The 137,319-nt window shown below is 32.5% G+C and overlaps 8 protein-coding genes and 1 long non-coding RNA gene across 12 annotated transcripts; 4 read left to right on the top strand and 5 right to left on the bottom strand.

Annotated features, from left to right (window-relative positions):
• The first annotated feature begins 19,282 nt into the window (after positions 1 to 19,282).
• Positions 19,283 to 21,225, top strand: LOC146958671 (uncharacterized). Its single transcript, XR_015024701.1, has 4 exons — positions 19,283 to 19,368; positions 19,903 to 20,034; positions 20,132 to 20,212; positions 21,032 to 21,225. It is a non-coding gene; the product is annotated as an uncharacterized LOC146958671 (long non-coding RNA).
• Positions 21,226 to 23,749: 2,524 nt separating this feature from the next.
• Positions 23,750 to 30,276, top strand: LOC146958670 (cyclin-T1-3-like). Of its 4 annotated transcripts, XR_015024700.1 has the most exons (9): positions 23,750 to 23,818; positions 24,330 to 24,885; positions 25,018 to 25,099; positions 25,320 to 25,454; positions 25,717 to 25,892; positions 26,310 to 29,163; positions 29,247 to 29,306; positions 29,407 to 29,552; positions 30,013 to 30,276. XR_015024700.1 is itself a non-coding variant. In XM_085740205.1 (7 exons), the coding sequence occupies exons 2-7, from the start codon at positions 24,335 to 24,337 to the stop codon at positions 30,042 to 30,044; spliced, it is 1,122 nt and encodes a 373-aa protein (XP_085596331.1). In that variant the 5' UTR covers positions 23,750 to 23,818; positions 24,330 to 24,334; the 3' UTR covers positions 30,045 to 30,276. The 4 variants fall into 4 exon arrangements, 1 of the variants encoding a protein (XP_085596331.1); XR_015024698.1 differs by lacking the exon at positions 29,247 to 29,306; XR_015024699.1 differs by having other exon boundaries at positions 26,310 to 29,306.
• Positions 30,277 to 43,631: 13,355 nt separating this feature from the next.
• LACS6 (long-chain acyl-CoA synthetase 6) lies at positions 43,632 to 53,412 on the top strand. Its single transcript, XM_085740204.1, has 23 exons — positions 43,632 to 43,852; positions 45,146 to 45,206; positions 45,292 to 45,369; positions 45,514 to 45,585; positions 45,708 to 45,789; positions 45,893 to 45,998; positions 46,095 to 46,171; positions 47,774 to 47,818; positions 47,902 to 47,988; positions 48,262 to 48,351; positions 48,429 to 48,508; positions 48,604 to 48,697; positions 49,203 to 49,291; positions 49,388 to 49,476; positions 50,603 to 50,732; positions 50,844 to 50,962; positions 51,402 to 51,525; positions 51,615 to 51,701; positions 52,077 to 52,180; positions 52,288 to 52,373; positions 52,667 to 52,753; positions 52,847 to 52,933; positions 53,019 to 53,412. Exons 1-23 carry the CDS (start codon positions 43,729 to 43,731, stop codon positions 53,112 to 53,114), a joined length of 2,094 nt encoding a protein of 697 aa, XP_085596330.1. The 5' UTR covers positions 43,632 to 43,728; the 3' UTR covers positions 53,115 to 53,412.
• A 1,401-nt stretch (positions 53,413 to 54,813) lies between these two features.
• Positions 54,814 to 56,466, bottom strand: LOC146958668 (mavicyanin-like). The gene is made up of 2 exons (XM_085740203.1): positions 56,253 to 56,466; positions 54,814 to 55,351 (listed from the first exon to the last, which is right to left on the bottom strand). Exons 1-2 carry the CDS (start codon positions 56,419 to 56,421, stop codon positions 54,963 to 54,965), a joined length of 558 nt encoding a protein of 185 aa, XP_085596329.1. The 5' UTR covers positions 56,422 to 56,466; the 3' UTR covers positions 54,814 to 54,962.
• A 12,055-nt stretch (positions 56,467 to 68,521) lies between these two features.
• Positions 68,522 to 73,736, bottom strand: LOC146958667 (sugar transport protein 13-like). The gene is made up of 5 exons (XM_085740202.1): positions 73,415 to 73,736; positions 72,818 to 73,143; positions 70,774 to 70,898; positions 69,732 to 70,023; positions 68,522 to 69,420 (listed from the first exon to the last, which is right to left on the bottom strand). The coding sequence occupies exons 1-5, from the start codon at positions 73,542 to 73,544 to the stop codon at positions 68,722 to 68,724; spliced, it is 1,572 nt and encodes a 523-aa protein (XP_085596328.1). The 5' UTR covers positions 73,545 to 73,736; the 3' UTR covers positions 68,522 to 68,721.
• Positions 73,737 to 78,063: 4,327 nt separating this feature from the next.
• On the bottom strand, positions 78,064 to 81,138 carry LOC146958666 (sugar transport protein 13-like). Its single transcript, XM_085740191.1, has 5 exons — positions 80,817 to 81,138; positions 79,734 to 80,059; positions 79,492 to 79,616; positions 79,105 to 79,396; positions 78,064 to 78,969 (listed from the first exon to the last, which is right to left on the bottom strand). Exons 1-5 carry the CDS (start codon positions 80,947 to 80,949, stop codon positions 78,343 to 78,345), a joined length of 1,503 nt encoding a protein of 500 aa, XP_085596317.1. The 5' UTR covers positions 80,950 to 81,138; the 3' UTR covers positions 78,064 to 78,342.
• Positions 81,139 to 86,958: 5,820 nt separating this feature from the next.
• LOC146958665 (sugar transport protein 13-like) lies at positions 86,959 to 89,666 on the bottom strand. The gene is made up of 5 exons (XM_085740201.1): positions 89,331 to 89,666; positions 88,873 to 89,195; positions 88,582 to 88,706; positions 88,198 to 88,489; positions 86,959 to 87,691 (listed from the first exon to the last, which is right to left on the bottom strand). Exons 1-5 carry the CDS (start codon positions 89,461 to 89,463, stop codon positions 87,065 to 87,067), a joined length of 1,500 nt encoding a protein of 499 aa, XP_085596327.1. The 5' UTR covers positions 89,464 to 89,666; the 3' UTR covers positions 86,959 to 87,064.
• Positions 89,667 to 107,679: 18,013 nt separating this feature from the next.
• On the top strand, positions 107,680 to 114,280 carry LOC146958664 (protein TIME FOR COFFEE-like). Its single transcript, XM_085740200.1, has 11 exons — positions 107,680 to 108,043; positions 108,130 to 108,579; positions 108,673 to 108,827; positions 108,917 to 109,223; positions 109,320 to 109,704; positions 109,848 to 109,908; positions 110,001 to 110,358; positions 110,448 to 110,514; positions 110,617 to 110,683; positions 110,787 to 111,170; positions 111,256 to 114,280. Exons 1-11 carry the CDS (start codon positions 107,950 to 107,952, stop codon positions 113,620 to 113,622), a joined length of 4,695 nt encoding a protein of 1,564 aa, XP_085596326.1. The 5' UTR covers positions 107,680 to 107,949; the 3' UTR covers positions 113,623 to 114,280.
• A 14,367-nt stretch (positions 114,281 to 128,647) lies between these two features.
• Positions 128,648 to 135,648, bottom strand: LOC146958663 (vacuole membrane protein KMS1-like). Its single transcript, XM_085740199.1, has 8 exons — positions 135,308 to 135,648; positions 133,245 to 133,456; positions 132,868 to 132,946; positions 132,262 to 132,561; positions 130,756 to 130,904; positions 130,190 to 130,306; positions 129,327 to 129,506; positions 128,648 to 129,169 (listed from the first exon to the last, which is right to left on the bottom strand). The coding sequence occupies exons 1-8, from the start codon at positions 135,360 to 135,362 to the stop codon at positions 129,005 to 129,007; spliced, it is 1,257 nt and encodes a 418-aa protein (XP_085596325.1). The 5' UTR covers positions 135,363 to 135,648; the 3' UTR covers positions 128,648 to 129,004.
• Between the last annotated feature and the right edge of the window lie 1,671 nt (positions 135,649 to 137,319).

Here is a 137,319-nt window from a genome sequence, read left to right as displayed (position 1 = left end):
TATGATATTTATAGAGAAGTTGGGGGGTGCAGTGGCACCTGGGGGTCTCAAAGGAGATCCGCCCCTGTGTGAGGTTAATCATCTCTTGCTTTTTCTAAGAAATATGACATCTCAAGATTTTCCAGCTTAACTCAACTACATAAAACTTAGTACGTGTTTAGTTGTGTGTTTTCGTCGTGTTTCCGTCGCCAAATGCACGTTTAAGGGTCTTTTACCGCAATTTAACAAAGCTCCAAAGCCAAGCTTCTATGGCAACGTGGTTAAAAACCACGAAAATGTTAAACTCACCGTTAAAGCAAACACATGCTTAAACCAATTTGCATGTGTTTGCTTCAGCTCTTTTTATCTGTTGCCGCACGTTTGGAGTTGTTTTTACCGTGATTTTAAGAAGCTAATATTCCTAACTTCACTGCATGCAAACCTGGGTTGCCGAGTTTTGGATGAACGTGGAATTCCCACTGCCAAAACAAACACATACTTTGTAAAGATGAAAACCGTTTGAACTTAGAGTCTCTCATGCTGAGTCACTCATTGACAAAACATCACAATGTTTACTTATGTAAAACTTCATACTCGATATGCAAAATATAGGATGTAAGATTAACTAAGGGGACTCTCACCGTATTAGGAATCATGAAAGATTCCTTTTTGTAATAACTACAAATTAGCATTAACTAACTAACTATACTTCTTATTTAGGTCTAAAACTTAAATAAAAATTGAAATGTATTTGGTCTAAATATGTTAGACTTTTAAAATAGGAGAGAGTAGAGTAGTAACCAACTAACATAAAAATTACTTGTGGGGTTGAAAATAGTCCAAAACCTATATTCTAATACTAGTGGATGGACTAAGACTTAAGATTCAGAAGATTTTATCCAACATGTATGAGAATGGAAAGTCAAGCTTTTAAACTCCTCAAGCTATTATTGTCAACAACTGAACTACAGCTAGGTATTTACAGTTAAACTTTTTTCACCGTTGCAGCAAATTCTTCTCTGAGTCTGCAAAATAATTAACCAAGATTTTGACATGTATCACTCATGTAGGGCCCTTATATGTACTAGACAACTTAGTCTGTAACAGACAAGAGTAAAGAGCTATGAAACAATAACTTAAATAGTACCTTCTAATTCAGCTATTGGGATAGTGAAGCATGTGTTTGATTTAAGAGAAATAGGGACCACACATTTCTTGTCTTTTTCTTGCTTTGGAAGTAACATTTAGGAGTTGGAACTGAAACTAGTTGCACATTTTAAGAGGAAATAAACAGCTACTATAGTACCTATACAGAGAAGAAAGAAGCCAATGTGGATGAACTGTAGTACTAGGAAGAAGGGACCATAAACCAATAAGGTAAGGTAACAATAAAGAAAAGAGGATTCATGTCAATCATAGCTGTTTTATTAATAAATAAAAGACAGAGTAATTGTTTGATTTGACTATGATCCAAGTTAGTGTGCACGAAATAAACTGAGCTGGATGTTTTGTGAAGGACTGAAATTAGGTGGATTTTTAATAATAATGTTATTTACCTAGCTAAATCAAATGTCATTTTTCTAGCCTTGCATTTTTAGCCCCAAGCTTTATTTTGATTATTGTTATTTCTGTTACAAACTTTGTGTCACTCTCATGCATGGATTTGGTTCTTCATTAACTTATGATTGACAAATTGGAAACACTAGGGATGACAATAGGATGCAGTAGAGATATGTAGTAATCACTCATTGAGTGTGATTCTCATCTTGTCATTTTCATTTTGAAATATGATAGTAATGTTCTTTGGGGGATTCGAAACAGATGTTGTGATTGTGTTTTTTTTACTAGTTATGGGTGAATATTATGAGTTTGGAATTAATCTTTGTCAGTGAATTTTCAAGAGTATAGTATTAATTAATGTTGAAAATGATTCTTAGGCTGTTGTAACTTTAGTTTTCTTAGGGTTTCCGTCCATGCATCCTTGTTCTTTTGTTGATTTCGCTAATCAACGAAATTATTTCTAAGTTGTAGTAATTCTCTATTTGTGTGAAGCTAACTAGACTGTGAAATCCTTTGTATAGTTTGGTTAAATTCTTGCTAATAGCAATAGATTATTCTTGATTTGCTTCTTTTTTCTTTGTTAGCCCATAGGAATGTTGCTGCATTATCGAGAGGTTTAAGTCTTTTTTTTTTCTTTGTTTTTGGTTGTTAGGGAGCAAATTTCTTCTGCGTTTAACTATGTATAATCTATATAATATAAATTTAGGACCTATTTCATGTCCCATTATGGAAGTTATTTTCTCTTCTTTTGGCGTTGACATGTGGCATCATAAACCAAACCAAACATTTGTTTTTTAAAGTGACATGTGGCGTCTAAACCAAACCAAGCATTTTTGTGCATTTGACAATTAATGAAAAAAGGAATAATAAAGGAATATTGGATTAATGAAATGAACTAATTATTATCTTTATTATTTTTATTATTATTTTTATTATATTTATTGGATTATAGGTCTCAACAAACCTATCCTCCTCATGCATTTGGTTTTCAATACTCTTCCATATTAATATTTGTAACTTAATGAAATGCAATATTAATATTTTCTATACAAAATATTATTGTGACATTGACCAATTGCTACCCTATCAAATTGAATTTTTTTGGCCAATTCACATTGTAATGAATTTATAAATTAAACAAATTAACTAACTTTTATTTTTATTTTCATGATGATAATACATTAATAATATTGTGAGACAGTTTTATTATCGCATATTTTATAATGGATAGTAAAGAATGAAATTTTAATGAGATTGTTTTACATGATATCATATTTCAATTATAATATATTTAAATATGCAGAAAAATTGTATATATTCTTAACATGTTAAAAAGATTATCAAATTTATTATTTATCACAAAGTATAAAATCTAAAAAACTAATAGTAATAAAACAAATATTATTCACATTTTTATTTCGTTAAACTGTTCTTCTTTTTTTAAAGAAATTTCATTAAACTGTTCAATTTTTATTTTAGGACAGATAAAGAAAAACGGAAGTACATTGAATATGCATTAATAAAATTATTACTTTTAATCAAATTGAATCAAAGAAAATAACACTGAAATCTCACTTTTAAGTACATTGAATATGCATTAATATTACTTTTAATTTGATCAATTTTATATTTGTTCATACGTTAACGTTTTTTTTTTGTACAAGAAGCGTTACTTATTTTATAAGGGGAAGTGTTACTTTTTTTTTGAAATAAGAGGATGTGTTACTTAATCACAACAAATATTATATGGAGAATGCATTAAAAATTAAAAATGGAGTCCAAAAAATTCTTCGGTGCATTAAAATGTTTTCAAAAAATATGTTTCACCCAAATTAATAAACGCGTCTAAAATTAATAAAATGATTCACCAAAATAAATGTTTCATATTTCAATAAAATGACACATTACCAAATTACCCAGTGAAATACGTCTATATATTAGACATCCGAATTAGTCTAATTTCACAAGACACACTTCTATCACATTTTTTCGTTTCTATTTTTCATTTTTGTTTTGATAGAGTAGCAAATCAAGAATCATGATCAAACACATCGCATTTCCACAAATTCGCTGAATCGCAATCAAAAGCAGAGGGGTTTTCACAAAGGAGTGTTAATCATTTATAAAAATTATGTAATTGAATTTCTACTGTGTTTGATAGTCCATTTGTAATCTTATTTCAGTTTGTATTTTTCTAAACACTTAATGCATGGGACTTTTACATGTAATCGAAATTTTGTAGTTATGTCTTATGTTTGTACAAAAAAATTATTTATATATGTAATGGAAATTTTATAGTTATTCTTATGTTTGTACAAAGGAAAAATGATTTGTATTTGTGAACAATCATTCTTTCTAATTGACATTCAATCGTTTATGCTCTAATTTTTTTTCCTCATCGTTTATGCTCTAATTTTTTTTCCTTCATAATTCCTTGATCTATATATTCTTATAAAGATCAAATGTCGACGTTTGCAACAATATCTATGTTATTTTCTCTTTTTTTTTGTTTTGATGAGATTTTACAATTAGTTATATAACATCAAGGACCTAAGTATATTCATTTATTATATTCTGGATAAAAACATTTGATGATCGAATGAAATCTTATTTTTCAAAAAAAAACAATTGACTAAAGCATAAAAATGATTACCAAAGAGTATATTATTAGTTTCAACGAGAATGAATTATTTTCAAAAGTGTATGATCGCAAGATGTAACAACAAATTTTTAAGGGAATAACCAAATTGTCATCAAATTGAGAAAAGAAAGGTGATGGTTTTTTTCTTCTTCAGATCATGTTATTAATATTGGTGTCAAAATTAAAAATAGTATTGAATCATTAAACCAAGTTAAAAAAAAAATATCGTAATTCAAAATGGATATTTTCAGTCTCAAAGTTGACCACAAAAAAAATCTTTAGTCTCAACGTAAAAATACCATTAATTTTTTATTAATTAACATCTTAATGTTAATTACTAACATTAACTCACCAAAAAATATATTGAATTCGAAAACACCGTAATTCAAAATGGATATCTTTTACTTAAATATAACATTTTTTTAATTCGAATTTCAAATTTTGATGTTCTATTTTAATACCTATTTGATATTGTTTGTTGAAAAAGGTAACAAGAGTCATGTTATTAAAGAATTTTAATCATTCATATTCATGAAAAATTTGTAAAAAATCATAAAATGATATTTTAAAGATTCATCAAATATGTGCAGTAATGGATGCGTAACCAATAAATAAAAAAGGTTCAACAAAATATTTATTTTCTTACAGAAAAAAATGAAAAGTGAAAAGAATATATTAATTTAAATCATTTATGTCACTTTTAATTGTAACATTCTTACTGACCAAAAAAAAAATTGTAACATTCTTTGGGTTTTGGCCCTCTTTTGTACCGAAAAAAAAATGTAACATTCTTTTCTATCATATAAAAGTGAAAAGAATACACTATTATACACATGCTGGATAATGAAATGATTTTGCAACTTCATTGTATATCAATTGCATTTTCCTGATAAGGTTATTATAAAGGAAATAAGAATTGGTTATGAATGATTTTTTTTTTAAAAAAGAATTGTGTTATGAAAAAATATTATTTTTTTATGTTTTACAAAATGTTAATTCCATTTTTATTATTATTAATGGCAATTTTAATGTGGAGGTAACAACATTGATGAAATGCAATTATTAGTCATAATTTTATATTCTTTTTTTGTTACAATCATAATTTGATATTCTACCATTCTACTTTCTTTTGTGTGTTAATTCTACCACTATACTTGATCTTTTTTTTTGTTACAATCATAATTTTATATATTTTTTTGTTTTTTGGAAAAACAATTAAACAAACTTCTCTCTATTTTTCCTACGTTTAATTTATCTTGATCTTTATTCACCTGATCTTTAATTGTTGCAGAAGAGAATCTCAAACGACGAATTTGATGAAAGAATCAACATACGGTGTGAACTCAGAAGAAATTGGATAAAACAATTTGATTAGAATGAATTTTATTAGTTTTTAAGTGATGATTATTCTTTAGCACAACTATTCATGTAATTAGTTTTAGAGATACAATTTGTGTTGTAAATGATATTTCACATTTCAAAATAGTGGTGTTTCTATAGATTAAAGATTATGTTGTACTTTCAACTTTGATGTGCATCTACAAAAACAGGTTGTAAAAACTGTCATATGTTTATCATGATTTTTTTCTTAAGATTCTAATATTTATAGGATCTTATTGAATATTATAGAAATTTGGTTATGGGTGCGAATGAAAAATTCGAGTTGGACATCCATCATTATTGTTTTTTTCTTCATATTGTCTTCATTCTTTCTAACACAACGATGTTGCTTTTTTCTTTGCATAAATCGAATATACAAAACGAAAATTGGTCTATACAAATAGTAGTTTGATGATCCCTAAAAAAAATAGTAGTTTGATGAGATATTAACAAATTTAATTATTCAATATTCACACAGAACCATTATTAATTTTAAAAGGTAATGTGAATCACACTTGATTAAATTAATTTAAAACCATTAATAGATTATCTTATACATGTATTGGAGAAAGGAATGTCTTATACATTTATTGGAGAAAGGAAGGAGAATCACATGATTTTAATGCATTAAAAATAATGTGAACTTTTTTTTTATTTTTCCAGATAGTAAACTTATTTGAGAAGTTTGTATATATTAAATAAATTTTATACAAACATAATTTTAAGCATATATAAAAACGTTAAATAAATTAAAATATATTTTACAAACCTTATTGGTATAAATATAATTTTAAAAATATAAACATCACCAAAAAACAATTTAAAATCTCTATATAAAAGTTATATAAATCAAATTCATAAGTTTTTTGTTGTTCATCGTTATAGTTTTAAATTATCGTACATCAAATGTACTATATCTATAAGTTCAACAAAAAAGAATGGGTTCAAGGTCTGCTTCGAGGTGAATCAAGTATGCATGGTCCATGGATGGGTTCATGGACCAATTCTATTAATTTTTTTTTGAAGGTAAGGGTTTGCTTCGAGGTGAATGTTAAAAGAATGATTATTGTACTATATTTTTTTCACTCTGACAACGAAATTTTACATTTGTAGAATTGTATATGTATTAATGTGCAAGATATATATGTATTAATTCAAATATTTAAGATTTTTTACGGTCAATAATCCTTAAATAAGCATAAAAAAAATCCTATTTTCTTTTTTTCAAAAATAAACACATACTTTTTTTTTTTGAAGGAAAAATAAACACATACTTTGATAATCCTATTTAAAAATATTCATTGAGACAAATCAAACAACATCTTAAATGCTAACATTTGTATTTATATATTAGTTAAAAAACATGGTCAAAGTAAATAATGTTAATAATGCATATTGTAAAATTGTGAAACGTATTTTGAAAAGGATGAAGTATAAATGAATTGTTGAAACTTTGACATGCTGCAATCAAGGATATCTTAAAAATTCACGGTATTCTTTAAATCATTTAAGAATATATAGCAAGTTTTCCATTTTCCATAGTCAATCACCATTGAATAACTTTTAAACCATCATAAAAAAATCCTCTTTTATTTAAAAAAAATAAAACTCATGAATTAAGAATTAATTGCATTAAAGGTAAACAATTTGTAGAAAATTTGAAATGCTTCAATCAAGGCAATCACAAAAAACAAATTCAAGGAATATTTTAAATCACTCAATAAAGAATATTTATGTCTCATTTTCTTATTTCTATTTAATCTTGACCCCCATCCCGTTCTTCAATTCATGTTTCTACTATTCTTGGTAAACAATAGATCATTGAACCATCATTAAAAAAAAATCAAACCAAGCAAGTTCTCGGAATCAAGAAAATCAATCAAAGTATGAAATAAAAAATTTAGGACAAATAACTTATTTGATATTATGTGGTTGTAATATAAAATTTAACAGAAAAAATTATGGTCAACCTTAAATTTTAAATGAAAGTTAAAAATAATGTAACTAATTAGTTGTGGAAATTTCTGCTATACTTATAAATGATTATTATAGTTTTTTATTTACAGGAATTTCAATTTTTATTGTTTTTATTATAGATTTTTTTATTATAGAAATCATTAAAAAGGTATTGATTTCTATAATCTTAATGTGCATTAAATCAGAATTAAAAAAGATATTTTATGAAAAGATAAATAATGGCAATTGGATATTTAAATGTTTGAGTTTTAATAACAAAAATAATACATAACAAAAGAGAGTACAACGGGTAGTCTAACTCATATTATACCATGCAAACCATCTCCTTCTCCTGAAAAATAAAATAAAAATATACATGTTTTTTGTCCTAAAAAATAACATTTTTTTAAGTAAGATTGGGATGAGCACTTTCAATATGTCATTGTTTTTTAATGAACTGAAGAGAGTTTCATTGATGAGGAAAATAAAATCAATCAATAGTAAGTGACCACTAACATAGGAAATACAATCATTTAATTCCTTCGTCGTTTGTAAGAAAAATTATTCAATAAAAAAAATTAAATTTAAGCAAACATAAGTTTATGATCGTCATGTTTATAAAAAAAAACTTAATTATGGATGATGATACCTATTTAAAAAAAAAATAAGCAAACATGCCTCAACATCCATGCCTACAGGTGTTCACAAGATGGGTCGGTTTTCATTGTAATCTATTACCCGATACAATCAAGTTTCATTAGGTTGGATCAATAAATAATTACACGTAACTTTTCAATATTATACAAATTTCAAGACTTTGACTAGATTCTAATATTTTTTTTGGGGAAACCAAGAGAGAGGACATGCATCAAGGAGAAGCAAAGACATCCCAACTAGGTTGGCACCCCGATGAACTCCCATCCTATACCGCCAAACTCAAATTTTATTAAAAAAAGGGGGAAATTACAAGAGGGGGGGACTAGGCCAAAACCCTCGGAAAAAAACAGAAAACCAACAAAAAAAAAACATACAAAAGAGAAAAAGAGCCAAAATAACTGCCTCATACGGAAATCTAAACCAAGGTAAACCACACCGGTCCGCATAAATATCCTGCTGAAATTCTGATGGACTTCAATAGCAATGCATTGATCAGAGACATGACCTCTATCATGCAGACAACTCTTAGTAACTCCAATACCATGCCAATACCAAGAAGGAACAAGCGAGAAACTAATCATAGGTTCAACCAAGAAAATAAAGACAGTTTTATGAGATACATAAAGATATTTCAAGGCCACTTTGGTGTCCGAGTTACCAACACCACGAACATTCCAGTACATAATTAACTATCATTGATCAGAGGTGGAACTTAATTAAAATTTGAACACTTGAATTTAATTGAAACACTTTGAATCTCTATGAAATGGACCGAGTATATAATAGTGTGAACACTGGGTCAATGCGTAGAAGAAACACGTTGTATAGCTCAAATACAATGTTAAATGAGCAAGGATGGATACATCGCTGCCTGAATGCAGTAAAAAATAAGCAAGGGTCTCCACATCTTTGTGAACGAGTGTAGGTAAAGAAGTTAGTTAATGAGAGTATGATCCGTTTTAGAACATGGAATAAAGGCGCCCTTACTTGAACATATATGGAAATAGTTGACGCTATCACTAAAATGAAGATTAATTTTATGTGCCAACAAGAAACTATGTGATTAGGTGAAAAGACGAAAGAATTAGATAGTTCAAGATCTAAGCATTGATAAACTGGAAAAGTTAGATCGAGAAATGGTGTAGGCATTATTGTGGATAAGGAATTGAAAAGGGATATTGTGGATGTAAAGAGGATGTGAGATTTGATTGTATCCCACAAATTTTTAGTTTAATAAGACATCTTTATTTTTTATTTTTTTTAAAGGAAATAAGACATCTTTAATGTTATGAGTGTTTACTCACCTTAGGTAGGTTTGGAACAATATTCTAAAGTTAAATTTTGGAAGGATTTGAAAGGTTTAATTCAAGATATACCACAAGGAGAAAATGTTTTTCTAGGAGGGGATCTAAATGGGCATGTTAGGAGTGTTTGATAAGTTTTAAAGGCGTGAACGAGGGTATGGCCGTGGGGACATAAATGCATAGGGTAAATCCATCCTAGATTTCTTGTAGTCTTTTAATCTTACTTTAGGAAAATAAAAAGGAAATTTATTACATACAAGAGTGGGATTTCATGTTCTCAAATAGATTTATTTCTTATTAGGAATTATGACAGAAATATTTGTTTGAATTTAAAGTTTTACAAGGAGAGAGTTTGACTATCCAACATATAATATTGGTTATAGATGTAAGGGTTAAGATAAGAGCAGATGTGAGAGGCCATGATTAAGATACAAGGATCAAGTGGTGACATTTAAAGGATCAAAACCAAAGTGTCTTCCTACAAAAGATTTTGAAGGAAGGTTGTGTGAAGCTACATATAAGCGAAAATGATACGTGGAACAAGATGACATATGAGATTAGAAAAGTAGCATAAGAGACACTAGAAGAATTAATAGGTTTTGGACCTAGCTAGGAGTAAAGAATCTTGGTGGAACCAAAGAGTTCAAATTAAAGTGAGAATCAAAATAGTACTTCACTAATAAAAAATAGGGATAAGGGTGATACATTTGAAGACTATTACACATTAAGAAATTTAGCACATTCCAACCTTGATGACAAGGTTGTTTTCGAGGGGTGTGTTTTTTAAGATATAGTAAAGGCTGATTAGTGTAGTTTAAGGAGTTGAGAGGTACTTTTTTTAGGATATAGTAAAGAACAAACTAAGAGTTACTAACTCTACGACACCATTTAGCATTTTCCACATTTTTTAGGCTGATATGTTTAAATATAAAGGATTATCATATAAAGCTAATATTTTTTCTTTCTCTTCAACGTGCACACATATGCATGCAAAAGTGTTAATATTAATTTTGTGACTTTACATTTAATATACAGATCTACGTATCGGTGACGATGACTTGAAGAACCTGTGTTTGATTGAAATTGAAATGATGCTTCAGGAAAACGGACGGTCGCTTACTGACTTCAAATCTATGCCCAAGCCAAACGCGGCAAACATGCCAACTTTCACAAACAAGCTTATCATTGATGAGCTAAATTACAACAAAGATGAACCGGAAAAGACACACACTGATATGTTACTGATGTTGACTGATGAACAAAGATGTGTGCATGACAAGATCATGGAGTACGTTGGTTCTGACGACGGTGGTTTCTTTTTCTTATATGGTTACGGTGGTCCTCGAAAAACTTTTATATGGAAAACATTGTCGGCTGCTGTTAGATCGAAGGGGAAAACATTGTCTATTGGCTCTTCTCTTACCAGGTGGAAGAACTGCGCACTCGACGCTGACACTCCCTATTGTGATTAATGAGGCATCATCGCTTACGATGGAAAATGATAGTCCTAGGGAAGACCTGGTGCGTGCTGCAAAGTTGATAATTTGGGATGAGGATCCAATGATGCACCGATGGTGTTTTGAGGAAGTTGTTCGATCAATGCGTGATATCATGTCCAAGAATGATCCCCTAAACGAGTTTAGACCTTTTGGTGGAATGACAAGAGTTTTAAGTGGTGATTTCAGGCAGATATTGCCTATTGTCCGAAAAGGAACGAGGCAGGATATTGTTGATGCCTCAATCAATTCATCAAAGATATGTGTTTATTGTAATGTGTTGAGGCTTACTGTTAATATGAGATTGGGTGCATCTTCGGTACCTGCAGAGTAGGAAGAAATTGCTAATTTTGGCAAGTGGATACTCTCAATTGGAGACGGAAAAGACGCTTCGGATGAGAATGGTGAAATGAAGGTAGAAATTCCTGAAGATTTGCTCATCGGACACAACAAATTCGTTGATGTCACTTGTAGACTTTGTGTATCCCGATTTGAATGATAACCTTGGTGACCCGCTATTTTTCCAGGAAAGGGGAATACTCGCACCAACGCTTGATTCAGTTGAGCATGTTAACGAATATATGATGTCACTGATTCCAGGTGAAGAGAAAGAGTATTTAAGCTCTGATTCTGCTTATCGATCGGGTGAAATTCTGATGTCCAAAGCGAGTGGTTCACAATGGAATTTCTTAATGGTATTAAGAGCTCTAGAATTCCAAATCACCAGATGAAAGGATGTCCAGTTATGCTGATGACAAACATCGATCAGGCTAATGGACTGTGTAATGGTACGAGGCTGACAGTTACACATCTAGGGAAGAGCACGATAGTTGCTATTGTAATTACAGGAAAAAGGGAAGGTACCAGGGTATTCATTCCCAGGATGAATCTTATTCCGAGTGATCCAGGACTACCCTTCAAATTCAGGCGCAAGCAATTTCCATTAATGCTTTGTTTTGCAATGACAATAAATAAAAGTCAGGGTCAATCTTTATCTCGAGTGGGAGTTTATCTTCCTAAGCCCGTGTTCACGCATGGACAACTCTATGTCGTTGTCTCTCGAGTTACTTCTAGAAAAAGTTTGAAGCTGCTCATCTTGGATGAAGATAATAATGTGCATGACAAGATCATGGAGTCCGTTGGTTCTGACGACGGTGGTTTCTTTTTCTTATATGGTTACGGTGGTACTGGAAAAACCTTTATATGGAAAACATTGTCAGATGCTGTTAGATTGAAGGGGTTAATTGTATTGAATGTTGCATCCAGCGGTATAACGGCTTTTCTATTACCAGGTGGAAGAACCGCGCACTCGACGCTGACAGTCGCTATTGAGATTAATGAGGCATCATCGCTTACGATGGAAAAGGATAGTCCTAGGGCCGACCTGGTGTTCGCTGCAAAGTTGATAATTTGGGATGAGACTCCAATGATGCACCGATGGTGCTTTGAGGCAGTTGACCGATCAATGTGTGATGTCCAAGAATGATCCCCTAAACGAGTTTAGACCTTTTGGTGGAATGACAGTAGTTTTAGGTGGTGATTTCAGGCAGATATTGTCTGTTGTCCGAAAAGGAACGAGACAGGATATTGTTGATGCCTCAATCAATTCATCAAAGATATGAGCTTATTGTAATTTGTTGAGGCTTACTGTTAATATGAGATTGGGTGCATCTTTGGTACCTGCAGAGCATGCAGAGTAGGAAGAAATTCCTAATTTTGGCAAGTGGATACTCTCAACTGGAGACGACAATGACGTTTCGGATGAGAATGGTGAAATGAAGGTAGAAATTCCTGAATATTTGCTCATATCGGACACAACAAATCCGTTGATGTCAATTATAAACTTTGTGTATCCTGATTTGAATGATAACATTGGTGACCAGCTATTTTTCCAAGAAAGGGGAATACTCGCACCAACGCTTGATTCAGTTGAGCATGTTAACGAATATATGATGTCGCTGATTCCAAGTGAAGAGAAAGAGTATTTAAGCTCGGATTCTGTTTGTCGATCGTGTGAAAATTATGATGTCCAAAGCGAGTATTTCACAACAGAATTTCTTAATGGTATTAAGAGCACTGGAATTCCAAATCACCGGTTGAAACTAAGGGTGGGATGTCCGGCTATGCTGATGAAAAACATCGATCAGGCCAATGGACTGTGTAATGGTACGAGGCTGACAGTTACACATCTAGGGAAGAGCACGGTTGTTGCTATTGTAATTACAGGAGAAAAGGCAGGTACCAGGGTATTCATTTCCAGGATGAATCTTATTCCGAGTGATCCAGAACTACCCTTCAAATTCAGACGCATGCAATTTTCATTGATGCTTTGTTTTGCGATGACAATAAATAAAAGTCAGGGTCAATCTTTATCTCGAGTGGGAGTTTATCTTCCTAAGCCCGTGTTCATGCATGGACAACTCTATGTCGTTGTCTCTCGAGTTACTTCTAGAAAAGGTTTGAAGCTGCTCATCTTGGATGAAGATAATAATGTTTGCAAGGAAACCAAAAATGTTGTGTATCGTGAAGTTTTTCAAAAAGTATGATCATTGGCTATGTTTTAGAATTGTTGCTATAATTTAAAAAACTAAAGTTACGTATTGTTTGGAAGTCGTTTTTCTTTTTTAATTTCTTTGTAAGGCGTATTGGTAGACATGGCAACAAACCCCGCCCCCACAAGACCCGGCCGCCCCCGCCCCAAATTTAACGGGGAAAAGCCGATTTAACCGGGTGCAGGTACGGGTGTGGGGGAAATTTGGAGTTTTAGTACGGGGGCGGGTGCGGGGTATGCTTACTCCCGCCCCGCACCCACCCCCGCCCGCACCCGTTTTTTAAAACTTTCTTTCTTAAATTTTATAATCTTATTTCCATAAGTACCAACCTATTTTAATATAATATTACTCTTTAGAAACATATTTATTATAATTATTTTGCTCTTTTGAAAAAAGTTTATTAGATAAATAATTATTAATATAATTATTGTGTTTTTGTTGCTATGAAAAAATGAAAAAATATGAATTTTTTAAATATTTTATAAAAAATAAAGTTTTCGCGGGTGGGGGTGGGGGCGGAGCCGGGAGTTGAGGGCGGGGTTGGGTGTTCAATTTTTACCCCTGATATGGTTTGGAGACGGAGGCGGGGGCGGGTACGGGTGCATGGAAGCGGGGGCGGGGACGGAGATTCTCAAACCCGCCCCCGGTCCGCCCCGTTGCCATGTCTACGTATTGGTCATTACAGGACATGCAATTTCTATATAAGCAGATCCTCCTGCCATTGACTTTTAATTGATGCACTTTTCAGGTATAACACTACGCAGAACTTTTTTTTTACATCGTTGTTACCCCAAAATACAAATTTACATTAGACCATTGGTTTTGTAAAAAATAAAAACAAATAACAATCGACGTTTCTGTAGCCCAAACTATATTTAGACACACCCATAAAAAATTTAACATTTGCATTCACAGGCTATGGGTATACATCTGACACTGACTATTATATAAAAAAAATATAATCTTTTTAGTTTTTATGATTAATAAAATATATTATGTCAACAAATAATAATATACAGTACGTCGGCGTATTTTTGCATAAATATTACATATGCTAAGTTTAACAATGAGTACATCTTATACTACAAATAATTAGTATAAGTATAAATCCAAATACTTTAATCGTTATGTGCAATGTTTAGATATTTCAAAATATATACAAAATTAACAACATTATGATGATATTTTTTCCATATCAAATTTAAATTATAACCACATTTATAATTTTAAGATAACATAATATAAAATCTATACATTTGATCAAAAAAGTTTTTTATTTCCCGTGCTTGGCACGGGTCACTATACTAGTCTCTATAAAAAAGATGTAGGATACATAAGAGTCACAAATCGAACTCGTGGCCACCTGGGGTAAATACCTTTTACCACTTGAACCAAATCTAACATAGGTAATATTGAAAATATTTCTGAGATCTAATTTTATTAACAAGCGAAGAAAATACGGGCCAACAGGAAACAAGCCAACCTCAATTGCATATGATCACATAAATAAATGTTTAAATTCATAATTTTAGGCTTCTTTTATAAGTAAGAAAATACGAATCAGTAAATTAATCGAAATAGGTTTTTGAAAAATAAATAACTCTAAATAGCTCTGATAATTCCTCTACACAACTAAAACTTTTCCTTCAAAACAAAATGGTTACTAAAACCTTATGCAATTTTCAGCATAAGAATAAGGTGTACGAGTGTGTTTTTTGTTTCCCATATATGTTCACTCTATCGAAAGTAATCTTAATTAAGACCTACATTGTCAGACGTTAAATATATAGATATTTTTCTTAGTTATGATTCAAACATTGATTCACCACATTATATTGTGTGAATTTAATCAATTTTGCTAGACTCAATTTTGTTGGTGTACATGAGGGTTTTTTCTCCTTAAATAGTCTAGTGGCAAAACTCATACACATTAAATAAAGAGAAGAAGATCACCGGGGTTCTAACCCATGCCCAACACTCAAATATCTATGAAGTCTTTTAACATATGAGTTGCACTTACGAGATGATGTATATGATATTTGATAAATATGTGATTGTAATATACTCCCTCCGGTCTCAAATGTAAGAAACTTTTCACTTTTTAGATTCATTCAATAAATGATGTATGTGGTCTTTATTATAGACCACATACATCATTTATTGAATGAACCAAAAAAGTGAAAAATTTCTTACATTTGAGACCGGAGGGAGTACATGTTATACTGAGTGATGGAACTCATGACCACTTATTTAATGAGTTCAAGTTTTTTAAGACTTACATTGATTGATTCATATTGTTGGTTAACTATGAGTGATGTGATATACGGATAATTGATAAATAAATTACATACATGGACACAAGTTTAAATGATATATACCACTTTTTTATTTAGTTTTCAGTTTTTTATCTGATATTCTTATTGAATTTTATCAAATTTAATAAATTCCCATGTCATGTTTTTTGGTCAATTAACAATTTGTTTGTTTGTTTTCTTATTACTGGTGATTACCAATATGATAGAGACCTGAATAAATGGACATTGACTGGTCAGTGTTAGAAGACATGGATTAGGAACAACATCCACACAACATAATTTGGACAAATCTCAACCGTCTTCAACTAGACTACCAAGTTAGGCTTGTTAGGAGTGTGTCACATTACATTGTCTTCCAAGGTATCCAGATAAGATGAACCAACAAGAAACAAATCCCACTTTCAAAGGCAAGAGTCGTGAGAGGAATAAAAAGGGAGAGGCACTTTTTTCAGACTATGGGAGTGTATTTGTTGACTGACTCATACACTTTCAAAACTTCTAATAAATATAATCATGGTTTTTGTTCTTGTTACAGTATCATCCTATGATTGCCAAAAACACATGGGACTAAAACACTCCAATTAAGAAATTCTCATTCACTTGGAGAATATTTGGATGAGGCAATTTATATAGTTCATTTCAATTCCCTTCATTTAAAACTTTGTTGTTTGAATATAGAAATGAAATTATCCATTCATAAATTGTGTTGAGCAATTTTTACAAATTAATTTTTTTTTTTTAGGATACGGCTATAGTATCATGAAAAGTGATCCAAAATATAATTTCAAAAATTTGTGGATCAAATTTAAAATTTTAAAAGTTGAGGGATCAACTTATAAAATATAAAAAAGAGGGGGCAATATGTAATTTAAAAAAATAGGGCTATCAGTTTTCCAACTCCAAGTCTAGCAAATTGTGCATCGTATAATAAAGTGATAAAAAGTTTGTTTACAATGAGATTATGTTTCATCCCTAAAAAAAATGAGATTATGTTTCAATTCATGCGCACAAAAAATGTGACATGTTTAGGAAAGAAAAACAAATAGTATTAGCGCCGAAGCTTAACTCAGTTGGTAGAAAACATAATACATGCAAGGCCTGGGTTTCAAATCTCGACCACCACAGAAAAAAAAATTGTATTAGCCCCATTCCTTTAGAAGTAATAGGGATAACACAAAAAAAAATAACAGCTAGTACTCGAATCTCATCCTTTGCGCTATTATGCTATATGATTATCTATTAACACAATTAAATTTGTTGTCTTGTAAGTACAATTCAGTTGATATTTACGTGGACTTTGATATACAAGGACTTGAGTTCGAACACAAGTTTCTTTGTTTCTATATATTTAGGTGTGTGAATTTAATCACTAAACTACTTGAAAAAAAAACTTAATTAAATTTATTTCTCATTTAGTTCAACTCAACTCAACGGAAAAAAAAAAGGTTGAGGAAAATTATTTTACTCAAAACTTCTTTTACCCAATATAAACCCCAAATTCCTTAGGTGATTGATTATTAGATAAAACATTAAGAAAAATTGCTATTAAGAACACATAATCATATTTGCATATCCTTATCCTTATAGTCAAAATGCTTATAGATCACAAAGGACAGCAAGGTACGATACATACCTAGTAATTTTTACTTTTAATTGTCAAATTTTTTCCTGTAAGATCTATATACATTTTTCTTTTCTTTTCTTTTTTCTCTACCGTTGTGTCTATTCATTCTTGAATTAGGTATCAAATTCATCAATATTTGTGTTTTTGCAATATACTTTGGTTGAGTACAATTGTTTTTTATGCTACATGGTGGGGAAAAGGAATTGAATTTTTGGCGATTTTTCATAGGGAGGAGAATCTAGAAGAGTTTAAATTGAAGTAGAGAACTATAGACTAATGGAGGAGGATTTGAGTGGTGAGACGGAGATGATGTACTCAAAGGAGAATGAAAAAGATAAGAGTGATGAGGGGACATGTGTACAATATTATACTCTTTCGCTATTTTTCTCCAAATCTTTATATCTCCATCAATAAAGATTTTGACTTGTCTTTGTATATAAAAGAAAATAAGAAAATGGACTCTTCATTGCCACGTGTCAACCATTCATCAAATTATTTTGAGTTCTCCACTTCATTATGACTATCTTTAATTTAATTTTATTTTAGGTTTTTATTGTTATAATTTTCACTTCGCGCAAAAGGAACTTACTCGTCATCTTCCTCTATTATTGCGAAGTTGGCGTTCGAAAGTTGATAAAGATTTTGACATATTTGAACCAAGGACTTTCATAAGTTTTGGTATAACCACGTTTTATACAGTGATGCTATATGTCCCGAAGCACACTGTCCCGAAAGTGTCCCGAATTGCTTTCAGCCGTTGGATATCCTCTTTAGTTGAAAAACACATGCTGAAAAAAAGGAAAGAAGTGATAGCAAGGCTAATTTAACAAAGTCGTGAATATCTCGGGATAAAAAAATACGGGATACTCATCATTACCCTTATATTTATTACATTCTCAAAACACATATTTGTCCATCGCTATTTACCTATTTTCTTAATTTCACCTAGGGTTTGTTCATTTTGAAGGCATGGGTGGACATGTAGATACAAGGCTCGTCGATGAGACAAATGTTGTCGAATTGAGTGGAAAACTCACAGAGGATGACAAGGTATGATTTACATACCTAGTCTTTTAATTGTCAATATTTTTTCCTTTAAGATCTATATACATTTTTTTTTTCTCTACCGTCGTGTCTATTCATTCTTGAATTAGGTATCAAATTCATAAATATTTGTGTTTTTGCAATTTACTTGGTCGAGTACAATTGTTTTTTATGCTACATGGTGGGGAAGAAGGGATTGAATTTTTTGCGATTTTTCATAGGGAGGAGCATATAGAAGAGTTTATATTGAGGTAGAGAACTATAGACTATTGGAGGATGATTTGAGGGGTGAGACAGAGATGATGTACTCAAAGGAGAATGAAAAAGATAAGAGTGATGAGGGGACATGTGTACAATATTATACTCTCTTTTTTTTCTCGCTATTTTTCTCCAAATCTTTATATCTCCATCAATAAAGATTTTGACTTGTCTTTGTATATAAAAGAAAATAAGAAAATGGACTCTTCATTGCCACGTGTCAACTATTCATCAAATTATTTTAAGTTCTCCACTTCATTATGACTATCTTTAATTTTATTTTATTTTAGGTTTTTATTGTTATAATTTTCACTTCGAGCAAAAGGAACTTACTCGTCATCTTCCTCTATTATTGCGAAATTGGCGTTCGAAAGTCGATAAAGATTTTGACATATTTGAACCAAGGACTTTCATAAGTTTTGGTATAACCACATTTTTTATTACATTCTCAATACACATATTTCTCCATCGCTATTTACCTATTTTCTTAATTTCACCTAGGGTTTGTTCATTTTGAAGGCATGGGTGGACATGTAGATACGAGGCTCGTCGATGGGACAAATGTTGTTGAATTGAGTGGAAAACTCACAGAGGATGACAAGGTATGATTTACATACCTAGTCTTTTAATTGTCAATATTTTTTCCTTTAAGATCTATATACATTTTTTTCTCTACCGTTGTGTCTATTCATTCTTGAATTAGGTATCAAATTCATCAATATTTGTGTTTTTACAATTTACTTGGTCGAGTACAATTGTTTTTTATGCTACATGGTGGGGAAGAAGGGATTGGATTTTTGGCGATTTTTTATAGGGAGGAGCATATAGAAGAGTTTAAATTGAGGTAGAGAACTATAGACTATTGGAGGAGGATTTGAAGGGTGAGACGGAGATGATGTACTCAAAGGAGAATAAAAATGATAAAAGTGATGAGGGGACATGCGTACAATATTGTACTCTTTCACTATTTTTCTCCAAATCTTTTTATCTCCATCAATAAAGAGCCCATTTTCTTATTTTCTTTTTATATAAAAGAAAATAAGAAAATGAACTCTTCATTGTCACGTGTCAACTATTCATCAAATTATTTTGAGTTCTCCACTTCATTAATACTGTCTTTAATTTTATTTTTTTAGGTTTTTATTGTTATAATTTTCACTTCGCGCAAAAGGAACTTACTCGTCATCTTCCTCTATTACTGCAAAATCGACGTTCAAAAGTTGATAAAGGTTTTGACACATTTGAACCAAGGACTTTTATAAATTTTGGTATAACCACGTCTTCGATTACAACCTCAATACACGCATTTCTCCATCGCTATTTACCTATTTTCTCAATTTCACCTAGGGTTTGTTCATTTTGAAGGTATGGATGGACGTGTAGATATTTGGCTCGTCGATGGGACAAATGTTGTCGAAGTGAGTGGAAAACTCAGAGGATGACAAGGTATGATTTACATACCTAGTCATTTTTACTTTTAAGCGTCAATATTTTTTTTCTTTCTTCCCTATGAGACCTATGGTACATTTTTCTTCTACACTACCGTTGCATCTATTCATCCCTGAATTAGGTATCAAATTCGTCAGTATTTGTATTTTTGAAGTTTACTTGATTGAGTACAATTTTTTGTATGCTACACGGTGGGGAAGAAGGACTTTAATTCTTGGCGGTTTTTCATAGCATTGTATATGTGTATGTTTTTTCCATTGATCTTGATTCTCTGTTGATGAAATTTTATATCATAACCTCTTTTGTTTGATTTTATTAGTTTTATAAAATAATCATAAATTTTCAACTTTTGATTGCATACTACTAGTAGTATCAGTTGCCCCTCTATTTTCATAATTACCTGTACTTTTTGTTTAGATTTTGTTTAGATTTTTAAATTTAAAGTTTTGTGCTTAAAAATTAAATAGATGGTTCATTCATGTCTAATTTTGTTTAAAAATCATGATTTGACTTGGACAACTGTCAATACAATTGTTACTAGCTAGCTTATTTTCTTGTAAATTTATATATTTTTATTTTAGGTTTTAATGAGATCTTTTTGACATAATTACTTTATGATTTATGTTCAAGGATGAATAAACTAATATATTAACATATTGATATTATGGATTTTAACATAATTATGAGTTTACAACGAGTTTCTGCGAAACAAATCACAACCATAGTTTTACAACAAGTATTTCTAACACTTTAAACATGTCACTAATAATTAAAAGTTTATGTTAGTCGACATGCTTACTTTGTGTTGTGTTTTAGGCCTCCGTTCAAGCTAGGTATATGACTTTTTAGACTATGACCTTTGATATACAAGACAAGACTTGGAGGGTATGAAGTATAATCTACCTGAGATTGAGGATGAAGTTAGCGCCATTTGTGAAATTGAAGCCAATGTGAAGAATAGAATGATCATTTTTCTTTTGTTTGATTCTCTTACGATGTTTTTAGCCAAGGTAGAATTCATTAAATGTCAACCATTGATCTAAATCTATTTATTTATTTATTTGATACTAATACATTTGACTCTTACCCAACAAATATCACTAGGAACAAAGATTTGGTATCCAAATCTTAGATAGAAGGGTGAAGTAAAAACACTTTGGTAGGCCTAACAACGAAGAAAACAAAAATGACAAGATTGTCAACTCAATAAGTTATGGGACAAAGGTGATAAATTGCATGTGCCAAGTTTGGTTCCTAGCTTCAAATCGTTACTCCCCATCAAATACCAAGTAAGTGACTGGACTTTAATAATTTTAAAGTTTTGTTTATAGGAAGATCAAAATTATCTACACAAATTCGATAAATGTCTTCAGCCAAAATAAAATGATCTGAGGCTTAGGTTGTCTCCACAAAAGTAATGATCGGTTTATGTCAAAAAAATGAATCGACAAATTTTGTTGGGCAACCTGGACGAGACTCTAATACTGAAAATGTACGTGGTCTTTTAATCCTTATTTGGTGAAATTAACAATTGTTTGGTAGGAATAAAGAAAGAAGGGTCTTAAGTTCTTTCGCAATATTTTTTATCTACTATTGTGATTTGTGATCCATGTTTTAATCTTTTACGTTGTATTGCAACGAATTCATATTTGTCATTATTTTGTATTTTTTTTTTAAGAGAGTCATTATTTTGTATTGTTCTTGCAGATGCATCATTAATGTTAGCTTAGGTATATTACATGTTTAAATTATTTTGATATATTTAATGTGACAACAAGATTTTTGTTCTCTTCTAGTAGCGTCTACATTTTTTTCTCTCTTTAGTTGCAATTAAGAGTTGTCAATGTTAGAAGCTTTTACACAGTGGTTATTGGAAGTTTGCAACAAGCGTGTGTAGAAGAAAGAGAGGAAGAAACAAGGGAAAATAGAGGGAATGAATATGTAAAGGGTGGTGTCCATTTGAGTTATTAACTTCGTTTACCATTCTAGTAAAACTTAGATAACTCGTCTTAGTTGGCAGGGATATGCATTATTATATGCAGGGGCTGAGGTTCGAACTCAGAACACCTCACTTATTCACTTTAAAAAAGATGAATTCTAGCCACTAGACTACTTGACAAAAAAAAAAACTTAGGACAGCTTTAAAACAGTTTCTTACATTTCCTTCATTTAGGGCTTTAGGCATAAGTTTGTTAAGTGAGAGGAAATGTTAAGTGTGCAAGTGCAAGTGTATTTATGGTATGTTGCAAAGATAAAAATACCCCTTTTTTTTTGCCTAAATACATAAAAAGTAGAAAATTATATTATTTAGGGTGCGTTTGACAGCTAAACAGTAAGTATTGGACAAAACAGTACAAGATAGAACAACACAATATAAGGTAGAACAATACATGACAAACTTTTATGGTATTGAATAATTTTTTGCTCTTATACAATTTTTTATGTACAAAAGACTATTTTGGTATTTTAGACAACTAATACGTGAGACAAAAAGTTGTGTTGGGGTTTAATGAGAGACAAGAATTTTAGTTTTTGTCCTGTCCACTGCCTTCAGTTTATCCTGTTCCATAAACAATTTTACAAATCAAACACTGTACAACAGAAGCTGTCATGTCATGTCCTTCATTTTTTAGCAAATTAAACACACCCTTAAAGAATCCAAATTCAGACTTTTTGTAAATTAAATTGTCATCCTTCAAAATAAAAATCCTTTATTTAAATATAGATCCACATTTTCTATTTATTTTTACAGCCTTACATTATTCTGAATATCCAAGTTGTCCTAAAACTTTTAAATACTTAGATTAGATTGAGTCACCGCCGAATTTTTGAATATTACTCATTAGTCAATTAAGCGTCTAAAATAAGTAATATCAGTTAATGAAAAAACTAAATTCTTGATATATTTGTCACATCATACAAAACTATAAGTTTCTTGAAATAAACCTTTTATCTTCTCACTTCATTATCAATTCACTTCAGAGAAACCAAATCCTAAATAATCGGTTCCATTGAGATTTGTTTTTTGACAGACAAATGTCAATATATTAACTATAATGATTGTATTTTCTCTTTTATTAGAGTTGAAACTATAATCGTTTAACTCCCTTATGATATAACTCAAACTGATTGAGCTGTCATATCTCAGATATTGCAACATTACGAAGTTTTAACACTACCATATTACTAATATTGTCGTGTCTCTCACACTACCTCATGATTACTTATCTTTTGTGTAATTTTTTGACGAGTCTAACAAAAGAAGCTAGACTCACACTACTCGACGAATCACATTTAGAAACTCAAGTGAGAAAACTATCCACATGTAGTATCTGACACGCCTGAAATGAATAAAAAGAGTTGGTAAATGAAGAGATTGAGAAAGGGTGGGCTGGGCCATGAATTACCAACTAAACCTAACCCAACCCAAGTTTTAAAAAGAGTTGGTAAATGCGTTGCCGTTTTAGATTAATCCATGTTTACTTTCCTTTTTCTGACCTTGAAATACAAGCTACCCTTCTTTTTCAAAACCCTAATTCCCTTTTTCCCATTCCAATCACCGATCTCGATCTATTCATCAGATCCACTTCGCTGCTTCCTCAGGTATGCAATCTTACAAATCCCATCATCTCATCATCAATTTGTTTCAATTTTCTGATTGTTTGATTTCATAATTCACACACCAAAATTTTCTTAATTGAATTTCCACTTTCAAATTCATATAGAAAAACTGCATCTTTGATCTATCTGTTTTTTTTTCATGGATCGTTATGGAATCAGATGTTGCAATTCATGCTGAAATTCTATGCTTTTTGCTGGTTAATTTGGGGGAATCGTAAACATTGTATATTTAGGTGGATGTTTTATTAATTGATTTATCAAAACATAGTTCTTTTTAAATATTAATTGGATTTGTTATATACTGAATCTGTTAACAGTGTTTTTTCCCTTCTTGGATCATTGGTTGTTGGGGATATTATGGTGAATATATAATGTTATTTGAATGTGAAATAACAAGCAATTTGTTATGTGTGTTTTCATTAACATTATGTTGGTGAGATTATAGTTGTGTTTAATTGTATGTATAATTTTGTTGGGTTATATGATTTTGCAGGAGTTATGTCTTTTGTTCGGAATTTTCAAGCTGAAGACCGTAATTTAAACGGTGGTTATCGGTCCACCTATGATGGAAACAACACTGATAGGAAAAGAAGCCGAAACCATTATAATCAGAGGAATTATAACAACTACTATGACAATCAGGCCAACTTTGGCTACTATGGTGGCAACTTCAACCAATGCAATGTTGACTATGCTAATTATGCCAATTATGCCAATGTTGCCTCATCATCTCTGAAGAAGAGAAAATATTCAGCTCCTGTTCGTGGAGAAAGCCAGAAGTTCACTCTTCCAGCCACAGTCTATGACAGTATCCCTTCATCCCGCAATTTTCAAGCTTATCCTGCAAGATCCATCGCTTATAACTCTACCTCAGCTAGCCTGAAGCCCGATTTCTCTATATTTGATGATGATAAGCCTATCTTTATGTCAAGGGATGATATTGATAGAAACTCTCCATCAAGAAAAGATGGTATTGATGTGCTTCATGAAACACACTTGCGGTATTCTTATTGTGCATTCCTTCAGAATCTCGGAACAAGGCTTGAGATGTAAGATTCACATTGCTAGTCACATGGATAGTCTTTTTAGGAGAATTCAACTAGTTATATTCTTTTATGTTTGTGTTTTGTGGATTAGTTTCATTTATTGTTAAGCTAAAATCGTATCATGTTTGTTTACAGGCCTCAAACTACCATTGGGACATCCATGGTTCTGTGCCACCGTTTTTTTGTTCGGCGATCGCATGCTTGCCATGACAGATTTGTGAGTTTTTTAACTGTGCCCTAGTTCTAAATTCATGCTTTACTTTTTTTTACGAAATGTTTCAATTAGAACTACAACATGCATGCAATTTGTTCTACTACTAGAAAATTCAAAGAAAATTTGTTGCTCATATCTATGAAGGTGTTAGTGCTATGTATTTTATTTCAATTAACTTAAGAGCGGTCTACTGTGTTTTTATTAATTTTGATCTCTGCTGCAGTTGATAGCTACTGCTGCTCTTTTTCTTGCTGGGAAGTCTGAAGAATCTCCATGCCCTTTGAATAGCGTATTGAGAACATCCAGTGAAATCTTACACAAACAAGATTTTGCTTTCCTGTCCTACTGGTTTCCTGTTGTGAGTATATTTCAAACTACCCAAAATTCTTTCCTCTTTTGTACTATGCTTGTCATGTTTATGAAATTACCCATGACTATGTATGCTGAATCACGGTAAAGTTCAAGACGGGTACAATTATTGAATATAATAATGTCAGTTCAAATAAATCAGCATTTCTCTTGGATTGATCCATAATTCTTATACCTCTATTATCGGTTGACACTCGTCAAACTTTGGTTGTAATTTTCATTTATATTGACTTGATTTGTGTTTTCCACAGGATTGGTTTGAACAGTATCGTGAACGGGTGCTTGAGGCTGAACAGTTGATACTCACTACTCTAAATTTTGAACTCGGTGTAAAACATCCATATGCACCTCTTACATCTGTTCTGAACAAATTAGGTCTTTCAAAGACCGTTTTGGTGAATATGGCATTAAACTTGGTCAGTGAAGGGTAAGTTTTCTTATTTTAAATCTTACAACTTTATGATTGCAGCAGTGATGTTTGTTTATACCATTTATCTCGAGGGTAAAACTAGTTCCACTCAAATGAAACTTGTATGTGATGTTCTGAGCTGGTGATGCTCTTCAGGTATCCCTTTTATTGGTTCTGACTAGCCAGTTATCTAACGAGTGACTTGAATGAAAAAACCTAGTCTAGGAAACAGTACACGGGGCATTGAGTGATAAATCTCAAGAAATTATCATGTCTTGAGGTGTGGAGATCTTGTCGACGAGGAAGATCCCTTGGTGGCCCTCCAAAATTTTGGTCCAAAATAATGTTGATTCACAGTATTTTTCAATAGCCCAACTTTTCTGTGTAGTTATTTGTCATGGGATATTGATTGTTTTGGCATGCATATAATTGCAGGATCTTCACAAGATTATCATGCTGGCTTGTATGATATTCTTAGCTGGCGGATTGATATGCTGTTCTTGGAAAGTTTTGTTTTACATGTGAAGTTGAATTGCTGATGTTAATGGATTGCTTTACCATGAATATGACCCTATTTTTGTTTGGGCTAAACCAAGAGCCCTATGCCCCAACACATATTTTCTGTTAAACCCTCATTGTGTTGTTGTTTGTGCTGATTACGGTCGGCCAAACATGGCTGACGACAGTCTTTAGTGACCTGGATGACAAGATGATAAATAATTTGTTTCAAAAGCCAACCAAAAATGAGCTAACAGTATGAATTTCAAATATGGTTCCGGTCTATTGTTGTCCTAAACGAGTTTTGGTTATTCATAACTCATTAATCAAAACCACTCCTTTCCACCAGAGTCAATTTATGTTGTGAAGCAGAGTTGTCAATTGCGGATCGCAGGAAGTAGCAGTTTGTTCAAATTCCGCTATGCTACAGTGTTATCTTACCCCTATTTGACAATGCTTTGTGCTAAATAATGGTGTGTTGCGGAACAATTGAGATTTGTTCAAATTCTGCCACACAATAGCACTACTATTTGACAACAATAGTATGAAGGAAAATGGGTTTTTATTCTGCTTCTGGAATGCTTTTTATATAAAAATAAAAATAGACCCTCTGCTGCCTGAGGGCTGTGTTTGTGTTTTTTTAAAAAAAAAAAATTGAAGGAAACTTTCTACTTTGGTCTATAAATTGATTTGATGAACAAAATTGTTCCTGGACAAAAAACTGGTTTGATGTTGAACAACTTGACCTTTATTTTTTTCCCTTTCAAATGGTTTTGTTAATGCCATTTCTTACACTTTCCACCTGTTTAAATAGTAGTTTTTTTGTTCATTTACATACTTGATTTACTTTCATTGGAAAAAACAATTGAATTATTTTGAATTCTGTTTTAACTTTTAACATTACTAGGGATTCATTCTTGATAGTTGGATATTGTTGGCCATGTTTTTGATAATCCTCTGTTTGAATCAAAGTTTTAGCCAAAATTGTGAATGATGTATGAAAGTCTGAAATGCCACTAGGTTAAATATAGGTAACCGAAGTTTTAGCCAAAATATGAATGATGTTGAAAATCTGAAATGCCATTAGGTTAAATATAGGTATTTTGCATTTGAAGCAGATGTCTGAAAGATTAGATGCTTGGCACTATCAATCAATTATTTGTGTCTTGGTAGTTTCCTGTGATTGTGTGATGATCTTATCCTTAATGTTATGCTTTGTAGGCTTCCTCTTAGATTTGAAATTTGTTCAAATTGTTTTGTGAACACAATTGTGCTTCTGTTTTCAAAAGAAAATCTGGTTGTGTCAATATCGTTATTTCTTTGTTTTGGATCAATGAATGTATGCACTATTTTTTTTTACAGAAAAAATCATTTTATAGAAAGAAAAAAAAAAAACCCAGGAAATGCATCTGTTGTTGATTTGATGCCATTGTGTCCATAAATGTTGTAGCTGGTTTATATTATTCACATTATCTTCCACAATATATGTTGTCAGTCTTGTAAATTCAAGCCTCAACTTGGAAATGGCTCACATTTTCCTTTCATCTCCTCATCATTTGGCATTTAGTGGTTGACCTGTATTATACTTCAAATGAGTCTGCATCAACATGAAATATCAATAGCGGTGGTACCACACTGTTATGCATTTGTATTGAAGGTCTACTAAGTTGAATAGTTATGTATAAAAAATGAGTTTGCTTCCTTATGAGCTCAAATACTCAAAATGTACTTAAAGGTCTTCTTTGTTGGACGGATTGTGAACTGTGGCCTTCTTTACTCTCTTATTCTGGGTTTGGCAATGTAGATTGTAACATGACTATATTGCTCGAGAGTAGTTTTGCACAAGTACTACTATGTTGTGAATAGATGCCCTTCTTATCTCTACCCTTCTCTTCTATTGGATTTATTGATAACAATTTGAACCTTCAATGAACTCACTGGAAACTGTAATGTATTGTAATGTACTCAATAATTTTCTTGTGCTTTAGCATTGAATGATAAGGAGGGTGGGAAAAGAGAAATTTTTTGTTTGCTGTTCTATTTAATCGCTTTCCACCTCAGAAAGGGCGGTCTGTATCTTAAATGGATGCAACATGTGGTTTTTAGCTCAGTTTGTACCTCCCCTGATTTCAGATCAGGAGGTTTTCTTGTGTCGGTGTTCTGTTGCCACAAAACGGATCTCTCTACTGTTGAACCTAATAAAAGTGGTAGGGGAATATGGGGAAGTTTTTAGATCATTCTAAAACTGAACTTGAAAAATTGTCCTTGTGTCTTTCATATATCATTAATGCCAACATTTGAGTAAAAATTCTCACTATAAGTTTGTACTTCGTAATCAAGTCATCTAGAGGGTTTTTGCTTCAGTATTTTCCTTTTGGGCGTTTGCTTCAGTATTTTCCTTTTGGGCAAAGACAATTTAATTTCTCCTATGCCCACACAGTGGTTGGATTTTGAGTTATTCTGCAGTGTGTGGAATAAGTTGCATTCATTGTAAGTATCCCAATGTACATGGTAGCAAGGCTCTCCAAGACAAAATATTGACAAGAGGTGGCATTGGCCTTAGCTTCGAAAATTCATTTGTTTGGAATGAGCAGCCCTCAATGCATGCTTTCTTATATTTTCATTGCATAAGTTTCTGGAGTTTAGAGCCTCCCACAGCAGAGTTGGGTCTGGAAGTCTGATAAGTTCTCTAAATGTGTGTAAGATAGTGCTAATAGTTTGGTACTCTTATCAACAATCCTACACAGATTCTTGGCATAGTATTCTTCATGAGTTGCTGCTATTATAGTTGGTAAGGAACATGGTATGAATGTTGAATACAATTCACAATTTTTAGTTCATATTAATGTTCATTATTATAGCTGATATGATCAGCCATGGTTGCAACATATGCTTTAGTTGTTCGAGAATCTTCTTTTTGTGTTGCATCGAATGGTTAGTTTGTGTACTTTTGTATGTATCATTCTCTGTTTGTGTATAGCAATGCTAGCGGTATTGATGTGTTTCCTTGCTGAAGCTGAATTTTTTTTTGCAGGCTTCGTAGCTCTCTTTGGCTTCAATTTAAACCCCATCAAATTGCTGCTGGAGCTGCATACCTTGCTGCCAAGTTTTTGAACATGGACCTTGCTGCCTATAAGAATATCTGGCAAGAGTTTCGGGCAACCCCATCTGTTCTTCAAGGTATACTACACTCTTTTCCTTGTTATAATTATCAAGTAGCAGAGTTTGATTTACTATACTATTTTGAAAGTGTAGCAATAGATAAATGAATTTTGTAGTTTGGTAAGATTTATGAATAACATATTTTATTAGGTCAAAATCTTGCACAGGAAAAATACCAGCTATCAGTTGAACAATTTGTTTTTCGAATAAAAAAGGGATCTTTATTTGAGGTCAAACCTGATTTCTTTTGATTACTATATCTTTTAATAAAGTGTCTGTTTTACTTATCCATTTGAAACTTAGAAATTGGTCCTAGTTTGAAGTTATACCATAGCTTTGGCATCTTGTATAACCTTGTCAGAGAATTGTCTTGAAAATTTGTGACTGAACTTCAGTATAGAGTAGATTTTAAATACTTAACATAGAAGATGTCTTGAATATTTATTAGTTACTGATATCAATTATCACATTGATGCAGATGTCTCTCAGCAATTAATGGAGCTCTATTAGAAAATAGAAGAAATGCTGTATACCATGATTTCAGTATGGAGTAGATTTTAAATACTTAACATACTTGAGAAGTAGAATTACTACAGGTCATCAGTGTTGTTTCTGGAGTTTGGATCCTACCCGTGCATGCACATAAAATAGTTTGAAACTTGGAATATGCGATTATTTGGTTTGGATGTTAATTTTGTTGTTTTTCTTGGCGTCATTGGAAATAAGATAATTAATTTTTTTATGTTTGTCTTGGCATCATTGAAAATAATTTGAAGCTTCGAATATGCGGTTATTGGAATGATTGGTTTATTTTAATTAAAAAGTAAAAATCCCAACCCATCTTTATCTTCGTTAAACTCAAAATCTTCCAATATTTTATTTAATATTGGTTGAGTTTTGATTAAGAAGAATATGAAGATGATATAGAGAAAGAACTGATATTTTTTTTTTTTAAAGAACACTAATTTTTTATTTGGGATTTCTTTTATTGAAATTAACTAGTAATAGATCCGTGATTCCGCACGGGTCACGTAACATTGTCGTAATCGTATAAAAAATAAATATATTGTTAATACCGTCAAATATTTAAAAATATTAATGAAAATTATCAACATTAATATAATGTTTTTATTGAATATATTTTTCTTATATGTAGAAAAATATGTTAAATATTTGAATCGTGTATGTTGTGGATTTTATTTCTTATGTTCGCGGAAACAAATTTTTATATACATATTTGAAAAAGTAAATAAACTATTTTTTTAAAAATTCATGATTATTTTCAAAATATCAAAATTAATAACTTTTTATTTCATATGCAAAACACTGTTCAATGTTTGCATCGCACCCGTTGCAGGTTTTACGCGCTTTATTTGTAGAAATAAATTTTTATGTAAATAGATGAGAAAGTTGATATAATAAAATTGTTGAAACTCATTAATATTGTCAAAATATAAACATTAATAGTGTTTCTATTGAATATGTTTTTATTTTATATGCAAAACATCGTTCAATATTTGCGCCGCACCCGTTGCAGATTTTAAGTGCTTATATATGCATAAAAAAAATTATGTACATGTATGGAAAAATCGATATGATAAAATTTTGGAAACTCGTGACTGTTTTCAAATATCTTTTTTTTTTGATCAAGAAGAAATGATAAAAAAAAATAATGTTTTCAAATATCTACATCAATGTACTTTTTCTATTAAATAATTTTTTATTTTATATGCAAAACACTGTTTAATGTTTGCACCGCACCCGTTGCAGATTTTATGTGTTTTATCAGCAGAAACAATTTTTCTATCTAAATATATGAGAAAGTTGATATGATAAAATTGTGGAAACTCATTAATATTGTCAAAATATAAACATTAATATAGTGTTTCTATTGAATAACTTTCTTATTTAATATGCAAAACTCGGTTCAATATTTGCACCACACATGTGCTTATATATAAATAAATTTTTATGTACATATATGAGAAAATCGATATGACAAAATTTTAAAAAATCATGACTATTTTCAAAATATCACCATCAATGCAGTGTTTCTATTAAATAACTTTTTATTTTATATTTAAAACACCAATAAATATTTGCCCCATACTCGTTGAGGATTTTATAAGCTTATATATGCAAAATAAATTTTTTATTTAACGATATGTGATAGTCGATATGATAAAATTTGAAAATCTCGTGACTATTTTCAAAATATCAACATCACTGTATTGTTTCTCCAAAATACCGTTAAATATTTCAACCAAACTCATTGTATAATTTATGTACTTATATATATCTCCAAAATCAAATTTTATGTATACCAATATGAGAAAGTTGATATGCTTGAATTTTGAAAACTAATGACTATTTTAAAAATATTAACATTAATGTATCATTTCTTTTTTGAAGAAATTAATGTATCGTTTCTATTAAAAAAATTACATGCAAATTAGCAAGATTAAGAGATTAAAAAAATCAGAATAAACTATTTTCCTATACTTATGGCGTAAAAGAGTAACATAAACTTTTTTTTCCCTATATTTATGCTATAACCCACGTTAGTAGATTATGAAAAAAATAATATTTTAAATTTAAAATTATTTCAAAAACTTATTAATTTGCATCCAAAAAACAAATATCGGTGGAAATTTGTTATATCTGAAAGTGGAAATTAGTTACATTTTTTTTAGAGAAAAAACTGACTATACATTTTTATTTTTAATTAAAAAACAAATAATGTTTTAAAAGTATTCGAAAGACTTATTAGTTTCGCATAAAAAAAAAAACAAATTTTCAAGTCAATTTTTGAAAACATGGTAAAAAAAAGTTATTTTTTGAAAAACAAATAAATTGATTCCATAGTTATCCCTTAAAATTTGTTAGAGTTGTGATGACATTATCCGTAATTTTTTAACAAATTAATTAATTTCATAGTTATCCGTCAAAATTTGTTACAGATGACCATTAGCCATAATTAATTTTAAAAAAATTTAAAATAGTTAAATTAAATTTTGCAAAATGACCATTATGCACATAAAATTAAGGAGATCATGAGTTTTAAAGAGTACAATTATGAAATTTTGTTGTACTTCAACTTTCATACATTGTTAGTAGATTTTTTTTTTATGCAAACAGAAAATATAATAAAAAAAAAAGAGAAAGATACAAAGACTGGGGGGACGTATGACCTGACCAAGGAAAACCCAAACGGGGATACAACGAGATAAAACAGCCTAAGTGGATTAACTTTAATATATCCTAACAAAAGTTCACTAATCACAGACGCAACCCCGCGAACCCGCGTACGGGCGCGAAACCAGGTTACAAAAAAAGATGAAAAGTGAACATCTGCAAAGAACAATTAGAGTGTAGTTATGGCGAATGGACCAACCGCCAACACGGTAACAAAATCCAAGTGCCAACAGCTCCCTGTTCAACAACAAGTATAAAAGCTCTTTCGAGCAAGCAACACGTTAGAACTCAGATCGAGGGACGAGTCCAATACGTCAGAAATCAGACCCTTTCGGGTTATTGTAACCGACCCTTTCGGATTTTGTGAAACCGACCCTTTCGGGTTTATGAACCTACACCGCAACAAGCAAGCTGCTAAATCACATCCATACCACCAAAAGGGACAAAATCCAGAACCACCAGTCAATGAAATCAAACACGAAACCACCGGAGACTTGAACGAACAAACCACCCAACAACGGAGAATCCGGCATGCACGAACAAAACAACCAACAAACCTACAACAAAAACAAAGCAAAAACCAGCTGAAAACAAAAACCGCGGAGCATCAACAACAGCAAAGCTTGCACAAAACCTCCGGCAGGCACCAGATTTGAAATCAACACCTTAACCATCCTCCTTGTTCCTTGCAATCAACTTCACCCAAGCATCAAAAGGAGGATTAAACAAAGAGAACAGTCACCAAAAGGAGAAGAGAATAGCAAACCGTTGAAAAAGACCCCAAAAGAAACTCTCCCGCGCGGTGGCGACCGCCATGAGCAACACCAACAAAGCTGGTCATCCGACGAGATAGCCGGGCGGAGAGGCGAACACAGGAACACCCACAAGGAGACATCACTGCACGACGATGACTACCTCTGCAACAACCATCAAAACATCAACGATTCAAAGAGTGAACCGAAAACGTGAAACCTGTGAGTGAACAAAACAACCGCGGCGGCACCGACGGTGAGCAGGTGATGCTTCTAAGGCAGAGTGCACCACCACCGCTAAATGCTACATCAGATCTGAAAGGTTTGGATGTAAAGGGGACAGAAGGTTATGAGAGGAGGAAACCGCATTTTAATATATTGTTAGTAGATATATTAAATTTTTTTTTTGTGGTGGTCGGGGTTTGAACCCCATACCTTGCATATTTTTATGCATTGTTCATACGAACTGAGCTAAGCTCATAAGGACATATTAAAAAAAATTCTCCTTCAAAAAAAAAAATTCTAATACTGATGCTACCTTGTCAAGTGAGCATTCAACAATTTTTTTAATAGCATTTAACAAAAGTTAAAAAAAAGAGGACTACACGTGCACAATTTGATAATTAAAGAACCAATATGCAGGGGGAAAGAAATTGAAAGATCAATCCGGAATATATGTTAAATTTAAAGTACCGAATACGCAATTTTGCTTAATTTTTTTATCCTCATACCTATAATTATAGATATATTCTTAAGCCCCTCGAAATTTGGTTGAATATCGAATTTGTAGGCAAAGGTCATTTAAAATTTAATTTAATTTTTAAATAAATTAATATAAAAATATGACTTGTCATTGAATAATTGGATGATGAACATATAATCAACTAAACTTTTTTTTTTTTTGAAGAATCAACTAAACTTTATGAATAGTATTGTGTACACCGAAAATATAATCCAAAGTTACTACATAAATATAATTGGAATCCCCAATGACTAAAAAAGACTTTGAATCTCAGCGTATATCGATTGAGTTTTTGACTAATATTTCGTTTTTTATTTTAGTAAAATAACGCGGTACAGGTAATATATACTTATGAGTTGTTTTACAAAATTGTCCTTAATAAATAATATGAGAAAAATAAATGAAAGAATTGAAAGAAGAGAGATTAATAAATAGTTAAGATTATAATAGGAAAAATATCATTAATGTTGCATTGGTATTGTAAAAGCGATATATAATTTGAGACAATTTTTTTCCCTAAAACGACATACAATTTGGGACGGAGGGAGTACTTTTCTATTTCTTCTAGAACCCTAAACCTCGTGGCCGTGATGATGGACTAGTTAGTTTACTTTGACTATTTTATTAAAAAAATTTCACTATCTATAGTGGAAAAGCAATGGTCTTGACTTCTTTTTAGTTTGTGATATTTGAATTTTGACCATAGGTATATTCGGTTCCACGGATAAAATTGAAACAAATAGATAAAATCTGAAACAGATAAGTTGAAACGAAAAACTCATAACATTCATGAAAATAATGACAAAAAAATGCAACATAAACATGTAAATAGAATATGCAGCAAAGATTAAGCAAATAAGAAAGCTTTTTCTAATAATAAAGATTAAGCAAATATTAATTATTATGTTAGTTTTTTCTTTTTTTATATACCCTCAATAAATACTCCAACTTTTCTCTCACACAATTTTCAATGCAACTTTAAGTTTGTCTTTTCTTATAAAGTAAGGGCAGTTTAGTAAAAGTGTTATGTCTAATGATTATTTCATTCCATTCCTTAATCTGTGTGCAATTGGTTAAAGCGACACTCATTTTAAAACAGAGGGAGTAATACTTACACTCTGGACCTCCAACATCTTAACCATTATATCAAATGAGTTGCCAAACCTCATGTAGAGAAGAAAGTGACGATAACCAATAAAAGGCGTAAGCAATTTTTTTTTCCGTAGTCCCTTTAGTTTCAAATATAAGCAACACAAGCCAAACAAGTAGTTGTATTAATTCAAATTTTTAACCACATATATAAATATTATTTGATTTTTTCTTAAATTTGAAACCAGAATAGTAATCCACAGCAATACCTTATAAAAAAGTGAAGTAGTGCGACATAAAACAATCAAAGAAACAATGAACATTGGAAAGAGAATGAGCCGACAATAAAATGACTTGCAAATAAAAGATTAAAAACCCAGTTAATCCAATTAAAAGTTTCATAACGAAAATTTTAAAATTCTAAGACTGTGTGTTAGGCTTATGATTAATGTTTTAATCTACTCTGTCAACCTAGTTCATCTTGTCACCAAATTAAGGATTAATATGGGCACTCACGATAATTACAAAATGACACATTTTAGTCCCCTTGTATCTAGCAATTAAGTGTATGTTTGGAATAGCTTCAATTAACCCAAAACCACGGTACAGAATCACGGCAAAGCAGAAGCTACCTTTTGTAGCTTTTAAAAATCATGGCAGAAAGTGCCTCGTAACGCGGTTTTTGCACTTCCACCGCTTTAACAAACACAGCCTAAATCCTTAGACTGTGTATTTTTTTTTTTTTCTTTCTAACAGAATGCAAAATAAACTCCATGAATTCATCCTCCTACATGGAAAAGTTACGTCCATACTTATTTTACAGCTACAAAAAACAATAGAAGTTAAGAAACCGAGAAAGCATTTGATAGTAATATTTAAATATTCTTCTTAAAAAAAGTAATACGTTTAATTATTTATAATGAAATTTGAAGTATTTTTTGAGGTTATAATGATAATTACTTTAACTTAATAAAAAAGGGCCTAAGCCATAAGAAAATAACCACACGACAATGATTAAATATATAAGTTTTTTTTTCTTAAACTGTAATGCCAATTTATTAACGGACTTAATTAATGATCATATTAACAATATACATTGTATAAACAAGCATTGCACACACACATCTGTTGATATTTTACTGTATTGAGATGTTTGTGTATGTGCTTATGTAGTTAAACTCAAGTAGTTAATAAGATTTAGTTAAAGGTAAAACGTGAGAATATGAGTTTGATCTCTATTTAAAATGACCCTTAATAATATGTAATTTATCTTATGACCAGATTTAAATTATGTAGACCAATCTCTAAAATAGATTTAAATTATGTAGACCAAATCTCTAAAATAGGATGGTCAAGACGAAAGTAATAGTTCCCTAAAAAAAAAAGACGAAAGTAATAGGATGGTCAATACAAAAATAATGACATTTATGTTTGTAATATTTCAAGAATTAATACGGGTAGTAATATGTTTTTTTGGCGGTGGCTGAGGTTCGAACCCCAACCTTGCATATTTTATGCATTGTCCATACTAACTGAGCTAAACTCACGAGGACACGGGTAGTAATAATATTGTACAACTATAAAATACTATGAATATTTGTCAATTTTTTTAATCGTATCTCTAAAATCAATACTTATCCTTTTTAAATTTTATTTTTGATAAATTATTTTTTATTATAACAATATTTTTCCTTTCGCTTACACAAGTGTTATACCTCTACCAAAAAAAGATATATTAACAATATTCATGCTCTTTCCTTTCCTTTCTCAAAACCTATACACTATCAGCATAACATTGTTCGCAATATATAGCAAGACTCATTTCCAAAATCAATACCTTTCCTTCTTTATTTTCTTGGTAATAAATATAAGATAAATACCTTTCCTTTGTTTTTAACTAGTGTAATGACCCGTGCCAAGCACGGGATACATTTTGTTTAAAATTCTTTAACGGATTTTGCACATTAGTTTTTTAAATACTATTTTATTTATTTAGTTTCATTTCATTACAAAATTCTGACATTATGTCGTACTTTATCCTCATATTTAAAATTTAAATGATGAATCACTATTTATTGAGAACAAAAAAGTTAAATTTTACAACGATTTAACTATTTTTGTGAGAATGATTAAATAGTGGGTAAAAGTACAATTGTGCTTAAAACAGGTATGATTACCTCTCTTTTAGTCTGCCACTCTTAATAAAATTATAACTTTTTTTTTTTACTTAATCACAATACTCTCTCCGATTGCAATAAAAAAAAGGATAAATTACATCGGAGGTCATTTAAATTATTTAATTGTAACAAATTAGTCTTTTTCGTATATCTTACGTCCTTTAAGTTATTTAATTGTAACACATTATTTCTTTAAGTATTGTTTGTAACACTTAGGTCCTTTAAGTTATTTAACTGTAACTTTATGTCCCGAATAACTTGCATTTTTAAGATCTAAAATCCCCAAAATTGTTAAGGTAAAATAACTTAAAGGACCTCGTTGGTACAGAAAAAACTTATATGCAATTAGTTTTCTTGATTTGATAAAGAAAATATAAATTTCTGAAAAGTACCATCTATTGGAACTTGTTTCATGAGAATAAAAAAAACCCACAAAATCCACAAACTAAAACCTCCACCAAACGTGCGGAAGAAAAATGGAGGAGATCTATGTTCCTATTCAAAACATGTCAGTTCTTCAACTCCTTAATGGTGATCCTAGACGTAAGGTTCAAAAATTCGTTTGATATACTAATGTGGGATAAATGAGGCAACTAAAATAGGTAGTTTGCAAGAGAATTTGTATTTTCACTCACAAAATTGTAACTTAAAGTAAAGGTAAAAAACAAAGGTCAGAAACATTACCATTTATTAGAAAATATATTTACTAAAAGATTGTGAAAAAAAAATTTCCCTCCAACAAAATAAGCATATGTTTTCTTTAGCTCTTTTTGTCTCCATAATTTAACGGTTGAATTTGATCTTAGTTGATTAAAAAGAATTTTGTAACGTTCGTTTTCCAATCACTGAAGAAACAAATAAAATGATTCAAGTAAATGAATAGATACGTACTTTTCAATGATATTAAACGATCAAATTGATAGTTATAAATACTTACCTTGTAACAACTTAACTTTTGCCAACTAAATTTTTAGAGTCTCCTTTTTTGTTTCACTGAAAGATAGAAAAAGAGTACATTCTAACCGATATCTCTTCAAAATTATTGACAAATAATTAAATATCAGAAGGTATTGTATATTAAAAATAAATAAAAAATACAAATCAAGTTCACCCATTTGAATTCAATTCAATGACATTCATCTTATTTCTTGTAATGTATCTTTTGTATTCTCTTTCAATATCCACCACAATTGGTTTAATTTCTTTCATTTTTCATGACTCACATAAGTATAATTTCTTTTATTGAATCCTTATTATTTTTTATTGGGGAGAGAGTGAGGAAGCTAGGAGGGTCCATTGGGTTAAGTGGAAAAAGGTGTGTCTTGGTTAATTTAGTTATGAGATATGGGTTCGTAGAGTGTAGAATTTTAACTTATCTTTGTTAAGTAAATGATTTTGGAAGCTAACATGGATCAATGAGTTTGCAGTTTAAAGTTTTAACTTTTTAGAAAAGGTTGGAGGGAGTTCATGTGACCAGAGGGCGCAGTTAGGTGTATGTGTGGTGGAAATATTTCTATGGTGTTAAAATAGGTGTGGAGACGAAGATTAGAAATTGGTTTGATGACAACTTGATGATAGTGGAGAGTGATGGAGAAAGTGCAATTTTTTGCCATGATATGTGGTTGTAGAGTGGCTCTTTGTATAATATATTTAGAAGACCTTTTGGTTTATCTCAAAAGAACTATGTGCCATTCGAGGAAATGCGTAGGTTAAGGTTGGATGGGATGGAGACAATGTCATAAAAAAAAAATTAAAGGAGGTGCAAGGGATATACTGTTGCTCTTTGTTGGACAACATTGTTTTTGAAGGCTAGCGTTGTTGATAAGTGGACATGGAAACTTGATCATTTTGAAAGATAACATGTTAAAGGGGTATATCATCTGATGATGAAGGTGGAACATGATGACCCTATGACTCTCAAAAATCTCATTAGGAACAAAGCAACTCCTCAAAATATTTATCTCTTTCTGTGGAGGACTTGAATAACTGAATTCTAATAAAGGATAACTTAGCTTGATATAGTATTTTAAATATGGACTCATTTTTATGTTGTGGTAGGTGTGAGAAAGAGGGAAATATTAATTATTTGTATTTTGAGTGTGAATTCTTTAGTAACATATTACATAATATTCTAAATTGGTTGGATAATTACTGTGTTTTTTCCATTAATTCTCATGTACTCTTCATTTCGGTGGTTCACAGTTGTTCCAAAAAAAAAGTTTGTTTCAGTTTTCAGTTGATTTGGTTGACTTGTGTTTGGATTATTTGGAAAGACATAATGCTAAGAAATCAGGTTCGTACTTTGAGTTGAATTGTTGGTGGAATAATGCTTATACTTGCTTGGTTATTCTACCTCATGATTTGGTTCTTTTGTATCTTTGCATCTTAAACTTTGTATTTTCCTTTTTTAGGCACATCTTGTGCTTAAAGTGTTTTTAAGATAATTGATTTGGAGTCTTCGTACAAACAAAATTCACCTTAGTCAAGTCACCAATTACATCAATATATAATCCTTCAAAAAAAAATTACATCAATATATAATATATTAAATATTAAGTAACTTACATTAAAATTTTCATTGTTATTAGAAAAGGGGTGGGATGGGGGTTCAAAATTAGTTTGATGATAATAAAAATATTATGTAACATCTTTTAAATAAATATAACATCTATTATATTATTGTTATTATTATTTTTTAGGGGATTTATTTTATTGTTTATTATATTGTTATAACGACCAACATTTTTATCAAAAAATTTCTCATTTAATCAAAGCGTTTATTTTACTAATTATTATTTTATTGCAACCGACCAATATCATATCGGCACATTATTTTATTAATTGTAATGTTATTTCTACTAATTATTATTTGGATGTGGGCTTAAATGCACTTTTGGCCCTCTATGTTTGTCGTCGTAGCAATTTTGGCCCCCTAACAAAAAAAGTGCAATTGTGACCCCTTAATTTTCGCAACTATGCTGAGAAGCCACCACGTGTCCCAAAAAAGGGGCCAAAATTCGCACCTTTTTTGTGAAGATAAGGGGCCAAAAGAGCATATTTCCCTAAACATGACAAAATTAAGGGGTCAAAATTGCATTTTTTTGTTGGGGGCTAAAATTGCTACGACGACAAACATAGGGGGCCAAAAGTGCATTTAAGCCTTGGATGTAATTGACAAAATTTTATTATGCAGCATTTTTAATAAATTTGAATGTTTATTTAATTTTTCATGCAAGTAACCTTTTTTTAACAATTTGATAGAACTATTTTCACGTGAGACATGGTGTTGTGAAGACGCATAATGACTTCTATCTTGAACTAAAACATTTGCGTAAAGTAGAAGACAAATCAACATGAAACACATATATAACTTCTCAATTGAATTTAACAAAATTGACATAGAATACCATTGAAGTATTAAGACGTACAATAAAATTGTATAATTAAATGTAAATCATAAATTCAATGTCTAACACTTGAACTTTATTTTGGGAAAAAAAAATACACGGAATAACGACATGAGAAGAGACAACTTAAACCATATAAAATCACTCTAAAACATGTCCTCTTTATTTTGATAATTTGTTGTGATTGTGGATTAGTTGTACCATAAAACGCGACTATTTATATACAAAAATAATATCATAACCGTTATTATCTATTAATTATTAGTTTAACCATTTTAAAATTAACATTGTTAATATATTTAATATTATAAACATGTATTAAAAAAATTAAATTTTATTTGATGTAGTTGACAAAAAATTAATTATATAACAATTGAAATTTAATATTAACTTACAAATTATTAGTTATTATAATTTGTAACCTACAAATTTTTTAATGTAACGTATAAATTTTAATCGAAATACTAATTATATTAATAATTATTTGATTGTAACGTACCAAATTTTTAATGTAATAAGGTAACATATGAATCTTATTCGAAACACTAATTATCTTAATAATTATCTGTTTGTAATGTACCAATTTTTTAATGTAACATATAAATCTTAATCGAAACAATAATTATATTAATAATTATTTGATTGTAACCAACTATGTATTTTATGTACAATTTAATGTTAAATAAAAAATGTTTTTTAATAATAATTATTATTATTTAGGAGAAATTTTTGGAACAAATGCCAAGTAAGATTATGATGATGTAGACATCTTTAGAGGAGAGGATTCTTATAATAGGCTATTTCTAAAAACTCTCAAAATATACAGGAAGAAAATTATAGTCACTTACCAACCAAGTAGTTGTTGTCTTAAGATTCATTGAAAACATCAGGTGTAAGTGTAAACGAATACACATTTGTTGGGACCAAAGCAGTTTTAGATAATTTGACTTTTGTGTTGATTGTGAAATTCAGTTTGTATTCGATGCGAGATGGTCGATACGAACCACGTTGCAAGCAACATCAAATGAGGAAATCGTGAACAACATTCCCTCTTGGAGCTGCTCCTTGAACTTGTAGATCAATGTTCTTCCTATAGACGCACCAATTCGATCACCCTAGATAACAAAGATTAAAACACTATACTTTAAACAAAAAAATACACCAAAAAAAAAAGGATATGAAAAAAGTACCTTTCGATCCATTAGAACCAACTCCATGGAAAATGGTAGTTTTTTATTTTTGTAATCTTGAACAAACCAAGCATGAACCCTCACAACCAATGTCCACGATTGTTTTATTGGCGAAACATCATAGATGAAGTCGTGTTTCGTAGACATTTTTCTTTGCAGTAGAAAAATTACAGAAATAACTTATAATATAGATATCAGAGAACCAGAGAACAGAAAAAGAAGAACTATATTTTGTGATTCTTGTGTACTCGTACCCAAAAGTGATACTATTTATATAGAAAAATAGTACCATAACAGTTAATATCTATTAATTAATTAATTTGACCGTTTTAAAATTAATATTACCAACGTCTTTAATATTATAAATATGCATTAAACGATTAGATTATATTTCATGTAACCTACAAAAAATTAACTTCATAACATTTGAAATTTAATAATATCTTATTGATATCAAGTAATATAATTTTGTAACGAATAAAAATTAATTATATAACCTTAAAAACTAATTACTACAATTAAATTTTTAATTAGTAGGTTATTGTAATAGTGTAACGGACCAAAATTCAAAATATAATTTATTCAAGTTATTTATTATAATTTTGTAACCTACCAAATTTTTAATGTACCGTATAAATGTTAATCGAATACTAATTATATTAATAATTATTTGATTGTAACGTACAAATTTTTAATGTAACATATAAATTTTAATCGAAACAATAATTATATTAATAATTATTTGATTGTAACGTACCAATTTTTTAATGTAACATATAAATTTTAATCGAAACAATAATTATATTAATAATTATTTGTTTGTAACCAATTTATGTACAATTTAATGTTAAATAAAAAACGGTTTTTAATTATAATTATAATTATATAGCTTGTGTTAAAAATAAGGAGAAATTTTTGGAACTAATGCCAAGTAGGATTTTGTTGAGGTGGACATCTTTAGAGGAGAGGATTTTGAAATAGGCTATTTCTAAGAACTCTAAATTGTTAGTATAAAGATTAGTATAATACTAATACTTTTCCTATTTTTGTTGGTACTAATACTTTTCCAATTACTGTTCCTTTCTACTATCAAAACTTACGAACTAATAAGACATAAAAAAGAACACCACACATAAAATCACAAAATTATGAATACATACTATGTAGTACACCCTCCATTTGTCCCTATTATTCATATTTTTGGACATATGCATCATTCATCATGACGTAGTAGATATGAGACCAATGGCAAGAAAACAATACTACTACCAAAGAAATAAAATATCTTTTTTTGAAGGGAAAGAGATAAAAAATATTATTACATACCAAAATATCAAATTATTATTCAATGTTTTTTGTTAAGAAATATATTTTTTTTCAAGCAATAAATTCCATATTTTTTCCTTTTAAAAAAATTCATATTTTTATTTTATTTTGAAAAAGTGATAAATAAATAAATAAATTCCATAATGAGATGGGGACAAAGGGTTGATGATGAAATATTTTAGTTTAGGATAAATCATAAGTATACATTAACCAACAACCAACCTTGTTGTGCGTGCCCCAATAATCTCTTCTTGTTTCATTTCACATTTTCATACAAAACACTCTTTCCTACTTTTCCCGTTTTTATTGCATCATCATGGATCCCACACCTACCGCGCAACGTCGTCTCAAAGCTATCAACGCCCACCTCATCACCGCCGCCGATGATAACTCTTCCGATTATCTTCAATCTAATCCCACCGCCGGCGAGTTCTTCTCCGGTACTCTCTCTCTCTCTCACTTTGGAAATTAATTAGGTGGATCATCATGAAATTGTGATACTCCTCTTGATGTGGATATGCGTTTTCTTATTCTTTTCTGTTATTCAATTCCATATGATTGCTGTCTAAAGTTTATTTCTTTTGTCATGGGTCAACCAAATAGTTTAATGGATTTTCAAAATTCTTATAAGTAAATATGCTGAACCAAGGAATATTTACTTTGTCTCACTTTTTATGTGTAATAGCATAGTACTATCAAAAGTATGGGATGCGTTTGGTTGTCATAAATAACTCACAATTCGACAAACTTGAATGCTGCATATTCCCGATTCCTAGTTTTTTTTTTTTTTAATTTGACAATACCTGATTCCTTATCGCCACTTCATTTTCTGGGGGGCTTATTAATAAAGATTAGGAACAATACTTACTAGTACTTATGCTTGATTAATATGGACTTCTTTTTTATCATATTAATATTTAGGGAAATGTTAGGGTCCAGGTCAATCATCTCACTAATTTTGTTAGTTAATTAACTGTGATAATTTCCTATGAAATTTGAATATTAGTTACGGTACAATGGTCATTAGTTTTCTAATTTGAGGAAATAAGTTTAGAAATGCAAAACTGGCCTAATTCTACAACCACTGTTGACACTGTGTTTGGTTTATTTAACCCAAAACTGGTCAGATCGGTAAAAACCGGTTGCTGAATACCGGTTTGAAACTGCCAGTTTTCTATTACAGTATGTTTTTTGCATTTTAGGAAATATCTCTTTTCGTGAAATAAAGGTCCAATGATAAGTTATAAAGTTTCATATAGATAAATTTTATTATTTAAGGTTTATTATCGTTTTTTGCTTTAAAAAAACATAACATACAATAGAATAGATCATTTTATATCATTTTCCAATTTATTTTTTCTTAATTTTTTAATTATTTCATGTTGAATTATTATACTTAGTATTATATCATATCATAGTATAATATTAAAAATATGTTCACTCATCACTTTTTTCACCATAGTTCAACCATGTGAAACCATTAAACTGTGAACCAATGCGTCACTGGATCAATGCATGGTCGAATTTTAAAACAATTGTATGTTGTTCATGTTACGCAAAGGATTATATATGTAATGCCGACATTTGTTGAACCTTTCTCACGACTGATGAAGTTATGTTGTTCACAAATGGACTTTACGACTATTGTTATTAATAATACATTGCATTCTTGCAATTACTTTCTTCGTCAATCATACTGATATCTTTAAGTTTTGACCTTTACTTCTGAGCAGAGCAAGGGTATAGTGTTGTACTCCCAGAGAAACTGCAGACAGGAAAGTGGAACGTGTATAGGTATACCACTTTCAATGTTCCTTATCTCAATTGTTATACATATTTCTAGGGCCACATGTGTAATACTACTTAATTCCTTTGGCAGATCCGTACGCTCTCCTCTGAAGCTGATGAACCGGTTCCCTGATCATCCTGAAGTTGGTACACTGCATGATAATTTTGTGTGAGCATTACTCCTTTTTCTCTTCAAAACTTAATTTAAACTTCATGAGGTTAATGTCTAATCTTAATAAGCATCACTTCACTAAGAAATTATATTTCATGCTTTAGAAATTGATGTGGATTTTGTTGAACTATGTAACAATAGGCACGCAGTTGACACTTTTCGGGATTACAAATATTTGGGAACCCGTGTTCGTGTCGATGGAACAGTTGGGGAGTAAGCAGCTCTAATAAGCTTCCAGTTCCACCTTCTTTTTTTTTTTTTTTAAATTTTTTTAATTTCATTCAGGTTTATTTTACATCCTTCTCATCATTTCCCCTTCTTCCTGCACTCCTAAGGTACAAATGGATGACATATGGAGAAGCAGGTACTGCTCGGTCGGCAATAGGTTCTGGTTTGATTCATTATGGAATCCCAAAGGTGAATGCTAGATCACAGTTACATGGTTGACTATTATTTGATTATCATTTTATTTTTACACGGCACCATTGATTTAACCATTAATTTATATGTGCCTTTCTAGGGTGCTGGCATTGGGTTGTATTTTATTAACAGACCTGAGTGGCTCATTGTTGATCATGCTTGCTCTGCATATTCATACATATCAGTGCCTTTATATGACACTCTTGGTATGTTGCCTATAGTCTATGAGAGAACTTTTTTTCTTTCATATTTATGTTGGCCGAATTTTAAGAATTAACAGCAAGAAATTGCTTGCTCTGTAGGTCCTGATGCTGTCAAATATATTGTTAACCATGCTCTTGTGCAAGTTATATTTTGTGTCTCTCAAACATTAAATTCAGTAAGTACATATGAGATTCAATTTAAACTTAATATTGTATATATTCTCTCTGTTACCTTCAAATTGAATACTATAGAATCATTCACCTCCTTTTTGGTGACTTAGTATGAGCTTGATGCATTCCCCAATTTGATTACTATACAATGAGTCTTAGGTTTAAGATTTCATGGTTTATGGACAAGGTTTATAGATACTAGGATATGTATCCCTTCTGAACCTAAATTCAGGACACATGTTCTTTATTGCACAAGCAACCAATTCAGATTATGAAGATGACACGAAATTACTGATACAATGAGCCAGTGAAGAAACTGATAAAAAATTTAGCATTATATTCAGTTTATGCTATAGAACACACTGCTTGACATTACGTCAGCCACTTCTCAAAAGAAGTTGCTCAGAAAAAAATGATGATTATAAACATAGAAGGATTGCTTCCTAACGTGAGTGTATAACCATATGTCAAGATATGCAAAGTTGATACTTGAGTGACAGACGAAGATAATTGGATGGGGAATATAACTGGAACAGGTAGGTGAATAATATCAATAATAAATATATTAATTAGGTAGACTATTAAATTATGAAGTTAGTCACTGAGAGGGAAAATTGTGACAGAGAGCCTAGGCTATAAATAATAGAAAGGCCCTAGTTGACATGTTTGGTTTTGGAAATTGGAGCAGGAGAGCACCAGGTCTCTCGAATACATGCACTGTTACCGTTCTTTTAGATCAATAAACACCATTTCTTGTCTCTCGAATACATGCACTATCACCGTTCTTTTAGCTCAATAAACACCATTTCTTTTATAATCCGATCTTGTTCCTATCAATCAAGCAGGACAATTTATCTAAGCCATATAAGTTTTTGGTCTTGACTTTTACTTTGGCCCAATTGAATGTAATAAATATTATATTCAAAAGAAATTAGTTACCTGTTTCAACAAAAAATTAAATGTTTATAATTTATGTCTCTATAAAATTGTGAGTGAAGCTAGCAAACTCTTCAGTCCATCTAGCTGAATGGAGGGAACAATATTCTAGAACGCACCCCATTACTGGTATGAAAATGATGTCATTTTGACTTTAAATCATAATAAGATTAAGTTGTTTAACTTTTGTAGACCGATCAGGATTGCTAAATAAAATATTGTCTTTTCAGTAACTGTCCACTAGTCAACAGTCACTATTATCTGTAGAGTGGGAACTTAAGAATTTTGATTGCTAGCCCCTATTCGCCTTAGCATTTAAGTTCCGGTGATTGAAGTTTGGTGTTTCGGCTAAAAGCCTATAAGTAAATATTTTATGTAAGGATTCATTATCATATCATACAACCATGCTAAATAAGCCTATGAGTAAATATTTTATATAAGGATGATCATATTATACAACAATGCTAAATAATAGAGCGATAACATTTTATGTTTGGGATAAAAGAAGAGTTTTTATTATCTATATTGTGATCAGCATCAACTAATTGGTTATCCTCTAGTGAAATACAGATAAAATGCACTCATGCTTCTATCCTTTTTTCACTAGTGTATCATATATAATTCTCAATCTTCTTTTGCAAACTTTATGGATCATGTCACCTTCCTTGCAGTTGCTGAGCTACTTGTCTGAAATTCCAACTGTGCGTCTTATTGTGGTATGTGTGGATTCATGGCTTATGTTTGCAATTAAATGTTCTTTCACAAAGCAAGTCCATAATGCTTTTTTGTTTGTATTCAGGTAGTTGGAGGTATAGATGATCAAATTCCATCACTTCCATCATCAGATGGAGTTCAAATTATTTCATACACAAAGCTTTTTAGTCAGGTAATCTAATTGTCTCAGTCAAACAATGTTGATTTTATGGTGCAATATTTAGTGTGTTCATACCAGATTTTGTTTTATTATATGATATTATATTTACCTGCTTCCCTGGAGTATAGGAATTAGGAAGTGTTTCTTTGGTTGGGCTCCTTCTATCTATATATTGTGGTCTATTGGTTTTAGATTTCTTTTTTTACAAATGGTGTGTTGCAATTGATTTGATCTGCTGCTATTTGATAAATTTGTCACCTCATTGTTTGTGTGGTTTGGATATAGGGACGCAGCAATCTTCAGCCCTTTTGCCCCCCAAAGCCTGAGGATGTTGCAACCATTTGCTATACAAGTGGCACAACTGGAACCCCAAAGGTGCGGAGGTTCCTATAAAATCATGGTTTACTTTTCTTGATGGTATATTATTCCCCTAAAATAGTTTCTTTGCTTAGGGTGCTGTCTTGACCCATGAAAACTTCATTGCAAATGTTGCCGGGGCCACTATAGATGAAAAATTCAACCCTTCAGATGTGTAAGTTCTTTTTCAGTGTATACAATAGTTTTTGCCATTTTTTGTCCATGATATTTTATTCTAATGTCTTTACCTTAGTTTCCTTTGATTTTCAGTTATATATCCTATCTCCCTTTGGCACACATTTATGAGCGAGCGAATCAAGTCATGACAGTATATTTTGGCATTGCAGTGGGATTCTACCAGGGGGTGTGTCCTAAACAAATTAAGCTTCTCTCTTCCTTTCATTTGCCAAATATCTATCAGTGTTGAATGAACTTGTACTTCTCTGAAAAATTAAAGACCTATAATTTATGCTTTAGACTTGTATTGCATGAATGTGGTGCTTATGATAATAGCTATTTAGTTTAGATGATGTGGTGCTTATGATAATAGCTATTTAGTTTAGATGTAATAGACAAATAATGATTTCTCTTGCAATATATTGTAGTATAATAAGCTCATAAGATGTTTTTGTATTCACATTTTCATACTGTCTATTTCATGAAATGGTGGATTGATCAGTTTCTGTAGCAGTTACATTCTTTTATAACACTATGCTTGGTTACTGTGTGGAGTTTTTATAATCCATGCATGGATTATAAAGCTATCGCGTACTACCTTATACTATAAATTACACTGAGGATTTTGTATCACTAGATCCTGTGATGTTTTCAGGCAAGACTGACATTTTCTTTTTAACCTTTGCATACAGGATAACCTGAAACTAATGGATGACCTAGCAGCTCTAAGACCTACTGTCTTCTGTAGTGTTCCTCGCCTATATAATAGAATATATGCCGGGTAGAATTATCATATTCATTCACACTGCAATTTTTAGAACTGTTCGTATGCTTCTTGTATATTAATTGTGCCATTTGATTTTCTCTGTGCGTGTAGTATTATTAATGCTGTTAAAACATCTGGTGGTCTGAAGGAGAGGCTTTTCAATGCTGCTTACAATGCTAAAAGACAGGCATTATTGCATGGTAAAATTATACGATGAGATATCTTTTGCACAACATATATTTGCATAATTACTTTTCTTGATTTATTCATTATATTACATAGCTAATGATATTTGAATCGAAGTAATTCTCCTACTCTCCATTCATTGGTAGTGGTTACAAATTGCCTATTTATCCTTGCTAAAATGTCTGGATTACCTTTTACATGGCTTTATTCCTTGTAGAAGATGGTGGTTGAATCTCATTTTCAGCCATAGGACTATAATATCATACTTGGTTTCCAAAGCTTGTGTTTTTTGTTTTAATTAGCTTAAAAAATTTGGTCTTTGGATGACATAAACGGCAAAACAAAACAAAAATGTAACGTCTGGTTTGAGTTTCACAAACTGTACGTTTATTTGGAAATAAGCCGCTGCTAAACACTTGTCTTGTAGTTGGAAAGCATCATTATTTTCAGACGTTTTCAATCTTTATCAGATCAACAAGTACTATTGGAATTTGAATATTTTACTCTATCTTTTCAAGGATTTGTACAAATATAAACACTATACAAGAGAAAACGGAATTGAGATACTTGAATTTTTGAATCAAATAAGTTAAATTAGCCTAGGCATAAAATTGTAGTAGAATTTTGTGCAGTTGGTTACCCGTCTATTCCAACTTTCCATGGACAAACAGATAGAGGCTCAAGTTGAGATTATACTCATATTGTAAATTTCTCTTATTTAGTTTGTAGAACTTATTTGTCCTCATAAATTATTTTTGAAAGTATTCACTACAATGAATCAAGAAGAGTTATTTTATATATATATATATATATATTTTTTTTTTAATAAGGTCCAAGTTGCTGTGATTTAAATATATTGATCAAAATATCATGGTAACTAAATTGACAAATTTTACTTTCCTTCTCAACCAACAATTAGAACTTCGATCAATTGATAATTCGATCAATTGATAAATTGAGAGGGTTATATGTTACTTAGCTGTTCGTCATTATTTTGATAGTTTGCTTTTACTATTCAATTACTTTCTTGATCAAAATTTATCCACAAGTACACCTCTTCTCTTATTTGTGTGTCTTAAAAGAAATTTACAATCATTCGAAAGACAACTTACTCTCGGCCCACATTTTTCCTTATTTTAGGCAAGAACCCATCTCCAATGTGGGACAGATTAGTTTTCAATAAGATAAAAGAAAAACTTGGAGGACGAGTTCGTCTTATGGTATCAGGTGCCTCACCTTTATCGCCTGATGTCATGGAATTTTTAAAGATGTAAGTGTTGCATAACATTGTTGCATACATTACTAAAGAGAAATTGCCCTTCCCTTATTGTTTTTAATAAGCTTCATCCTGACCTAATGATCTGCGGCATCTATTTCCTAGTTGCTTTGGTGGGAGAGTGACTGAAGGTTATGGAATGACTGAGACTACTTGTGTTATAAGCTGCATTGATAATGGTGACAGACTTGGTGGTCACGTTGGCTCTCCAAATCCAGCCTGTGGTGAGTAGTATGAATTTCACATCACATAACTTGCTGCATATTAATTGTTAGGTAAAGCAATATAACAACCAATTTGATCATGAAATGGTCAAACTATAATCCCCTCCATCCCCCAGTTGTAACATCCCATCACTTGCGGTTATTTGAATTGTTTATCTTGTAAATTTTTGGACTGATGCATTTATGCATCTGCTGAATGTGCAAGTCTAGTTAATGCATGCTATAGGGCTGCTATCGTTTTTCTGAATTAGGGTGTCCACTTAGTGCAATCAATGTTGCTTCTATAATTCAAATGATCTGAATATAAAAGGGGTTTTGGACACATTTTGTATCTGTCCCCTTCTAATTTAAAAAGAATGTAAAGATGAAGTTTTTATTTAGATTATTATATCTACAGCTTGTTGCACCCAATGCCAAAAGATTTATTGTTTTATTTCAGAGATAAAACTTGTAGACGTTCCGGAGATGAATTATACATCTGATGATCAGCCCAACCCCCGCGGTGAAATTTGTGTCAGGGGTCCAATTATTTTTCAAGGTTATTACAAAGATGAAGCTCAAACGTAACCACCTCACCTGTTCTATGCTGCTCCTTAATTGAATTTATCATGTCCTATTTACAATGTGCCTAAATTTTCATTAAACTGACCAGGAGAGAAGTCATCGATGAAGAGGGATGGTTGCATACCGGAGATATTGGGACATGGATAGCTGGCGGTCGTCTCAAAATCATTGATAGGTGAGATATAAGTGTATCACCATCTTAATATTAGTCTATATTGTTTATCAAGAAATGTGAATTCTTAGAGCATCATCCATCATTAATTTGATGCTATCCATATTTGTTTCATCTGATGCAAGTGTGCTCATTTCAATGAGCAGACTTTAACGATACTTTAAAGTGAGTTTTCTATCTTCCAATGGTGCTTTGTTCAGTGATTGATGCTGTTAACTTATAACTGCATACTGCCTTCATTTAACTTTTATATATTCGACTTCAGCAAGATGAGCTTGAAACATGATCCCAACCTTCCTGTGTACTTTCTCATCACACTTTCTACAACAATGGCTAAGTATTTTTAACCATGCAAACCTACTTTTCATCTCATTGTAGGAAGAAGAATATCTTTAAATTGGCACAAGGTGAGTACATTGCTCCAGAGAAGATAGAAAATGTATACGTCAAATGCAATTTTGTGGCACAGTGCTTTATATATGGTAAGGAAAGGAATAATGCTTACATATTTAGTGTGCGTGTCTTCTGTTGTTTGCATCTCTTCCTTTATCCCTTTCTAGATTGCTGATGCTTCTTTTACCTTTTATAGGTGATAGTTTTAATTCTTCTTTGGTATCTGTTGTCTCGGTGGATCCTGATGTCATGAAAGCATGGGCTGCTTCCCAAAACATAGTGGTAGTATACGCTTTTTGGTTGTTTAAATCTTATAATTTCTGGTAGAACAATTAATATCTCTCAAAACCATGCAGTCAGTTATAAATTTGAAATCAAATGGATAATTAATCAAATGGTTAAAAATAAGGTAGCTTGCGTAGTTTTGAAATCAATAAGGTAAAATCATATATTTTTTGTCAAGTCCCGAAGTAGTTTATGAAATTTACTCTATTTTATTTTTCTGCTTATTGGTGTTCGATTTATGAAAGCTATATTTTATAATAACTGATTTTCTCTCTGTTTTGTGTGCATAGTATAATGATTTAACACAACTTTGCAATGATCCAAGAGCAAAGGCAGCTGTTTTGGCTGAGATGGACGCTGTTGGACGCGACGCTCAAGTAAGTTATTCATTTTATGTGTACGGCTACCTTGTAAAGCCTCATTGTCAATAATATTGAATGTTATCTGTATCTTTTTTTTATGCCCTGTAGCTTAGAGGTTTTGAATTTGCAAAAGCGGTCTTTTTGGTGGCTGAACCATTTGCGATGGAAAATGGTCTGCTGACTCCGACAATGAAGGCAAGCATTGAGTTGTTAGACTACATAATTATCATTTAGCATGTACTGTGCATTTTTTATTAACGTGTGTGCATTTGATTTTCAGATTAAGAGGCCTCAAGCGAAAGAATACTTCGGTAAAGCAATATCTGATATGTATAGCGAGCTCTCAAAATCCGACCCTTCTCAGAAACCCTTGTGAAATTGAGAGGTCTTCCTCACTGCATCACAGTAGGTTTTGGACATCTTTGTACAAACACGAAGAAAAAATAGATAAACAAAGATACATGACCAAAGCACTCATCATAAACTTTAATCATTATGGCTCCTACATCAGAAACTTACCATTGAAAGGATCCTGCGATTTCTTGTTGTATTGTGTTGTAGTTGTTTAATAAGAATTATGGTAGGAATAGATTAATATTCATAGTGCTCAAGAATAAATTACATTATTGGATTTTAAATATTTATTCTCAATAAATATTATTTTCACTGATCAACCATGTGGCTCGTTGTGACTTGGAACTTTTGCTGTTGAATTCACTTTATTGGGAATTGGGTTGTTAAATTTCTTTGGAGAATTAGTCACTTTAGTCCCTGAATGGAAGAAGAGTTGTCACTTTAGTCCCTGAATGCAGAGAAATTGTAAAACAGTCCCTGAATGTAGACTTTGTTGGTCAATTTCAGGGACTAAAGTGACTAATGGAGTCTACATTTAAGGACTAAATTGACTAACGAAGTCTGCATTCATGGACTAAATTGACTAACAGAGTCTACATTCAGGGACTATTTCGCAATTTATCTGCATTCAGGGATTAAAGTGACGACTCCTTTCTTATTCAGTGACTAAAATGACTAATCTCCCAAATTTCTTTACTATTTTGCTTGGTTTTAATACGGTTGAGGTCGAAGCTCTCCTTTGTTACGAGGAGTGCCTCTAGTGATAAAAGGGAATTTGGTTGACACGATTATACTACATTGAATTTCTAAGATAATCAAAATTCTAATTTGGATATTTAAAAAATTGAGGAACCAATTGCCCCTCAATGTTTTTGCTGTAGAGACCTAAACGTAAAAAATTATTAAATATAAACTAGTACATGACAGACTTTCATTTAAAAAACAGAAATATATGATAGACTTGACAGCATGTGCATCAGAAAAACTATTAAATTTGTGTGCTACAATATGTGTACTTAAAAAAAAAAAAAATGACAAGAATGTGTACTTATAGATGCCCTAAAAAAAGAGAGAATGTGTACTTACTGATAATGAGTGCAGTTGAAATGGCACATGCCATGCCTCTATTTTTTTATAAGCCAAATTACATGCCATATACCTCTATGGTAGAGCATGCTTCGTGCTTGCCTGGACCCCGCTAGACTCGTACCGATACAAATAAGGAATGGATCCCCTCCAGCTATACGACAAGGAAGTGAAATGTATACTCTTGATTCTTGAATAATTTGTACTCTTAAATAAAAAAGAGGTGGTAGACGATTTTGTTTTAAGGTAAATTAGCCCACACAAATTGACACGATCGAATATGAGACCTTGAAGAGGAACACACTCCAAAGAGGTGGCAGAAGATTTTAATACAAAACATTGAAGAAAAAAAAAAAAATTAAGGGCAGGGTTTAAGACACATGAGAAGATATAGAGAGAATCCATTCTCAAAACAATATGGTTGAAGTGAAAACATCATAGATGTGCGTCCATCACATTCTCACCGCAATCACAAACATGTACTACTAAGTAACTTGAGAGTGAGGATGAATATGATATTAATTAGATGGTATAATTTGATTGAAGTAACTAATGTTCCATTGAAGCTGAGAAATTTGAGACAATATTTTTTTGTAAATGTGATCATATTATTGTAGGACAACTGGAGTAATACATAATACATCTAACAGTACATGTTTGTCTTATAATTCTATCCAGCAAGTAAAGGAACTACAGAAATTCCAATAGAAGAAGTAAAAACCAAAAAGGCCCACAAACCAAACTAGTAAACAAATTACAAGACTTCCTTATTTAGCATATATAGCTAGAAATTAACAGCAAGAAATTGCATGGCCCAAAAAGCCAGCATCATTTTTAAAGCAATAAATTTCAGTGGTGCAGCATTACTAGGAGAAGGTGCAGGTACATTGGAAGCTGGAACTGTAGCTTCAGCAGGAGAAGCCAATGCTGAAGGTGAAGATGATGGAGCAGGTGAAGCAGCTACAGAAACTTTGAGCACATTAATATCAACCTTCTGTCCTGCTTGACAGTGTCCAGGTACACCACAGAAGAAGAAGTGATGACCATGATTTGTTATCTTTATGGTGTCATTTCCAGTAGTGAATGTTGCAATTGGTGATGATGCATTGCATGACTTGTACATGGCATGTGTCACTCGCATCACATTGTGGAATTTTGCACTATATTCAAATACTGAAATATAGTAGTACAAATTAATGCACTTGTCAATTTCAGTTAATATTCCTCTCAAAAACAAAATTGAGTTGATAATAATAATCATAATTAAGTGAAAACCATGATCTTGATGATTTGGGACCACACGACAAAGTCATTGCATGTATTTTGTTTCTTTGTGTGCAAAGCACCACAGAACAAAAAGGTAATGCAAGTGAAAGTGGTGGGTCATGCTAGTTTATACTCCCTCCGGTCAATATTATAAGCAAAACTTCACTTTTTAGATACATTAAATAATTAATGTATCTAGTTTTTTTATTATAAACTAGATACATTAATTATCCAATGTATCTAAAAAGTGAAGTTTTTACTTATAATAGTGACCGGAGGAAGTAGTAGTAATTATCATCATGAATATGAATCCGAATTCGGATCCAGACTAGAACATTTTTTATCAGAGATTATTTACCTTTCAATCGAACTCGAGACTACAAGATCTATTTCTTCAAGAAATTAGACGGCCAAGACAAAGATATATATAATAAAAGTATAAAACTGATATTTAAAAAAAAATGCTTAATCTGATAAGAATACAAACCATATGAAAACAAAAAGTTGTGTAGGTGTGCAAATTACATAATTAGTCTTGGGAAATGCTATGCCATGCCAAGAAAGATAGTGCAACAGTGGAGTATACTTAAAGCAAAAAACATGAAAAGGAGGAATGTGAGTTTTTCTATACCAAATTGGACAATGTTAGAAAAGAGGTACCATAGAATTGTAAAATAATGTTAATTTTGGTTGTCTTCTCCCTTGAAAGGACCTTTCCAACTTCAGAAAATGTGAACACATGTTCTAAGAACGAAGAAAAAGCAACACAATTGAACAAATTAAACATGCAATTGGAGAAAGGACTTACTAATAGTGTCACCAAGTTGGAAGTTCTTGGTAGCAGCCCATTTTTTGTAGTCAATGTTACCAAGTGTAGTCCAGCCAGCAGAATCACCAACCTTGTATACAGCTGCATATGAAATCTGCATAGCTACCATCATTATAGACAAAACCATAGCTCTTTCTACCAAAGCCATGACTATAGACTCTGCAAGATATCCTTCTCCTTGTTTTTTGTATTACTAGTAAATTTCTTTTTTGCTGGTGTTGAGGACTTTATAGAACTTTTGACTAGACTTTTTTTTTTTGAAAATGTAAAGAAATATTATTACCTTTTGACTAGACTTTAATTTGTTAGGCTTTGAGGGCGTTTGATGTTGGAACTTGAAGAATGGTTTGTGTGTCTTTTTGTTAATTAATTAATTATTATTTAATGGGTTAGATGAAAACCTCTTTTACAAAACAACATGTGGCCCGCATAATCTGGTTAATCTCACCACCTCATTTATGGCTTACATAGGAGCGGTGGGTCTAAGTAATAAGTGCTGCTACTTTGCTTTTGCAATACTACTAGCATCTTTTTTCTTGTTTTACTATACGAGTATACTATTTCCTTCGGTTTAACATTCAAGTTGAAAATGTAATATAGTGTGTTTGGTACGAAAATTGATTTTGATATTGATTTCAAAAAAAAATTAGTAGAATGTGTTCTCTAACTAGAGATTTTGCCGATGTATCGGCAATTGTCCTCAATTGTGATTCTCTTTCTTAAGGAAAGAACTATGTCCATCAACTTTAAGTTTCTTAATTGCTCCAATAGAGTATTCAGTATAGTTGTTTTGAGTTTTTACTACTAGACTGAGAAATACATGTAAATAAAGATAAAAGCCGAAGAAAATTGCTGTTCACACATTAGAGAAGGTTGGGACACACATGTAAATTTTGCCCCCTCGGCAGTTAACTGCCGAGGAATTAAAAATCCGGCTGCAGTTAACTGCCGAGGAATTCCTCGGTAGTTAACTGCCGAAGTTTTCTGCTACAAGTCTGGCAGAAGCTCTCTCATCTCCATTATTCATCACATCTTCAAATTTTTTTTCTCAAATCTCTCTCACAAATCTCTCTAAAAAACCCAACCAAATCCAACCAAATTTATTCAACAAAATCACAAGTAAGTAATTATAATGCTATTAACTTAAATTTTAGTTGTTATAAATGTTTTTATTTTTTAGTTTTTGAGTATATTTATTTTATTTTAGTTTTTGAGTAGATTTACATAGTATAATTCATTTTTAGAGTAAAATGTTTGTATGATGTTTATGTTATAGTTTAAAGTTTATTGGTTATATTTTAATTTGGTGTTTTAAATTAATTTTTTATTTTAGTTTTTAATTAGATTTACATGTTATAAATCATTTTTAGATTAGATGTTAGTTGATTAATTTTGTTAAAATGTTTGCATGATGATTATGTTATAATTTAAAAATTTTAGGGTTATTTTTTAATTTGGTGTTTTATATTTTTAATTTTATTTTAGTAAGACTATATGATTTATTTTAAGAGTAAATATAATTTGAATAATTTTGCTATATTTTACGTTAATTTTTTTTTAGACAATTACATTTTAGGGTTATTTTTATGATTTTTAGAGTCTATGTATAATTTGCAATGTTTGAATGAGTTTTTCATTGATTCTGTTAAATTTCTATGTGTGTAGATTTGAAACAATGGCCGGATGGATCGACGTTCATGCAACATTCAACGGCGGAGAAACTCATAGGTTGAAGGTTCGGTGCCTTGATGTAGCGTTAAGAGGTCTCAAGGATCAACTGAATGAATTCTACCAAGGAGTCAACCCCAGAGACACAAGGAGGGTGCAAAATATTCTGTATAAACGTCCAAAGCTCGACGAGGGGAGCGTATCATTCACTTGGGTGGAGTTAAAGAACGACGAAAACGTGACGAGCATGTTTTGGGAGCACACCAAGTTCCAGTGGATCGATATGCGGGTGACGTTGCTGAGATCAACTGAAGATATCATCAACAACTTGATTCCGCCAGAAGATCGTCATTAGTTAGGGTAAGGTGCATTCCAACTACAACAATTGTCTTACCTCTGAAATGGGGTGATTCAAACTTGCCAAACGGCAAGGACTCAAGCATTTCGCTGGGCATTAATGTTTTTCCTTTGAAAAGATTAAATTTTTGTTAGGCTTGCTTAGATGATGGTATTAAGTGTCAAGGAATGGACCTCATTTCGTTGGCACTTGAATACCATCATCTAAATCAAGCCTGACAAAAATTTATTCTTTTCAAAGGAAATCATGAATGCCCAGCAAAATGCTTGAGTCCTGTTGTTTGGCAAGTTTGAATTTACCCCATTTCAGAGGTAAGACAATTGTTGTAGTTGGAATGCCCCATTTATGTAATGTAACGAAACCTGTATCGCAATATTTATTCGAACGAATTCACGCTATCGCAATATTTATTCGAATTCACTCTATCGCAATATTTTAAATAACATAAAATAATTTTTAAAGAATTCCTAATAATTTTCTAACACAATTCTATTCTAAACAAAATAAAACAAAAAAAAATTTAAAAAAAAAAGACTCGGCAGTAAATTGCCGAGGAATACCTCGGCAGTTAAGTACCGAGGAAAACCTCGGCAGTTTACTACCGCCGGTTTCATAATTTCCTCGGCAGTTAACTGCCGAGTCCTTCTGAAGCCAGAAATTGGCAGAACCTGTTGAAGGCAGAATTACATGTGTTTTTACACATTGTTTGGATGCCAAAGCTAGTCAAAGAAAATAAATTTGGCTCAATTTAAGTGGCGCAACTGTGTTTAAATGGCAAAATAAATTTGGCTCAATTTAACAAACACTAATTAAACGAACAAACTAATGAACCAAATCATCAAAATGTCATAAACAAAAAAGAACATAATGTCATCAAAATACAAACATAATGTCATCAAAATACATACATAATGTCATGAAAATCCGAAATGTAAACAACAAGTCCTAATCCTACTGCTGGTCCTGGTCCTGCTGGTGCCTCCTCCTCGGTCTCTGGGCTCTCCTCCTGGTAATGATCAGCGCGATCTGCTGCCTAACATCCTGCAAGGCCGCATACAACTGCTGAGGGGTCATGCTCATCACCTCCTGACCCAAAAACTCATCAGCATGGGCAACAGCGCCGCTAACCATGTCATAGGTGTCAGGGGAGCTTCTCGCCTCATACCGCTCCCACTGCTCTGCAACGATCTGCTCCTCGTTTGGAGGCCTCGGAACATCTCCCGGAAGAAGTGGCAAAATCTGAGGGTGAGACATAATCGTGTACCATCGTACATAGCCCTCTGCCATACGCCATGGTTGCTCTCCTGCCTGCTCACCCCAATCAGCCTCCTTAAGTGTGTGAGTGCGGAAGTCCGAGAAGGCCTGCACAATCTCAGTCGGTGTCAGCGCTGGAACATCCGTCGGAGGTCTAGGTACCGACTGGACGTATCCGTACTGCCTCAATACCCTCTCCGGCAGGTGACGGTACACCCTACGATCGCCGCACATGATCCAGCCAGAATACCAAAATACCTCCTCGAAAGGCTGGAACTCCCCGTGCCCTTCGTACGGCCTCTAGCATACGTCATCAAACGTAATGCGATCAAGCAATGACCGATACGTGGCCCCCTCTCCATGACCCTTCTGAAGAGTCCACCTCGCCGCAACCGGTAAATTTTCAATGTAGTCCGGGTTTGGATCAACAGTGTAAAACTTAGGGAAGTGCGACAAAAACCATGCCTGCATAAACCATACAAATCACATATAAATAAATTAAAGTTAACTAAAAAAATAAAATTTACAATTAACAAAAAAAATATAACAAAATATAACAAAATAATAATAGTTAACAAAAAAAATTAAAGTTAACGAAAAAATATAACAAAATATAACAAAATAATAATAGTTAACAAAAAAAATTAAATTTAAATTTAATTTTTACTTACAGTGAGCAGTGTCACGCTTCCCCCAAGCTGCCTGTCTCCGGGCAAACAAGCCTGAGCTAACTCATCGTACAGGTATGCAAGTGTCATCCCTCCCCATGAATAAGCACGCATCCCCGCGTAGCCGTCCGCCATAGTCGTCAAATAAATCAACTGGATGCGCTTGTTGCTTCTATCCCCAAACAACAGGCATCCAACCAAGTATAGAAGGTAGGACTTCACACAATAAGTCCTAACCCTCTCCAACTCCTCCAGCTCCTCTGGATCCTGTGTATCCGCCAAAAGGTTGGCTCTACCAAGGTGCGTCGTATAAAACTCCCTCAGCTTTGGATAACTAATGTATCCACCATACTCAGTATTGCAGATTTTCTCTGCCTGCGTCCTCGACGCACCCAAGTGAGTCATCAGTAGTGCCTCTCCCTCATGTCTCAGCATCTTCTTCCGGTGGCCCAACATCCGCCCTTCAATCGGGACATGCATAAGACATGCGACATCATCCAAAGTCACAGTCATCTCCCCCATAGGCATGTGAAAAGTGCTGGTCTCGGAATGTCACCTCTCGCATAGAGTCATCAGCAAAGCGTGAGGCACAGTGGCGTAGCCCAAGTATACCAAATCATGTAAGCCACTCTGCATAAGCGGATCCCAAAACCATCTCTGATTGGGGTTTGGACGTCCGAGACTCAAAATCTTGGGGCCATGATTAATTGGTTTTACAAAACGCTTCTTGCGGCACTGAAAAAATAGAAAAATAAACATAGTTTAAACAATGTAAACATTTAACTAATAAATATTAAACTTAACAAATGCTAAAATAAAAATAAAGAAAACATATAAAGAAAATCACATATAAAGAAAACATATAAATAAAACATATATGTTAAAACAATTTAAAGAAAATCACATATAAAGAAAACATATAAATAAAACATATAAAGAAAACATATATGTTAAAACAATTTAAAGAAAATCACATATAAATAAAACATATAAATAAAACATATAATCAAAACATATAAATAAAACAATTTAAATCAAGAAAGAAAAAATAAAGAAAATAATTAAACATAAAGAAAGGAATTAAAAAAAAAACATATATAAAAGTTAACTAAAAGAAAGAACATTTAAAAAAAAAAAATACTTACGTCATCCTTATTATACCAAAGCGGCAATGCCACATGATTGGCATAAGAGTGAAGCAAAGATATGTCCCGCGGTCCTCCAGGAAAGGGAGCGTCCGTAGGCAACACCTCCGGGGCAGCCGCCATAGCAATGTCATCCTCGTCTGGCTCCCCTGCCATATGCGGCTGCTCTGGCATATACTGCTCGTCATACCCACCATCAGTCACATCATGGTGATCCTGATAGTTCAGGTACTCCACCGCCTGGGTCGGGTCAACCACCTGCGACTCTTCAGGCCGTGCCTGAGAAGCCTCAGAAGGCTGAGAAGTCCCTGAACCATCCCCCCCCCCTCCGACCTCTTCCCCTCTTTGGGATATGTGCGTTTCTCCTCTCCTTCTCCTTCCGGTAGCTTTGTGTCTGAGCACGCCTACCACCAATCATCTTAGATGGATCAATGGGCTCCTGATTGGCCATATCTACACAAATTTTTAATAAATTAACATCATTTTCCATAACATAATCAAACACATTAAACACACTAATCATAACTTAATCATTAACATTAACAACAATCAACATCATTTCGATAACCTAAAATCATTCATACAATCATCATTATAATAAAATCAATAACCTAAACTAATCATTTCTATACACTTACAATAAAATCATTCATACAATATAATTTTCATCATAACCTAAATACACTAAAAAATCAATATACATCATAACCATCATAACTTAATCATTTCTATACACTTAATCATTTACATCATAACCTAAATACACTAAAAAATCAATATACACTTAATCAAACTATAATTAACATCACTTCTATCATTTCCATAACCTAAACTAACTAAATAATCAATATAATTATCATTGAGGCATTTGATCAAACACTTTGTGTGCAAAGTATAAAACATATTCAAATTGTGTTCATTTGCCACCATTCAAAGCCACATTATCATTTAAACAGCATAAGCAACATCTACATTCATTTATCAATTCAAAAACTACACATGCAATCATCAAATTGTCAATTTTAATCATCAAATCATCATTAACCTAACCACATGCAAACTACTCTAATTTTTTTAAAAAATAAACCTAAACAAACTAACATTAACATTGCAATGATTAAGGGTACTTACTTGTGATAATGTGGTGATGATTGGCTTGCAATTCGTGAAAATGTGCTTTGGAGTGAATTTGGATGTGTTTGAACCAAAAGAATGAAAGTGGAAACTGCTTCTGTTCGTTCTGATTATGTTCAGAAAACTTCGGCAGTTAACTACCGAGGAATTCCTCGGCAGTTAACTGCAGCCGGATTTTTAATTCCTCGGCAGTTAACTGCCGAGGGGGCAAAAGCGTATTTTACATGTGTGTCCCAGCCTTCTCTAATGTGTGAACAACAATTTTCAAAGCCGAATGATAAATAGATTGTGTGTTGAATATATTGTACAACATGGGTATTTATAGGCAAGATTGTTTCAATTAGTCAAAATGACATGACATACAATGTTTAGCATTGCTCGTCTCTGTGCGAGTAGTGCGCCAGGTTTTTCTCGTTGAGGGATTTGTGGTGCCCCACGTTTGGCCGACAACTTTCCACTTTATGACATGATTTGTTGACAAGGCCCAATGTGTACAATCCTTCACGCGCCTCCTCACTCATCGCTCATTGCGGTTAGTTGAGCTACAGACAGGGAGCATGAACAGTGTCTCATTATCCAATTTCACCGAGCTTTTGACGTAGCTTGATGTCTTCAAGACCCGCATATACTATTAAGTATAGTCGAGAATGCAACGCCCTCATAAAAGTGTCTAGAATTTTAGAAAGCGTTAAAATTTAATACCGGGTACATTAAATTTCAATATAAAAATTTACTTGTGATGACTGATAATGTGTATATGTCTCTAGGACTCCTGTCTAATTATCTGATAATCTTTACATATTATCTAGATGATATCTGTACTAACTGACGAACAGATAATATTATACATAATTCCCATAAACTGATATGGACTAAAATACATCACAACAAGTCCTGAGACATACTTCCACATATACACATCATCAATGGAGCACCATAATCAACATGTAGCCTTCCATTTATTATTTTTCAGGTACAATTCCACAACTTACACTTAAGGAGGTTATTATTAAACCTTTTCGACTCAGGTGATTGGAAGTTCGACTTAATTAGTCGAATTTAGTTTATCAGGATATGGGAAAATCTTAGGATTGGCATATGACAACGATATGCCTAGAACCTGAATATGTTAGTATCAGAGTTAATTTTAGAATAAAGACGGAATTACTACGTCTTTGTTATCAGTTTCAGAATGATGTTATTATAAGAAAATCAGTTCAGTTTATAATATTAAATAATTTATAAGTCGTGGCTTTTGCTATCCTCGCCAGTTAGGATACAAAAGGTTCCCGCCAGTTGGAACGGGCACTATCCGTAAGGATGACCCCACGATAATCAGAGGAGTCCGGTATTCCCGTCAATTGGGTTCCCGCCAGTTGGAAATTATTACCGGTCAGAGTGGAATAAATTCCGGGGTTACTCCACCTGGGTTTATTCCGTAAAATCAACTCAGATAATATTGTTTGTTCAACGCTAACATTTCTAACATAATATGACAGACATTATAACTATAATTATGAGTATGATTTCAGCATTAGTATCAGGATTGTATTAGTAATTCAGGTAGCGATCCTAGTTATCCCTCGATCGCTCAGTTATGCATGACAAAATTGTATAAACCCAAAAAGGGTTGAGTTTAGAGACATATGGCGATCCTAGGTTCCCTGAGATTGCCTACAATCTAGGATAGGTGGAACTTACTGAGACATCCCGTCTCACCCCAATCCCTTTTATTTTATTTCAGATCAGCAGGTTGTACGTGGCAAGGAGACAATACAGGAGGCTGAAAGATATATTTTCACATGCTCGTGTCGTACTAGTTCAGATTATTTACTACTGTTCCAGACATGTATTCAGATAGTAAATGTACGATCCTGCAGTGGTGTATATATTCAGTTGAAATTTTTTTATTATTGTAATTTTAATGTATCCAGTACTAAATTTAACGCACATTCTAAATATTCTAGATAAGTTTAGTATGGGCGTTACAGAGAAAGACCTAGTTGACCATCTATTTACTGAAATGGCATTCGCCTAATCTTCCCCCGCCTGGGGAAAACTCGTCTAAGTTCAAATGGCCTATCTGTCAATTCCGGCTAATAAAATAAGTATTTTTTTCGGGTAAACAAAATGTAAAATGATATTTGGGTACACTTTAATACCATATACAAAAGTACTTAAAAGAATCTAAATGAGATGGTAAAGAATCATTTTTAATATAATCAGATGTCTTGAGTTCCAATTCAAACTTTTAATGTCAATGTATGTTTCATAATTTATTATTTACGTATTTAAATTTTTTTTTCAATAAAAAAGTTAAGTCACAAATCACAATTAATCCCAAAATACATCTCTAATTTGTATGTTATAAAATGATACTCCCTTTGTCTGTTTTTTTTATGCAAGGTTATAAAATGATGCTCTAATTTGATCCATTTTGACAAATGTTCTTAGGTGCAGACGAAGAAAATATAACATCTATTTATTAAACTTGAAGATAGATTATCATCTATTTTTTATATGATAGTAGATTTTTTTTATAGTATAGTCTTGGCTGTGGATTTGGCTTCAAATATGGTTTTTGATAGAACAATATGACGTCATTTGATCCATGTAGGCGACCCCACTTAGTGGGATAAGGTTTGGTTGTTGTTGTTGTTGTATAGTCTTGGCTGTGGGTTTGGTTTCAACCTTGAAAGGGAAGAATGTTGGGGTCTTGAATGTCACAAAAACTTGTATGTGCCGTGATAACCATTATTTTTTGTATTTTTATTTGTAACAAATGACTGGTGAGTGTCATCATAAATAGCAACCACCATTACCATACATTGTTTCCATTTGATTATCACGTTGCTTTGCACATGAGACAAGCATTAAGCATATAATAAATCACTTTATAGTTTATACAACCTCCAATCTAAAGCTACATATCATGATTTATGTCTAGCAAAATCTGGTGGTAAGCCTTTATCAAATACAAACAGGGTCTTTTATTTGGGTTAGACTCTGCTTTCCTTTTAACATTCCAAAAAGGAATTAAAAAAAAATAATTAGTTTGATTTTGTGGTCAAATAATATAGGAGGAGGTGTAATAATGTGAGGGTGAGAGATAAGTAAATATTGACCGCGTAATTTTACATAAACTTCTGGAATTTTTTAATGGTCACAAGTCACAACAATACTACTTAACATTTTGGATTTGACTCCTCTATAATTTGAAGTGTCTCTTTACAGAATTAAAAAATACTAATAGTATATTGATTTTGTGATTACTAATTAAACAGATCAATTGTTGGTATTCTATTTCACTCACCATTTATTGCTATGTGTGTATAATATAAATTATTGATTTTGTGATTACTAAATTACTCCATCCGTTTCAAAATACATGTCCAAGTCAACTACTTCACATATGTCAATGCACAATTTTGACCGTTAATATTTTTAATTATCTAAAGTAAAAAATTATAAAAATTTAATATTTTGAAAATATTTGTCGAGACAAATCAAACAACATCTTACATGCTAATATTTGAATTTATACATTGGTTAAAAAGTATGGTCAAAGTAAGTCAAGTGAATAGTGCACATTGCAAAAAGTGGACATGTATTTTGAAACGGAGGGAGTATTTTTTAAAAGTGAGTTGTTCATTTAATTTAGAGAAGTTAAATCCCAAAAAAAAAAAAAAGATTATCATTCAAAAAAGGGACATGATTTCCAATTTAGCCAATTATGACAAAACAATCAAGATTTGGATCAATTTTAAATAAGGGAAATGTTAAAGAGTGCTCCCGGGGCACTCTTTAAGCACCTTAAATAATACTCCATCCGTTTTAAAATGAGTGTCGTTTTAGGTGTTTACACACATATTAAGAAATGCAATGATTAAAAGAAAGAGAATAGTTATTTTACCAAATTATCCTTATTAACTATTGGTTAGTTTTAAAAGTAATACTTTGGAAGTAGTGTGCAGAGTATTAATTGGAGGGTACAATTGAAAAGAAAAAGTTATTATTGCATTGGAAATTGAAAGTGACATTCATTTTGAAACAAATTTTTTTGGGTAAAGCGACACTCATTTTAAAACGGAGGGAGTAAGTTTTTAATGAAAAGTTGTGTATTAAATACATTGGAAATTGTAATATTTGACTTTTTAAGAAAATAATTACTAAATTTGGGATGCTTAAAAAGTACCGGAAACACTCGTTAACAAGACCCTTTTAAATATTACCGAAGACTTCAACCATGTCTGATGATATTTGTGAAAGTAAAAGCATGTGGTTTTCCTCAAAACTCAAGATATATTGTTGTTATTAGTTTTTGTCGAACTATTACTATATTTGTCGAAACAATTACTGATCAGGTTAATAGAGAACGAGTAGCTCAACTGTCTTTAATGAATGATAAAAGAGTTGGAAGTCCTTTATTTAAATCCGAATAAAGAGTACATATTTAATCAAACTAATAACATTCGTCATTAAAAAAAAAAATTTGTCTATCTCGAGAGAAAATGATTAATGTGAATTATACTTCAAAGAGGTGAAATTGGAATTGTTTGTATTTTGTGTAATTTACAAGTATCATTCTACAATTTGGTAGAATCCAACTACTATACTATTCATTCATTCTCATTGGAATTGGTACAACCTAATTTAGTATAGTTTTCCCACGAGTGGTTTCATAAGAATTCCTGAATCCTCAATAAGTATTTCAGTATTTGCCTATTTGGAGCAATATATGGTTTGAAATTAAATCATGTATCAGATGATCACCTTATGCAGCCATAACACCTAAGTTGCATAACTGATCATGATTGTGCTTGTTGGCTAAGTTAATTAGGCCACAATAACAACTCAATCATGGCCATAATTTAAAACTCACGTTCCATGTAAAATATAATGTTTATCACATTTTTGGCCACCAAATATGTTTCTAGCTAACTTAAGTCTGTTTAGTTTATTTGTTAGATTTGCAATTTGTCACACTTTTTACTTACAGTCTGAAGCTATTGCATCAAAATGGTTATTAAACACAGTGGCGTATCCAGGACCCTGAGTCAGGGGGTGCAAAATTTTAACTCTGATATATATGTATATTGAAATAATACAATTTTGAGTGCAAACACAAATTAGTCGGTCTCAAATAGGTTCCTTGAATTATAAATGTTTTAAAATGGTCTCCAATTCAATTAAAATGTAAGTTGGTTCGTACATTTAACAACTTACTATCAATTAAGTTCCTATATCTTGACAATATACTATGATTTATTCCTTATATATAAAAAAAAAACTACTATCAATTTAATTTCTAACATACCAGGAAGATTAATATAAGTGAAATTTGACCAAAAAATGAATCTTTCTAAAATACTTACGGTCTTCGAGATCTATTTAAAAATGTTCTACAAAGTCGAAGACTAGTAAAGAGATGAGTAGTTGAACTCGTTTGACTTAAAAGAAAAAGAATTAAAGGTCTTACAAAGAAGTAGATATTAATTAATCAAACTAATTAATAATATTTGTCATTTAAAAGAAGGAAAAATGTCTAGATTAGTTTTGTGGTTTTACTAGTTATTAAGTTTACTTATGCCCGACTTTAGATTTATATGATTCAAGCATTAAATAAAGAGGTTGCTATATTAAATTAATAACCAAAAGACAAAAGCTATTATAAAAAGTAAACAGTAAAAGGCAAGTTGATCCGAAAGTCCTGCTGCTCCATGCCTCAAGCTCCCGTAAAAACAAGAAGTTACTTTGAAACACTGAGTTTGAAGTGCAGAAAGTGGGAGAGCCGGTTGATTGGTGCAAATTAAATAATTGAGGGTGTGCAAAGTAGCAGTAAAGCTGAATAATAGAGGGTAATATAGACAATTTCAGGGTGTGCAGGTGCACACCCTCACCAAGGGGTAGCTCCGCCCCTGATTAAACATCTCAATTTATTGTTGCAAGGGGTAAAATATCTCATAGAAAATGAATTGCCAAAACCAATCTAAACAGAAGACAAAAATACAATGGGAATGATAAATGGGAACATAAGAAACATAGTAATATAACTTCCAAACATTACAATGTTACAGGATAATTGCCATGGCAATACAATGTTACAAGCAAAAGCTACTTTAACACAATGGGAATGATAAATTCTGGTTAGCTGTAATAACAAACAAATCTAACCATGCATTTATTTGACAAAACAACTTAGTACTAGAATTTCCTCTAATTTACAACTGAGAGACAAGATCATTTCTGCTAGGGGAATTTCCACCAGGTACTTTCTCATCTTCAATATAATCATTTTCAACAAACCTCTTCCAAAACCAATGCTGCTTCCACACTTTTTGTGTCATCTCTTCAATAGGGACATTCTTTGTCTCAGGGACAAGGAAAAAGACAAAAGTTGACATGAACAAGATCCAACCAGAGAAGAAAAAGAAGATACCAAACTTGAAATAACAAAGCATTGAAAGGAAAGCTTGTGCAATGACAGCAGTGAAGAGGAAGTTGACACAAACTGTTACACTTTGCCCTGCAGAACGAGTCTCTAGTGGAAATATCTCACTTGGAATAAGCCAAGCAAGTGGACCCCATGACCATGCAAATGCTGACACAAAAATACACACCATCACAACTACAAGAGCTGCATACCCTTTCGAGAGTTCCTCAGAATGGTCCTTCACTTTGATTCCTAGTACAATTGCTATCACCATTTGTGACAAGAACATTTGAACACCAGCTTCGAGTAATAGCTTTCGACGTCCAAGTTTATCCACTGAATATATTGAGACTATAGTTGAGACGACATTGATAGCACCAGTAATCACAGCAGAGTAAAGTGCAGCATCATTCTTGAATCCCAATGTGTTGAACAGAACTGGAGCATAGAACATTATTGCATTGATGCCAGTGAATTGCTGAAAAATCTGTTTTTTTTTTTATCACCATATTTGAACAGCATCAATCAAAAGGAGTAATGACTATAACTTTATAATAAGCTTATATAATTCAGCTATCAATAAAAGGTTATAAAAAGGGTCTGCAATTGCAATTGTGGCCGCGACATCTTAGTTTTTTATTTTCGCTATTGCAATTAGGGCGGTTTTAACTTTTAAACGTATTTGACTACAATTCTCTACAAAAACAAGAATTGTTAAGCGATTGCAACCATGAATTAAAACCTTGGCTATCATATTATCTATGCTTAGGAAAATGTGAACATAAGATTAGTACAAACCATTAGGGCAATGGAAATGACAAGTTGTGGTCGGTTATTGCGCTTGAGGAGATTTCTGAACGGATGTTTCACCTCTTTAGCAACACGACTTGCCTCTACTAACTCTAAGAACTCGGGTTCAATGTTGTCCGTGCCACGAATCTTTCTCAGAACAGCTTTTCCTTTGTCCAAGTGACCACGTTCAATGAGACTATTTGGGGTGTCCACTACCAAGTAAGCCCCTAAAGTGAGGAGTAATGCTGGGATACCTCCCAATCCCAGAGATATCCTCCAACCCCATTGACCTTTGATTCTGTTATGCAAAGATATATAATAAGCAGCATCAGTAACATGAATTGTACAATATTCACAACTATTTGTCTAGAGTAAATTGGCATGACTTTTCATTAAAGTCAAATATGTAGCATTATCATTAAATTCTATATTAAGAATTTCTTTGGCTCACAAAACACTAAATAGTCAAGCATATGTGTTATAATTTTGGTGCTTTCACCTATAAAAATATAAAATAAAATGTCTCATAAATACGTAAAGAGCTACGCATACATTTTATATGCTCGGATGCGAGCTCAAACCCACAATTCTCGAATTTTTAGCCTTTAGTGTGCAAGAGTTTCGTTGTTAGACCAGAGGTGGCCCTGAGGGTGGACGGAAGGGGCGGCAGCCCAGGGCACCATTATTTTAGGGGCACCAGTTTAATTAATTATATTGAGAATATATTTTTAGAAAACTTTGATTATAAATGAATCGTTTGCAACAAAAAATGTAAGAAGTAACTATTGAAATAATTAAAAGGGCACATGTAACCAAAAAAAAAAAATTAAAAGGGCACAATTTTATTGTTTTGTCCAGGACACAAAAAATCTTAGGACCGACCCTGTGTTAGACTTTTATATAACCAAAATAAATGTAAAATCAATTAATTGAGCTTCTACTATCATTGATTGTTCTTATAAATTTTTCAAGTTTTTAACACAATAATTTCCAATTAATGAACTAATATGTCAAACAAAAGGATGCAATACAATTATAAGGAACTTACTTGTTGGTGGCATAGTTGACAAGGTTAGCAAATAGAATGCCAAGAGTGATATCAAGCTGAAACAAAATATTCAATGCTCCACGTATTCTTGAAGGTGCAATCTCTGAAAGGAAAACTGGCACGGCCTGTCTCCATCAAAACAATATTAGTGACTTCCAAAAGCCAATTGTTATCACAAAGTGTGAACTTTAAATTATTAATTAAATATTTGATTAATTGAATATGACCAAAATCGTGTATCGTTTGTAGCATACAGTATTACTTAAGGAATCAAAGGCAAAGTCCAAAGTTATGACTAAAATAAGATAGAGATAGCTACAATGAATGGAACTTTTTTTTTTTTTTTGAGGGAACAATGAATGGAACTTGTCAACAAGATATTTTAATCATTCATTAATTAAACATATTATATCATTTTTCTCTTAATTAAATGAAATCATGCCCAAAGTGGTCACCAGCAAGTGTCATGACTCATAAGCGTCAAATAGTAAGAATACTTTCATGCCAAAAAGGTGGATATGGGGTTGAGAAAGACTGATTAAGACTTTGTGTGGGTGCCAAGAAACCTTTATTTATTTATTTTTACAAAGTCCCAAGGAAATCTTTATATTATTTGTTAGTTGCCACCAAAAGGTTTTAAAAGTTCGGCTTCCACTATGCATCATTCTTTTTCTTTTTTTTGTTGAATAAAATTCCTTAGATTATTATATCTATACCATTGATTGAAAGTTTAGGATATAATATAATAACTATATAAAAAAAATGATATAATTTTGTTGATGTTATCTTACAATTACTTTTATCTTACGATTGGCTGTGTCTGTAAAGATGTGTTCATACAAGAACCACGCGTTCACTAAAAGGTGAGTTTGAATTTTTGTTCCTTTTTGTTTTTCCTAAAGTGACTATAATTTTTGTCCTTACTATTAGCATAAGTCCAATAAATACAAATTTTGCTATTAATTCTTGAAAAATATCTCTCCTGTGATTTATGAATGTTTTCATATATAGAATTAAAGTAAAATTATAAGTTAAATTTTGTTTTGGGAGCCAATTAGATGAAAAAGTTAGCAAAGAGATGATTGATTTAATTAATAGATACATTCATATTAATTTAATTAATAAAATAATCGAAATGTGAAAATAAAAAATTTGTTCGAATTTTTTACAAAAAGAGTTCGTTTTTTAAATATCTCAAAATTAATTTAATAGTTAAAAAATGTCATTTATAAAATAAGATTTGACATCTCGTTTTTTAAATATCTCAAAATTAATTTAATAGTTAAAAAATGTCATTTATAAAATAAGATTTGACATCTCTAAAGTGAGTGTACTCGTTGCAAAATAATTAAATTAAATCTATGATTAATGATGTTGTCACATAAATTAATGAATATAACAACTCGTGTTTTTATAGCCATTAATTGACGCATAACGCATCATTGAATGCATGTGTAAAAGACTTCTACACTAATAAAGTATACTAATTAAATTCTTAAATATGTGCCATCAAAAACATTTCTCCTAGTATATACACACAGTACTGTTGATCAAACAAATATACAAGCACCTGATAAAAATTACAAAACCTATTTTTGTCTCCTAATGATGTACACAAGGATCTCACATGACTTAAACAAGTTTCGAACTCAAACAACGATAGTACATTGAATTGCATCCGTTAAAATCCATGGAGACATCGCAATAGTACTATACTTTAAAAATCCATGTTTTTTTTTTTCGATCCAACTTTAAAAATCCATGTAAAATATGTGAAATTATGCATATTTAAAATCCATTGTATTTAAAATGTGAAATTTCACATATTTAAAATCCATGTAAAATTGTTACACTTGGTCATTTTTCTTAATTATGTAAAAATCTTAAACGATATTTATTTTGAAATTGAAGGAGTATTAGTGGTAGATTCATAAATTTTATGTAGTGGGATAAACAAGTAGACTATACAATACTAATAATTTATTTATTTTTTGTGCGACATGGTTAGATAACCTAAGGGAGAGCAAAATCAAATTACACTAACCTGGTTTGCAAATCCAATTCCACAGCCAAGTAAGACCCTACCAACGATGAGCATGAGAAGGTTTTGAGCAGATGCATTAAGAGTAACTCCAGCTATGAAGAAGAAGCCAGCGATCAACATTGTGAGCCTTCTTCCTAGTACTCGAGTTGTATAAGACGCGAAGAAGGTTACCGTTAAACCCGCCAAATACAATGATGAAGTGAATAGCTGCAATCCTTGGTTATCGTATTTGCAGTAGTTGCTTTCTGACCCATCTGATTCCGTCGTCTGTCTCAAGACCGTTGGAAAGAACTTCTTCAAGAAGGGTGGCATCGATGCCACACCGCCTTAAAACAATTAAATCAACCATATCATCCATCATAAGATATGTTTTGTTAGCAATGCTCAGATTTTTATACTACTCTTACACTAGTGAAATTGGAGTAATCCACTTTCCATAAGAAAATAGTACTATAAATTTTAAATTTTATCATAAAATATGATATTTGAATTAATTAGAATTATATTTTTGAAGGACCGACCAAACACATATTAAGGTTCGAAGCGAATTTTAAGCTCAAAGATATTGTATGAAAGAAGTTAGCATTCATTAGGTACCTGAAACTCCAACATCATAACCAAACATAAGACCTCCGGTGGCAGCCATTATGCATGAAATGATAATGATAGGAGTTATCTTTGCCTCAAATTCTCTGTCGTTGCCGCCGCTGAAGCCTCCTCCCGTCATGGTTAATTATTTTTGTCTTCAACAATGCTTAGGTGATCCACACTCGCACAGTGAAATCTTGTGATATCAAAATAGATAGATGAAGAAGAGTGACTAGATTGAGAGTGATATTTTCTTAATTGGTTATGGAGATGGTGTAGAGTGGTGGCTTATTTATTTAGCCATTATTTTTGGATTTATCGATAGTAATACAATGCAGTAGGAATGATATTCAATCATCTACTAGTAACTAGTTTTGTGCCTTGAACAGTAATTTTATTTTATTTTTTTAAATATGAAATATTCAAACATATGAAATAAATTTATTCAAAAAAAAACATATGAAATAAATGTATGTAACGTATGAAAATTAAACTTTGACAATATATATGAAATAGATGACATAAATCAGTGTTTAAGTTTATTATTTTGATATATCATATTCAGATTTAAACTTATGAACCTCGAAATTAATATTTAAGAAATGTTTTGACATTAAGTAAAAGTTATATTATTTTTGGTTAAACTTAACTTTTTTTATATAAATGTAAAAAAACAATAACAACAACGATGAAAAAATCAATGTATAGCTACAAGAAAATTTGGTATTTGACAGGGTTAAAACCCTAGTAAAAGCATCTAAACCCTTGGAAAACATATATTTGTTGGCGGTTTCGCGAGGAGATGTCTTGCAAAGGAGGTCATCGCAAATGTTGTGCAAAGGGTAAAATCTCTATCAAATTTGCATGGGGTAACTCATGTGATAATAATTTTACAATACTGTCATCGTTAACTATTGATTATTACTCTGTTTCAGATATGCATAGCATTTAAAACAGGTTTGGCAACTCTTGGTAATGTTCATTTAGAAAATAGCAAGAGATATACCTTCAAATTTGGCTACTAACAATTCCAAAATAACAATGATGACCAAGGTAATGATTTAGCTGAATAGAGAACAATAAATTTGGAAATTTTTTATGAAACTTTTGGAAATGTTGTCCCGCTCAATATACAAGCACAAAAGGAAAACAGAAATAGAAAACATGGAAGTTCAACCTAAACATGTTAAGTTCTAATTAGTGTTGTCTAAAACAGAAAAAAGAAAGGACATAAGGTCTTTATGTCGAGAAACTCTTTTATGGACACAATCACAAATGAAAAATATTCGCACACACTCACATCAAATATAAAAATTAAAAGAGAATAAAACTAAATGATATTTTTTTTTGACACAATAAAACTAAATGATATTGATTGATGTGATTTAATTATTTTTGTTTTAAATTTTTTCATTTAATGTGAGTGTGTCCAAATATTTATCATTTATGGTTGTGTCCATAGAAGAATTTCTCCTTTATGTCCTCCCTTCTCTTTTTGTAATCTTCTATTGCTAATAATTAGAAGAAAAAAAAAATCTTCATTGCTTGTTTCTCGTTCTCTACAATATACTTCACAATTAACACTCACATAAAATATTTATCTTTCAAATAAATATTTTTCATTTTTTTTTTTTTTGAAGTGTTGTTTTTAATCTAAGATAGAAAACAGAATGAGACACTGATTTGAGTATGTTAGATTGGGTATCACACACAATTCTTTGGGCGCCCCTGTCTCTCCCTATGACAATGCCGATTTTGTCCTTTTTCATTCATAAACTTTAGTACAAAAACGCTTACATCGATTTTCTGTAAAAAGTATTTTATTTTACGATGATGATTTTCACTCAAAAAAACATCGATGTTATTTTTATTGAATAAACCATCAATTTGATCTTTAATTTATCATCTTCTCATCGATTCAGTCTCTAAATTAAATGAAATTCATCAATTTAATCGTTTAAAGTAAATAAAAATTCATCAATATAGTTTTTGACATCTTAATTATAAAGACTAGAGTGATAAATTTTTCATGGTTTATGGACTAGGGTGATTAAATTGGAGTTAAAGTGGAAGTTTAGAGACTAAAATGATGGTGTGTGTGTGTGTGTATACGCACACTTAATTATTAAGAAGATTTTGTAGTATGCATTCATGTTACCATGTGTTTAGGGTTTGGTGGGGCGTCTTACTCATCAGAAAATGGTGAATAGCTAAATAGTAGACATTGGAATCAAATTCGAAAGAAACCATATGCATGTATGTGTCTCTTAGATTTTTAACCACACCCATAGCTATTAAAATGAGAAAATTAATTATTGACATTTTCTTAATTTTTTTATAGATTATTTTTATTGGTGGTAATCTTATTTGAATTGAGTCGATATTTTTCATAAAAAGAAAAGGGAAAGGGAGAATTTTAATTCTGCCACTTGAAGTTGTAGAGACAAGCGCTAACCACTAAGCAGAAACCTCTTAGACAAATTGTGTCGATATTAAATATTTGCATCAATGGAAATTGTTTTCATTTTTTAAGAGAATATCCCTTTATGCTAGACACAATTCTACTACTATTTTTTTTCTTTTAGAATCAATTCTACTAGTAATTGTTATTTTTTATCAACCATGATTTTTTTATTGATTATAAAGAGGGCCAATGCCTAGGTTTTCAACCATGATTTAGCATAAAACTAATAACTTTTTTTTTAGCAAACAAAAACTAATAACAGATTGTTACTTTGCATAAATAATTGCATATTAACTATTAATTTTTTTCCTTAAAAAAGAAACTATTAATGTTTTTTATCAATTGATATTATTTATTTTATTTTCTAAAATGAGTTGTTGATTTTGGAGGAGTCCGATTCATATACCGATCTTGCAACACAATATATACTCCCTCTTGTCTAAAATATTAAAATGTCCATTTATTTGACTCAGATGAATAAGACACCATTAGTTACTTGTAAAGTTACAAGGACTAAATTTATCATGTGACAAGTGCTTATAACCACTATATGACTAATATCTTGGATATTTCTCATTTGCAAGTTGCTAGGTGATCGGGCTTTGCTTTGGATGAAAGTCCCTCCAAAAGTGAAGAAATTCCAATGGTAGAGTGATGCTACACATGATCATTCCTAAGAATTTAAGTGTTTTAAGTGAACTCATAATTAGTACCTTTATACAAACTTAAAATCAAACTTTTTGATCCATAAATTATCATTTTCTTTTTGTAATTTTGGTCCCAACCTAGTTTTTTTTCCAACAAATTGTGATTTTTGGCCAAAAAAAGTGGTAGTTTATCACCCTAATTTTAAATATCAAGATAAAATATCATTTATGGGATTGAATTTCATCATTTTCAAGACAAAACAACCATTTTTGGAGTAGAAAACATGGGTTGGGACAAAAGTGCTACAAACATTATAATTGAGGAACTAAAAAATTTAATTTTAAAACGATGGAGGATTATTTTCGTAAGTGTAATATAATAGAGGGATAAAAAAAAATAACTAGGTTTAAACCATAAAAGTGTCTTTGGCAGATTTAGAGGTTCAACTATGTGCATTGGAGAAATTTTAAACATGGTATTTATTGCAACAAGCATTAAGATAAATTTTCAGCATTTTCAACTCCCAAGTTCGATGTTGTATTCTATGGCACAAGAAAAGTTTCAAGTAAATATACCAAGTGTGAAGACTGAAGAGACTCCAAATGTCTAATTTATTCAACCTTATTCAACAACTTTCCTTTGTACTTTTCAAAACTAACTAGGTTGAAATTTCTTTTACTTTCATTGTATCTTCATAATTCATATATATGCTAGTTATATATATATATATGATCATATGCGAGTTGTATCCATACTGAGTAACTTCAATTTAAGAAATAAATTAGGATCAAAATCACATAAATTAATGATGGATCATAATCAAATTTTCTATCCATGGCATCCAGGTTTGTAATCAAAATTTTCTATCCATGCATGGTGACAACTTTTTTTTCAAGCTATTGAAAATTAAACTCGAGCAATGCAAGGTATACTTGATACTTACACCCTCCGGTCACTAATATAAGCAAACATCCAATTTCTAGGTTCATTCAATTAATGATGTATGTAATCTTTATTATAGACTACATACATCATTTATTGAATGAACCTAAAAAGTGGATTTTTGCTTATATTAATGACCAGAGGGTGTATGTGATATCTTCGGAGAAACAAATCAATATATAGAAGTCGTAGACATTTTTAAGTTAAGCACAATCTCAAATTATGCATGACATGATAGCATTTGATCTTCTCAAATATGGTTGTAGGAAAGTTACAGATGGAAGATTGGAAATGGGTCTACTCTTAAAATTTGTCTTACGCATTGGCTTCGTGCTCATGATAGGAGTAGGACATGGGAGGAACACTGATTCAAGAAGTTTTTGTAGCTCAAGGTGTGCTTGAAATTATGAAAATACCTCTCCTAAAAGAGTTACCTAGTCAAAAGTGCATACATAGTTTTGTTGATATTCTCATTTAAAAAAAAAGATGCAATCAAAAATGAAAGACCCAAAGATGCGATCCACTCAAGTTCTTGAAGTAGACGGACCCCAAACTTCATTCACCTTCCATGTTGCCTTCATTTAAATTAGAAAAGGATCCCAAATGAAGAATTCCAAATGATAAAGATATTTCATTTATAATAGTGGAAGAAATACAATCACCAAATGTAATCAAAATAATTTTGAGGAGCGCAAAAGATAAATGCTCGAGCTAAAGAGTGAACATTAGTAAAAAAATAAAAACCTAAAGAATGAGCACTATCATTAGCTGATCGCCTCCTAAGGATCTATTATCATCCATTAAATATCCTTTTCTAATTCAAAGATTGCAAGTATATGAGATTGAATACTTCTAACTCATTTATTTCCATGTAACTTTAAATTCAATGCATAAACCTCCTCCAGAACCAATGTTGTTTCCACACTGTCTCAGCCATATCTTCAATAGGTATATTCTTTGTCTCTGGAATCAAAAACACCGTGAAAACTCCCATGACAAAAACCCAAGCAGAGAAAAACAAGAAAATCCCAAACTTAAATAAGCACAACAAGGACAAGAAAGCTTGAGCAATAAGAAAAGTGAACAACATGTTGGTGAACACAGTCACACTTTGTCCGGCAGATCTAGTCTCTAAAGGAAATGTCTCACTAGGAATTAACCAACCAAGTGGACCCCATGACCAAGCAAATGATGCAACAAATGTGCATACCATAACCACCACCAACATTGCATATCCTTTGCTTAAGCTATCTGAGTGATCTTGGAGTTTAGCCCCAAGCACTATGCCAATTACAACCTGGGACACAAACATTTGTACACATGCTTCCAATAAGAGCACCCTTCTCCCAGCTTTGTCCACAAAATAGACAGACACTAAAGTGCAGAGGACATTCACACCTCCTGTGATCACTGATGAGTAAAGTGAAGCATCATTGTGAAATCCCAAAGTGCTGAACAATACTGGAGCATAGAACATGATTGCATTGATGCCGGTGCATTGCTGGAAGACCTGTACATAATTAAACAAAATTAAAATTTGTTAAAACATCGACTAAACCAATTACTGTTAAAACATCGACTTAACTAGAGCATTAAAATGATTCATGATTAATAATTAATGCTATTATAATTATTGAGTAGTGACCTGCATACAGATGGCAATGATCAATGGAGGACGATTGTGGGACTTAACAAGATCCTTAAAGGGACTCTTAACCTCATTAGCCACTTTACTAGCTCTGAGTATATCTTCAAACTCGGGCTCAATATTTTCAACACCACGAATCTTTCTTAGAACGGCTTTCCCTTTCTCCTCGAAACCCCTTTCAATGAGACTGTTGGGAGTATCATCCACTATGAGAGACCCTACTGTAAGCATAACTGCTGGAATTATTGCTCCGGCCAATGATACTCTCCACCCATATCCACCTTTGATTCTGTTTTTCAATATAAACAGTTATTACATTATAGTTCAAAATATTTAATTAGTTAAAAATGTTATTACAAATATTATTAATCAAATTTAACTTACTTTGATGTAAACCAGTTGACAAGGTTTGCTATGAAAATTCCTATGGTAATATTCAGCTGAAACATAATGTTAAGTGCTCCACGTATTCTTGTTGGTGCTATCTCAGATAGAAACACTGGCACAGCCTGTTTTGTCACAATTGCAATTGATTTAGAATCAGCAACATTAAATTTTTAATGTGACAATGCATGTCTAATTTTCTGATGAAAATATGGAATATATATTTTTGTATATATAAGGACCTGGTTGGCGAAACCAACTCCACAACCAAGTAAGATTCTGCCAAAAATGAGGAGGATAAGTTTCCCTGCTGAGGCACTTAAGACAGTGCCAACAATGAACAAAATTCCAGCAAGCAACATAGTTTGTTTGCGTCCTAGCTTTCTGGTTACCGGGGATGCAATCATGGAAGCTACCAAGGCCGCAAGGTAAAGAGATGATGTGAACAATTGAAGCTTCTGATTGTCATATTTGCAGTAGTTGCTTTCAAGTACTGTATGCTCTTGTGTCCTTTTGTATACATCTGGAAAGAACTTTTGCAAGAAACTTGGCATTGATGTCACACCCCCTGCATTCATATTTAAATATCAACTATGCTATTTGAACATACTATTTGACATTGTTCGTCATGTTTATACTTTTTTTTTGTCATTTTTTATAATAGAGAGGAGGATTTTTGTAACACAAAGTTTGAATTGTGTCATTAACCAATATCACAATTTCGTTAATCACATAAATGTACATTGTTAACCATATTTTTAACATATATCTCATCAACCACTTTGACTACTTTATTAACATAAAAATGTAAAGCATTAACCACTTATCTATGTACTTCTATCATTTTTGTTAAATCATGTAAAATAAGTGGTTAATGGCTTACATTTTTGTGGTTAATGTAGTAGTCAAAGTGATTAATGAAATTCATGTTAAGAAAATGGTTAACAACATACATTTTTGTGGTTAACGATATTGTGGAATTGATTAATGACACAACTCAAATTTCGTTTACAAAAATTCTCCTCTTATTAATTTTAAAAAAAAAAAGTCACATAGAAAAACATTGTCCACCGTATTAATACAATGAACAGTGCAGACGTCCCATATTATTGTCACTTGTGTTCCAGTAACATTTTTCTTTGAATATATATGCAAGTATTTGTCAAGATAGTTACTTGGATATGAAACTATTTCATTCTGAAAAATTATTTGGATATGTTAATGCAAATTTATTAAATAGCTATATGATAAAACTTGATAAAATCAATACTACAATTTATTTGAAACTGTGTTTTTTAGAAGAAAAAAAATGTTATATAATGTACCTGAAATACCAACATCATAACCAAACATAAGACCACCAGTAGCAGCCATGATGCAAGAGATTACAACAGCTGCTGTGATCCTAGCCTCAAAAATGACGTCACTTGAACCCGTAACAAATCCTCCACCAGCCATGTTTATTGGCCAAGAGAAACTAGTTTTGATTTTCTTTCTTTATGTATAAATGAATGTACCTAGAATATTAGTCTTTAACTATTAAGATTTCAAGCCTTCTAAAGAGAAGGAGATTGAGTGAAATTGGAAGTTAATGTAAGATCACAAAAGGTTCAGATGAAGTTTTTTCTTACAACGTAGATATCTCACGTTAATTTAGCTACATAAACATTTATAGAAGGATTGCACTAATGACGGAAGAGATAAGAGAAACAAAACACAGATCCATCCACATATTAATTAGATCCTTGAGTGGATGGATAAAAAGAATCACTTGTTATATCTAATTTTAACTAGGAAATGTATTTCATCAAGTTATATCTAGTTATTGAGGGGAATGGAAGTGATTGACTTAGTTCAGTTGGATGATAACCTCTTAAAACTACTTTCCGATTATTTCTCGCTAGAATTAAATATTTTCCTTTTTTATTATTAAAAAAAAAATCTTTTTGTGCTCTCTATTTTAGGTTCTCTCTTACTTTCTTTTTTTTATAAGGAAAAGTTGGTTACAGCATTTCGTTCATAATCAAAGTTTTAATATATGTTGGTACATTAATATAAATTTTGTAGCTAACATAAGATGTCGCTATTATTGTTAATGCATGAATGACCTCAATGTTTACACGCTAACAAAACAAACACAAATTCAGTTATGTCGTTTCTTCCCTTGTTGAAATAGTCCATCACTTTCTTGGAATCAAGAGCAAAGTTGACGTTATGTATATCTCAGATCCATTGAATAGTGTGATAAAGACCTAGAGCTTCCCCCGAATCAACATTGCAAACCGGTGATAACCAAATAATCTTAGCAAGAACAAAAGTGACACCTTCGTCTCAAATACACATACGCTTTGTTTGGAAGATTGGAGGGGAGGAGAGTGGAGGGCTTGGGGTTTGAAAATGTAGGGGAAAAGGAGAATTTTTTTTTACATTTTTTTAAAATGTATTTTTTTAGAGAATGATAAGTTGTGTTTATGATTAATATATTTTTAATTTTTATAATATTATAACAACATATATTAAATTTGAAGAACTCATATAATCCCTTCAAAACCCTCTTCCAATACAATTTTTTAGTTCCCCAAATGAAAAGGGTTTTTTATTATGAAGAAAAATGAACCCCCACAAACCTCTTCTCTCAATCCCTCAAAAAAAAAAAAAAAAACCCTCTTCTCTCAATGTCATCTATTTCTTCCACTTGCTCCTTCCTTTTTTCAAAACCCTCTCCTCCCTTCCCTTCCAAATTCGTAAACAAAGTCATGCGGTGTTTAAATCCAAACCTATCCAGATTAAAACCGTAAATCAATCCAAAAAAAAATTATAAACCTCACAAAACCGAATATTATTGCATCTGTTTGGATGCCATTATGTGAAAACAACTAGGATTAGATCTGATTTTGGATTGATTTTTCAAAAGTGTACAAAACCGAACGGCATACATATATTTTAATAAATATTTCCTTTTTTATTAGTGTGATAAATTATCTTAACCTATTTTTTTTTCTTTTTAATGTTACATATTAGTTTAATTTAATATATTCTGTTACTATTTCATATGTTTCAAAGATGATCAACCATTGTTATTTTGTACTATTAGTTTTTATTAAAACATATGTTATATTTTTGTATTTTACCTATTATTTTACCATATTTTTAGAATAATAATATTATTATTAAAAAAAGTTACAATTTTAAAGTTTAACCATGTCACAATAAGAATATTTATTAAACAATATTGATAACTGAAAATAACATGGTTGCAATGTTTTCAAATTGAGCACATGCAAGCCAACCAAATTGAATGAAGGCAGTCCTTTACATTTTTCCCATGAAACACATAACCTATAAGTTGAACCACATGAGAAAGTTTGTTTGTCAAGACACAAATGATTCCTAACCAAGATAATACATCTGACCATAATTTACCAAAAATAGGACATTCAAAAAACAAATAATTGGAGGTTTCTTTCATTCATATCACATCCTTCCACACATAAATACGATGCTAAATTCCCTCTATGAATCAAATTATCGTTAGTTAGAAGTCGATTTTTTAAAAATCTCCAAGAAACTAATGATAACTTCAATGGAAACAAATTGTTCCAAGTAACTTTAAGCAAAGGGGAATCTGATATTGCTTCAAATTTAGAGATCAACACATAAGTTTCTTTCAAATGAAAATGTCATCCGCCATTATCCTTCAAAGAAATGTTAGACAATAACCCCTTACACTCCTCCACTAACTCTACCTCCCAAACAAACAAAGTTCTTCAACTTCATCCTCCTCTCACTAAACCACTACTAGACATCATATCATTCACATAAACATTACTGCTGTTAAAAGTTTAATTATAAAAAAGAAAAATTAAGTTCATGAATATGATAAAATTGTGGGATCAAAAATATAATTAAGTCTTATTATTATTATTATTATTATTATTATTATTATTATTATTATTATTATTATTATTATTATTATTATTATTATTATTATTATTATTATTATTGTTATTATATTATATTATCTTATATTATATTATATTACTGCTGTTAATTTTTCTTTTGAATTTGTTCTAACATATAGTTTTTGAATTACTTATTTTTTTAATTAAGTATTATGTATGATTTCATTTTTGTGATGTCCTAACTAGGGTCGTCTCAACAATTAGGCCAGTAAAATTCACGTATTAGGCCTCAAATTTTTTTAACAACTTTATATTTATATATTATCTATTCTCTAATTATGAAACTTAATGTCTACCAAAAATACAATCTTACCCTTCTTAATTTTTTGACATGTCATCAAAATTATATCATTTTGTGTCATTTGCTTCAACCTCCCCCTATTTTTCCTCTCTCTTAAAAACAAATTAAAACAAACTCACTCGATAAATCATAAAACACACTAACTTAATCTCTTTTCAAAGAATAAACAAACTTAAACTTGATCTCAATAAAAACAAATTTTCCTATAATTCAACTTCTAAATAATTTATAATCTATTATCCTTTTTACAATCTAAATAATTTATAATCTATTATCCTTTTTACAATCTAAACAAATTTTCCTATAATTCAACTTCTAAATAATTTTCCTATAATTTTACAATCTATTATCTTTTTCTCTAATTAAGAGTTAAAAATAATTTATAATCTATTATCTTTTTCTTTAATTGTGAAAGTTAATGATCTGTAAAAATATAATTTTGCCCGCATCTTAATATTTTGACACATTAACATATATTTACCTTTCTGCGTCTTTTGTAACAAAAGATCCTATTTAGTTGAGAGAGAGAATAACTTTCGAAAGATTGATCGACCCTAATCCATCATAAAAAAAATCACTAATCACGGGCGCAACTCAATGAACCTGTATACGGGTGCGAAACCAAGTTACAAAAAAATATGAAAAGTGAACATCTAGGAAGAATAATTAATGGATCGACCGTCATCACGATGTCAAAATCCAAGTGTCAATAGCTATCTAAATAAATCAGCAAGCATAAAAGCTCTTTTTAACTTAAGAACCAACGTGTAGGCGAACAAAAGACCTTGAAACCTGCAGATCATCTCAACATATTTGGAAAGAACTGGGAATCAAAGGAGTCGGGTCACCATGTTATATTATAAAATAATATTTTATATTGTTGTTGATTATTAATTATTATATCTTTTAAAAATATGACTATTAAAAACACTGAAAATGATAAACGAGTCAGTAAATAATATAGTTATTCAATTCATACACGGGACTCATAACGACATCTTTATCAATAATGAAATCTTTATTATTTTTAATATTTTTACATATTTTTGGTTTACCACTTCATAATATTTAATAACAACAATTTCAATGATTTTATCATGGGCAAATAACATTAACCTCTCATATGATCTTCTTAAATAACACAAACACCTACTCTATTTTTTAACTAAACACTAATCTTCCTTTCTTTTTTTTTTTTATCAAATTTACAAACACTTCCCTTATATTATAACATGGTTTAAACTTTGTTAGTTCCGTTTTATTAGCAATTAACTTCTTCTACGAGTATGAATTCACTTAATTTTTGATCATATTTTCTTTCCATTTTTCACTTAGGTTATTTTTCCCAACATATTGTTCCTCAGTCAAAGTGATATAGTTTTTAAACTCTAATGTAATAAAACTCATATATCGAAGTTTATTTCATTTTCATTGGTGAACCACAATATCCATCCACCAAAATTCTTCTAATATCTATATTTTCTTTTGATCTCTTATGTAATTGCCGATGTTTGATTCTATTTGGTGGTAAACACAAATGTTGTTATTGTTTCTCCATTGTGAGAAAAAAATCACATTTAACTTAATTATGAAAATAGATACAAACAAACCAAAATGACTAAAATTAAATTGTATATTTACAAAGTTATTAAAATGGATAAAACGAGGGGAGATTGAAGTCTTTGAAAAATTAGAACGGGTGCTTGTGTTATTTAATTTTTTTTTTAAGGAAAGTCAATGTAATTTACCATTTTATCATTAATGTCGGCTTTATTCATTAGTTTTTTTTTCCTCAATTCATATAACATTGCAATGTGCTTTGATGCATAGCCCCCTCGCTTTGAATTAACCCGTGCGGAGCACGGGCCCGTGCTTAGCACGGGTTTGTTGCTAGTTACTAGTAATGATTTAGCAACAATACTTTAAACTTTTGTGGTTTTGATGAAAGTATTAATTTTCTGACTCTGACTTCTTATATACAAGTAGAAATTGATACACCAGTTTACATACTTAAGTATATCTAAATAGAATTGATTCTTTTTCTTGTACCGAATAAAAAATGATTGGGTCTTTTTCAAATGCATATATTACTTACAGAATAATGTTAACAATTATTGTAATTGTTTCTTCGATGGAACATAATTTTTCAAAATTAAAATTAATAAAATCATATCTATGAATTGTGATCGACAATGTCTTAACAAAGATTAAATGACTTCGCTTTATCAATTATTGAAAAAAGAAATGTTAAATGAAATCAACTACGATAACTAAATAAACAATCTTGTCTTAACAAAGATTAAATGACTTCGCTTTATCAATTATTGAAAAAATAAATGTTATATGAAATCAACTACGATAACTAAATAAACAATCTTGCATCTCAAAAAGTCCAAAAAATAAAACATACATAAATATATTTTTTAAAAGATATTAATTTTAAAAAAGCCACATTCTTAAATTTTGCTTTATGTCTCAATATTCGTTGAGATGGGCGTGATCCCAACCATTATTTAGACTTATTTAGTCCGATCATGGTGTTGATTTTTTATTTTTTAGTTTTTTAGCGTTAATCCTCCGGTTCATGAGGAAAAAGACTTTAGTAATTCAGAGTTTGGATGGAGGTAGGTAAAGTTTGTCCAATGGTTGTTTCACCTAGGAATCAAATTCATATTCTTTCGAAAGATTTATTCTTTGGTGAAACTTTTTAACTATTTCAATCAAATCATTTAATTTTGATCATTGATTATTAATGTGTCCTAACAATTATTAAGAATAATAAAGTTTAATTGTACAATTTAATTTTTTTTATTAGTGATACCTTAACACGTATTTGATGAAATTTATTTTATTTTTGTTTCTATTGATATTTTCTGTTTTTATCTGGTCTTATGATATTTTCTATTTAATTTGTGTAAAACAGTTTTTTTCTACACTCATACGATGGTGCGGTAGTACATTTGCATCAAACTAAAACAATTATCCATGATTCTGCAAAGTTAGCTTAGGTCCCACCATATTTAAAATTGCGTACATTTCAATGGCAACAACATGTCAACATCTATGAATTGATACACATGAACTATATAACATCTCAATTGTTAGTTTTACTCTATGTTTTGTAGTGTGTATTTAAGAATTTTTCTTTCTAAATTTTGCGAGTGTGCATAAATAATATAAATTTTGGTTTATGGCCACAAGAAATTTTACTTCCAAGTTAAAACATTGTTCGATATAAGATCAGTGTAGAGAGTACATAAGATTTAATACTTAGAAACACACCCACTTCCACATTTACATAACTTTAAATTCAATGCATAAACCTCTTCCAGAACCAATGTTGTTTCCATACTTTCTCAGCCATATCTTCAATAGGTATATTCTTTGTCTCTGGAATAAAAAACACCGTGAAAACTCCCATGACAAAAACCCAAGCAGAGAAAAACAAGAAAATTCCAAACTTAAGGTGGCACAACATGGACAAGAAAGCTTGAGCAATAAGAAAAGTGAACAACATGTTGGTGAACACAGTCACACTTTGTCCAGCAGATCTAGTCTCTAAAGGAAATGTCTCACTAGGAATTAACCAACCAAGTGGACCCCATGACCAAGCAAATGATGCAACAAATGTGCACACCATAACCACCACCAACATTGCATAGCCTTTGCTTAAGGTATCTGAGTGATCTGTGACTTTCATCCCAAGCACTATGCCGATTACAACTTGCGACACAAACATTTGTACACATGCTTCCAATAGAAGTACCCTTCTCCCAACTTTGTCCACAAAATATACAGACACTAAGGTGCAAAGGACATTCACACCTCCTGTGATCACTGATGAGTAAAGTGAAGCATCATTGTGAAATCCCAAAGTGTTGAACAATACCGGAGCATAGAACATGATTGCATTGATGCCGGTGAATTGTTGGAAGACCTTTACCAAGATAAAATAGAAGTTTGTCATAACATCAATCAAACCAAATACTATAGTACTAGCTATAGGTGATTAAAATGTACAAATTGCCTATATTTAATATGAGTTTAGATCCTACGCATGCCCTACAATGTAAATCTCAGTCCAAATATTATTTATTGTATTCTGGTCATTGTTTTAAAAATCAGACCGAACCTACCAGTTTGATTGTTTGAAATTGAAATTGATTAATGTGTCGGTTGGTATGTTATTGGTTGTATCGTAGTCAAATTGAACCGGTTGAAATTTCGGTTGAACAGTTTCAACCATACAGAGCTCAACATGTTTTTTTTTACTTAAATTTTTTTATTATTTATTTGTCATCTAATTCAATCGTAGTTGAACTAATTGAACCATAATTTGGAGGTTTCATCGGTTCCATTATGATCTTATTTATAAAATATCGATCTCAATGTATTATGCATTTAACTCGTTCATGATCAATAATGAATGATAATAGTAGTTACCTGCATACATATGGCAATGATCAAAGGAGGGAGATTGTGGGACTTAACAAGATCCTTGAAGGGACTCTTGACCTCATTAGCCACTTTACTTGCTTTAAGTATATCTTCAAACTCGGGCTCAATATTTTCAACACCACGAATCTTTCTTAGAACGGCTTTCCCTTTCTCCTCGAAACCCCTTTCAATGAGACTGTTGGGGGTATCATCCACTATGAGAGACCCCACTGTAAGCATAACTGCTGGGATTATTGCTCCGGCCAATGATACTCTCCACCCATAACCACCTTCCATTCTGTTTTTCATATAAACAATTATTATAGACTATTCAAAGTTTTTAATTAATTAAAATGTTATTATGAAGATTATTGATCAAAATAAACTTACTTCGATGTAAACCAGTTGACAAGGTTTGCTATGAAAATTCCAATGGTAATATTCAGCTGAAACATAATGTTAAGTGCTCCACGAATTCTTGTTGGTGCTATTTCAGATAGAAAAACTGGCACAGCCTGTTTTGTCAAAATTGCAATTAGTCAAGAATCAGCAACTTTAAATTATTGTATATTTCTTTGCAATTAGTAAAAAATTACAGGTATTAAGAATTCTTTTGTTTTGGATATGCTTTGTAGATATTTCATATGTCGATAGCGCAATAGCTAGTGCATATATAATGACCTGATTGGCGAAACCAACACCACAACCAAGTATGATTCTGCCAAGAATGATGAGGATAAGGGTGCCTGCTAAAGCACTTAAGGCAGTGCCAGCAATGAAGAAAATTCCAGCAAGCAACATAGTAAGTTTGCGTCCAAGCTTTCTAGTTACCGGGGATGCAATCATGGAGGCTACCAAGGCAGCGATGTAAAGAGAAGATGTGAACAATTGAAGCATTTGATTATCATATTTGCAATAGTTGCTTTCATTTTTAGGTTCTTCTATCCATTGGTATATTTCTGGAAAAAACTCTTTCAAGAAACTAGGCATTGATGTCACACCCCCTGCATTCATTCATTCACATTAAATATACTAATGCTTGTCTGAACATAGATTTGATCTCGGGTTACCAATATCATAAGGATATATAAATACAAAATGAAAACAAAGACCTTTAGAATAATGCTATATAAATGTACCTGAAATACCAATATCATAACCAAACATAAGACCACCGAAAGCAGCCATAATGCAAGAGACTACGACAGTTAGTGTGATCTTCGCCTCAAAAACTACGTCACTTGAACCCGTGGTAAATCCTCCACCAGCCATGCTTATTGGCTAAAATGTTCACGTAAGGAATGTTGTTGTGAGTTTCTTTTTGTATTTGTATGAATGAATGAATGTGGCCAGATTGATCTTTAAGTATCGAACAATACCTCAAGGTTGAAGGATAACCTTGCAACCAAGAGATTTAATGAAGTTGGAAAGTATGTAAGATCAGAGAAAGATTTTGATGAAAAATTTCTGATAACATCTCACGTTGATTTAGCAGTGTATATATATACATCTAACATCTATATATAGGATCCACCAATGATGGAAGAGATAAAAGTTCAAAACCAAATTAGATTTCAAATCCTTGCGTGGATAGATGAAAATAATCACTTGTTAGATCCAATGTTATCTTCTCCTATTTTTTTGGTCTATTCGATGGTATAATTTTATCTATTTAAGATATGTATTTCAACAAGTTGTATCTAATTATAGAGAATACTACTAATAGAAGTGGAATGGGAGAACAATGTAGTATTCTTCAACAAATGCCTAAATATAAATAGATTCATCACCATTTTTTAGTACGCGAGTATTTTTTTGTTCGTGAAACCGATGTTGAAGCTGTATCTTTCAGATTTTGTGGGATAAATAAGGGGTAGTAGTGGTATAAAAAAACTCAAAGTGTTGACCACACCAATAGTGTCCGATCCAGATATTTTGATCAGTAGGGATAATAATACATGATATGATTTATTTTATTTTTTTGTATAAAATTGATGTACGATTTTATAGTTATCTCTAAGAAAAATTACACTATTTTATCAACGCATTCATGCCAAAATAATTTTATCAATACATTCATGCTAAAATAATTTTATAGTTATTATCACTAAGAAAAATTATACTATTTCTAACAAGAAATTAAAGAGACATAACTATATATGGATTTTATTTCTTTTCTTTATGTGTCAACAATAATTTTAGAATCCACATTAAGTTCAACTCTAAAGTAAACTCTATCTCGAGCAATCTCCAAACATTCATACAGTGCATGTAGCTCGATAACACATGCATTAATATATATATTTTTTGTATATTGTTGGTGTCATAGAAATATATAATCATGGTTAGTTTGATTTGTTATTATAATTTGAAAGCAAAAAACATTTTATTTTTAAACAAAATCAATATTTCATAAAAAACACCGTTTATAATTTTTAAACGTTAGCGTAATAAAAAAAGCGGAAAGACGGACGCGCGAGTGTCCGTCTTTTCGCCGGTGGCATATAATAATAGTTGTATTCTCACCTTTAGCAATTTTTTTTTTTTGTAGGAAAATTTTGTGAGCATTAGCATTCTATTCCATAATTTAAGTTTGAATGGGTACGGGAGAAATATAATCTTAGAATAAAAAGTAATGCATATCCGTAGTATATTTTCTTACATCGTGGATTCATAGCTTTTGGTGGTTTTGGCTTTCCATTATAGGATTAAGTGCACTTTCCTACAACTTAAGTTTTGTTTGCAAGCTTGGAGGGAAAGGGAGTGAAGAGTTTTGGAAAAAAGGAAGGAACAAGTGAAATAAAGGACTTTGGGATGAGAGAGTTTTGGGGGTTAATTTTTCTTCATAATACAAAATCTCTTTATTTGGGGAATTAAAAAGTTGTATTGAAGGAGGGTTTTCGGAGGTTTTGTAGGGTTTATATGAATTCTTCAAATTAATATATGTTGTTATAATATTCTTAATATTAAAAATATTTGAATCATAATCATTGATTTATCATTCTCTAAAAAATAATTTTTCAAAAAAATGTGAAAGATTTCTTCATTTTTCTCTATATTTCTTACTTCCAAAGTTCTTCATTCTCTTCCCCTCTAAACTCCCAAGCAAAACCTTAGGGGGCGTTTGTTTCGTGGTTACCAAAATTATTCCCAGGATTAACCTTTTCCCAGGAATAAAAGGTGTGGACTTTATTCCAAGGAATGTTCAAAAAATATGTTTGGTTGATAATATGAATTCCTGGGAATTATTTTTAAAAAATATATATAATTATCAAAATACCCTTGTGTCATATTTGGTAAAAGAGACGTGTCTTCGGTTTTCTCTATTATTTCAAATTATTACTATTCATATCAATGAACAATCTAAACCTCTAATTCATCAAAAAGAATCTAAATCAGTATATTTGAGAGTTTTCTTTTATTGATGCAATCAAAATAATATGACTTTTGTAAGAAAAAACAATATGACATTTATTGTTCCAATAAAAGTGCATTGCCTACTAACATCCAATCGAAAAAACAAATATTAAAAGTTGTATGATATTTTTCCATGGCAAAATGAGAAGAAATAAATTCTGGGTGGCACGTAAATTGCTATATAAAGGTAGTGGGTATGAAACCAAAGAAAACGTGGGTATGTTGCGGTTTTAGGAGGGTAGAAATGGTCTTTCCAAACACAAAGGATGTTAACCGTCGGGAATAAATAAAACCCACCCTTTTTGTTGGGAATAAAACAATGCAGTATAGTGTAAAAAATATTGTTGGGAATAATTCATTCTGTTGCGGATTCGATGTAAAAACTCACACCAATAACAACTTGATGTGTGGAGCAAGGGATAATAAAGCAACCAATAATCAAAGTGAATAGAACAGTTATAATCACAAGCCAAAAGTAGAAAACAACACAGCAAGAGAAAAGAAGAAGAGAGAACACAAAGAATCTGTTTACCCAGTTCGGTCCAAATTGACCTAGTCTGGGGGAGAGAGCAGCCCTCCGTTCCACTATATGATGAGTAACGTTACAAAAGAGATGGATTACAAGAATAAGTCTCCCGCCTAATTCTACCCAAATCCCAGCCTCTTCCCGTAACCAAGAGACTCAATCCTAATAGTGTTTCCCAAGGTGAATCAACCCTCAAAACCTAGTGTTTGTTCCAAAGAGACAAACTCTATACAAACCCTAGTTTTGTTGTTGCCTTTCTAAACCCTTGTTTCAGCCCCCTCTATCTCAAGGTTTACACTGATACAATGCCTATATTTATAGTAAAAGAAACTCCCATAAAATTGTACCAAATCTGGCCCAAAAAATACGTTTCTGAAAAATAACAGCACGCAAAATCGGGCCCCGATTTTTACCATTCGGGCGCCGATTTTTCCAGTACCAAACTGCTCCCAAAGACAGCCAAAATCGGGCCCCGATTTTTGCCATTCGGGCCCCGATTTGTACTTTCAGCAAACATCAATTTTTGGCCTCCAAACTCCAATTTTGAGTCACTTTCACAACAATCTCCACCTTGACTCCAAATTAGTGATGATGCCCATTTAACATCAACATCTTGCTGCTCTTTCCCTTGTTCCCACTACACCAAGTAGCTCCACAAGTTTGCACCCTAACCTCTTCAGCCATCGGAATGTCTTCCGCCTTCTCGAAGATACTTGCAGTCCAACTACGCCAGGAATTTTAGGTAGTTCCACAAGCCTTTACCATAACTTCTTCAACACGAGACATCTCCCGCTTCCTTGAAGATCTACTTGTTCCCAATCACCCTTGGCTTTTAGAGTAATCCACAAGTATACACCTCCCATCCCTTCAGCCCTCGGAATGTCTTCCGCCTTCTCGAAGGTCCTTGTAGTCTAACTACGCTAGGTATTTTAGGTAGTCCCACAAGCATTCACCATGACATCTTCAACACAGGACATCTCCCGTTCCTTGAAGGGTCTCCTTGCATCCAATCACCCTTGGCCTTCTTTTAGAGTAATCCCGCAAGCTGTGCTATCCCTATAGCACCCAAGGTCCTCCATAGTCGTACCATTACCGGTGTGTTCAACTCCACCTCATGCTGAGCGTACTCTACCTCAACTAGCAAATGCGTACATCCCACTATGTCTTCAACCTTGAAACTCCACCTTAACAGGTAGATCATGAGTATTGTTGCCTCCGCCTCTCCAGACTGATCATGAGTATTCTTACCACCGCCTCTCCAGGCTGATGTTGAGTGTTTAACGTCTCTCCAGACGATCACCGCTCCACTAGGCATCAATCCCAAGGTGACCAACATCACCTTCATCCTCCAAACAACACCACACCATCAGAGCACCTGCATCCTCATAACCCTCAGTGACAATTTGTGCGGAGTTACCATTAATCTCCGGACAATCCTTCATGAAGTGACCCATCTTGTGACAGTTAAAGCATTCAGACTTTGACTTCTTACCACTCTTTCTCCGGTTACCTCTACCTCCACCATTCCCTTTTGAGACACTTAGGCCTTCACCGTTTTCATGAACTCTCAAGTCCTTGGACTTGGTCAACTCCTTGGTTCTCAAAGCCGCTTGAACTTCTTCCAAGGTAACAGTGCCTTTTTTGCCATAGAGCATGGTATCTTTGAACGATTCAAAAGATTTCGGTAGAGCACACAACAAGAGTATAGCTTTATCTTCATCCTCAAGTTGCACCTCAATATTCTCCAAGTCATCAAGGATTTTGTTGAACTCCGTAAGTTGCTCCATGATAGCCTTTGACTCCACCATCTTGAATGAGTAGAGTTGTTGCTTTAGGAATTGCCGATGAGCCAAAGACTTTGTCATATACAAAGATTCCAACTTTGCCCACATTGATGCCGCGGTTGGTTCCTTTGCTACTTCTCTCAAAACTTTATCTCCGAGGCACAAGACAATGGCACTCCTGGCCTTGTCCACCATCTCGGTCTTCTCCGCTCGTGACATGGTGACCGGTAACGCACCTTCACCCTTCAAAGCTTTCTCACACTTCTGCTGTATTAATACCGCTTCCATCTTTACCTTCCATAACCCAAAATCGTTATCGCCGGTAAACTTCTCAATATCCCACTTCGAACCCATGGTACTTGATTATCCTTTGACCTTTGCCCCACGGTGGGCGCCAATTGTTGCGAATTCGATGTAAAAACTCACACCAATAACAACTTGATGTGTGGAGCAAGGGATAATAAAGCAACCAATAATCAAAGTGAATAGAACAGTTATAATCACAAGCCAAAAGTAGAAAACAACACAGCAAGAGAAAAGAAGAAGAGAGAACACAAAGAATCTGTTTACCCAGTTCGGTCCAAATTGACCTAGTCTGGGGGAGAGAGCAGCCCTCCGTTCCACTATATGATGAGTAACGTTACAAAAGAGATGGATTACAAGAATAAGTCTCCCGCCTAATTCTACCCAAATCCCAGCCTCTTCCCGTAACCAAGAGACTCAATCCTAATAGTGTTTCCCAAGGTGAATCAACCCTCAAAACCTAGTGTTTGTTCCAAAGAGACAAACTCTATACAAACCCTAGTTTTGTTGTTGCCTTTCTAAACCCTTGTTTCAGCCCCCTCTATCTCAAGGTTTACACTGATACAATGCCTATATTTATAGTAAAAGAAACTCCCATAAAATTGTACCAAATCTGGCCCAAAAAATACGTTTCTGAAAAATAACAGCATGCAAAATCGGGCCCCGATTTTTACCATTCGGGCGCCGATTTTTCCAGTACCAAACTGCTCCCAAAGACAACCAAAATCGGGCCCCGATTTTTGCCATTCGGGCCCCGATTTGTACTTTCAGCAAACATCAATTTTTGGCCTCCAAACTCCAATTTTGAGTCACTTTCACAACACATTCCTTGGAATATTTTTGTGTGCATGTCTACCAAACATAGGAATAAATAATTCCCATCTTAGATTCCTGGGAATTCAATCTGTAACCATGAAACAAACGCCCCCTTAGAGAAGTTCATTGGCTACATGTCTATATTTGTCTTAGTTAGTTATTCTCCTCTCTTACATGTTATTAAGTTTTGTTTCAATGCCCGTGTTATACTCAATATTGATGATTAGTTGTACCAAACTTTTTAATTTGAGAAATGGCAGCTTATGATGAACATAAAAATAAATGGAAGATGATGAAAAAGAAATAGAACTTACTATACCGTTTGGTTTTGCTATTATGTTATCGCCGCTCTTTTTTTCCTTTCATGGTTTAATTTGTTTTTTTTTTTGAACAAACTAAAATGGGATATATTATAAACAAGGTTGATTCACCCTGCACAAGACATGCAAAGGGAAAACCAACCAGCAGTATTTACAACAAGAAGGTGCTAACAAAAGAAAGCATCAGTCAAAAAATAATACAAATTACACAAGAACTCCCATACAAGGAAGCGGGTGTTTCCACCAGTCATGATAACTATAGCTAAACAACGCCTTTGATGATTTCAGCCACAAGAAAGAATTTAGTTTAACTTTTTCAGCTATTATAGAAGAATCACACGCCATGTTTTGGAATACACGGTTATTTCTTTCCTTCCAAATAGCCTAAACAGAAGCAAACCAAATTATTTTCAAGACTGAATAAGTGGCTCTAGGCAATCCGGCCATATTAGTAAATTGAATTAAATGTTGTCGAATGTCACCTGAGAGAACCGAAGAAATACCCAACCAATGTAACACATGGGTCCTGATGAGTTAATATTTAGTCTATTTTTATGCATTATTTAGTTTAGTTTTATTTAGATTTGAATTTATTATATTGCAATATTATTTCCTTTTTGAATCTTTTTACTACAATTGCATATTTTATATTTCAGGAACGAATATATGATGGAAGAAGTCTTGGAGCAAAAGAAAGGAGTCTGGAGCTGATTTGGAGCTAAAATACGAAGATTCGGAGACAAAAATAAGTCTCCCCAAAGTCAGAAGCCTGGCACGGCCCGTGCTAAGGTTGGCACGGCCGTGCCACCTCTCTGGATGACTTTTGCTGCTTTTGCTTTAGGCCCAAGTTACCCTGTTGTAGTTTTACCGAATAGCCCTTATAGTTGCTTAGATTTTAAGTCAATTGTAAAGCTATAAATAGAGTAGCTCTCCATCATAAACATTCATCTTTTGTTCTTGGAATAAAAGTTCACTTTTATATTATTGTTCTTTTACTTTATTGTTTTCTCTCTTCTTCCCCCATGTCTACAATGAACGTTAGTGAGTAGACTCTTCTTTGTCTTGGGATTGTTGGATAAGTCTAATGACGTAATCCGGATCAAGCCAAGCCTTAAACCCTAATTATATGTTACCTTAATTCCTAATCTAAATTCACCATTTTAACATGAATTAATTATTATCAAACTGTGGAAGCGAACGCGGAGGGTTTGATAATGGTTAATTCATCATCACAGATATCAATTCATAAAGCGAACGCGGAGCTTTGATATCCGAACAAGTGAATTTAGACAAGGTTTGCGAAACATGAGAATAGTCTAGCAAACCTTGGGACACATAAAGTTTCGATCTTCAAGGGTCCCAAAGGCAATCACCCATGAGAATAGGTGTGGTTGTTGGAGAGATACACTCACTGACTTCGAGAGAAGCTGTGATATGCTAAAGAGAAACTTGTCCTTAGAAATTAAGATTAACGCATAATTATAAGTTTAAGGCTTGCTTGTGAAAAGATTCGTTGTTATGATGAACCAATAATCCCAAGGCTCTTTTATTATTATTATTATTGTTATTTACCTTCAGCAATTAAACCTCCCTTTTTATAATCTTTCTTCTTTTCTAATCATTCTCTAAAAGTTAATCGAATTCATAACTCCCTAGCGGAACGATACTCTTTTACTACTATTACTTCGATAGACCGTGCACTTGCGGTTTGGCCTATCAGGTCCAAAGCGAACTGAAAATGTCACGTCCAATAAATAAATGATTTGCGGTCTCATGTACACCGCAACCAGACACACACTCCGAGCCATGAACCTGAAGAACACGCCGCCACACCAGATTGTCTCTAGTTGGAAGTCTATTGCGAAGAAGACGCCACACAAACAGAGACACCTTTAAGGGAATCTGCTTGTGCCAGATGTCGTCTACAAGCGTCCTATCCACAAAGTTCCCATTGTTGGTGAGAAAGCGGTATGCTTCCCGCACCGTATAACCATGAGACGGATCTAGCAACCACCTCCAAGTGTCAAGAATGTTATCCTGCAAAACAACGTTGTGAAGTAACACAGAACACTCTCTCACACTATCCTCCTCCCAAGCCAATAACATACGACGCCACTCTCACCCCCTACCACCAACCGCCCACCCTAATCTCCACATCTCCTCCACCAAACACTCCTTACTGACAGTCAGATCTAAAAGGCGGGGAAATTTCACCCGAAGAGGAATTTCCCCAACCCAATTGTCATGCCAAAAAAGAGTAACTTTGTGAAAACTGAAAACTAAGTTTTGAGTCGTATGGAGAATGACTAACATAACCTATTCAAAAATTAAAGAGGTAATTATGCAACTTTATTGGAAGAGATACATACAATTTTTTTTTTGTCTTAGATGAAGTGGTAAACCACTTAAATTAAACTCACACACAATTGTGAGGTCCTAGATTCGATTTTTGGCATTTATCAACTGAGTTAGGACTTCTAGACGAGATACATACAAATTATTGATATGCTAATAAAGTCTTAGAAAGTTATATCATATTAACTATAACTTACTCTTTACAAACAATAAATGGGGTAAATTTGCTACTGATGTATAAAATTAGAAAAACTTTGTTTGGGAACATACATATAAAAAAGGGTTGGAAAACTAGTGGACGACAACTGGAAGAAAAAAATAGTAGGAAACAACTGTGTTAATAAATTTCAATATTCTCACTTATATATATTCATAATAGTAGATATTTTGTAAAAATGCCAGTTTTGTCTACCTTAATTAATTTTATGCAAATTCAAATAGTAGAAATTTTGTTGAGAGGAGACAAATTCAAATAGTAGATGTGTTGATCTAGAAGTTAAATATTGTTAAAAAAACACTCTCTAGTTTTTTTTGGTTGATAGAACACACTATGTGATGAAGACAAGATAGGCGCAGCATGAGCTTTAATGGAAAACTAAAAGAGAGAATAGAGATGATAGTTTTGGTTTAGAAGAGAAATTGTGAAGAGAAAAATTGGTAAGAGAGAGTTTGAAAAGAGAGAAAGATGTGAGAAATATAGTAGATTTGATGGATTGTTTGGTATAAGAGAAAGAAAAAATAAATAGAGAAGAGAGAAGTGTTGATTGCATGTAAAAGTACAACAATACCCTTGAGATAAAAAAATCTCACATAAAAATGATTTAATTAATTCAATTACAAGATTTAACTTTGAGTAGTTTAAATAATTAGTTAGATTAAGATTTTTTTGAACAAAATAATTAAACTAATTTTACTAATTATTATATTAATTAATTTGACTAATTTAATATTTTAATTTTATTTTAGAACAACTCATCTTTCCCTTTCTTTATCTCCTCTGATAACCATTGCTAACCAACCCATCCATCTTAATCTCTCCTCTCCCCCGCATGGTGTATATGGTCGTTCCCCCACCCCAATAGCATTAACGAATTAAATTTTGGCTTTAAATTGAATTTCAAAGTCCAAATTAATAAACAGAACCAGCAAAAATAACATTCAAAATTAATGTTATCAAATTAATATACACACCACACCAAGAAAAACAATTCTCAACTTCTCAACGCCTGAAAGCAAATATTTTGTTGGAGAAAGGTTCATGGCTTTAAACTGAATAAGAACTAAGTAGGAAATTTTAAATAGGACAAAAACAAGGGTAATATAGGAAACACATAACCATAGTGGGTTTCTCGGCTCTTTCTTCGCATATTAGGGAGGAAACAAAAAAGCAGTGGGGCCCGCGTTTTTATGATCTCTCTCTGCAACTTCTTCTCAAACCAAACGAGAGAAGTTGGCCTTCTCTCTTCAATTTCTCTCTCACCAACTTCTCTCTTCTCTTTTTCACCTCAACCAAACACAGGCTGAGAGTTGAAAATTCACATTACAAGGTCTTATTTATAAAAGTTACGCAATTGCTTGTAATACAAGTCATCTTCACAAAGGTAACTAACTAACAAAACAATTGTAACTAACTCAATAACTAACTACAACAAAATGACAGCTATGAATTACAATCTCAACATCCCCTCTTGATTCATGACCGATGAACACTAATAACACCAAGTTGCCTCCTTAAAAATTCAAATATGTCAAGCTTCAAGGCTTTAGTAAAACCATAAACCAATTGCACTTTTGTAGGACAATATTGTACTTCAGTCATTCCATTAGTCACATGCTCTCTAATGAAGTGAAACCTTATATTAATATGTTTGTTTTTGCCGTGTGAAATTGATTCTTAGCAAGGCTTATAGCTAACTTATTGTCAATTATAAGTTCCAGAGGCTTCATAACTTCGCACCTTAATTCTTTCATCACTGAATCCAACTATATTGCTTGACAAGTTGCAAAAGTACCTGCAATGTACTCAACTTCACAAGACGAGAGTGCAGTCACTGATTGCTTCTTGGTACACCAGGATATTGCAGCATCATTGTACTTGAAAACATAACCTGAAGTGCTTCTTCTATCAGTTATGTATGTCACTGTCTGAATACCATAAGAGCTCACTTCCTTCGTGTTTGCTTCCATTAGGGACTAACAAACCATATTCCATAGTACATTTAATGTAACTGTACTATTCAAATACTATACACCCTCCGATCACTATTATAAGCAAAAATCAACATTCGAAATTCATTCATTAAATGATGTATGTGGTCTTTATTATTGACCACATACATCATTTAATGAATGAATCTAAAATGTTGATTTTTGCTTATATTAGTGACCGGAGGGTATATATTCGAATAGTATAGTTTTTGGACCTTCAACTAAAAATGATCGCATGATCCCTAGCCTATATGAAAGAAAGAAAAAAAAAACAAATATGTTGATTTAGTACAAGGAGAATTCTTCTGTTCTTTAAAGTTTGGTTGGGGTATGAGTTAGAAGTAAAATAATTTAGTTATTTTTATTTATTTTCTCTTATAACATGGCAAAGGGAGAATACGGTATTGTACAAGTGAGATAGAAATAGTTTTGCCACAATGAACTTTTTTTCTACAACGAACTTATTCATTATACATTGAAGTCTTGTACAATTTCACAAGTCACAACTATACTTTGAAGTCTTGTGCACAAGCAAAATTCTTCGTTCCATAATATCATCTAACATGGTAATGAATTTTTTCCATTGAATTCTCTCAATTTTTCTTAATTGTAACATCTCAATTATCAAATATGAGAGACAAAATTAAGAGAGCTAAACTTATAAAGAAAAGAGGAAACTGGGTTTCTTGGTTGGGATATTGCAATTGAGAAAAAAATAAGAGAATTTAAATGTAAATAATCCATTTCCTATATAATATATAGGCACAACAATCACATAAATTGAGATGTTGCAATTGAAAACAATTGAGGGAATTCAAACGGAGACAGTTTATTCTCTATATGATGTTATACGTTCTTCGAAGATTTCATGTATCGACGCACACATGCCTTGTGGCGGAGCCCTTCATGGGCTGAGGTGGGCCATGGCCCATCCCAAAAATTAAAAAAATCAACGATTATATGTCTATTTTGCGAGATTTTATACAATTTTGTGTCGGTTTTAGGTTTCGGTTGATCCAAATTCCCGCAAAGTGATGTAGTGGTCCACCCGAAAAATTTAAATAATTCAATTATAGGTATATTTTGCGAGCTTTTATACAATTTTATGTCGATTTTAGGTTTCGGTTGATCCAAATTCCCGCAAAGTGATGTACTGGCCCACCCGAAAAATTTAAATAATTCAATTACAGGTCTATTTTGCGAGGCTTTAAACAATTTTTCAACGGTTAATTTTAAAGGCCCACCCTAGCTTTTTTTTTCTAGCTCCGCCATGGTCTTATTTGATTTTTTTCTTTTCTTTTGAAATGTTAACTTGTGCCCTTAAGGCGCAAGTTAATGTGTCAAATGTAGAAAGTTTTTGTTGGAACTTGTGTATTGAATTCAACTTTTTAACTTTTAATTAATTGAATGCACAAAATTTAAAAGAATATTTTTATTTTTGGGTTGCTTAACATGTGCTCTTAGGGCATAAGATAACATGACCCTTTGATTACCGGTGTTCAAACCATAAACGATATACACTGTGTCATATAGGTGAACAAGTTATAAAATAAAGTGATGAATTTGGTCATTGGTCTCGGAATTCAAATTAAGCCAAAACTATTTAGTTATTTTAGGTTTAGTCATTCTTCACATAAATAAACTAGTCCTTGCACCCGTGCTGCCGCACGGGTCATACAAATTGCATATGTGTAAATCCTAAAAGCAAATTTTAATAATAAGTATCAAACCTTGAAAGTACATCTTATAAAACTGTATTAGTCTAAGAAAATAATGTGTTCTCTATGTATAATCTTATATGCTATATGTGTGGGATATATGAACTTCTTTTTGAGAAAACATATCAACCAATTTACAGACCTTCCTTAAAAAAAAAAAAACCAATTTATAGACCGAAAATGTATACCCAAACACAAAAAATAAGGAAAGGAAAGTAAAAGGAGAACCACATCACCTTAACAAAGCAGAAAAGCATAAATGATCATGGTAGTAGAGTTGGGCAATCATGCATATATAAGATAAGTTGGGGCAAGATTTTATTGAAAAAATTAAAACGTTCATTTTTAGAGTTTCCAATCTAATGAATGGAACTTTTTTTGGATATCATAATCATTTTAATCTTCTTATCATGTTAGGACTGACTTTTCCTAAATTTTCTGACAAATTGATTAGTGTATACGTTTTTTTATTTATTTTATGTGGACATATGGATTTAATTATTTAATAATTGTAGCATACATATTTTTCTTTGAGGTATATAGTAATAACTGTCAAGTAATTCTTTGTTTTCTCCTTTCATTTTGTGTGACATGCAGAATGGGAAGTTCCTTTTTTTTTTTCAATAGTGGAGGAAACTATTCAATTTGATAAGTAATTAATTCTTTAATTCTTCAAAGATAATCAAGAGATAAGAGAAAAATTGTACCTACACTAATGAATAAATCGTCATATAATTAATACCTAGAAATATTGAAAAATGGATTCAAATCCAAATCCAACACCAAAACTCACTGGTTTCTAGCTTTCATCTTTTGCAGCGAATCAAGACTACTACCACCACATAGTATTATTAGAATTGTGAATATTGTTATTTCCTTTCATATTTGAAGCTCTATGTCTCCTCATGTAGCCACCTAAAGCTTGTCCTATTGCAAACTCCAATCCACAAATAGAACACTCTTGTTTTAGACTTTGATAATCAAAAGATGAAGAGTAAAAGTGAGTGGAAAAACAACAATACAAAAGTGAAGATAAACTATCCAATTGTTACTTGAAAGTGATGATGAACAAAACCCAAAATATGATGCACAAAATCACATATTTATACACAATGTTTTCAATGTAGAAACTAAAAATATTGAGATCATATTAGTGGTTGTATATATAATGAGTGAGTGTATGGTCATAATTAAAAAATGAGTTATGGAATAAAAAACAAAAAACAGTTCAAAGGTTGTGATAGAAATGAATCCATCCATCCATAATCCATAATAAACATGTAAAGAATGTGTGAAGGAGGTATAACGTAAAATGAAACAAAAAGCATAACGTCAAATTAAAAGTTAATTGTGCCTTGTATTACTTGACCTTGTGTATTCTTTTTAATTGTTGATATCAACTGCTGTATTAATTCATTGTTGGTTTGTTCATGATATGCTATTCATTCATTTCAATCATAATGTATTAGTGGAAGCGATATTATAACACTAAAACAACTATTGGTCAAGTGGTTAAAGTGCTTGGATGGAGGCTATGGGTTGCAAGTTCAACTCCCTGCAGAGACTTTTTTCAGAAATTTTTTTTAAACCTCTCAAAAAAGGCAGGATTAGGTTTAGGTTTAGGGTTTCATAATGAGCATGCATTGTGAACCTTAGTATTATATATTAAGATTATTTACAAATTTCAAATAGATTCTTAAACTAAAAAAATTCGAATCATGTCCTTGAACTAATATTACTTTTTAATCAGGTCATTTCGCTAGTCAGCTATTATATAAATAGAACACATGATTTTTTTTGTTTGATTTTTCATTATTTCAATTATACCCTTAAACAAAATTTTCTTTTAAAAATGTTATATTGTTGGTGTTATTGAAAAATATAAGTAATTATAATATATTTGTTATATTATTGGTAAAAGACAATCATAGTTTGTTAGTATTAAAAAATCACAAACATCTCTATATATAATTTTTATCAAAATCAAAATTTCATAAAAAATATTGATTATAATTTACATGCACCGGTGCAGTAAAAAAACGGACAAACGAACACGGAGAACGCTAATGATATATAATTATATTTCATTATAACGCCAACAAATAAATGACATTATAGGTTTTTTTTAAAGAAGTTAAAATAGAATATATTACTAAAACATCTGGAGTTCCAGCACAAGAAGTGCCAAAAGAACCAAGAAAAAGAGTATAGTTACATCAAACGACAAAGGTCAAGCCAACTCCCAAAAAAATGAGAAAAAACAAGAATTGTTGCAAAAAGACTCTCAAACAAGAGAGTGGGTTAAGCCACCAGATATGATAATCAAAAGCAAAATTGGTGCAATTCGCTTTCAACAACTAGAAGGATTGCAACTTAATTTTATCGATGAGATGTTGTAACGAATCCTACTTTTATTGAAAGACACAGGCATTTCTTTCGCGTCAAATGACCCACACACATGAAAATCAAATTAGACGAAGAGATGTGCATATATTTCTTGAATAACCACCCAAATTTCCAAATTGAGATAAATTATCTGAAACACGAGTAGGGTGAACCATGGTAAAACCAAGCCAGCTAGAAATACTATACCAAATTTTTTTCGAAGAAATCGCGAGGCAAAAAGAGATGATCACTATCCTCATATTTGCCACAACCTCCCACATAAAGATGCACATTAGGCTAAAGAACCCGCCTTCTAATTAAGTTGTCCGTCGTAGGAATACAGTTGCGAAGTAGACGCCAAACAAAGAGACTGGTCTGAAGAGGAACCTCCTTGTTCCAAACAATATTATAGTAAACATTTGGTGAGTTAAGATCCGTCGAAAGCAAAAAGTTATGAACACTTGAAACATTGTATTTTTTTCGTTGCATGAAGTTGTCAAAGCCAACTGTCAGATGCATTAGTCTGCAAGACAATATTATGTAACGACTCACAACACTCTCTCAACCGCTCTTCCTCCCATGCGAACAATCTTCGCCTCCACTTTCAAGTCTCACCCTCCACCCCAACCTAAAGAATCCATATCAGCCACCATTGTCATTTTATTATCAGCATGATCAAACATGCGAATAAATCTACTCTTCAAGGTCACTCTATCCAACCACGGATCCCACCAAAATATAGTTTTAGTACTATCTCCCACGACACACGTTAGGTTATCATCAAACCAACGACCAACCCCCATCTCTAATGCTATTAAGATTATTCCACCATATTTCAATGTAGGGTCATGCTAACTTGTGCCCTAAGGGCTAAAATAAGCAATTTTGCATCGGAAAACATGATAATTTAACTTTTAAGAAGTTGACTGCACGACTTTTGATACATATATTTCTGTAATGAATTCATTAACATGTGCCCTTGAGGGCACAAATTAACATTTGCCTTCAATGTAATGCATACATCTAACAATGTGTTGTCACGTCAATTAATAACAATTTTTGAGTTTTATTGATGAGTATATCAAAACATCGTATTAAATATAAGGACTCTGATGAGATAAGATAACGCGCAATATCATAAGGTACCATATTCACTTGTCTCTTAATAATCGAAATTACATTCTCAGGATTATGATTATTAGATAAGAGATCCTTACATTTCAGATCTTAAAGTCAACCACATTCGTAAAAATAATTATAAACACCAAATTCTTATTCTAATTTGTTAAGGGTTAATTATGTTTCTAGTCCCTATAAAATAGCGACCTTGTAAGTTTAGTCCCTACTTAATTTTAATAGCATTTTTAGTCCCTATAAAAAAAATTTACTTATAATTTTAGTCCCTGCTAAAACAAAGTTTGATTAATTATCCTTAAACTCTTAAATTTTTGAACGATTTTTTTGAGATAAGATTAGAACACTATGAAAGGTTCGTTTACTAAAATTTAGAATTTTCTGACATGAAATGAATTAAATATGAATTTTTTAAAACGACAAAAGTTAAAGATAAAAAGTAATAAAATCTGGATGTAGAAATCAAATTTTGCAATAATTTTTTGCGGACGAACTTTTAGTAATGTTCTAAACATGTCTGCAAAAAATTGTTCAAAAATTTAAGAGTTTAAGCATAAATTAAACAACTTTGAATTGAGTAGGGACTAATACTCAGTGCAAAAAAACAAAATTAAGGACTAAAAATGCTATTAAAATTAAGTAGGGACTAAACTTACAAGATCGCTATTTTATAGGGAATAGAAACATAATTAACCCATTTGTTAAATTAAACTGAAGGTGGAGTTAAAAACGGAAGAGAAAAGGGTGACAATGTAAGTTGTTCTTTTTTTACTTAAAAAAAGCTTACGGTTATAGACCAAGCCACGCAACCTATCCGACGTGGCAGTTAGTGTGGACACGTGGCATAAGTTAGGATTTGACGACAGCGAGTGAGCACAAGAGAATGAAAGCACCTCACTATACGACAAGTTATCATATGGGGTCCTCATTCACAAAGTGGACCCATTATGACGTGGCACACTTACTTCAAAATTAAATACAATATTTTATCAAAAGTTATGATAACTCCACTCGCCTGTGCCTTATCAAAATTCAACTTTGTTACTTACTACTACTACTTCCCTTGTTTAAATAAATGCTTCAAAACAAAACAATTTTCTTTTCTTTTTTAAAACACCTTCTCCGCATTCCCCGCTGATATTATACTTATTTCTTTTTTTTTTTTTATTTCATTTAATTTAAGCCTTGAAAAAATATAACATGACCTTTTCGAGTTAACAGCAGGCCCTTTCCCAGTGACGCTATCTTTTTCACTCACCCTTTATTAATTATTATATTCACAAAGGATATTTATTTATTGTTGTCTGATTCAAAAGTGGAGAGAAGAGTAACCAATGGGAAGATCCGAAGCTGCCAACATGTCATGCTCTTTTTCCGGCGCGTGGAGTAATAGTTAGACCGGTTTGGTTTTGTTGCCTCTATCATTAATTAATTGAAGTTTTTTAATTATTTAATGTTTTTAACTGTGGTGTGAATTTTTGACCATAGCTAGTCTAGTAGATACGTTTTTAATTACCGGAAATGTATTAATAGTGGGACCCATGTTCTTATGTCATGAATCTACCACATCTCACGAACGTGACAATTAGGCCAAAGAGAAGAAAATAATTTCTAGATCGGCAGCTATAGCGGGGTCCACACTCCTTGGAAGTTCCGTGACCGTGACTCCGAGTCACTCTTGCTTAGGCGCTTATCTTAGCCGTAGAATCAGAAAGCATCGACGGTGAGATTAAGGTTTGGACCATGGACGCTCCCCGAACCTGTTGGTTTAGGTGCCATGTCGGACTCTCTCGTCCATTGGAATCTGTTTGTTTTTTTAATGAATGTCACTGCCACGTCTGACCCATCCAACGATTAATAAAACTTGCATTACCGATAACGCGAGGATCTCGTCCGTAGAATTGAAAATGTTTGTTTAGGTTGAGTTTATTTATTCCAGAAATGGGGTCCACTAGTCTAGTCCATTCTCAAATTAAGAATTAAGAAATAATAAAATATTAAAAAAGATTAAAGAAAGAGAGAAAGGGGCAAACGTGGAACTGAAATTAATTGTATTTGACTGGTGGAAACGATATTTTGTGATGTCTTGTGATGGCGGTGTTTCATGCTTTCACCAAGGTTCATAAGCAACCGGATATACCCGGTGACCTTTCCATTTAAATTTCCTAGATAAATGCAAAGTATTCAAAGGATTAACAAATTTGTACGCATTGATTGAATATAAAAATATGTAGATAGTATTAATTAAATAAAAAAGATACTGTACCAAATTGGCAGATGAAGGTGTAAGACAACGAGAAAGGTGGGACACGTGGAAATGACGCGCTGAAAAAGGTTAAAAGGCGTGAGTGGTGGAAGGAACGGTTAAGATATTGCCAAGTTGGCAAAAGCCAATGAGATCCATTGGATGTGGAGGAAAAATGAAGGGTGTAGATGGCAATCGGTGATGCGGTGGTAAATCGTAACCGTTGAAGAGTAATTGGAGTGGGAGTGAAATAGAGGAAAGGTGATGAGATTGGAGCACAAAAAAGAGGGCGAGAAGAAAGGGGAAGAGAGAGAAAACATAGAGAGAGAAGTGGTGTAGCAGCATCAGCGTGAAAAGAGAAAATATTAACAAGATAAGCATAGCAGCATCCCCTAAGATCTCTCTGATAATAATTCTTTGAAATACAGAATCAATTTGTGTTTTGTGTTTTGTGGTGGTGAATGATTCTGTTTCCTTTGATTATGGTTCACGAAAGATAAAATAATTGAATCGGTTGAAAAAATCTTGGTGTGTGTGTGTGTGTGGAATGGATAGAATCAGAGAAGCTAGAAGAAGTACCATGGCAGCGAATGGTTTAACAAGAAGAAGACATAGAACTAACAGTCTCAGAGACTCACCAGGTTTCTTTCTCTTCTCTTTCAGATCTTGTAAACTCTTTCACAAACTCTGATTCTAACGTTTTTTTTTCATTTCTTATTTTTTGCAGATGATGATGGAGGTATGGAGATGCAAGAGCCAACGAGGCTAAGAGATCGAGGGAGTGGGAAGAAGGAACGAGATCGTGAAAGGGAAAGAGAAAGAGATCGATTGGGAAGAAATAAAAGGAGGAGAAATGATAGGTTGATGCACGGTGTAAGAGAAGATGGTGGAGAGGATACTTCAGAAGAGAGTATTAATGATGAAGAAGATGATGATGATGAAGACGGTGGTGGTGGTGTTGGAGGAGGAAACGGTGGTGGTGGTGGTGGTAGTGGTAGTGGTTCAGTTAGAATGCTTCCGTTGAATCCTTCAACACTTTCTTCTTCTTCATCTCTAACAAATCATCATCATCGGAAAAGTTTCCCTCCGGCGAAAGTTTTTAGACCAACACCGCCGACGACGTGGAAAGCCGCTGATGAAATGATCGGAGTTTCCGTTCCAAGAAAAGCACGTTCAGGTTAAAATAATTAAATTAACCGAATCCACAATCTACGGAACATTAATTAACTCGTTTTTTATTGTTTTTAACGTTTTTTTCTTGTGTTGTCAGCTTCAACGAAAAGGTCGCATGAATGTTGGGCTTCAAGCGGTGGTGGAATTGTACCGGAGCAAAATCACCACCGTCAGCCTTCATCTTCACCGGTGAGAGCTTCAGCAGCTCCACCTTCACCTTCATCTTCAAACGCTTCAATCAGAAAAAAGATAGTGAGTTTCGTTATTGGTGTCACATCACTGTGTTAGTGTTGTTGTTGATGGGTTATTCTAACAGTGATTGACTTGTTTTGGTGGTGCAGAAAGTTAATGGTGGTGGTGGAGGAGGAGGACCAAAGTTTCGGCCACCGAAATCATCATCGGTGACGACGAAAGCATCTTCATCAGTTCAAGATGAGATCGAGATAGAGATTGCTGAAGTATTGTATGGAATGATGAGACAGCCACAAAGTCAAATTCCACCTTCAAAGCAAGAAATGAACGATTCAATTAAGATTGATTCTCGAGAAATTAATAATAATAAATCTTCTGCTAGTGATTCAAAGTCAAGAATTTCTTCACCGCCTCAAAATTCAAGTTCTTCTGCAACTCCAGCTTCAGCTGTTGTTGGTTTGTTCTTAATCTCTTAATCTTTATCTTAATAACCACTTTTTCACTCTAATTATCGAATTTGATTTAAGTGTTTATATTTTTATGATTTTGCAGCACCAAAGAGGAAAAGACCGAGACCAGTGAAGCACGAGGATGAAAATCCAGCTATATTTGGTGTTCGTAGCAGTCCGGTTTCGTCGATTTCAAAGGCTGAGAGTGATCACCCTTCAAAAATGGAAGCTTGTTCATCAAATTCGGATAAGAATCAAGGATCTGTACCTGAAATTTCAGCTAATTTAGCTCCGGTGCAGCCATCGCCGGAGCCAGTTAAACCAGAGAGCAACGCTTCATCAGAAGCTAAGGTTTTGACGGAGGAATCAGAGAAGCAAAAAGATGCTGGATTGAGTAAAGAGGTGGTACCTCCTGTGTCGCCAAAGAAAGAATCTTCTGTGTTACAAGCAGTAGACGATGTTCGTGAAGATGTGAAAGCGACTAAAGCGTGAGTAGCATCAACTTTTTCTACTGTTTCTTTTTCTTTCCTTTTTTAATTTATCGTTTAGCTTTTTGGTGAGTTCTGCTGTAATTAATCAAATCTGAATCTTGATCTAACTTTTAATGATTTTTTATTTTTTGGATTTTCAGGAATCCAACAATATCTGAGAGTGAAAACCAGCTGAAAGAGAAGTTTCAGATAGATCTGATGGTGATTATTGTTTTCTTCATCTATCACACTTTGATCATGTGTTGTGTTTTTTAATTAAAAAGTTTTTTTTTTTTTTTGTGTTGGATTTTCAGGCTCCACCTCCATCTTTGAGATCTTCACCTGAAAGAGTTGTTGAGAATAATTCGGTAGTTGAGGTTGAAAAGGTGAAGCATGTTATGAAGGAGGATCAGAAATCACATAAAATGGATGAGGTGATGGTTATGGAAATGGAGAAAGTGAAAGCAAAGGCTGAAGAAAATGAATTCCAAAAAGCTCCTATTGTGCAAAAAGAAAAAGGCATTGACTTGCAGCTTGATTTAGAGAAAACAGATAGAGTGGATTCTAATGGCAATGGAAATCATCTTAACAAGAAGCAACATCAAAATGTTCAAAGACATCACCATCAATTGCAGCAGCAGCAGCCGCAGCAAACAAACTTAGAGAAAAATGGTAAGTTCAATTTTTGAAGTTGTGAATACTTTGTTATTTTTTAGCTGATTTTGGTGTCTGATGAGGTTTTTCTCTTCTTCTCCTTCCAGTTCAATCCAATTCTTTGCCCATTCCAATGAATGTTCCAAGCTGGCCTGGTGGCCTTCCTTCCATGGGGTAAGACCATATTAATTACTGTGTTCTTTTTTGTTTTGGTTATTTGTAATAGTTTAGTGGAATGTGTTGATGTTGACTCTCTTCTCACTTTCTCATTATCAGATATATGACACCTCTACAAGGAGTTGTATCAATGGATGGGACTACTATGCCTTCTGCAGCTATACCGGTATATATTCATGGCTCACTGATTTTTTTATGGTCTTAAAAACAATTTTAACTATTGGCGTTCTTGTTAATTAATCAGATTTTTTATTAATTTATTTTTGCAGCCGCCTCATCTTCTTTTCAATCAACCTCGTCCTAAAAGGTGTGCAACCCATTGCCACATTGCTCAAAAGATATTGTATAACCAGCAAATTGCTAGGATGAATCCATTCTGGCCAGCAGCAGCAGCAGGTTCTGCATCTTTGTACGGTGCTAAGCCCGGCGGCAATCTTAGTGTTGTACCCGTACCCTCTACAGAATTGCATAGTGGTAATGTTCATGGCAGGGCAACAAACTCTACTCAAGACAAAGGGCCTAGCCTTGCCATGTTTCCAGGTCATATTGGAAAGGACAAGAGTTCTCAGCCTTCCAATGTGGATAATTCCTCAAGGAAGCCAATTTTGCTTCAGCAAACTTTACCCTCAGGAGCAGCACCTAGTAACATTTTGGTATGTTTTAATTTTGATCTTTTTTCTCCCTCAACAAAACTTCTGTACTTTTTCTTTTTAAACTAATGATCTGTTAAAATTTCAGCATGGACCGACTTTCATCTTCCCCTTGAATCAGCAGCAAGCAGCTGCAGCTGCTGCGGCGGCATCTGTTCGACCTGGATCTGTGAAGTCTTTGCCAGTTACAAGCAATGGACCGCCATCCTCTACAGCCAATTCAGCTCCACCAAATACGTCAGGAGCTGGGGCTGCTGCTCCTGCTCCCCCAACGATGAGTTTCACCTATCCAAATATGTCTGGCAATGAAACTCAGTACATGGCCATCTTGCAGAATAATGCTTACCCATTTCCAATTCCAGCGCATGTTGGTGGTCCACCTGGATATCGTGGAAATCCTGCTCAAGCTTTTCCCTTCTTCAATGGTTCTTTTTATCCTTCTCAAATGATACATCCTTCACAGATTCAATCACAGCAACCTCCTGCTCAGTCACAGCAGAGCCAACAGGGTCATCCAAATACCACTATCTCCACTGGATCCTCCTCTTCCCAAAAGCATGCACAAAATCAGCAACAAAAGGCTAATAATGCTAGTGGATCCAATGGTGGTGGTAGTGGAAGCCTACAAGGTTTTCCCGTCACAAAAAACCCACAATCGCAGATTCTACAGTTGCAACAACAGCAGCATAGGCAGCAGTTGCACAATCACCACACTTCAAACGCTGCCCGTCAAGTTGAGTCTGAGATGGGATGTGAAGATAGTCCATCTACTGCTGACAGTCGTCATAATCGCGCTGCAATGAATATTTATGGCCAGAATTTTGCAATGCCAATGCAGACACCAAACTTTGCCTTGATGACAACTGCAATGAGTGGTGCAGGTTCTAATGGTAATCACAGTGAAAAGAAGCAACAGCACCCTGGTTCAAAGGCTGGAGGTGAAACTTCTCCGGCATTTGCCATGCCATTTGCATCTAGCAATGGAGCAACTGCACTTGACCTCTCATCAATTGCGCAGAATCATTCAATTATGCAGAGCAGTCATAACTATCAGCTAATGGCAGCTGCACAAGCTGCGAGTGCTCAGCTTAAGAAGAGTTTCCATGCAGCTGAAGAAGGAAAACATGTAGTTAATTCATCTAATCTTGAAGAAGACAGAAAAGCCATATCCGGAAAAATTCCAGCAACAGGGGGACAAAACATTGCTTTTGCCAGGTCAGATGTGGCTGATCCCTCAATGACGTCAATTGCTTGCAACAATGTCATTGATAGCTCAGGTCGTAGTCTCAACCTTGGTTCTGCTTCTTCCCGGGCTTCTGCTTCTGGTATGCCTTCCGCCATCAACTCCAATGCAGCTGGTTCTCAGCAACAAATGCAGCGAAATCAGCAAATTCTACAACTTCAAAAGCAGAATCAATTTGCAGCTGCAGCTGTGGCCGCGGCTCGAAATAAGACACCATCGACAAGTAATGGCAGTATCTACTCTGATAATCTTCCTTCTACATCTTCAATATCCACCAAGTTTCCCAATGCTGTATCTGCATTTCCTCAAAGCCTAGTACAGAGCAGCAACACAGTTGTTACTCAGTCACCTCAGTGGAAGAATTCAGCAAGGGTAACCAACACTTCTCTGTCACCTCAGACTATGGCTTCACCACCGTCATCGTCCGTTAAAAATCCCCCACAGCAGCAAGCTCGTTCCCAACAGGGCCACACACAAATATCTTTTGCAGCAAATCCAAAATCATCCACACCACAAGTGCAGACCGCAAGCTCCACCCAGTCACCATCTCCTCCAGTTATGGTTGGCTCACCAACAAATTCATCGATGTCCAAGAACACTGGCAGCCCAAGGACAACAAATTCAACATCAACAAATAACAAAACTAGCCAAACTAGTTCCCTCTCCTCTCAGCAACCCAAAAACTCTCCTACTATGCCAACCCGTAAATCCTCACCTGTTGGTGGGAGGAATGTGCCTTCAATCCTCAGTGGCCCTCAGATAACTTCTTCCAACAGTGGGAGTAAATCACAATTGTCACAACAGCAACAAAAACAACAGCAGCAACAACATCAACAAATATCAAAGCAGAACTTACAACAGGCCCAAATGTTCTTCTCAAATCCTTACATGCACTCCCAAGTCACACAATCCAATAGTCCCACCTCCACCACCTCAGCTACAACTGGGCCGTATTATCTTCAACGGCGTGGCCCTGAGCAGCAAATGCAACGGCAGGGCTCTGGTGGCACATCCTCAAATGGTGCAGCTGCAAACAATTCAAAAGGCAGTGCCTTGAACACACAGGGTCTTCTGCATCCTTCCCAGTTTAGTGTGATGCCTCCTTCTGGGAACCACCATCAATTTGTTCAAGCTGGCTTCTATAATGTTCAACCAGTGCCCACAGCAGTTCAAGTGAAGCCAGCAGAGCAGAAACAACCAGCAGGTGAGTAGAACAATATCATCCCTTGGTTGCACCCCATGTGCATGTGGTGAGCAAAGAAGAAAAGTAACTGAATGAGCTATACATTTTGAAGTCGGTAAAGAAAAGATGGTATCTTCTGTAGCGGGGCCGAGATGTTGATGCCGTTTTTTGCCCTGCTCCTCTACGGCTTGAGAAGAAGATATGGAAGAAGCGAGCAAGCTCGAGTTGACCGCGGCCAACACAAGATGATTTGAATTCCACAATTTTGGATGGGAAATCGACCAGAACTTTGATGTGCATGAGTTGTGTTTAGTAATTCATTTGTACACTTTTGTTTATAATCTGACAAGGTTGATCATTAAGTCTAATCAAAATTCGATTGGTTTTTTAGAAGATGTGGTTAAGGGTCCCCCCTAACTTTTTTAATTCTAAATAAACTTAATAGAATGCATGAGGTACCAGCAGGAGCCAGGAGGCATGGTTGAAGTTCAAAATCTTCCACCTATAAAACTGTTATTATATTATCTCTTTTGATATATTGTGGACCTGTGTGTTGAGTATTATTGCTCAAAATGCAATGTACCTGTCACTTTTGCTGTTATTTGCAATTATTTTCTTTGTTGTATTGTAATTGATGGCAATTTGCTTTCGTAGTAGATAAATAATTTCACGAGGCATTGTGCTGAAGAGCAAGAATTGTTTAAGCGCCTTTTACTTCCACCTCTGAAGTTTTTCTCCTCTCCCTGATGTGAAGGATAGAAAAGATGGGAAGGAAGGGAGGGATAGAACCGCATTTTCCTCTTTTGGGGATGAAGTGGAGTTTACCTTTTATGTTTTATCCTCTTTTTCTTTTGTCATTTTTTTTGTCTTCTAGGCTGCAAGAGCAGTAAGCATCTTTTTGACAATTTCATGTGGAGAAGGTTGAACATGTACGTGTCTGGCTGATATAATAGATTAGTGATATCCTCAAATATGTTTTGAAGATAAAAAATATGATTTCCTTCATGCTTTGCTGGCGTGGGAGATATTTCCATTGATTTTCTTTTCTCCAAGTTACAGTGACGTGTGGGATGCAAATTGCAATATGTGAATCAATTAAAATAAGTTATGGCAATTCCAATGAAAATGAAGATACTTTTTTGGGAGATGTGGACGTGGCTAGTTGTTTATTTTGACTTGAGTGAATAAAACTAGGGAAGCTAGATATACATAAATACATAATTGGCAGCTCAAGTGTACTCAAAATGTTCCAAGGGCGGTTTTGTCTTTGATTATTATGTGGTAGAATATAAAAAATGCATTTCTAAAGCACCTTCACGTTATACTTTTTCTTTTTCTGTGAAGTGTGCTTATCTCTACTGTCAGCATCCCACGTTTGGCTTGTGTGTACTATGACTATTTTCTGAATGATCATATTGCTTATTACGTACTAAGATGTAATAAGTATATGGTGTACATAAATGAGGTTAAATTATGTCTACATGCTTGGTAATTGGTATGGTAGTTTCTTTCCTTTTCCATCTATAAATTTAATAGGAGAAATTTGGTTTCCGTGTTTGTCCTTGATGGAGGGTCCCCACCTTGAGACAGAACAATGGCCCACATAAGTCATCACACCGTTTATGCCTTTCAGAACCAAACTTAAAGCAGCAACACATTGCGGGTCCTGACATCACACCTGTGATGATGTGAAAAGGTTCACTCTTGTTAATACATTACACGTGTGACTAAATGTCTTTATATTTTCTTTTAGATTTCTCAAAGGATGCTCCAATTCTTCTCTTTGCTTTGCAATAGAACTCGAAATACTCTATCTGGTATCTATCTACCCTCATGCTTCAACCTTGTTTGTTTTATTCAGCCAATTCAATTTAAAGACTTGCATTAGAAGCTACTGTTTTGATTTGTAGATTTTCTTTTTCACTTTATGGGAGGGAATTGCCTTTATCAAAAGCTTTTCAGTTCTTTTATGTTTTTTGAAAGAAAAAAAAATCAATTATGCAATATAATTTTAACTTTGGTATGTTGGACCAGTTCAATTGCAAAAGATGAGCAATGAAGATGACACAGATTTTCATTTTTTAACTATCACTTTTTCCATCAGCATAAAGTGAATATTGGATCTACTTCCTTGCTGTGCTGAAATTGCAGGATAGTTTAAAAAAGGCTAAAGTGCAACTTTGACCCCCTATCTTTCAAAAAGTTGCGATTTTGGCCCCCTAAGTATGAAAACTACAATTTTGGTCCCCCATGTTTAGGGAAATATGCTCTTTTAACCCCCTAACTTAAGGGAAATATGTCTATTGACCCCTTATCTTTTCAAAATGTTGCGATTATGGCCCCTTATCTTTTCAAAATGGCCCCTTTTTTTGGACACGTGTCGCCTTCTCAGCAGTTTTCAAAGTTAAGGGGCCAAAATTGTAGTTTTCAAAGTTAGGGGGCCAAAATCGCAACTTTTTGAAAGATAAGGGGTCAAAGTTGCACTTTAGCCTTTAAAAAAAGAAGAAGGGGAATTTGAGATTGCAAGCTTTTATTCAGTTTCATACATTCACTTATCTGTTTCTTTTATGAGGGTCCAAAGATAAAGCATAGAGATCTTCACTTGGTTCCCTATTGATAAACCGAAAAAGACAATATTGTGTCCTTTTTCTCATTGGGAGGGACCCCCAAATTAATGGAAGAAGCAAAGTCACCATACCCCCATTACCAACTTGTGAATGCTGAAAGATAAGACTAAGACTCAAGGTCGCCACACCTTAATCCAAAAAAAAAAAAAAAAAAAAAAAGTTCACCATACCTAAAATCAACTACGACTTCTAGCACCTCCCTAACCCCACCACCACCCCAATATCTCCTAAAAGTATGTTTTATTAATATTTTTAGGCTCTGTTTGGTAAAAATAGCGGATAGCTGATAAGCTAGCTGATAGCTTTTAGCTGATAAGCTAGCTGATGACTGATAAGCTAGTTGAAGTGTTTGGTAAAATTAGCGGTTCAACTAGCTGATTAATGTAAAATGACGTAAAAGGACATTTTTAATTCATAGTAAAATTTATATCAATTAATATTCAAAATATTTTTTTGACAAAATAGTTAAGATATGTAGAATTTAGTAATTTAATATATATTATGTATTATTATTAAATTAATTCCTTTTCAATGAAATTTTGTTTTAAATATGTTTCCATCTATTCATTTTAAATTATAATCTTACCAATAAAATTATAAACTTTTCTTTAAAAACAATTCGATACACATTCAATTCATTATTCATTTTATTTGGAAGGGTACAATACATAAGTAACAAAAAAAACGGTTAAATTCATAAGCAACGTAAAAAAAACTGTTTGTTAAATGAAACAAAAAAATTCAGACAAAAAATTGGGGATGAAAATCACTTCAGCTTAGCGTTTATTTTATTATCGACGTTTCAGCTTGGAATTGAAAACATATCATGTTTTAATTATAATAAAAGTTATAAAGGGTAAAAATGAGTTTTAGTTAAAATGATAAGGGTAAAATAGGAACAAAAAATGATAAGCTATAAGCTATAAGCTCAAACGCTACTTGGAATAGCTTCTTAAAAATAGCTTATAAGCTCGTGAAATAAGCTATAAGCTCATGGTGAAAAGGTGTTACCAAACAGAGCTTTTTTTGTCAAACGAGCTTATAAGCTATAAGCTATAAGCTATAAGCTCTTTCGGTGGCCTTACCAAACAGACCCTTAGTTGTGTCAAAAAAATTATAATATTTTTAGTTGGGAAGTATAAGCAGTGTAGCTTACCCTTTGATTTAATCAGTGATAGCAAATAGTCAAGCTACTTGGACTCTTTTTTCCTTCTTTTCTGAACACATTTTGAAAACTCATAAAACTTATTTGTGTTGCCTTTTTTGTCTCACACTTTTAGATAATCTATATTAGGAGTATTGTTTATCTTTTGAAGAGTGTAGCGACGAAATTTATTAACACTAAGTGTTGAGAAGTAGAAAATTGCAAGTTTAAATTCGCGCTTCAACATATTTAATGTCTTTGAATTTTTTTATTATCCAAATTAGGGATGACAATAGGTATCCAACTGGACAGAGTACTATAGTACCCATCTCCATATCCGCGTTTGTAAAAAATACCCGTATCCGAGCTCATACCCTCGTGGGCAAGACCTTTAGTGCCCTTTCCCATACCCTATGGGTACTTAAGTGCCCATACCCGCACCTATTACCCGCACTTTAACCATGAAAAGACAATTAGATAACCACAATTGAAATAAAATTATGATCCAAAAAATTTCAAATCAACTAATAAAATAGTATGAATCGTTGTATTTAGCCAAATAAAAAAACATCCAAAATATCCCTAGAAAGAAAGAAAAAATAGATACTTTACATCAGTTATACGTTAAAAAGTTGCAATTGCATGTTAAAGTCATAATAAATTGTTACTAAAGTTTTTATTAAGTTGCATTAAGCTGTTTTAGGGTTAGGCTTAAATAGTTAAATAAATTAATTAATTGTACACAAAAAATAAATAAATTATTTATCATATTATATAAATACATACATGCGGGTTGCGGGGCTGGGTAGTACAGTGCCCATACTCGTGCCCATACCCATTCAAACCTGCGGGTAATTACCCATACCCAAGCCCGAACCCATGAAAGCGGGTATTTTTTGCGGGTGCCCATAGGGTATGGGTCCAATTGCCATCCCTAATCCAAATTGTACTTGTGAGATACTGAAAGTGTAATTATTTGAAAAAACTGAGATAACTTCATGAAGAAGAATTTATTCATCCCTATTGCGTGGCAGAATTTAGAATCGGTCCAGTTTAAACAATAAACAAGATTGATATTCAATTTTTGGATGAAGAGAGGGAAAAGGGAGGAAAGTATTAAGGCCAAATACCTCCCCGGGTCCTTTAAGTTTCATGTTTGTTTCAGATAGATCCTTTAAGTTTCTAAGGTTTCAGATAGGTCTTTAAGTTTCAAGTTTGTTTCGGATAGATTCTTTAAGTTTCTAAGGTTTCAGATAGGTCCTTTAAGTTTCGAGTTTGTTTCAGACAAATCCTTTCTATCGACCTCCATTAAGCCAATGTTGATCTGTCCGTTAAGCCAAACTCGAAACAAACTCAAAACTTAAAGACCTATTTGAAACCTTAGAAACTTAAAGGACCTATCCGAAAAAAACTCGAAACTTAAAGGACCTATCTGAAACCTTAGAAACTTAAAGGACCTATCTGAAACAAACGTGAAACTTAAAGGACCCGGGGAGGTATTTGGCCAAGTATTAATGATGCTATTGTTGTTTGATTTTCGAAGTATTTCAGTTGGGCACGATCATTACACTACTTATTTAGCATTATGTTATTCCAAATCATCTCTCATTGTGATTTTCTTTTTGTTAGGATAATATCAATAATATTTGAGTAGCATTGGAACATGAGAAGAATTAGTTGGGGATCATCTATCCATGGTCTCACCTCAGCAGGCCCGACCCTGAGGGGGTGCAAACAGCTCAACAGAGCTGGACCTCCCTCAGCCATGGGCCTAAAAAAAAAATTAATACTCACTAGTACTACTGCCCTCCATTTTTTTTTAATACCCCCAACCATTTTCTGTCCCCTTGTTTTAGTCTTTTAGGCCTATTAGAATTAGGTCCTCTTGCTTTTGGTGTTAGGTGGAGGTTCCTCATGTATACGGTAGTCATTTTCACCTTTGGGTGTACCGCATATATACGACACCTTATATTTATCTTTTAAAAAATATAAATAGAACATTGCTCTTTTAAAAAAAATACGTTTTGATTTTATCACTGGCCTCTTTTCATTCCCAGAGCCGAGCCTCCGAATTCTTAGGGACGGCCCTGCACCTCAGATATGAACCGTGTTAGTTCTTCCTTTGATATTACTCATTTTCTTTCGAGAAATGATATTTGAACATCCATTTTATGACAAATTTTGTGACAACTTTCTCTCTCATACTCACATTACTTTTTACTTTATCTCTCTATTGCTTTGATTTTCGTGCAAATACCTACTTTTTCTTTGTAAATTATGGTTGTCATATAAGTTGTCAACCAAATGGATGTTCAAATAACACTCCTCTTTTCTTTCTCTTGATTGCATTGACAGGGATTTTGGATGTTTGATAACATCTTGAAAGGCACCTACAGGGATCTAGGATGGAGCGGCAAACAAATTCTATAATCACATGTTCACACTTGTTGACTTGGCGAAACAAGTCTATTTTTGAGGGAGAGTTCACTAGACCAGACAAACCCTACTTGGGTTATCCAAAAGTTTGTTGCATAGGTTGAAAACTGTAATCATGATCGCACCCAACATTGACCTCATTGTATTCGATGATGTATCCGGAGGTTGAATGTTTAAGAATGTTATTTGCTTGGACTTTGCCTTCTATTGTACCAAAAGAAATTGTTTATTGGTATGAATGAGTGTTACAAGAAATGAGATAATGCTATGTGGAAGGAAGTAAAACTTTATAAATAATAGTTACTCAATTTCCTATGTATGGCAACTTGGCAAGTCATAATTTGGTTGGTCAAGAATCATATTTTCATGTATGGTTGTTATCTTTCTTGTAAAATTCCTTGTAAAAATAGTAGTGCTCCATTAAAAGACTAAAACTATATGAAACAGCCAGATATCACATGTGAAACGATTAAGAATGATCGTGCATATATATGTGGGTAACACCTCACGGCATATATAAAGTAGTAGTGAGGCCTAATGGGTGTAGGGCCATGCATTTAAGCTGCAAGGTAAACCGTAAATCCACGTAGCTAGCATTGTTTCCATAAAACACTGATGTAGCTTCAAAAGTTATTTATTTAATTAAAAGGATAAGTTATAAAAAAAATAATGGACTAAAGCTTTGCCAACTATGTTTGAAAAGGAAAAGATTTTTTGAAAAGATTTGAAAGGGAGATGAATTCATATACGGTATACCGATAAATAAAATATACATTAGTATTTGTTTTTTGATTACTTGAGAAAGTGGAACAAGCAGGCTCTTTAGTCACTATGTGAGGGAGACACAGAAAAATCTCACCCATGAAGGAAATTAAAAAAGTATCTCAATAACTAATCATGTGAGTTGGACTTTTGAAATTCATTGTATAACAAATTGAGGAAGAAAAAAAAAACGGGAATGGGTAGAAAATGGTGGTGGGCTCTTCCCTTAATAAATCAATTAATAGTTGGGACCATATTGGCTTTTATTAATAGAAAAATAATAATGACTGTAACTGAGAACAATATCTAGTAACCTCTCGCTAAGATTTCATATAGTAGTGCCATAAATTGTTTTGAATTTAATACTCACTCCGTTTCAAAATGAGTGTCGTTTTAGGTGTTTACACACATATTTAGAAATGCAATGATTAAGAGAAAGAGAATGGTTATTTTACCAAATTATCCTTATTAACTATTGCTTAGTTTTAAAAGTAATATTTTGGAAGTAGTGTACAGAGTATTAATTGGAAGATACAATTGAAAAGAAAAAGTTATTATTGCATTGGAAACTGAAAGCGACACTCATTTTGAAACAATTTTTTTTGGCTAAAGCGACACTCATTTTGAAACTGAGGGAGTAATGTCTAAATTGTGGTTGACCACAAGGAAAGGGAGAGAGATACATAGAGTAAAAAATAAAAAATAAAACTGAACGATCTTTTATTCAATTCAAGCAACTAGAGAATAATTATAGTACTAGTTTGTTTCATCAAAAATTATTTTGATAGTTTCTTGACTCAAACTAATAACAAAATATATAGTAGATACCTTACAAATTTAAAATAACATAAAAATGATATTTTATAAAATAACAATAAAAACAAATGTGCTATAAATTATTTTATTTTTTTCTACTTTGTTTTCAAGTCATTTTCGATATCGTTCTCTCTCAATCATAGTACATTAAACTTTGCGTGTCATGGAAAAAAGACAGTACACTCCCTTTAGAGAAAAAAAGAAAGAGTACACTGAGTTGGGCCAAACAATCAAAGAAGAACGGTCATCACAAAAGAAGACTAGTACTAAAGAATTGGGGGTCCCTTCCCTTATTGGAAGAACCAGTGGTTAATTTCCACTGTTAAAAAGAGAAAATTCATGGACAACTTGGATCCATCGATGAGTCATTTAATTGAAATAATTCAACCAATGAACTATGGACAACTTGGATCAAATTTTCTGCACTGCCAAAAAAAAGAGAAAATTCATTGCAGTTGTCTGAATCCAAATTTTTTCTCTGCTTATCTTCAAAAACTTAAGACATGTCTGCAAATATCGACTCGTAAGAAGTTGACTCACCCACAAAATCGTAACATTGTGGTTCAACTTCCGTTGAGGTCTGGACCGACTCTGATGGATCCTCGAAGCCCAACTCGTCTACTTTATGTAACCAAAAATAAACAAAAGAAACTTGAACTTGAATTTGAGCTTAAAATAGGCATAAAAGGAAAGGGGAACGAAAACAGTTTTTCTTGAAGAGTCGTGGAAGAAGAACACAACACATAGAGATATCTGAAAGTTGAGATCACAAATAATTATAGTAATATTACTATTCTGGGAGTAAAACCTTTAGCTGAAATGAAACTAGTACTCCAAAGTTTGTATTCTTCTGGTTTGGTTTCTGTAACAAATTGTACCAAGAAACTGGTCTTGTCTGGTTGGAAACATAACTTGAATAAACTGTTTGAAATCTAGACCCCCACCCACTAGAGTCTGACCCTTTTTTCTCCCTTCATTCAGAAAGAATCATCATCATGTTCCCAATTTGAAGTGTTTGCCAGTGGTTACTCTCTCATTTAGCACCAAAAATACAGAAGCCATTAAATAGGTAGAAAACTGAGATGGTACTGCAGTATATATCTGTAGTACTGTGCAGCAGAAGAATGCAGAGTTGTTTGCTTCTTTCTCATCATCACTTCCATCCCAGCTCACATGTACATTATCATTTTCATGCAACATCTCTCTCTCCTATTTATATTTATATGGAGGGGGCAAAAGAAGAAAAAAAACTATCATTACAATAACACTCTCAAACAATAGTAGATTTAATAAGAATTATGTTATTTTTACTTATCATTATTTTAATATATTTTAACTTTTCAATTAATGTATACTAAGTAAAGAATATTTTAACTCGTATCCATTGAAAGTGATTTGTGAATCTTATTCTCAATTTCAAATGGCCTTGTTGATGGTGAAAGATGGTATTCTTCACACTCAACTTTATATTGGTCCAATTATTGATCACATTAGAGTTATCTGTAACCGCATTTGGGACCAAGTCTTAATTCATTTCTTACGTGATTCATACGTTTGTGTTGATTGATTAGCCAAGTATATGACCTCTAGTAATAATTCTACATTGGTGAATTAATTTGGAAAGTCCATGAATGGGTGAGAGAGTCCATAAATTGAACTACTTAATATTGAACTACTTAATATTTTGAGTCAAAATGTGGTGTGTTCACTTATGTGATTGTTCAAAGTTCAATGTGATAATTCTCAGACTCCCTTCATGATACAACTTTGGTATCAAATCCTCATTGAGGGGAAGCATATCCGTAAGAATGAATTGACTCGCATTGGAGGGAAAGATTGTTGGTATTAATACTAATACTATTAATAGTCTCATCATCTTACAAGTCAATTTTGTAAGGATGAAATATGTCCAATATAAAAACTTAATACTCCATCTGTTTTAAAAGGAGTGTCGTTTTGGGTGTTTACACACATATTAAGAAATACAATGATTAAAAGAAAGAGAATGATTATTTTACCAAATTATCCTTATTAACTATTGGTTAGTTTTAAAAGTAATACTTTGGAAGTAGTGTACAGAGTATTAATTGGAGGGTACAATTGAAAATAAAAAGTTATTATTGCATTGGAAACTGAAAGTGACATTCATTTTGAAACAATTTTTTTTGGCTAAAGCGACACTCGTTTTAAAACGGAGGAAATATTGTATAGAAAGATCACCACTTTTTCTTGCAAATTCATTTCCGTTTTCTTGTATTCCTCGGTGATAAATTCGAGACATCATCTATAGCATGAGTAGACTTTATCTTCATAATGGCCCTTAATTATTTTAATTATGCAAGGACTTCATTAAATGCACTCAAGGATCTCTCTCTCTCTCTCTGTTGGTTATTATTACTCCAAGATCAAGGGAATTTGGAAGGAATTGGCCAAGTTCTGTTTGATTAATCATCGTGAATGTGATGAAGTTAATACTCTATAGTTGATCATATTAATCGTGAGCATAAACTTACTTATTTAGCTCGGCCTAAATGAGGATTTTAGTCAAATTTGTAGCCAGATACTACTTATGGATTACTTTCCTTCCATTAGCCACATTTTTCTTTTGTGATCCAAGAATAAAAACAACGAACCATCAATATTGTTACTGTTGCATGTCAAGAATTCGCTAGTTCCAATCCAAAAGCTAGAAAGAAAGATAGTCCTCTTTGCACTCATTGTGGTATTTTTGGATACATCAAGGACAGATACTTGAAGTTTCATGGATATCCTTTTGGTTACAAGAAGGGAAAATCAGGTCCACCGAGTTATGTGAATGTTGTATATACTCAACTATCTTTTCCTTATAAGTCTCAACAAAATTTTGTGGTTAAGACAAAACATCAACATCTCCTCAATGTACCAAGTGCTTTGCTTTTTCACTCCAAAATTCCCTTACAATTTTGGGTTGAGATGTTGTTTTCTTGTTTCTCTTGAGGGGTTTTGGTTTTTGATGGAAACTTTTACAAAGAAATATTATACTCACTCCGTTTCAAAATGAGTGTCGTTTTAGCCAATTGCACACAGATTAAGGAATGAAATAAAGTAGTCAAATGTTGTAGCAATTTTACCAAATTATCCTAATCAATTATTGGTTTGTTTTCATTAAAGAAAAAATAATACTTTGGAGGTAGTGTAACATAATATTAATTGAAGGGTACAATTGAAAAGAAAAAGTTATTATTGCATTGGAAAGTGGAAACTGAAAGTGACATTCATTTTAAAACAATTTTTTTTAGCTAAAACGACACTCATTTTAAAACGATGGAGTATATGTTAGAGCAGGAGTAATAGAAGTGATGCTTCAAATGAGAAATAAAGAGGTTATTGGGCGCCAAATGGGAAAAAAAATTAACTTCTCTGCACATTCCATAAAAAAAAAACTTCTCTGCACACTACACTTATAATATAAAAAAATAAAATAAAAATGGGCTTACTTTTGATTCTTTGATTCTGTTTTTAAGAATATCATTCGAATGAGTAATAATTTAAGAACATCATTCGAATGAGTAATAAAGAGTGATTTATTGACATTGAGAAATCGATTGGATATTTGGATTGATTCGGTTTTATCCTTAAAAGCTTTCTTATGTAGATTTTACGAGGCTTGACAAACAACTTAAAAATTATATCATTGTTGTTTATTCTAGTGATCAGTTTTCTAAAACATGTCCATGGTTGAAATGAAGTTTATAGACCTATGAATTTGTGAATGATCAAATGTGCTACCAATGAAAGGTGGATTTTTAATTATGATTGTCTCGTCACATACATAAAAGTGATATACTTCATAGTGTTCAAAATAAATATATCTTACAACATTCAATAAGGTGTCTACAATTTTTCTTGGTTAAATAATTCCATAAATTTGCATTCTTCAAATTATTTTGCTTAATTATAACGAAGTCGTCATTTTATCACCGATGATTGATGTATGTTTTTGCATAAATATTTATGATAAATAGTCTGGACCCCCATAAGCTAAAATTTCTAGATTGTCTTGTGTCCATATTTTGTTTCCACTGTAAGACAGAAAAATAAATACAATGTTTGGTGAACTACACGAGCCTAGGTTATGTCCATTAATATTTTGTAATGGTTTCATCCTATGAGTGCATGTTAGGGACACCCTACGTCGATGCTAATTAACTACTAGTTGCAAACTCTTAAGCCCTTGTAACCAAAAAAAAAAAAACTCTTAAGCCTTAACCCCACTTGGCTAATTATCGGGCTAACATAGTAGCAACCACATATATTAAGATAAAACCTACACGGTACATAGTAGTAGTATAATATTGCCTTTAATTAAAGAAACATTAATATTCTGCATAGGTCCTGTGTATAGACAATAGATCTTGGATCTTGCCACTAATAACTCCACTTATTCATAATGATGTTACTTACAATAGTGTTTGTGTTGCACGTGGGAACTCGACACCCACAAACCCTATCTTATTTTCAAAAGTTTGGAATTGCGTTAGCGATATATTAGTAGTTGGAAATCAAACGTGCGTGATTATGTCTCATATCGACTAAAAATTGAGAAAATGTTGGATATATAAGAGATGAGATCCATAAACTCAATTTTAGGTAAGAGTGTGGTATCTCTCTCTTAGCGGATCCTAGATGTTTAGCTCATTGTTGTTCCCAATGCTCCCCATACTCTCCAACAAATTGGTATCAGAGTCATGCTCGATGGGAGAGTGTGAGCGGCTCCTAATGTGGATCATCTGGGTGTGTCACACTTGAGAGAAAGATTGTTGGAAATCAAGTGTGAGTGATTATATCTTACATTGACTAGAAATGGAGGAAATGTTTGATATATAAGATAGGAGATACATTGCCTTAAAGTTTTGGGTAAGAATGTGATGTCTCTCTCTAAACGGATCATAGACGTTTAACCTATTGTCGCTTATAACGCTCCTCAGTCTCTTCAACACTGTTACTAGTATTTTGCTCTAGTAAAAAGCCTCCTTACAATTGCAAAATATATTCCAACTGACTCAAATCAATAAATCAAAAGCTAAATTGGTGGTGCCACGTGTATTATTAAATTACAGGAGTAGTTGTGATTTAATTAAATGGAGAGCCTTAAGTTTGTTGCTTTAATAATTGGACATCGTCCCAATTGAACACAGTCATGAAGTAGTACGTGATGTTTCAAAATCTTTCAACTGACTCAAGATAAAAAAATTATTTTGCCTCTGAAAAAAGATAGTAGTATAATATTTTTCCGGGTTCTTGTTATCTCCACCAGCTTATTTTTAAAAATTCTATAAGGACCCCAGCATTACATGTAAAAACAAAGTGTAGGGCATTAATTAAAATAAGGTTTCTAAGATTTTGTATTTTGTGAATAAAAAAAAAGATTTGTTCTACGATTTCTAGTATTATAGTATATACACTCTTGCAGATAAAATATGGTTGAATTTTATTGAGTGAACATGCACTCATAATTCAATTATTTGATATTATCTTTTTTTTTCCTTCAAATAAAATATTGTCCTATTTTTTATATGTCCAACTAAGCATACCAAATAATTTTTCTATTAAAAAAACTAGTATTATATGTAGTTCTAATCAGACTATATCCGAATCACATGGGCAAGAGTTTGGTATGCTTAGCTGACTTGGACTACATCCAATTAATTAATTTTTTATAAAGAGTACCTCCGATTATTTAATTGTGGAGATCAATAATTATATTATGAAATATTTAAGTTATACTTTTTCTTTAGAGGATTTAAATTATACCTATAAGGCAGTTGTTTGCATTGTTATGACTATTATAGTGATGGAGCATTATTATAATGTTTGTCGGTAAAATATTATACAAAAAAATTGCTTTTTCGGTAAAGTGGAGCCAGTGTTCTGATAGTCTAACAATAGTATTTATAAAGGGAGGACTTTGGACTTCATAACCCCTTCATCATACAAATATGACTCTCTTTTTTTCTTCGATATTACTCTTGTTATGAACAAACAAATATCCCAAAATTTATGGGAGACACAACGCCGGAGGAAAGTTGAAAAACTTATATGATATACACAGGAAATCTTGTAAGCTGCCTAACATTTACACTATATATAGAAACAAAATTTCAAACTATGTAGTATAAGTCAAAGAAGACATGTACAGCTATTTAAAATGAAAAGGATAGGAAATAAAATTCTAATCAAACTTAGGATTTAAGTAACATATGCTGTTGTCATGTTACACATACATTTAATGCTACATTGTAAAAATATGTTTTTTTTTTGAATGGACATTGTAAAAATATGTTGCTGCCATATTATTGGATACAATTATAAAAAAAATAAAAATATTATTGGACACAAGTATAAAATACGAGGTAGAATCAATTCACACCAAAATATCAAATTTTATAATTTGACATGAGACCGCAGTCATCTATTTTGTTTAATACAAAGACTCGTAATTGTTGTATGTTAAAATAATAACTCGATGAGAAGGACCAGAACTTTGAGAAGGTGTCCTGAGAAGTCGGTAAAGTTATTTTGTAATTGTTTTAATATCTGAGATGAGTTATTGTAAAATAAAAAAGAGATAATACTCTGCTTGCACTCATTTTTCATTTGATTTAATTGCACTTTTGACCTTTAAATCTTACAATTATACGATTTTGACTCTCAAAATTTATAATGAGCAATTTTGAACCATCGACTTTACCATTTTTTGCATTTATTAATCATATGAGAATAAGAGGTTAACCAAAAAGCAAAACCACATGTGCGACCACTTGCAAAAGCATTTGAGTAAATTATCACACAAAAAAGATGAGAATGTGAAAATGAAAAAGAATGAAGGTTTTGATCTGTGATGGAAGGAGGAAGAATAAGGATTGGGTGAGTGGTCAAGTGATTTCCTCTTCTTTCTTTTTAATTAAATATGTTAATTTCCACGTGGCAAACACATGGAAATGACACATCATCCTTTTTTGGCCAAAATTGGTCAAATGTGCATGGAAGATTAGTAAATGCAAAAATTGAGTAAAGCAGAGAGTCAAAATAGCTCATTTTAAATTTAGGGGCCAAAATCACACAATTGTGAAAAAGTAAAAACCGAAATTCAAAAAATTACACTTGTACATTATCTAAGGCTAAAAATAGTGAAAATGGCTCACATGATTCTCTCAGATTTTGCTAGAAAAATACCAAGTTCATTGAAAATTACATTATTAGATACTATGATTAACTTAAAAACTATAATTTTCAATAAATCGTTGCTGTATTTAATCTTAACCATAGTATTTGCTATTCCAAAAAGAATAGTAATACAGTACTGGAATAAACCCACTATAGTAGCGAATAAATGGTTAAAATCTGAAAGCCATCCCAAACAATAGTTACTTAAAATGAAGGTCATAAGTCATAACTTGTGCTGCCTATTGTGTTTGTATATTAATGCCTATAGAAGCTCTTATGAGACCTCTGATTCTACTTACCACTTTGAAAGGGACCTTCAGGAATAATTTAATTATAACAATACCAATAAATATTTCTGCTTGCAAAAGCAGCTAAAAAAGAGAGCAATACAAGCAGAACATGAGCATTTTATTAGGACATCTAATCAGTCGAGGTAGAAATGTTTGACGCAGCTAGTTCTATCTCCTGTTGTTTCTTCAAATAACTCTGAGCAGTTGAATTCACTATCTTCACAAAGAAATTCATAAGCATAAGCCACACCACAGTGTTCCAGATTGAAGCAATTGAGAAATCCCATCTTGTCCCCTGATAATGGATGATAGATGAAATGAAATAATTTTAGGAGAAATGTGCTAAAGATTAGAATAAGACTATGAGGGCCATACTCAATTATACAAGCAATTCAACATTCAAATTAGATTAGAAACATTGATAAACATGTTATGTTGTAGTTGATGATTACCTTTATTTTTGGGGAAACTTGATGAGGTGCTTTCAGATACTTATCTTTAACTGCATGGAGATTAGCAATCACACTAGGCAAGATAGAAGAAAAACCAGGTATATGACCAAGAACCCAGATAAATTCATTCTCTATCCAGTTAAGAAGCTGATTATTGCAAACTGAGATGATAAATACCGTCTGCACCAAGAATAGAACATACAGGGTTAATCAAAAGACAAAAGCATATTTCATATATCGATTATAAACATGCTGAGTTGAACATTTTTTTGGCCCAAAGACTATGAGATACTCCCTCCGGTCACATATATAAGCAAAAAAGTACTTTTTAGATTCATTCAATACTTAATGTATTTGGACTATATATAGACCAAATACATTATGTATTCAATGAACCTAAAAAGTACTTTTTTGCTTATATATGTGACCGGAGGGAGTACTTTTTTAAAAAAAGTAGTAACTATACCTATTTAAATATTACTCTACTCAGTATACCTATTTAAATATTACTCTACTCAGTCTTATATTTAACAAAAATGGTATTTTTTAAGTCCTCGCCAGTTACAAAGGGCTATAAACACATATTTTACAGACATTTTGTATACTATTACGCTTTTCAAATCTTCATCTAAATTTCCTACTCGACACATTATTTATAGAAATATTAACAGGAGTTTGTTCCCTTTATTGCTCCCTCTTCTTTCCACAAGATAATGTAAAGATGACAATGAGTAATATAACATTTTATTGTTGTTGTAATCATTTAGCAACCTCAGCATTACAAAGCAAATCAAAGCAAGGGATCCAGAAAACTAAATTAGTTGGTAGGGGAGGAATAAGATTGAGTTTAAACTTATACAAACCTGTATGTGAGTTTTAATAAGAGCCTTCCCAATGAAAGTCGCAAGAAAGAACTTCCAAAATGGAACGCCAAATTGTCCACACATGATACCAGCAAGGTCAAACAGAGGATTTGGTACCTGAAGTGCAAATTTCAGTTAATGGCAGTTTGAATGTTCATGAAGCATATAAAAATGCAGTGGTTTTGGTTAACAATAAAAGCTGTTTTAGTAAATTCAAGTAAAGATGTGCCTTGAACAAAGGAATCACCACTTTGTTTTCTTAATCACAAATTTTATACTGTATTGAGAATAGCATTGAGTCTGGGCACACTTATAAGCAAAAAACAACTTTTTAGGTTCATTTAATAAATAATGTATCTGGCCTATATATAGACCGGATACAGTGGTTATTCAATGAATCATAAAAGTTATTTTTTGATTATAAATTTGACAGGAGGGAGTACAAGCTTAAATTTAAATGGCACCGTAGTAATATTTCAAGAAATTTTGGCTACAAAAGAAACTGTTATCTATAAATTCAATGAAGAAAAGTTATCATATTACTAAAGAAGAAAGGTACTACTAACCGAAGCAAGCGCCAAAATGGTAAGGAAATTCAAATGATGACAATGTGATAAGAACCAACGCTTGATGCGATTTAAGTAGGTTGTGATGATTCCTTCATTTTCAGTATCCAACTCTTCCATTGCATCCAATTTGCTCCCAGACAAGCGTGCTACACAAATGATTTTATTAGAATCATGTATGAACCAGATCCTAAAGTAATTAACCAAATCATTGAAAAATAAATTAACTAATCACCCCGGTACACCGGACGAAATAGACCTCAAAAAAAATAAAAAAGAAGTAGAATGATAAACTTCACAAAGCACATCATCAAAGATATTCGCCCGTCTTAACTTAAGTGATAAGTGCCATTCAGAGGAAAGAATGCAGGTTTTAACAGTTGATTTAAAAACTACCGGTTGATATTTTAACACATCGATAGAATGTGATACGTGTGAATGTACTTAATTAGGACCTCAACCATTGATGTTTCGACTAACGGCTATAGCCCTACATTTTACCGTGCAGCCCTTGTTTTAGAAGAGACAAACCCTTTATCAAAAGGGAAGTATTGAAATTTGAAAACTAAAAATAACTACATAAAATTTGACCATGACATAACCTGCAGCCAAATATTTTGGTTGCAAAGAAGGTGAACAAGAACATATTAGGTCGAAATATTTATAAGCCATAATAATCAGACACGGTTAGCCAAGAAGGATACAAAGATGAATTTCAAATGCAGGATGAATCACATAAAGCATATATGCATACTAAAGGAGATATCATTGTAGTTGTGTAAGTCACTGTTTGGAACCATGGCAGGTGGGTGGATGGTTGAGAACATGTTGGTTTTGAAACTCCAAATTGTAGCTTCCAGCAAAACCATGGTGACTAGGTATGCAGCAACTTTCAAACATTAGGATGCAATTATAATATCATTTCACCTAGTTCTTCACATTTTACATAGTGTCAATCATTTACCAATAAAGCTTAAATACTTTAATTTCATATAATTTCATATCAAAGTCTCAAGACCAGCGGTTTGATTCATTTAAAAGTAATATACAACATGATGCATTAATTTGAGAAGACATAAAAATAAGTAAAATGGCACAGGCTTCGAAAAATAAGATGAAAACTTTAAGTTTACATCAAATATTTACTTGAATTAGGCATATATTATAAGCTGGGTTGAGCTTTGGTAAAATTTCAATAGCGGCTAATCTATAATACTGAAATTTCTTTGTTGCCTAAAACACTAGAGACCTTTCTTTTCTACCTAAAAAGCATTCAACAAAATGACACAAGTTACGGTGCTTCAACACAATCATAGTAACATGAAATGGAAGTATAAAAACCAGCTGGAACAAATAGAAAATTTACATCGTCATAAAAAAAAAAATAGAAAATTCACATGGTAAGCATATTTTTCTCAATCGTAATAAAGCCAGATTTTTATATCAATTTGACAACGACTTGGTTAAATTTAGATAAATACATGTCATGCAATATGCTCATTATACCTGCCCTGGATATAAAGTAAGGAGGAAGCTCCCCAATAGCTGTCCCCATACCCCATAAAACAGCTTCCAACTGAACTTGAATCAAAATGATGCTTAGTGGAATCTGTGAACCATGTTCTGACTGAAACATCGGTGGCCCGAATTGCGAGCAATCCTTATCAAGCCAAGTGGGACCTCTATCTAACTGTATTGTATCATACGGAGCACTCTTCAAATCAACTCGGCCACACTGCATGGCTTTTATCGTAAAGAATGCTATGTGGGGACCCAGGTATAGAACAAAAGTATGCAAACCAGACCCTAAGCCAAAGAAAAAGGAAAAATTTAACAAAAAGAAAACAGAAAAAGATAATAGATAAAAGCACAAAATCAGAACTCATTCAGCTATATTATAAAGATGTTGGGAGTATAATAAGTATGGTTAATTGGTTACTGCTCATAAGCATGAAAGCGCTGTACTGTAAGCAAGTTTTTTCAGTAAATCCAAATGACACAAGCAGCCTAAAGACCAACTGTTTTACTAAGTAAGTACTGACAAACAAGGAATAACACAATCAAGAACAGGAACCCTAAGTCATTTCCGTACATGTCTAATTTTTTACTTACCAAGACCGATTGAAGATGCAATCCCAAGGGTTATCCACCATAGTCCAAAACGGAAATATTTAAGTAGCTCCTCAAAATGCTGCAGAAAGAACACATATTTTTAGTGTCCTGGTAGTATCTAATCAAAACAAACAAAAGCACTACCTGAAACCCAATATATGAAGCTAGTAACTTAAAAGCACAATCATAGGAGTGCTTGTGGGGCTTAAGCTTGTAACAAGTTTTCTACAGTCAATTTCAAATTTGACTAGGTCACATTTGACATTTTTTAGGGTACTCATGTATGATAGCCAAATGGAGCCAGAAGTAAATTGTTTACTATGGAACTCTGATTCAGAACTATCATACTAAGGTTCTGGTAGAATAAATAAGAATACCTTTTCATGAGGACCTTCAACGGTAATCAGCATTATGCCAAGGGCCCCAACCACAACACTGAGAAGCATAAGCAATCCACCTTTGGCCAACAAATATGTTGCTGTTTTCTTCAAGTATTGAATAATAGCTAATGTGAAGAATTTTAGTGTTTTGAAGGGTTGTGTGGTTAGTGTCAAATTGTCTAGCTCCAATTGGTGCTTTTCAATAAGCCCTGCAAAACAGAGAACTTCTAATCAGCATATATGGGATGCAATAAAAGCTTAATGTAAGTTTTTCCAATCATTAGTTAAAAGAGCACACACGTCTCTTTTCCCCTTTTTCAAAGGTAAAAGGCTTTAAGAGCCTCGCTTTTATTTAAAACATTCTCTTGAACACTCTTCTCTGATTATCATGGTTCATAAATTTTCGGAAACCGGATTTGATTAGCCAGAACCACTTTTTCTACCCTCTGAATCCCACCCAAATCTAATCTAAAAGAAAACTCTCGTATACCATCATGAAGTCGATTAATATATTCCTGTGATCGTTTCATTTACAGGACCATATCAACCATGAACTCCTGTGAGTTCCCTCTCCTGTGTTTTCTATTGTGATCATGGACCACCTACACACTTAGCAGGACAAATATAAACCCCAAGGTTTACCCAAGCAGCAAGCTTAATAATGAGGTTGTGCCATTTCCTAGCAGCAATTTCGCAGATGTTTGGATACTTAGTTTTGCAATTACCAACAGTTTAAGCAATAAAAAATTGAAAACCTAACCTAGGTTATAAGGCCTTAACATTTTCTACCAAAAACAGAGTCTTAGGAACCAAAAGCTCCCTAGAAAGACAATCTATCATCCCAACCCAACCACCTCAACTTTGTGACAAAACAGATCAAAAAAATTAATAACACTAATTGTAGAATTCATTCACAAAGGAGGTGATTATGGTGGAGGCTCTAGCAATAGTGGATCTTCATCTACCTCGCAATTACCAACAATTTAAGCAATAAAAGAATAAAAATCTAACCTAGTCTATAAGTAATTTCAACCAAAATCATGCAGTCTTCGGACACCAAAAGCTCCCTAGAAAGAATAACCCCTCATCCCAACCCAACCACCTCAACTTTTTGTGACAAAACAGATTAACAATTTTGTTAACCCTAGTTGTCGAATGCATTCGTAAAAGAGATAATTATGGTGAAGGCTCTAGCAATATTGGATCTTCTATTATTTAGGGGGAAACACACAGACCATTTATTTTGCTTTGAATCAATGCAATCATCAATAGGGGCTAAACTCCAGGATTCCTCCAAGAAAATTTTAAAATTTAATCTCAAAAAATTAAAAAAAAACTTCTCATCAAACATTAGTAAAACATTATATGGCCATTTGTAACCTATAGATTTCTAAATTCATTTTAACTCGAAGATTCTTGTTCTTCAAATGCTCAAATACGAGTACCGGGGAACATGGATGCCTATATGCCACACAAAAAACCCTCCCCCATTTCAAACCCAAGAGGAAAGAACAGAGTAAGCTGATACATAAATGACTCTCAAGTGTCACTCTTTTATGGTTCAAAACTGCGAGTTGTCAAGATTAACGACCCTTCTTCAATTGACACTCCCCCATTTCAAAACAACAACGCTTTAAAAATCAGTTTCCACAACAAGACAAATACCCCCATATTACACAAACCATGATCACATACTTGCCCCAACAGCACCCTCCAAAACAAAACCATGCTTTCAAATCACTCCAGAAAACTGGAATATGGAAAACAAACCCTCTTCAAGGAAACGGTAAAAACACATAATTTCACAAATTCTTAAAAACAAGTCCATATTTTTTCATCAAAATACACAAACCTAGATACTATTCAAACATGAAAATCCATCCCCCAACAGACAACAACTCATATTAACCAAAACATAACATTGTAATACAACATCATGCGACAGATAGAAAAACTAGATTCAACGTAGAAAATCAAAATCTATATGAAAATTAAATTAATATTAATAATATAATACAAAAAATGAACTGACATGAATCAAATCAAAGAAAATAACATACCTGAGCTAGAAACGTTAGTGTTTCCAGATGAAGAAGCTATTTCTCCAGAACCCATTGTTGTTAATGCACTAAAAATTGAACCTTTACTATTGGGTAAGCAATATCTTCGATTTTTCGCTCTCTAATTCATCTGGGTTGTTGTTGATTCTACCGTTTTTGAAACTCGGCTACAACACAAGTGAGTCAAAAATGGGGATGGATAATTTCACCTCAAATTTAACTGACGAATAATAAATTAAAAATGGAGTTTCGTTTAAAATGGATTGAATTGAATTGAATTGAATTGATGAAATGAAACAGAGCTAAATCGGAGAATTTGTTAAGCTATCTCCGAATAGTATATAAACTTTTTTTTTTACGTAGATTTAAAAGAAGAAAAAAAAAATAGGGTGACATTTTGAAAAGATTAATATAGATAGATAAATATTCATTTGATATTAGTCAAAGAAAAATATTGTCCTAGCGAGCTTAGCTCAATTGGTTGGAACAATACATAAAATATGTAATGTCTTGGGTTCAAACCCCGGCCAAAAAGAAGTCAAAGAAAAATATTATATTGGTATTGTTATATTGGTATTATATATTATTAAATCATAGGAAATATTTTAAAGACTTTTTAAAATTTATATAAGCATGATAACTAGAATAAATAGACATTTGTTCAGAAAAACAAAAGGAATAAATAGAGATACTTGGTAAAAAAATAAATAGAAAATATAATAAATAATAAATAGCACTAAATTTTCAACTAATAAAGAATAAATTTCAAATTAAATTCAAATAAAATAAAATAATTTAAGTTACATAACTTAGAGTATACATTTTGCTAAAAAAAAAAGGGAAAATGGGCACTAGTTAAGGTGTATACAACGGTAAAAAATTCTTGAAATTTGTATAGTCAAACCTCTAAAATGTTAAGAATACTCTTTTCAATACAAAATTTTGATCTCTAAAATGTTAAGAATACTCTTTTCAATACAAAATTTTGATTTTATATTTTTGTTTTCTTTTTTTGGTGGTGGCCGGGATTCGAACCCCAGTTCAAATTAAATTCAAATAAAATAAAATAATTTAAGTTACATAACTTAGAGTATACATTTTGCTAAAAAAAAAAAAGGAAAAATGGGCACTAGTTAAGGTGTATACAATGGTAAAAAATTCTTGAAATTTGTATAGTCAAACCTCTAAAATGTTAAGAATACTCTTTTCAATACAAAATTTTGATTTTATATTTTTGTTTTCTTTTTTTGGTGGTGGCCGGGATTCGAACCCCAGACCTTGCATATTTTATGCATTGTCTAACCAACTGAGCTAAACTCACGAGGACATATTTTTGTTTTCTAACACTAGTTAAAAAGAACAAAAAAACATGTAATATAAAATAAACCGTCAATTTAGTTTATAAAATATCATTCTTCCACCAATTTAGTTCTTAAACTATTCAAATCAATTGAAATGAAAGGTCCCTAAATTATATTATCATCCATCACTTTGGTTTCCACAAGGGGATTAAATTGATGGTAGAAATATAGTTTAAGGATCTTTTAAATGATTTTAATATTCTCTTATCAAAATTGATAAGAGAGTAGTAATTTCAAGACTATATTGAATGTTTATTGGAATAATATATATGAATAAAGTTTATAGTTACTTTTTGGAGTAAACGATCAATCATCCCTTGAAATTGTAACTTCATGCAATTATCCCTCTAAAATTTGTGAAATCTCAAATGTCACGTCACACGGTGTAAATGATTGACTAATATTTGGAAAAAAAATTGAAGGTTCGACATGAAAGTTGTAGCTCTGTCTTTTATTCACGTGTAACTAATCCTTGATTTATATGGAAGCTGTAGTTCTACCTTTTAGTTTTCCAACACGTGTTCGTACGCTTCAATCCGATAAACACATCTCATGTTATGGTCTGTAGATTTGGATTCTCTCCATTAAATTTCTCTCAAGTTTTCTCCATTCTTAATTTCCACCATTAAAACACGTCAACCACTTTTATTT

The sequence above is a fragment of the Medicago sativa genome, chromosome 1 (genome assembly GCF_051527215.1).
Source record: "Medicago sativa cultivar Bolivia chromosome 1, Bolivia_mono, whole genome shotgun sequence".
Lineage (NCBI taxonomy): Eukaryota > Viridiplantae > Streptophyta > Magnoliopsida > Fabales > Fabaceae > Medicago > Medicago sativa.
Note: the sequence above shows the minus strand (reverse complement) of the source record. Positions and strands in the feature narration are given on the sequence as shown.

Coding starts and splice junctions, on each gene's coding strand:
- LOC146958670 (XM_085740205.1), top strand. CDS start 24,335: ATGTCTTTTGTTCGGAATTTTCAAGCTGAAGACCGTAATTTAAACGGT. Junction 25,455..25,716: donor TGTCCTACTGGTTTCCTGTT/GTGAGTATATTT, acceptor TGTTTTCCACAG/GATTGGTTTGAACAGTATCG. Junction 29,553..30,012: donor AACCCCATCTGTTCTTCAAG/GTATACTACACT, acceptor ACATTGATGCAG/ATGTCTCTCAGCAATTAATG.
- LACS6 (XM_085740204.1), top strand. CDS start 43,729: ATGGATCCCACACCTACCGCGCAACGTCGTCTCAAAGCTATCAACGCC. Junction 45,586..45,707: donor GTCGATGGAACAGTTGGGGA/GTAAGCAGCTCT, acceptor TGCACTCCTAAG/GTACAAATGGATGACATATG. Junction 51,702..52,076: donor CGTCTCAAAATCATTGATAG/GTGAGATATAAG, acceptor ATCTCATTGTAG/GAAGAAGAATATCTTTAAAT.
- LOC146958668 (XM_085740203.1), bottom strand. CDS start 56,421: ATGGCTTTGGTAGAAAGAGCTATGGTTTTGTCTATAATGATGGTAGCT. Junction 55,352..56,252: donor CCAACTTGGTGACACTATTA/GTAAGTCCTTTC, acceptor ACTATATTTCAG/TATTTGAATATAGTGCAAAA.
- LOC146958667 (XM_085740202.1), bottom strand. CDS start 73,544: ATGACGGGAGGAGGCTTCAGCGGCGGCAACGACAGAGAATTTGAGGCA. Junction 70,899..72,817: donor GAATTGGATTTGCAAACCAG/GTTAGTGTAATT, acceptor TGATGGAGACAG/GCCGTGCCAGTTTTCCTTTC. Junction 69,421..69,731: donor TCATTTCCATTGCCCTAATG/GTTTGTACTAAT, acceptor AAAAAAAAACAG/ATTTTTCAGCAATTCACTGG.
- LOC146958666 (XM_085740191.1), bottom strand. CDS start 80,949: ATGGCTGGTGGAGGATTTGTTACGGGTTCAAGTGACGTCATTTTTGAG. Junction 79,617..79,733: donor GAGTTGGTTTCGCCAACCAG/GTCCTTATATAT, acceptor GTGACAAAACAG/GCTGTGCCAGTGTTTCTATC. Junction 79,397..79,491: donor GTCAACTGGTTTACATCAAA/GTAAGTTAAATT, acceptor ATTGAAAAACAG/AATCAAAGGTGGATATGGGT.
- LOC146958665 (XM_085740201.1), bottom strand. CDS start 89,463: ATGGCTGGTGGAGGATTTACCACGGGTTCAAGTGACGTAGTTTTTGAG. Junction 89,196..89,330: donor TTATGATATTGGTATTTCAG/GTACATTTATAT, acceptor GAATGAATGCAG/GGGGTGTGACATCAATGCCT. Junction 88,490..88,581: donor GTCAACTGGTTTACATCGAA/GTAAGTTTATTT, acceptor TATGAAAAACAG/AATGGAAGGTGGTTATGGGT.
- LOC146958664 (XM_085740200.1), top strand. CDS start 107,950: ATGGATAGAATCAGAGAAGCTAGAAGAAGTACCATGGCAGCGAATGGT. Junction 108,580..108,672: donor TCCAAGAAAAGCACGTTCAG/GTTAAAATAATT, acceptor TTGTGTTGTCAG/CTTCAACGAAAAGGTCGCAT. Junction 111,171..111,255: donor CAGCACCTAGTAACATTTTG/GTATGTTTTAAT, acceptor TTAAAATTTCAG/CATGGACCGACTTTCATCTT.
- LOC146958663 (XM_085740199.1), bottom strand. CDS start 135,362: ATGGGTTCTGGAGAAATAGCTTCTTCATCTGGAAACACTAACGTTTCT. Junction 130,307..130,755: donor CCATTTTGGCGCTTGCTTCG/GTTAGTAGTACC, acceptor TTTGCACTTCAG/GTACCAAATCCTCTGTTTGA. Junction 129,170..129,326: donor AAGTTTCCCCAAAAATAAAG/GTAATCATCAAC, acceptor ATCCATTATCAG/GGGACAAGATGGGATTTCTC.